The 144,179-nt window shown below is 44.7% G+C and overlaps 1 protein-coding gene and 1 long non-coding RNA gene across 2 annotated transcripts; one reads left to right on the top strand and one right to left on the bottom strand.

Moving 5' to 3' along the window:
- The first annotated feature begins 10,584 nt into the window (after positions 1-10,584).
- On the top strand, positions 10,585-73,955 carry LOC135057754 (uncharacterized). The gene is made up of 3 exons (XR_010244343.1): positions 10,585-10,692; positions 70,955-71,157; positions 73,861-73,955. It is a non-coding gene; the product is annotated as an uncharacterized LOC135057754 (long non-coding RNA).
- A 41,801-nt stretch (positions 73,956-115,756) lies between these two features.
- Positions 115,757-119,730, bottom strand: GDF5 (growth differentiation factor 5). The gene is made up of 2 exons (XM_063963523.1): positions 118,874-119,730; positions 115,757-116,850 (listed from the first exon to the last, which is right to left on the bottom strand). The coding sequence occupies exons 1-2, from the start codon at positions 119,502-119,504 to the stop codon at positions 115,991-115,993; spliced, it is 1,491 nt and encodes a 496-aa protein (XP_063819593.1). The 5' UTR covers positions 119,505-119,730; the 3' UTR covers positions 115,757-115,990.
- Between the last annotated feature and the right edge of the window lie 24,449 nt (positions 119,731-144,179).

Genomic DNA, 144,179 nt, shown 5'->3' on the forward strand with positions numbered 1-144,179 from the left:
AGGCTGCCACCCCCTCTGAATGTTTTGACATGGTAATGTCATCCCATAGCACCAGAAGGAAAGAGGATGGATCCGCTAAGAGGAGCAGGCAGACACTTGGCAGCTAGAAGGCAAGATAGTAAGAGGGGGCTACGGGAAGGTATAGTTCTTGAGTGACATAGGACCCATGAAAGCTGGAAGGGATGCAAAGAACATGTGGCTGGAAGGGACGCAGAGGGTATGTGGTTGGAAGGGACACAGATGGCATGTGGTTGGAAGGGACACAGGGCATGTGGTTGGAAGGGACACGGCATGTGGCTGGAAGGGACACAGGGCATGTAATTGGAAGGGACACAGAGGGGATGTGGCGGGAAGAGACACAGGCGGCATGAGGCTAGAAGTGATATGGGGCATATGGGGCATGGCAGTGTGTGGGGACGACGACTTTATGAGCCTTTGTATTTCTTTGAGTCTTGTGAAATGTTCTAAAATTAAAAATATGTTATTATATTTAATTTTAATAATAAAAGTATCATTGATAAGTGTAGTTTGATGGTGGGTCACCTTAAAAATTCTCGCATAGGCAGCTATTAGAGCTGAGGCGGACCCTGTACCCACCAGATGTGTGCAGTGTACATCAGAAGCAGAGGACAGAGCAACCTCTCTTCACATTTCCTCCTACATCCAGGTTCCCACTAGTACCAGGCATGTGTGCAGGACTGTGACCCAGTGCCTAATTCATATTTGTACACAAACCTTATAGTTTGCATACAAATACAATGTTTGGGGGTCTGCGTAGGAGCAAGACCCATTCTGCATAGAGACTGCAAACACCATACTTTGACAGAGACTTGTGGGACACCAGCTCCAATTGCAAGGAGCGTGGAGAATCAATTGGACATCATACCATCAAGGTACCTATTTATCAGCCATAGGAAGTTGCCATGTGAACCAGGGACAATGTCATAATTACATGGAATTCTGTTACGATCAGGAACCATCGCTACAGACCCGTCATCAAGGAACACAAAGCTGGTAACACCATATATGTGGACATCTGTGCACTTACAGTATTTGCATAATATTGTGAACTGTCCACTCCAAATCTAAGGTCACAGTCTCAGGCATTTATAAGCAGTCTACCAAATGTATTGGACTCATATGCTCTTATTCGTTGCCCAAATATCAGGAGTACATTCATGTTTTGAATGTATTAGTAGTATAAGAAACTGTTTTATATATGTAATATTGTTATTGTTAGCGCTGTTTTCCTTTTCTATTACTCTTTTTGCTACCTCCCACTACACAGCTGCTAGGAAAAGCATCCCATTATTAGCGCCCGTTCACTATATACTTGGTATATACATTCTTGCATTAACATCTGAACAATGTCTACTGTGAATCTGGAACAATTGCGGCCAGACACAATTTGAAGGGTTCACAGTGATGTGTGTGACCACAAAAATATTTTCCGACAACGTAGACTGATTTATATAAGATAAATGTCAGTGATGCATACGTGAGTACCATTCTAGGCAGAATATATACATTTGATAAGTCACATTATTATTATCCCTAGCTAACAGCTAGCACGGACAGCAGATAGACTGGCTGGGTGTGACTCAATAAGGTGCTGGTAGGTTGGCACAGGTACATTTTGATGGTGAGCTGCTCCACTGTAGCATGTTTGTCGGCCCTCACGCAGCTTCGTAGCCGACGTTCACCTCTCACATCAATGGTTCATGGTGCTCTGCAGTTTCCACGTTGGTGGTGCCATTCATTGTCCAGTCATGATACACCTTCACCACAGCAGCTTGTGAACAGTTCACAAACTGCGCTGTTTCAGAGATACTGCCACCCTTGCCCCGAAAGCCAATAAGCATCACTTTTTGCAAATCACCCCTTTTACCCATGACAGCAACGAGTGATAAGTGTGCAGATGGCCTATCGCAGTCCATTAAGTGAATCAGAAAACACATAGGTTCAGTTTTGTTACAAATGTTTTATATTATTATACAAAATGGATACAATTAATAGACATTTAATATTGAGTGACATAAAAGAGATAAACTGTGTTATTGCTGGAAGCATACAGACACAATTTAAATGAATATATCAAGTTAGTAAAAAGTGCTCATGCAAGCAGGTCTGTTAATTATGCATATATAAATAGAAAGTTGTGTAGCATCCTTAACCAATTAAGGTTATAAATGTCTCTCCTACCATTTATTATTATTATACCTCACACTGGTGTACAAGTGAGGGTTAAATAGGTCTCTGCCAGTGGTGCAAGTAGAAATTTTTTCTTAGTGATACTGACAGTAAAAATGGGCAAGGTCACGTGTCATGAGGGGGCGTGGTCACATGAAACTAGGGGAGTGGCTACATGAAAATAGGGGCATGGCCACATTATGCCACACACCGTAATGTCCCTTGCACATTATGAAACACATCATAATGCTGATTACATATTATGCCACAAACTGTAATGCTTAGTACATATTATGCCACACACCGTAATGCCCATTACACATTATGCCACACACCGTAACACCCATTACACATATCACACACTGTAATGCCCATTACACGTTATGCCACGCACTGTAATGCCTAGTCCATATTATATCACACACTGTAATGCCTAATACATATTATGCCACACACAGTCATGCCACTGACACCATTTTACAAAAATGCCCCTTATAAATTATGCCCCAGCAGTGGGCTGGTGGTACTGCTTACCACAACCATGTTTCTTAATCGTACTCCGTACCACCCCACTTTCAGCACTGGTCCCCGTTTATATTGAGACTGCCATAATGACATGTTAATTAATATTGTTAGTAAGCATTTAGCAGTGTGCAGTTTTTTTTGCATATACATCAAATAGTTACCCCCAGTGGCAGCTGCAGCACCTGGGCTGTAGCTCACACCACATCGTGCATGGGGGAGCGGGTTAGCACATATGAACATACATGCAGGGATGTATGTAACATATGTGCTGGTTGCATTTCCCCGACCCCAGGGATCGCCAGCGCTGCGTGTCTTACAGCCGCTGCTGAACCCACTCAGTATACTGCATAAGAGATGCATGACATCTGTGTAACCTAGATCTAATATACCTGTTCATCCATCAAATTAATACAAAATGTATGGTAAGGCAATCGTACAATATCCCAAAAAGATTATACCCCTTAAGAAAATGAATTTTTATCTTTGATAAAAAGCTGAGGATGTACTGTAACTTGTTTCAAGCATGGCAATTCAACATATTGATGAAATAAAATTTACATTTCACCGAACTTGTCCTATAATATGTGTTATTTTAATAAATAGCAATAAAGTTAAAAACTTTTAATTAATATATTGGTCGCAGTGCACCCTAAAGACTACATATCTTTCCTTTTTTGTTTTTGATTTATGTTGAAAATTCGTAGTGGGTAGCTCCTCAGAGAAGAGGGAGAATGCATGGGCCAGTTTTAGTTACCAATCCTCCCCTGGTGTCAGATACAGCTGCAGCAAAAGACGCAAGGAAGGCCGCAATTGTGTACAATCAGGCCCTATGAGGAGGCATCTCGCCCCATTAGCCGACCATTAGGGCTGCATCCATGAATTTCCCAGGCTGGCTTTCCATCCCAATCCACCCCTGCTTACAATTAATTACACTGCAGCTGAATAGCTGCACATACAGAGACAGGGCCCTACCAATTAATTACACTGCAGCTGAGTAGCTGCACATACAGAGACAGGGCCCTACCAATTAATTACACTGCAGCTGAGTAGCTGCACATACAGAGACAGGGCCCTACCAATTAATTACACTGCAGCTGAGTAGCTGCACATACAAAGACAGGGCCCTACCAATTAATTACACTGCAGCTGAGTAGCTGCACATACAGAGACAGGGCCCTACCAATTAATTACACTGCAGCTGAGTAGCTGCACATACAGAGACAGGGCCCTACCAATTAATTACACTGCAGCTGAGTAGCTGCACATACAGAGACAGGGCCCTACCAATTAATTACACTGCAGCTGAGTAGCTGCAGGTGCAAAGTAAGCATCCCAGCTTCTTAGTGGAGCAGCTCTTAACAGTACCCTCAGCTAAAGTACAGCCAGTACTGTCAGGGGAAGAAAGGTTCTGGGGCTTGATGCAGATAAGTCAGATAGCCCATTGAAGTCTGGATATAGTATGTACTGAATTCTGTGTCCACCGCATGTTAACCTGTTTATGCAACATCCTGGTAGGATTTGTATAACTCCCTTGTTGGTTTTTATCGTAATGTAAGTTTTATGTTTTGCAAGTGTAATGTTTGTAGTTTTAACTTGAATAAAAGGTAATGCACCAGATCTTCCTTCTGCCCTTTGCATTCGTGTTTTTAAGTTAGGATAAGAAGTGGAAAATACAGAAAATTAGGAGGGGCACTGTCATAGGCGCTAATAAAACAGTTCAGTACATATACAATACGTTCCTTTTGGAATGGTTCAGACAAGTTCTTTTTCCTCTTGCTGTGCTGTCTCAGACATCACCAATAAGTTGGTTTTGAAGTCAGATGATGTGGTGAACATACAGAAATAAAAACATACAAAAATATGTGTAGACCAATCTTTAAATTACAAAACTTTGTGACAAAAGTGTCCAAGAAAAAGAAACAATATCTAAAGTGAATACACTATATGATGGAGGCGTACCCCACATTCACTATAATATTAGTGATGTTTATAAACAAAAATTTCCTTTGAACTCTATTAAGTGGTATTGTGATCAATGGTGAGTTCTTCATAAGGCGTACCCAACTCACTGTGATATGTGGAAAGGAGTAGACACATAAAGGTATCTTTTAACTTCATAAGTACTCCATGAAAGGACAAGCGTACCCCTACTCACAATGAAATTAATGATACGAAGCATATAAAGGTATCTTTGATTGGGCCTTTCAGAAGATTCATTTCAAGGACCACCCTCTGTTTCCAGTCCAAAACATTGATGTCATGTACAAACCAGATTCACACTTTAACATGAGGGGTTGGGCCTATCTAGGTTTCTTAAGTATCAGATCCCAATGTACACACAATAATAAACATATGGGCATACCCCACTCACTCTTTGTGAAGATAGTAATGTGTATCAAGGTATCTTTAATGTGAGATAATTTCCAAAAGCAAGCGTACCACACTCACAATTGTGTTGGAGAATTCAAAGCATGTAAAGGTATCTTTTCCTTTGACTGTCTCTGCAATGGTCCCAAGGAAGTATCTCAGCCCAATGAGCAGAATGATGTTAATTTCCACATGATCATAAAAACCAATAAAACATTATTTCCAGAAAAAGGCTTTCCCCATACAATGGGCATATAGTAAAAAACACAGTAAAAAAGATAAAGGGCCTAATTCAGACCTTTTCACTCGCTAGGAGTTTTTTGCAGTCTTGCTTTCGCACGGTCGCCGCCCATAGGGGAGTGTATTTTCACTTTGCAAATGTGCGAACGCATGTGTAGCAGAGCTATCCAAACAGAATTTGTGCAGTCTCTGAGTAGCCCAGGACTTATTCAGCCGCTGCGATCGCTTCAGCCTGTTCAGTACCGGAATTGACGTCAGACACCCACCCTGCAAACGCTTGGACACGCCTGCATTTTTCCAAACACTCCCAGAAAATGGTCAGTTGCCACCCACAAACGTCTTCTCCCTGTCAATCTCCTTGCGAACGCCTGTGCGAATGGATTCATTGCACAAACCCATGGCTAAGCGGTGATCCGCTTTGTACCCATGCAACGCACCTGCGCATTGTGCTGCATACGCATGTGCAGTTTAAACCTGATTATCCACTGTACGAAAACGCAGCCTGGCGATCAGGTCTGTATAATACCCAAAAAGGAGAGAAAAACATGGAAAAAGCTAATAGTCCCAAAAGATCCAAAAATTACAGTTTTTCTCGTGAAGTTAGAGACTTTGTATAGCATACCCTTTCCAAAGATAATAGCCAAAAATCGTCTGTCCACACTTGTTCCTGTCAACGCGTTTCGGTCACCAAGTGACCTTTATCAAGACAAAGGACTGATACCCCTTTTCCACTAAAAGCACGGGTCGCAGCCGTGTTGCCTGACACGGCTGCGACCCGTGCTACAGCCCCTTTTGAACAGCGCTCACCAACCCGGCATATTGTTGAGTTGGTGACACTACTACTTACGCGGCAGGGGCGGCACTGGGAGATCACATGGTCTCCCAGCGCCGCCCTCCCTATACACTGTGAACGGGAGCCGTGTCGCCTCGACACGGCACCCGTTCACACTAGACAGCTAGCCGGGTAGGATTCCCGGATCACTTGATCCGGGAATTTGCCGGGGAACCCTTTTCCACTAGGGCAAAACACGGGTAAATGCGCGCCCCCGCGCATTTACCCGTGTTTCTAAGAGCTAGTGGAAAAGGGGTATAAGTGTGGAAAGCCAGATATTTAAATGTTGAACAGGAAGTGACCTCATCCAATTAAATGTTAATTGTTTGATAAAATTCCAAAACATCAATACACATATCTAAATAAGACATCACATAAATATGTTACATCGAAAACAGTGAATAAAATACACCAGAGAATACAATATGTATATTATTCAGCATTTCTATTATAAATCCATTATAAATTATAAATCCAACAGGAAACGGAACCGTTGCCACGGCAACCCTTCGTGGCAACGGTTCCCTATTTCCTGTTTTCTGTTGGCATGGACCACCACCCGAGTTGGAATTCTGGGTATCCTGACAGCCGAGATCCCAAAAGCCAGTAAATTGATTTCCTCCCAAACAAGCATGCAGGAAGAGAACTGGAAGCATCACATCGCAATTTTGTACAGTAGTACTGAGTGTAGAATATGCTCTATTGACTTCCCCATCATGATTCTGAACCGAGAAAAAGCATGTGCTTGTTCTGTTGTTACTATGGTGATAACACTGCGAGCATTTAGAAAAAAAAAATAAGAAGCATAGTTGCTGGACCAAGGATTGGCTGCACAGACAAGATGCCTATTCCCATATGCCATCAATGCAGGACATTTATGAGAACAATCCTGACGACCTCAGGAGTTATCTGTGTATGGATGACCTATAGATGTATAGTGACATATAGGACCGTGCCAGTAGTCACCATGTAAACAGGCCGGTATGTTTACATGTGATATATTCTTGGTATAGTCATGTATTGCTGACAAATACCACTGTATGTTTCTAGAACCATATAGCCATGTAAGAATGGGTGGGGTTGAGGGGCTGTTATATTATGGCGCAAAAAAAAAAATGTTATAAGCTATATAATCAAGAGGTTCTCAAATGCAGTCCTCAAGGCACCCCAATAGTCCAGGTTTTAAGTTTATCCATGCTTGGCCACAGGTGACTTAAATTAGCATCTCAGCCAATTTGATTTAACCATCTGTGCTGAGTCATGGATATACCAAAAGCCTGGACTGTAGACATGCCTTGAGGACCATGTTTGAGAACCTGTGAGTCGTACTCTGCAAAGTTAAAATGACATAAAAAAAATAATATACATATATATATATATATATATATCAATCAAGTGGAAGGGTGTTCGGCACTCCTTATGATACGGGGTATATAGTGCCGGTGCCCTCCAAAGCAAACATGCAGGGATAGTGTATAGTGGTTGGTAGGCGGCACTTGTGGGGCTTCAAATCAATCATATACTGGAAACCAGGTAAAGCTACGTTTTGATTTAAAATCAAAATTCTTGAATCTACATCTATGCCGACATTAACCACTGCTGACAACGGTGAATGGCTCATCAAGCTATCCTCACAGATCGAAAAATATTGCACCGATCTCATTAAATTCAAGTCCAACAAGCTTTCCACTGTCACACGAGATTACGAGGAAAACAAGGTATATACCTGGGCTACTAATCCTTCAGCAGGCACCCGACGCTTTTGACCCCGTCAACAACGAGGACAAAGAAGATTCCCATTGGAGACGGACGTATCCAGCGGAACCTCACAGAGTGATTTGGACACTGCTTCAACCAGCAGAAAGAAATCTACCAAACATATCCCTTTAGGGATACGTACGCGGGCACAGAGAGACACAGGAGGAGAAACAGAACCAGACGAGGAGGTCAATGCCAAAGGCAAAGCAAAAAAGAATACCAAAAGCAAGAAATAATCCACAATCTATCCTCTAGGATTCTGACCACTCCTGAGATCAAAGTCCTACAGCGCGGCCTCAACTTTGTCCCCACCAATCAGTTTGATGGTTTAAAAAGCCGTATAGACCTCACACGTTTGAATAGGCAATTGCGCCTAAAGGAGCATTTCGGAAAAGCCCCTACACTAAATGAGGCTGACCGAAGATGCCCCATACGCCCTAAATCATATTTTGACCCAATTTCCACCAATGCCACCATTAAGGTCTTTACTAGGACCTTACTGGGAGACATTGAATTACTGGAAAAGAATCCCCCTAAAGCTCGTCACAACCTCTCTAGAGAGGAATCTAAAGCCCTTAAAAATCTGGCCACATACACAGACATCACTATCCGCCCCGCCGACAAGGGGGGCGGTATAGTGATACAAGATTTAAGTGATTATAAGCTTGAGGCTTATCGGCACCTCGATGATTCTATGGTCTATACTAAACTTAACAAAGACCCTACTGAAACATATCTTCAGCAGCTTCAGGATCTCCTGACAACTGCACATGACAATGGCATTATTGATTCAGATACCAAGAGGGCCCTACTCAACACCACACCAACTGTCCCACTCTTTAATCTTATTTCTAAATTACATAAGAACAGGTTCAATCCCCCCGGACGACCGATCATTTCGGCACGAAATTCTCTTTTGTACAATGTATCTCGATACATTGATTTTTACATGCAGCCGGTTGTGCAGAACCAGGCACATTACCTTAAGGACACCAGCATGTTCCTGGAAAAACTCAGGAACTTAGGTAACCTTCCCCCCTCATTTTGGCTCTGTACATGCGATGTCAGTAGCCTATACACAAATATCCCACATGCCAGGGGACTACAGGCTGTTCAAACACTTATTCCAATAACCCCCACTATGAAGGTCCAGAAATATCCTTTTTTCTCTCACTATTGGAACTGACTCTTACAAAAAACTATTTTTTGTTCAATAACGAGTTCTACTTGCAGGAACTCGGCTGCGCTATGGGTTCTGCGGCCGCTCCGGTGTACGCCAACGCTTTCATGTTCACCGTAGAACAACACCTGTTCTTCGATGTAGATGAGTATAGAGGCAAGATAGCCTTCTACACTCGCTACATCGACGATATCTTTATGATATGGACGGGATCCAAACAGCAATTTATCTCCATGATGGAGGAAGTTAACATACGGGACACTAACATCAAATTCACATATGAGATCCAGGAACATAACATACATTTCTTGGACGTCAATGTTAGTCATGATAATGAAACATTGCAAACCTCCTTATACAGTAAGCCAACTGACTGCAATAATTTATTGCTATCCTCCAGTCACCATCCTACCACCTTGAAGATGGGGCTCCCATACTCACAGTTCCTAAGAGTCCGACGAATTTGCAGCAACCAGGAGGATGAATCTCAACAAATGAACATCATGACAAAAAAATTTCTACAAAGGGGATATTCTAATTCCCTTTTAATCAGAGCAAGACAGCGAGCAATGGAAGCGCCCAAAATGGTTAATACCATCAAAGAAAGAAATAACAAAACCGCCCAATCCATTGCCTATGTCAATACCTTCTCCTCAGCTACAAATCACCTGATTTCACGCACAAAGAGATTTTGGCCGATGGTACAAAATGATCGAGATCTACCCGCCCTTAAGGGGACCCCGTTACTACCTTGCTACACTCGGGGACGCAACATCAAGGACCGAATAATTCATACAGACATCTCCAATTTCACATCGACCACTGTCCCACATTTCCCGAGTAAAAAAACAGGCAATTACAAATGCCTAGGGTGTACAACATGCCTTTATTTGGAAACTGGCGATTCCATCTTACACCCACATTCCCTAGAAAGAATTAAAATTAATAAGGTCTTAACCTGTACATGTAAATACGTAATTTACTGCATTCGTTGCCCCTGTGATCTACTGTACATCGGAAAAACCACCTGTCAGTTCCGAGAAAGAATGGCACAGCATAGAAGCGCCATCAAACTTATATTAGAGGGAAAACAAATAGACCAACCAGTGGCCAAGCACTTTAAGTCGGCCAGACACACGCTGTCTGCCCTGCGCTATAAAATGCTCGACCAAATTACGGAGACCAAACGGGGGGGTGACAGAGCAAGAGCCCTGCTCCAGCTAGAGGCACGCTGGATATATCGTACTGTAGTTCCCCATGGACTAAATGAACTGATGACCCTTAACTGTTTTATTTAGTTACAGCACTTATATTGTCTGCGATATGCAATCACTGTCACAGCTTACTTCTTCTGTGCAGCGTAAATATCAATAACGCACAGCTATTTTCTAACATAAGGCTGCTAAATTTCAGTTAACTAAGGTTCTATCAAGCTTTTGTTTTCTGTTGTCAGGGTAACCTTGGTAACGGGTTCTATCCTGTCTCACTTTTTCACACGTCACACGTCTATCATTGGGAGGAACGGAATTGATGACGTGATGACAGCTTCCGGCGGCCGCCCGGCCAACACGCTAGCACGGTGTCTTCTTTATCTATAAAGGTATGTTTCACATGTATGTATTTTATGCCTGACGACGATTTTCATTAAATCGAAACGTAGCTTTACCTGGTTTTCAGTATATGATTGATTTGAAGCCCCACGAGTGCCGCCTACCAACCGCTATACACTATCCCTACATATATATATATATATATATGTACTATGTATGTATATATATATATATATATATAAAAATATATATATATATATATATATATACACTCCTCCAGATGCCCGGCACTCCTCCAGCAGATTATACTTGCCCCGGTGCCCTGATTCGGGCATATTAACTTTTAAACAGTCTCTGGCACTCGGGGACAAATAACACAACACTGAAGGCCACAATAACATCAACATTTCAGGGGATTTAGCCCCTTTATCAAGACCCTAGTACACTTAAAACACATACCTTTTATGTTGTGCACCATCACCAAATGCCATGGCACCCACAGGAGACCCGATGACATTAATAGGATGCATCCGCGCCAGCGTCCCGGGACCTCAAAGGGGTATGGCCTCCACCACTTTGTGTATGTTATAAACACCTAAAAACACATACAAAAACTGCATAAATACAAAGTCCAACTATTCTAATACTGTGGTTATTACCTGCCTGAGCTCAACTCTTGCAATAAGCTGTTTTCAAATCTAACACAGAAAAATTAAAACTGCAACATCTAAACTCCACACAGATGGCCAACATATAAATCTCAATTAGATAGATTCATAAACATCTGTGGGCTTGAGGACCATGTGTGAGTACCTGTGAGTCATACTCCGCAAAATTAAAATGACACAACAAAAATAAATAAATAAATATATATACAATGCAAGAAAGAAGAGGTGGCATCGGAGACTTCAATTCATCTTAACAGTGTATTACGTGCAACATCAACGTTTTCGGGGACCAGTTCCCCTTCTTCAGGATAACTGCATATGTGAAAAAAACGTGCATACATAGACATTACTTACCTCCTGTGGATTTCCCCAGTGGTGTTCACCGCTGGCCACGCCGTCCAGACTTCCTGCAATGCGTTCCGGTGCGCATCAGCTGATGCGGAAGTGACGTTGCGGCTGTCAGCCAGGTGGCCATGGCGATGCTAATAACAATAACAAATACAGCCCAGTGTTAAAAAAGTGCTATGCAACAAATGTACTTGCGCTCACTACATGACCTATAGTACTTATTACTCATGCATCATATATTAGTGCCCTAATAACATAATATATTAAATGACATTATAAAACAGTGTCTGAGAAAAACAATCATGTTGTTCATTAAAACATTATTATAAAAACACCTGTGGAGATATCAAACCCTAAGCTAACAACATATGACAGAGGGCTATTAAAATACCCTGTGAAATTACCTAACCTTCGTGATGTGAATGAAGCAATAAAACTACAGCTTTTTCCTAAAACGTCAGTCCAACCATCGGGACAACATATATTTAAATACTAGTTAAACTAAAAATTAAAAGGAATTCATTAAAAATTATGTGTTTATCGTGTGTCCTAATTAAAGATATGTATATTTGGGTATAATGGGCCTAATTCCAAGTTCATCGCAGCAGGAATTTTGTTAGCAGTTGGGCAAAACCATGGTGGTCATTCCGAGTTGTTCGCTCGCAAGCTGCTTTTAGCAGCATTGCACACGCTAAGCCGCCACCTACTGGGAGTGAATCTTAGCTTAGCAAAATTTCGAACGAAAGATTCGCAATATTGCGAAAAGACTTCTCTGTGCAGTTTCTGAGTTGCTCGGGACTTACTCTTCCAGTGCGATCAGTTCAGTGCTTGTCGTTCCTGGTTTGACGTCACAAACACACCCAGCGTTCGCCCAGACACTCCTCCGTTTCTCCAGCCACTCCCGCGTTTTTCCCAGAAACGGTAGCGTTTTTTCACACACTCCCATAAAACGGCCAGTTTCCACCCAGAAACACCCACTTCCTGTCAATCACATTACGATCACCAGAACGAAGAAAAAACCTCGTAATGCCGTGAGTAAAATACCAAACTTCATAGCAAATTTACTTGGTGCAGTTGCAGTGCGAACATTGCGCATGCGCAATTAGCGGAAAATCGATGCGATGCGAAGAAAATTACAGAGCGAACAACTCGGAATGACCACCCATGTGCACTGCAGGGGAGGCAGATTTAACATGTGCAGAGAGAGTTAGATTTGGGTGTGGTGTGTTCAATCTGCAATCTAATTTGCAGTGTAAAAACAAAGCAGCCAGTATTTACCCTGCATAGAAATAAAATAACCCACCCAAATCTAACTCTTTCTGCACATGTTTTATCTGCCTCCCCTGCAGTGCACATGGGGGGTAATTCCAAGTTGATCGCAGCAGGATTTTTGTTAGCAATTGGGCAAAACCATGGGGGTAATTCCAAGTTGATCGCAGCAGGAATTTTTTTAGCAGTTGGGCAAAACCATGTGCACTGCAGGGGGGAGGCAGATATAACATTTGCAGAGAGAGTTAGATTTGGGTGGGTTATTTTGTTTCTGTGCAGGGTAAATACTTGCTGCTTTATTTTTACACTGTAATTTAGATTGCAGATTGAACTCACCACACCCAAATCTAACTCTCTCTGCAAATGTTATATCTGCCTCCCCTGCAGTGCACATGGTTTTGCCCAACTGCTAAAAAATTTCCTGCTGCGATCAACTTGGAATTACCCCCCATGTGCACTGCAAGGGAGGCAGATATAACATGTGCAGAGAGAATTAGATTAGGGTGGGGTGTGTTAAATCTGCAATCTAATTTGCAGTGTAAAAATAAAGCAGCCAGTATTTACCCTGCACAGAAACAAAATAACCCACCCAAATCTAACTGTTTCTGCACATGTTATATCTGCCTCCCCTGCAGTGCACATGGTTTTGCCCAACTGCTAAAAAAAATCCTGCTGCGATCAACTTGGAATTACCCCCATGGTTTTGCCCAACTGCTAACAAAATTGCTGCTGCGATCATCTCAGAATTACCCCCTTGATTCTTTATAAACATGTCTGTATTGCATGTGCTGAAGTTGGTAAGTTTTAATGAGAGTACGTAACAAGCCATATGACAGATTTAATACTGCACACCCACAAAGACAGTGCTCATGGTTGGACTGGCCCACAGGGGTACCCCACCCCGGTGGGCCCCACTGCCTGAGGGCCCACCCCCTCCTCTAGGAATCAGGTTCCAGACTGTGTTATTGTGATATGTTACATTATACTGCATAGGAATATGGTGTATCCTCTACAGTGCATCGCTGTTGATAATCTTGTACATTACTATGCACTAGCAGTATTTACTTGTACCACCATCTCCTATATATTTGCTCAAGTCTGTGACTCTGTGCCCGTACTGCTGGGCGGAGTCACAGTGGTGGGCGGAGTCACAGAGCCCGCCCACCACATGTGCAGCAAGTCTCTGCTCCTGCTGCCTGTCCATGTCACACCCCTTCCCCTCCCCCCCTCCCAGCAAATCTGACTAACCAGCCACGGCGCGCCGAACAACAACAACTGCTGCCCCCGGCATACACATTAGGAGGGACGGGTGGCGCAGGAGAAGGCTCTCATAGCCCTCCCTGCCCCGCGTACACAGACCCGCCGCCTCCTCCGCACACATCCCGCTGTCAGGAGCCGAGTGCTGCAGTGACGTCATCTCCTGCAGCACTCTCCTCCGGTCACACAGCCGGCACACACACTCTGCAGTCTCCAGGGGCTGCCAGCATCTACAGGCAAGCTGGAAACACCCCCGGAGCGAGAGAGAAAAGACCCGCGAGGCCACGCCCCTTTTACTCTAGGCCACGCCCCCATTTCGCCGTGCGAGGGGGGGGCCCTGGGGGAGGAAATGTCATAGTACAGACTGCTCTCCCACACCTGGTGACGCCTCTGGATACTGAACTATTTCACAGCCTGCAGCAGCCACCCACAGCCCCAACGGTGAGTCCCTCCACCCATCCTAGCCACTGTATGTCTGGTCACCACTTTACACAACTCCACCCCCTCCACTACTTCCCCCCTCTTTCTTCATCAGCTTCCTCACTGGGGACCCTCCCTACCGCCCTGCGTCTCTGTATCCCCTCCCTACCGCCCCGCGTCTCTTTCCCCTACCTACCGCCCCGCGTCTCTCTATCCCCTCCCAACCGCCCCGCGTCTCTTTCCCCTACCTACCGCCCCGCGTCTCTCTATCCCCTCCCAACCGCCCCGCGTCTCTTTCCCCTACCTACCGCCCCGCGTCTCTCTGTCCCCTCCCAACCGCCCCGCGTCTCTCTGTCCTCTCCCTACCGCCCGCGTCTCTCTGTCCCCTCCCTACCGCCCCGTGTCTCTGTCCCCTCCCTACCGCCCCGCGTCTCCCTGTCCCCTCCCTACCGTCCGCGTCTCTCTGTCCCCTCCCTACCGCCCCGTGTCTCTCTATCCCCTCCCAACCGCCCCGTGTCTCTCTGTCCCCTCCCTACCGCCCCGCGTCTCTGTATCCCCTCCCTACCGCCCCGCGTCTCTCTATCCCCTCCCAACCGCCCCGCGTCTCTTTCCCCTACCTACCGCCCCGCGTCTCTCTATCCCCTCCCAACCGCCCCGCGTCTCTCTATCCCCTCCCAACCGCCCCGCTTCTCTTTCCCCTCCCTACCGCCCCGCATCTCTCTGTCCCCTCCCTACCGCCCGCGTCTCTCTGTCCCCTCCCTACCGCCCCGCGTCTCTGTCCCCTCCCTACCGCCCCGCGTCTCCCTGTCCCCTCCCTACCGCCCCGCATCTCTTTCCCCTACCTACCGCCCCGCGTCTCTCTATCCCCTCCCAACCGCCCCGCGTCTCTTTCCCCTACCTACCGCCCCGCGTCTCTCTATCCCCTCCCAACCGCCCCGCGTCTCTTTCCCCTACCTACCGCCCCGCGTCTCTCTGTCCCCTCCCTACCGCCCCGTGTCTCTCTATCCCCTCCCAACCGCCCCGTGTCTCTCTGTCCCCTCCCTACCGCCCCGCGTCTCTGTATCCCCTCCCTACCGCCCCGCGTCTCTCTATCCCCTCCCAACCGCCCCGCGTCTCTTTCCCCTACCTACCGCCCCGCGTCTCTCTATCCCCTCCCAACCGCCCCGCGTCTCTCTATCCCCTCCCAACCGCCCCGCTTCTCTTTCCCCTCCCTACCGCCCCGCATCTCTCTGTCCCCTCCCTACCGCCCGCGTCTCTCTGTCCCCTCCCTACCGCCCCGCGTCTCTGTCCCCTCCCTACCGCCCCGCGTCTCCCTGTCCCCTCCCTACCGTCTGCGTCTCTCTGTCCCCTCCCTACCGCCCCGCGTCTCTCTATCCCCTCCCAACCGCCCCGTGTCTCTCTGTACCCTCCCTACCGCCCCACATCTCTCTGTCCCCTCCCTACCGCCCCGCGTCTCTGTCCCCTCCCTACCGCCCCGCGTCTCTATATCCCCTCCCTACCGCCCCGCCTCTACCACCCCGCGTCTCTCTGTCCCCTCCCTACCGCCCACATCTCTGTATCCACTCCCTACCGCCCCGCGTCTCTCTGTCCCCTCCCTACCGCCCTGCGTCTCTCTGTCCCATCCCTACCGCCCCGTGTTTCTCTGTCCCCTCCCTATCGCCCCACGTCTTTGTATCCACTCCCTACCACCCTGCGCCTCTCTATCCCCTCCCTAACGCCCCGCGTCTCTCTTTCCCCTCCCTACCGCCCCGCGTCTCTCTTTCCCCTCCCTACCGCCCCGCGTCTCTCTTTCCCCTCCCTACCGACCCGCGTCGCTGTATCCCCTCCCTAAGGCCCCATGTCTCTGTATCCCCTCCTCCCTACGCCTCTGTATCCCCACCTTACCGCCCTGCTTCTCTCTATCCCCTCCCTACCGCCCTGCGTTTCTCTATCCCCTCCCTACCACCCGCGTCTCTCTATCCCCTCCCTACCGCCCGCATCTCTGTATCCCCTACCTACCGCCCCGCGTCTCTGTATCCCCTCCCTACCGCCCCGCGTCTCTGTATCCCCTCCCTACCACCCCCCGTCTCTGTATCCCCTCCCTATCGCCCCGCGTCTCTCTATACCCTCCCTACCGCCCCGCATCTCTGTATCCCCTCCCTACCGCCCCGCGTCTCTGTATCCCCTCCCTACCGCCCTACGTCTCTGTCCCCTCTGTACCGCCCCGCGTCTCTGTATCCTCTCCCTACCGCCCTGCGTCTCTGTATCCTCTCCCTACCCCTCTGCGTCCCATACACTGTCCATACCACCGGCTCCTTGATACCTCCCTGACAAACCCTCACCAGGAGGACAGGAGCCATAACCCCCTGCGGTGCCCCCCATAGTTACCGGTATATTGGTGATGCTCCGCTGTGCCGCCTCCTCCCTATCCCTCACTCGGCAAGCGCAGGGCGCAAGCCCAGCACCGAGCACATGAACGTGCTGTCCATGCCCATTGGCCCTGGGAGCAGCACCAGCCTGCGCACCCTCCTCCTACTGCACCTGAGGGGGGCACGCACATAGCGCATGCAGAGGGGACTGGTGCACCTGCGGCCGCGTGGAGACATTGCGTGCGCAACATGTCCGCGTTGCTACACCTGAAGGATGGTACGGTGTAGAGAGAGGACACAGCTGCCTCTGTTCCGCATTGTACCAGCACTCCTCTCTGTGTCTAATGACACCGTATACCTCTTCATGCGGGTATGTCTATATCACATACATCCTTATCCGTGTCCTATATATTGTTACACATACAATCATATAGTTATAGGTCCTGCACCCACCCCCCACCTGCATCCACCTCCTCCTCCACCCGCAGCATCTACATACTCCCTGCCTCATCCGCCCCCCCCCGCACCCGCTACATTCTGTACATCGTGCCCTGCAGGCACCGTTAACGCCGTCGCAAGGGCCTACACCCCCTTCACCATCTCAAGCCCTTTCGTCGTGCAATATTTGACCACTGACAAACCTAGGAATGCAGGTAATACTCATACAAATATTGAACCCCAGCAAGGCGTGCAGGGGTTAAGGGGGCGTAGCCCCTTTCGACGGTGTGAAGAGCGCCCGTAGGGCGCGATGAATCGCCTAGTATCAGATTAAAAACCTGACCTGTATTCATCTGATAACACATCATCAAAAAGGCACACACAGTCTTGAGATATTGTATGATTGAGTTGGCAATTGAAAGTACGGCCCAACAATTGTAGAGGTGTGTACCTACCTTTAATAATAGACAAGGCTGCAGGGACAGGTTGGGCTCTTGACACTAATGTACCCTGTGGGCCCCATACATGCCAGTGCTCTCCTGTTTCTTAGCATGCCTAAATGGTATAATTATCTTTTCACATGCAATTATTTTCCCCCAAAGGCAGGAAATAGTTGAGTTTAACTGATGTAGTCATTTATGGTCCACTGAAGTACTATAAAAGGAATTTTGTTTCAGTAACTGCAAACTGCAACACTTCAATTCACAAAGGAATAATGCCAGCTATTTATTTCTGGCATTTGTTAAGTGAATGTTTATACATAAATCCCTAATTTGTAATGTTAGAAAAATATTGAGCTAATTTAGTAGGCATAAATCTTAGTGGAAGATTATAATCATAAGATTATTTGAAAGAATTCTAGGCTGTATTGCAGCCATGTCTGTATTTCCTCTCACTCTACATGTCGTCTTCTTCATTTACAGCCATTCATCTGTATGTTCAATGACGAGGCTCAAAAGAGGCTTTCTCACCAAAACTTAGGGGGTAATTCCAAGTTGATCGCAGCAGGAAATTTTTTAGCAGTTGGGCAAAACCATGTGCACTGCAGGGGGGGGCAGATATAACATGTGCAGAGAGAGTTAGATTTGGGTGGGTTATTTTGTTTCTGTGCAGGGTAAATTCTGGCTTCTTTATTTTTACACTGCAATTTAGATTGCAGATTGAACTCACCACACCCAAATCTATCTCTCTCTGCACATGTTATATCTGCCCCCCCTGCAGTGCACATGGTTTTGCCCAACTGCTAAAAAATTTCCTGCTGCGATCAACTTGGAATTACCCCCACAGTGTCTCCCTTTTCTGGAGTACTAAAACCAAATAGTTTTGTCCTATGTTTTCACTGTTGTTAACATTTCAGATTAATGTGTCAGGGCCCATCAGTGGCTCAATATTCCCTGAATAATAATTTAAGATTGCAGACCAGATAAAGTAGCAAAGAGAGGATTTACAGTAATTGCCAACTTTATGTTATCCATCTTTACACTAACTATTCATTTTACCACTTAACCTCCATGTTTTCGAATATAGACAAACACCACTTCAGTTGTCAGTTCTTAAATAATTGCTACCCAGAACTTCCAGTGCCAGCTTCTCTGAGTTTCATTGCCAGTTCAGCTGGAATTTTTGTGTTTTTATGGAGAGCACTCAGTGTGTCCCCTAGGAACTTCACTAATAGATGCCATCCCTCCAGCATGGCTTCTAACTACTGTAAAATGCTCAGCGCCTATATTTCTCACTACATTCACTATTACAGTGAATTTAATAAGAACAATCTTTAACATAAATGTATCCTTGTGATCACAATAGTAAATTATTTGTAATATTTTTAGTGTCAATGTGGTGACTGCATCCCGCTACAGCCTGCAACCTGGTATCTATTGCAGAGTCAATGCTCTTGTAATAGAGTGGTTTATTGCTGACCTTTCAATTCCATATCAAAGAGCAGTCTAAATAAAGATATAAATCTCATAGGGATCGGTATGAAATACCTACAATCAAAATCCCAACGGTCGAAATCTCAACAGCTTTTGACCGATGGTCAAAATCCTGACAAGGTCAAAATCCCGACATGGACAAAATACCGACATTTAAAATACCAACAAGGTCAAAATACAGACTTTTAAAATGATGACAAGTCAAAATGCCGACATGAGTTTTCATTGTTTTTTTGGTGTGTATGTTGACATAGGTTGACATGGACACCATATAAGTGTACCGCATCCCCCTGCATGGCTCGCTGCACTCACCATGCTTCGGGCACGGTGCCTTGCTGCGCTCGGCACACTATTATATTCCCCCACCAGGTCCACCGGGATGGTGAAGTGTGAACAAGTCGGTTTCAATGAAAAAATCATGAAAAATTCATGTCGGCATTTTGACCTGTCAACATTTTACATGTAGGTATTTTGACCTTTTCGGTATTTTAAATGTCGGTATTTTGTCCATGTCGGGATTTTAACCTTGTCGAGATTTTGACCGTCGATCAATTGCTGTTGGGATTTCGACCGTCGGGATTTTGATTGTCGGTAAATTGACTGCATCCCATCTCATAGCAGGTGTCTCTCCTGAATCTCTCACATTGAGATCAGCCAGAGTAAGGTGGTAGAACATCAGTGGCAATAATTATGATCAGATGATTTTTTTGGCAAGGGCAGTTAGAGTTTAATGTAAACTAAGCATATAAAACAAAATGTGGTTTTACTACAAGCATGGATAAAATAACAAATTAAAATCAGAAAACTGATAAGCAACAGAACAGAAGAAACGGTGAAGATTTTCTAGTAGGCATGGTTCACTTTTGCAACCTTAAGTTGTGTTGGCACATCCAATTGCAGGGTTTATCCATGCACGGGTCTATGAGTAAACAGTATCCATATAGTAGATGTGTAATGTGACACCATAGAAATGATTATCATCATTTATTTATAAGGCTCTGGACATTTATCTTATGGTATGCAGTCACTTTGCAAACATTCAGGATGTCAACATGGCTTGAATGTTTGAATTCAGAATTTTCACATGGTCAAAATATAAACATTCACAATGTTGACATAACACCCACAGCAACATTGTGAATGTCAACATGCAGTTCATATTAACATTCTGAAAGTCGTCATTCCGGATGACAACATTTTTTTACCACATCCCATCTTACAGATATGTCATACACAAATATATTCAGTAAAATATACAAATAATAGCAAAAAAATATTGAGCATAAAAAACAAGCATAATATCACCTACATGAGCTACCAATAACAGCACTGATACTGGTACAAATTTATGGAAACTTGCCAGTGGTGGCAACATTACTGTATTATTTAAATTCTGGATTGCCATGTACTATATGTACTTGTTTCAGGTATCAGGTAGGTCTAGCAATGGTTTAACATCACAGTTGATCAGAGAAAACTGTAACATAGCACATGTGAATTCCAACATAGGGGTCAATCCAATTAGCCGTGATGATCTCACGGGTGCAAGTCATCATGGTAGCGGCCCCACTTTATGACAGCTTGAATCTGAACAAAAATGCTCGCCACCCCGTGGAGGTCCGAGCAATTTTATGTGAATTGGGGCTGATTTCAGCATCCTTTGCGGCTAATTGGATCACCCCATAGTCGTGCCCAAAGTTACCCTGGTCACTACATCCCATTTGCAAATCCAAGATTTTTCCTACGCTGCCCCTCTTCACTGGAACAAGCTCCCTTGCTCTATTAGACTCTCCCTGACCTTGAAAAGCTTCAAACGGGCACTGAAAAATCACCTGTTCTGCAAAGTGTACCCTTCCGCATAACTTTGTCTTGAGGCTGCTCTCCCATTCTCATGCCTTGGCTATCTCTACCTCGCTTACTTCCTGACACCAGGCTACCTTCCGCTTGATTGTACCGCTCATGTCACCTGTCTGTCTCCCTCTCCCCCTAGATTGTAAGCTCATTAAAGCAGGGCCCTCTACCTCCTGTTCTCACAGCCCTCTTCTCTTGCACTTCAATTACAGCTCTCTCCTACTCAGTGATTGTCTATACCTGCATTTCCTCCTGCTCGAGACTGTTAATCTCTTCTAATGGCTGCCCGCCCTCGGTTGTATGCCGATTACTTCTTAGCTTCTTTACATCTCTGCTGTATTGTTTGCTGAGAACTGTGGTACTAATTGTTACCTGTGCTCTGTTTTAGTTTTCTGTGATGTTAAGTTCTGTATACCCTGTATTGTTCTAATGTGTGTTGTATGTATGGTGCTGCGAAATACTTGTGGCGCCTTAGAAAATAAATTGTAATAATAATATAATAAAGTCTTGTTTATTTGAATTCCATATGGTATAGATTTGCTAAACTTATGAGATCATTGTGATAACGAGGATTCATTTTGAGTAAAAGGGTTTGTGATATGACATTACATTTAGCAACTGTGTATGTATTTACCTTCATGACACACTTGTGCAAAACGTAATTTTCGCCTCACTCAGTTTAGTGGTCAATATGGTGGATTCTTGTTCTGACATGGTGTCTATCTGATCCTCTTTGTGCGGCTGTCTCAGTGTACCACTTGGCAGCATAGAAATGTATCTGTATTTAGATCTGTGTCATGTTGTCAAGAGGTTCCACTTTATTACATACGTTACATCACTTGGTAAAATCAGGCTCTTTCTGCTATCCTGAGAGATGGTACAATACGTGGCACAGTGGCACAGGTTTGGTGTGTATTATTATTTGTGTCCTCCTCTTCTTCTTTCCTTTATATGGCGTCACAATGGTTTTGCAGCTCCTAACAAAGGGGGTAATTCCAAGTTGATCGCAGCAGGATTTTTGATAGCAATTGGGCAAAACCATGTGCACTGCAGGGGAGGCAGATATAACATTTGCAGAGAGAGTTAGATTTGGGTGGGTTATTTTGTTTCTGTGCAGGGTAAATACTTGCTGCTTTATTTTTACACTGCAATTTAGATTGCAGATTGAACACACCCCACCCAAATCTAACTCTCTCTGCACATGTTATATCTGCCTCCCCTGCAGTGCACATGGGCCCTCATTCCGAGTTGTTCGCTCGGTATTTTTCATCGCATCGCAGTGAAAATCCGCTTAGTACGCATGCGCAATGTTCGCACTGCGACTGCGCCAAGTAACTTTACTATGATGAAAGTATTTTTACTCACGGCTTTTTCTTCGCTCCGGCGATCGTAATGTGATTGACAGGAAATGGGTGTTACTGGGCGGAAACACGGCGTTTCAGGGGCGTGTGGCTGAAAACGCTACCGTTTCCGGAAAAAACGCAGGAGTGGCCGGGGAAACGGTGGGAGTGCCTGGGCGAACGCTGGGTGTGTTTGTGACGTCAACCAGGAACGACAAGCACTGAAATGATCGCACAGGCAGAGTAAGTCTGGAGCTACTCTGAAACTGCTAAGTAGTTAGTAATCGCAATATTGCGAATACATCGGTCGCAATTTTAAGAAGCTAAGATTCACTCCCAGTAGGCGGCGGCTTAGCGTGTGTAACTCTGCTAAATTCGCCTTGCGACCGATCAACTCGGAATGAGGGCCATGGTTTTGCCCAATTGCTAACAAAAATCCTGCTGCGATCAACTTGGAATTACCCCCAAAGTACATTAACAAATGAGCACAAAAGAAAACAGTAACTTAAATTACAAGACATTGCAGGACAAATAGATGGTTTATAAACATTGATACAACAGTGGGCATAGTACTCTAATAAAAGCAGAGTGGTAGAAACTATTGGTTACGTGCAGTTGCAGGGAAGTACTGTATGGAGTAGATGATAGTAGGGATGTGCACTGGCCCAAATCGCGGATTTTGGGTTTTTGTTTGGATCTATATCTCCTTCGTGTTTTGGATCTGTATTTGTTTTGGATCTGGATATTTTTTTAATCATGAAAACAGCTGAAATCACTTAATCTAGGCCTGTCTTTGTTCCTACAGTATTATTAACCTCAATGACATTGATTTCCACTCATTTCCAATCAATTTTGACCACATCACAATATTCTTTTCATCCAGCATCAGATCTTGCAGGTTTCGAATTCCATATAAGGGAGCCGCATCCAGGATTGCATCCTTTGCCACAATGTCTGCAATAAAGTGGAAATATGTTGAATTAATACAAATATTAGTTATGTATATTGGCAAAAAAAACATTAACATGGTACTACATACCTTGCGTAAAGCTGGATGAAGAGGTACCTTCTCCAAGTCGAACATTACTTTCAGGAACTGATCCTACATTGAGGCTGAAAATAATCTGTACAGCATCTAAAAATATTACAGCATCTACAAATATATATTGTACAGTATATATTTTTCATAATTTGTACTGTGGTCAAAATTGCCTGGAAATGCCTGGAAATAATTGCTATTGAGGTTAATAATACTCTAATACGTTATGAACAAAAAAAAAGGGCCAAATCATGTGATTTTAGTCACAGTACTTATAAAAATAAAATAAAAATTGTATAGTACACTGGGGTACAGCACAAACAAAATCATTTTTATAATAACATTTTTAGTTTTTTTGTTTTTAGTTTTTATAATTTTAATTTTACTCTGGGGTAGAGCCCCTGAATGGATGCACATATCACCCCTTTCAGATACAGCAGACAGAGCACACCGCCTTGGACTGATACAGCAGAGCACCCCTTTCAGATACAGCAGACAGAGCACCCCTTTCAGATACAGAAGACAGATCACCACTTTCAGATACAGTAGGCAGAGCAACCTTTTTTTACCAGATACAGCAGACAGAGCACCCCTTTCAGATACAGCAGACATAGCACACCTTTCAGATACAGCAGACAGAGCACCCTGCCTGGACTGATACAGCAGAGCACACCTTTCAGATACAGCAGACAGAGCACCCTTTGCAGACCCAGTAGACAGAGCACCCCGCTTGGACTGATACAGCAGAGTACCCCTTTCAGATACAGCAGACAGAGCACCCCTTTACGATACAGCAGACAGAGTACCCCTTTCAGATATAGCAGACAGGTCACACCTTTCAGATACAGCAGACAGAGAACCCTACCTGGACTGATAGAACAGAGCACCCCTTTCAGATACAGCAGACAGAGCACCCCATTTTCAAATACAGCAGACAGATCACCCCTTTACGATACAGCAGACAGAGTACCCCTTTCAGATACAGCAGACAGGTCACCCCTTTCAGATACAGCAGACAGAGCACCCTGCCTGGACTGATAGAACAGAGCACCCCTTTCAGATACAGCAGACAGAGTACCCCTTTTTCAGATACAGCAGACAGAACACCCCTTTTTAAAATACAGCAGACAGATCACCCCTTTCAGATACAGCAGACAGAGTACCCTGCCTGGACGGATACAGCTAAGCACATCTTTCAGATACAGCAGACAGAGCACCCCTTTCAGATACAGCAGACAGAGCACCCCTTTCAGATACAGCAGACAAAGTACCACTTTTTCAGATACAGCAGACAAAACACCCCTTTTTCAAATACAGCAGACAGATCACCCCTTTCAGATACAGCATACAGTGCACCCCTTTCAGATAAGCAGACAGAGCACCCTGCCTGGACTGATACAGTAGAGCACCCATTTCAGATACAGCACACAGAGCACCCCTTTTTCAGCTACAGGAGACAGAGCACCCCTTTTTCAGATACAGCAGACAGAGCACCTGCCCCATGCCAGACTACACAGTACTGAAACGTACACGTCCATCCAGTACACTCTCCACAGCCGAAGTGAAGATGGCACCAATCACCAGGGACCTTTATATAATCCAAAACCTGCAAGAATTTGATAGCGGGATGATGACATTTTACCTCAATCTGGGATCCGAGTAAGATAGGAAGTCCTGACTCGGACTCGGATTGCAAAGTTCGGGTGGGTCAGTTCTCAGAGAACTGGACCCCTCATCTCTAGATGATAGCATACATAAGAAAGGCCAAAGCACATGAGGGGAGAGGGTACTTCTTGTGAGAGTTTATATTCTAAAGGGATTGGGTGAACAGATAGGGGTTTTAAAGATGGGGTAGACAGTGAGCATGGAACAGGGGTTTAGGATGAGAGACATCTCGGTTTGATCAAGAAGTGGGTTTTGAGAGCCCATGTGAAATTTTGTAGAGAGCTGGAGAGTCTCGTAGGAAGAGGTAGAGAATTCCAGATGTAGGGAGCAGCATGGGCAAAATTTGGAAGCAGGAATGGGAGGAAGCAATCAGCTGGCAGGTGAGGTGGCATTCATTGGAGTGAACAGGGAGAGCAGGAGTGTGAAGCGAGATGAGTCAGAGATGTAAATTGGACAGAATTGGGTGAGGGCTTTGTAAGTGAGTGTGAGAAGCTAGAATTGGGTTCTAGATGGAAGGAGAATCCAGTATAGGACTCGTAGGACAGGGGTAGCAGATGCAGTACATTCGGAGAGGAAGATGAGCCAGGCAGCAGCATGGAGGACAGGTTGGAGTGGAGAGAGGTGGTTGTCAGGGAGGCCAGTTAGTAGGAGGTTAGAGTAGTCCAATCTGGAGATGACCAGTGAGTGTATGAGAGTCCTAGTAGCATCCCGGTGATCCTGGAAATATTTTTGAGATGGCAGGACTGCAAAAAGTACTGAATTTGGGGTTTGAAGGAGAGGGTGGAGTCAAAGATAACTCCAATACAATGCACTTCTGGTTAGAAGAGAGGGTTGTACCGGGGTGTAGCCAGAACTTTGTGGGCCCCATAGCAACATTTTGAAGGGCCCCCTGTCCCAATGCTTCTAGAGAGACACTTCTCTGCAGCAGTTGTTAATTTTATGCCCTATAGTAGTGCCCTAATTCATTTTATGAACCATAGTAGAGCCTTATGTAATGTTATATACTGAACTATGGTGTATTTTCTACAGTGCATTGCTGTTATTAATCTGTTATCTGGCACATTATCATGCATGCAGCAGCTTAATTTACTGTATATATTTATGAAGGGGCCCAGACGTTGCACTCTCTAATGGTTAGTCAAACCAATGAGGTGGCAGGCCACACCCCCTATGCAGACTGGCCACACCCCTAACATGGGCCCCTACTACTGCATTCCCCTGGTGGGCCCTACATGCTGCAGTCCAACACTGGTTATGCCCCATAGTAGTGCCCTAGTTGCTTTTATGAATTGCAGTAGTGCTTAAGTTCACCCGACAGTATATCACATTTCAGAGCTGCCAGTACACATTATGCTGCACAGTACCCCCAATTCACATTATGATATATAGTGCCCCTGGTTCATATTGTGCCTCATTACAGTTCCCCAGTTCATATTATATAACATTAAAATACCATCTAGTTCATTTTATACCACACTACAATGAGCAGGTCCAGAGGCATACCTAGATATATTGTAGGCCCCAAGGAAAAAGTTTGAAAGGACCCCTATGTACCACTAATGGTGAGAAATGTATATAACACATGTAACTTTTACAGATAAGGTGGGCCCCCCTCTCAGCTCTGGGCCCCATAGCAGCTGCACTGCCTGCACCTATGGTAGCTACGCCATTGCATTGTACCATCAATAGATAATGAAATTGTGGGAAGTGAGGCTATGCGGGAGGGTGAGAAGATGATCAGCTCAGTCTTAGACATATTTACTTTAAGAAAACACTGGTACATCCAGGAAAGATTAGTAGAGAGACAATTGGAGATACAAGTGAGGAGAGAGGGGGAGAGGTCAGGGTAGGAAAGATAGATCTGTATATCATCAGTGTAGAGATCTTCATTGGGCTGTAATGGAGTCTAAGATTACTGGAGGTGTGGGATGCCAGCTGATCTCCAATGTTTTTTTAAAGGGGCAATCACTTAAAAGGCAAAAAAGTGCCAAATGATTACATTCCACTGGCTAATTGATGGCAAAAGAGCTGATGAGCTTACCTAAAGAAGATGTATTAAGAGAGAACTGAGTAGGTCCCAGAACAGAAACTTGGGGTTCACCAATTGTTAGTGAAAGTGTGTGTGTTTGGGGAAGGGGGGAGGGCAGAGTCATGAGAGGAGATAGAAGGAACAGTTATTAGGTAGGAGGACATCCAGGAGTAGGCAGTAGCATGTAGACCAAGTGAGTAAAGAATTTTCAGGAAAGGGTGGTCCACAGTGTCAAAAGCAGCAGAGAGGTCACAGAGAATGAGTAGAGAGTAGTGGCTCTTGGATTTGGCAGCAAGGAGGTCATTTCTGATTTTCATGAGGGCAGTTTCAGTGGAGTGGATGGAAACCAGACTGAAATGGGTCAAACAGGGAATGTGAGGAAAGAAAGGCAGTAAGGTCATTGTGAACAAGGAGCTGAAGGATCGGTAGCTGGAGAGTGTTAGGATCAAGGGGAGGTTTTTCAAATATGGCGTAGACAAGGGGGCACTTGAATGCACAGGGGATAATGCCTGATTAGAGGAAGAGATTAAGGAGGTGGGCAAGATGGGAACATGCAGAAGGAGAGTAATAGCAGAAGAGGTGGGAAGGGATAGGGTCAAGGAGGGAGGTGGAAGGGGGAGATGCTGATTACGGGCTTGTTCACTCCCGTAATCCCGCAACACAAAGCAGCAGGTGCAGTGACTTCACATACACCTGACCCTTGAATGACCGCGGGACCAATGCCTACTAATGGCTAAAGGCGGTAATTGTATTACAATTCTGTTGGGTTTTTTTTAATATATGTTTGACAATTCAAGTAACATATAATCAACCCGCACTAAAGAATTTCTAGTAACTCTCTGGTTATATCCTCTACGAGTGCGTGTATGCTATATACCTTAGGGATATCTAAAAATAAATATTCTATGTGCCATATCATTTACAACCCTTTGAGCAACAAGGAGTGAATGAGCCGTACTCTATATACGGTGGTTTAGTTGATACATTTTGTACTCTCAGTGTAACAAATCACTACAGAGATAGAGTTATTTGTATCCATATCTACTTGATATCAATATTGTTCTACAATACTCTCTTCTAGGATAAAGTGACTATTAGCTGGTGCCAATATATGCATGGATGCTATATGCCTTAGGGAAGCCAATAAATTAATGTGTGTCGTGCTGCACCATTTAGCACCCTTTGGAGCAGCAAGGAGTTAAGTAAGCTACTTCTCTCTGCATTATGGCTAAATGATCTGATTTTCTCTATACTACAGTTTAACCGTTACATTGTTTGCACTCAGTGTATTACGTGCTACAGAGGAAGAGACATACATATACATTTCTATTTTTTAGCAACAGTGTCTTAAACAATAATTATTTTCTCCTATATGAAGATCATCTGTTACTAATACCTAAGACAGCTGTTTTGCTATCTTACTGTGTGCCTACATATTCCCAAATAGTTGTTTTTTTCTCTATGGTTCTTCTCTTTTTCTGGACTCTCATTGGTGATTCAGTAACTACTATCACTTGCGGCAGTTTTCCAACTGGCAGGTGTGTTACTGTCTAATGCCAACATCAGATCCATCTATCCTAACTCTATCAATTCATGAACTCTAATCAGTGATTCAGGAGATACATCTACAGAGACGTAGAATGACCTACTACCATACCACAGTGCAGATGCCCAATCCCGTTTGATCTTGTAAGCTCTTAAGTGAAGGGCCGGACCAGTACCTGGTGGGCGACCCCCAGGGAAGACCCGGTGTAGTAGGTTCAGGTTGAATCACAACCACTCCCGTCTAACGTTGACAGCAGATTCACTACTTTCTCTTCACCATCGCTATCCCTTGGCAGTGGAAAGTGACATACCAATGTAATTATCATTTTGGGCCTCATCCAAAGCGACCATTGTTTTTATGACTTGATACCCCTTAGTAGAAAGGTGTTTAGGCCCTTTTAATTTCAAGTGCTGGGTAGGTTTATAAATGGACAGTATTGATACTTATGGTGCATGATGCTCAGTTCAATTTAGGACTTCTTATCTTTGGACTTTCCCACCCCTGCTGCATATTATCCAATTACGGAGTAATAAGTGATAATTATTCAGAGGGCAACAAGCTCTCTTTGAATACGGTAACATCAATGTGTGTGTTTACTGAAAAGAATCTTTCTTTTTAAGCAAATATTTATCTTTTGTATTCTAGGGGAAATAAACATTTTAGATATCAATATTAAATGTTATGCTTTAACAAATCTTTTTCCAAAAACATAATTTTTTTCTTTCAGTGTGCCACAAAGGGTCTTTTTCTTCTCTCTCTTGTGAGTACACAGATAACAGGTTTTATATGTGATCTATGGAAGTGCCGTGCAATTATAGGGAGGTATTGTTACTGTTGCAGCATTCTATAAGCTGGCATTTCTAGTGAAATAATGTCTGAAAATCAGCCGTACAAACGCTACCTACAATATCCTCTCTTTATCCATTAATACAGGATATTCAGGTCAAAATAATAACATTTGTTGCACTGAATTGGAGGAGTATACAATAAGTTGGGTCAGACAAACCCAGTAAGGTCAAGAATGTAATTCTACAATGACTTTTCACATGTACCACTGGTGCCCTTGGTCCACTGTAGTTTATTTTCATTAATTGGCTAGAATAAAAGAATGAACAGTTGGTCCTTGAAATGTCAAACATAAATTGGATGATTTGATGCTGCCTTGATTGAATTTGAGTTCAGTTATATGATATGCTGGCTGATTATGGAAGGTCAGATGGCAGTATAGTTACTCTTCAGTACACAGATAATCAACATGTACTCCAAGTGCTCTAGTGTGTTTTTTTATGCATTGGTGTATTTAAAGCAAAACATTACTGTTTAGAAACGGAAAACATTCTCAAGTGTAGAATTATTGCTTGCATGTAGTGCTGATGTATGTTTACTTTGGAAACAGAGGGGCTGATTCAGAGATGCACATAGTGTTGATGTCACAAGCAAGCGGCTAATATTTTCTGCCTGCACATGCATCTGAGTCACATTGCGCATGCGTCCTGATGGTTACCGCTGAGACACAGATTGAAATTGTACACATAGAGATGGAAATTTGGTGGGCATTTCTGGAAGGTAACGTGGGTGACTAGCCAGATGTAGGAGCAGTTAAGCTAACACAGGTGGCCATTTTCAGACAGCAATATTGCTCCATTCCATAGGGCTGGTGAAATCTTCGATGTTGTGACTGATGGTGCAACTATGGTGCATCTACTATATGTCAGAATAGAGCTGCTGCCAGTGGGCTGAGAACTGGTCATGGCATTTACACAAAGACACAGCCAAGGTGGCGTCTGTTTGCACCTCTGAATCAGGCCCATAATCTAAATATATGTTTCCAATCTATGATCATTTTAAATATAGCACTTGATTTTTTTGTAAAGTATACAATATATACTTTATATTTAAAAAAAAAAAATGTTGACATCAGATACTATATGCATTTTCTGTATAAGAAGAAGTAGTAACACAAAGTATCTTGGTTAGCTGGTCAAGAAAACAGTAGAACGCAGTATTTTGCTATTAAGCAGTTTAAAGTAAGGAACCTCTCAGACATCAAGCAGATTTTACAGTAAGTAATATAAGGATATTCTTTTAATACCAGCACTTCCGCCTCAGCGAATACGGTCTAGCATTTCTTAATCATCACTAGCACAAATAGCAGCATGCACATGTATAGAAAAGAATGATTTAATGCAGTGGTCCTCAACTCCAGTCCACAAGTACCAGCAATAGGTCATGGTTTGTAGATTTCTCTAGTAATACACAGGTGAATTCCTCTATTTTGCTGGGTCAGTAATTAGCCCACCTGTTTCCACAAATGTAATTCCTGAAAAATAGACTTCTTGCAAAATCCTATGGATTGAGTGTGAGAAATGCTGAATTAATGTAATTGTACATTATCATTTGATCATTCTTATTATCAGGGGTAGAACTGTTGATCATTGGGCACCATAGAAAAATGCGGGTATGGGCTGGTCAATGTAATTCTAGCTGCGGTTGTTCAGAAAAAAATTCCCTCCAGGGCTGGCTCTGGACAAAGACAACCTAATATTGCTTAGGTTGACCTAGCTCCAGAGATGGTTCCCAGGTGTGGCTGGGCAGAGGCCGCTACAGGAACAGCATTATTGAGATATGTCCCAACGGAGGACACATCTGCAGCTACTCCTGAGGAAGCCGCCGATTGTAAATGCGGGGAAACGCATTGAGACTGTTTCTGCACGGATCCGGTACCTATCACACTTAATGGGACATTAAACGAGCGGACCTCTGGTGCGGCGGGACCCCGAGAAGGAAGCTAATCCAGCACCAGTTGCAGGTGCATGGGGGAGACCACTATACAGTAAGCCGACAGAGGTGTCTAGTGCCCAGAATAGAGTGAATTTACTTTCATGCCGAATGGCTATATGCTCAGTTATGGGTGTCTGTTGATGCACAACAACTTCAGTATATAAGAGAAGCACTGACTGTAATTACAATATATTAATTGCAATTCCTAGCATGGATACTGCTGGCTATTTCAACGACTAACATTCAGTTATGCATGTGATAAAATCTTACTAACAGCTGTGGATAGAGCCTTGATTTAAAAGTGTTGTTGACTGCCAATTAATTTTGAGTTCACTGAGGACTGTGTCTTTTGAGAAATGGACGGCTATGGAGCCAAATATGACCATCATTAAAGACTCATACCAATCAATTGCTAATATATTTCACCGGTATTCCATCAGTATTATTAAGGACTCATACTAACCAATTGCTAATATATTCTATCAGTGATTTACTAATTACTAATTGATTGTTCCACTAACATCCCTTGGAACTGAGATAATTTGATGGTATTGGATACCAATAGCTTAGGCTTGTATGTTATGAATTGATCACCGAGGGTACTTGGTGTTTTATTAATTTTAACACCGGCCGTGTGTATGTATTGTATGTTATATGTATATATTGTTTATATTAGTGATGAGCGAGGTTCGGTTTTACTCGGTTTTACTCGGTTTTACTCGGTTCTCAAAACGGCATCTTATTGGCTATCCAAAACACGTGACATCCGTGAGCCAATAAGATGCCGTTTTGAGAACCGAGTAAAACCGAGTAAAACCGAATCCGCTCATCACTAGTTTGTATGTGGCAATAAATTTATAAAATCTATGTTCTGACTGTACAGCGCTTCAATTATTTTGTGTACTTGTCTAAAATCTATTGGAGAATCAGTGATCTCCTCTTTGAAGCTGCAGTATATTCAGAACAGTGGAGGAAAATTGTTACATAGGGGGTCTCCATTGATAGTCTGCGCCTAGATTTAAACTTTTTGTTTATTCACAAATGTAAACAGTCACAATTTGTAAGGCCAGTAGAAAACTACAGAGTAGTAACAAAGAGAAAGTAATTGCAGTACAAAAGCTTTCTCCTGCAGGAGAAGAGAAAGAAAGTTTGGTTAAGATAATGGTTACCGTAAGTAGAAGTCATTGTTGCCAGCAGCACATTGTAGGATTAGCCATTGATGGTTAGTAGCCAATGATAATTTGTTGCCAGTGGTCAATTGTTTTACTATCAATGCCATGTCATGATGGCTCACAAATCAGGTTCATCTTTCTTGCGCATTCCTGTCATGGACTTCTGTCCACTGCCCATGTACAGTCGCAAACCATTCATGGTTCCTTGCCGATGGTTAGAAACTATCTACCATCAATGGTTTGTGCCTTAATGGACAATCCTATCAAAAGAGTTAGGATTACAATCAGTGGCTGCTGCAGCCCTTGCAGCACCAACCACACAGTGCAGGGGAGGCCCGCTTAGCAAATATACACATACATGTTATGCTGTATGTAATGTACAGATCGTCGCTACCTCTCAGCGCAGTCACACCTTGTTAGGTGCGACCTTGTGCACATATGTGTCTTAGATGTGCACACACCACTTTTGCAGTAAATGGAGTGGCTAAACATGCAGCTCGGTGTGGCTAGGCGTGGGCGCGCCTAGCCGCGCTGAGAGTGCCTGTCCGCCACAGATATAGCCATGATGAGCTTGGCTACATCTGAACGTGCTGGATTGTTAACATGGGAATTCATGCATAAAGCAATGAGGGTTTGTTTTTGTTCTTTTCTGTGTGTAATAATTGTTTATACAGTATCTGGGTGTGTGTCGCATGTCTGGCGGTCAGCACACCGACGCCAGCATCCTGGCAGCAGAATGCCGGCAGGGACGAGAGTAACAAGCCCCTTGAGGGTTCGCTGTGCTCGCTGCGGTCGCCACAGGTTCTATTCCCACTCTATGGGTGTCATGGACACCCATGAGTCGGAATAGTCCCTGTTGGTCAGCATGCCAACCGTCGGGATGTGAGGGTGCGGGATATAGAGGGAGATGTTGTGACCACCGGTCACATAACTGCATCCCCAGTATCTATATAGATATTGAGCTTTGCACTATATATATATGTCAGTGTCAGCTGTTCCTTAGTAATTTATCAGCCAGTGTCAGGTGACTAGTGTACCTTTAAAAGCCATAAGATGTGTGGCAGGTACACTTTAAACCTAGTGGGCATATTTGCAGTTATATTATATGTGATACAGTTGCCTGGTTTGCATTTTTAAGACTCTGTGATAGTGTAGGACCTGCAAGAAGGTGGGGTACCTTGGCGAGCGGTTTGCAGGCTTCCGTGCATTGGCCAATTCACTAACTAAAACCCCATCATTTATTTATTGATGTTGTGAGGATAAGTGAGCTTGCTATGGTGAGTGCTGAACTTTCTGTTTGTATGTATTTGGGTAGGTGGCCATGGGCTGCATGCACCCCACCCTATGAGTGGTGAGTGCAGACATTGCGCCCCGCTTCTGGGGTGGCGAGTGCTGTGGTTTTATATTTGTTTGCATATTGCAGGGTTAATCTTTGGTTAATCCGTATTAACTGTGGTCACAGGCTTTTTCATGCACCCCTATGTAAACTCAATTGTTCTAAACCTGTGTCAGCTGCTCCTTAGTAATTTATCAGCCAGTGTCAGGTTACTAGTGTCCCTTTAAAAGCCATAAGATGTGTGGCAGGTACACATTAAACCTAGTGGGCATATTTGCAGTTATATTATGTGTGATACAGTTGCCAGGTTTTAATTTTTAAGACTCTGTGATAGTGTAAGACCTGCAAGAAGGTGGTGTACCTTGGCGAGCGGTTTGCAGGCTTCCGTGCATTGGCCAATTCACTAACTAAAACCCCATCATTTATTTATTGATGTTGTGAGGATAAGTGAGCTTGCTTTGGTGAGTGCTGAACTTTCTGTTTGTATGTATTTGGGTAGGTGGCCATGGGCTGCATGCACCCCACCCTATGAGTGGTGAGTGCAGACATTGCGCCCCGCTTCTGGGGTGGCGAGTGCTGTGGTTTTATATTTGTTTGCATATTGCAGGGTTAATCTTTGGTTAATCCGTATTAACTGTGGTCACAGGCTTTTTCATGCACCCCTATGTAAACTCAATTGTTCTAAACCTGTGTCAGCTGCTCCTTAGTAATTTATCAGCCAGTGTCAGGTTACTAGTGTCCCTTTAAAAGCCATAAGATGTGTGGCAGGTACACATTAAACCTAGTGGGCATATTTACAGTTATATTATGTGTGATACAGTTGCCAGGTTTTAATTTTTAAGACTCTGTGATAGTGTAAGACCTGCAAGAAGGTGGTGTACCTTGGCGAGCGGTTTGCAGGCTTCCGTGCATTGGCCAATTCACTAACTAAAACCCCATAATTTATTCATTGATGTTGTGAGGATAAGTGAGATTGCTATGGTGAGTGCTGAACTTTCTGTTTGTATGTATTTGGGTAGGTGGCCATGGGCTGCATGCACCCCACCCTATGAGTGGTGAGTGCAGACATTGCGCCCCGCTTCTGGGGTGGCGAGTGCTGTGGTTTTATATTTGTTTGCATATTGCAGGGTTAATCTTTGGTTAATCCGTATTAACTGTGGTCACAGGCTTTTTCATGCACCCCTATGTAAACTCAATTGTTCTAAACCTGTGGCAGCTGCTCCTTAGTAATTTATCAGCCAGTGTCAGGTTACTAGTGTCCCTTTAAAAGCCATAAGATGTGTGGCAGGTACACATTAAACCTAGTGGGCATATTTGCAGTTATATTATGTGTGATACAGTTGCCAGGTTTTAATTTTTTAAGACTCTGTGATAGTGTAAGACCTGCAAGAAGGTGGTGTACCTTGGCGAGCGGTTTGTAGGCTTCCGTGCATTGGCCAATTCCCTAACTAAAACCCCATCATTTATTCATTGATGTTGTGAGGATAAGTGAGATTGCTATGGTGAGTGCTGAACTTTCTGTTTGTATGTATTTGGGTAGGTGGCCATGGGCTGCATGCACCCCACCCTATGAGTGGTGAGTGCAGACATTGCGCCCCGCTTCTGGGGTGGCGAGTGCTGTGGTTTTATATTTGTTTGCATAGTGCTGGGTTAATCTTTGGTTAACCCGTATTAACTGTGGTCACAGGCTTTTTCATGCACCCCTATGTAAACTCAATTGTTCTAAACCTGTGTCAGCTGCTCCTTAGTAATTTATCAGCCAGTGTCAGGTGACTAGTGTCCCTTTAAAAGCCATAAGATGTGTGGCAGGTACACATTAAACCTAGTGGGCATATTTGCAGTTACATTATGTGTGATACAGTTGCCAGGTTTTAATTTTTAGGACTCTGTGATAGTGTAAGACCTGCAAGAAGGTGGTGTACCTTGGCAAGCGGTTTTCAGGCTTCCGTGCATTGGCCAATTCACTAACTAAACCCCTATCATTTATTCATTGATGTTGTGAGGATAAGTGAGCTTGCTATGGTGAGTGCTGAACTTTCTGTTTGCATATATATATATATAGCATATATACACCAAATCCTTCTGGCAGCACTACCAGGTCATACACAAGCGTCCCGGTGCCCTCCTAGATCCGCGTAGCCACGGGTCAAATATACATAACAATGCAGGCAGCACTCTGGGTAATTTCACAGTCAGAAGCAGGCATACCTGCTTCTGACTGTGAAATTACCCAGAGTGCTGCCTGCATTGTTATGTATATATATATATATATATATATATATATATATATATTTATTCCACTTACTCCACTTACTTGTGTTCCACTTACTCCGTTACTCTACTTAGTAATAGTATACCCATACAAGTTCCGAAGCAGGTGGCAAATAAAATATGTATATAAAACAAGACTCAAATCATCTGTAGCTCAAAAGATCAGTGGAATATTCACAGCAGCACAATGTATTTTAGAGTTGTATGCTTATTTTTATATGATTTGTCAATTTGTGAGAACAATACTGCTTGTAAAAAGAGCAATGTTACAAGAGGATTTAAAAAAAAAGTTGCTGACCGAAAGCTATGTTGATAAAAGAAATAGCAGTGTCACTGTGACAACAGTTCAGATTGGTGATGTGAGGCTCCAGTGGTCCATGACAATTGTAGTGTCAAATTAAAATTATTAGATACAGTATAAGCAATTTAAAGAAGTTGATAAGGGATATCTTTTCCTTTAATGAAATATGCAAGAAAATTTTCATAGTGAGTTGTTTCAAAAAGATTGATTTCCATTCACTAACTAAAGGCTTCAATCCTATGAGTCATGGTAGACGTTGATACTACCCTTCATCCAAGCTTGAGAGCTAACTTTCATCCAAGTCTGAGCGCTGTAAAAAAACAATAATTAGCATACTGTGTTTTTATGCTAATGAACTGCAGATGTGGCGATTGATTGTTGAGTACTTTCTGGTTTCATAGGGTTCCACAGATCGTATAAACTTACGTGATTTGCACATATCTTCCAGAACGACAGTAATTGGGTATTGGTCATCAAGGTGCATTTTGTAATGGATCCATCAACCAATGTAAAATACAATGTTTAAAACACATGGTACAAATGTACCATGAAATAAAGATGAACAATGTCATCTTATAGTCAATAAGTGTAAAAAAAAAATAAGACTGTAAAGAAGAGTACTTCAGGAGAATGAAAATGTTGCAACAAATTAAAGGTTTGGTCAAATGCATAAAAGATTATGCTTAATTATTATGCAGACTTCTGCACCTTGTACCCACATTTTTCTACTTTATAATTGACCACTGTTGTTTTAACGCATTGGGTATGGGATCCCAGCAGCCAGAATACCGGCAAAGGGGTTGAGCGCAGCAAAGACCATTGCGGGCTCACAGCGCTTGCGACGCTGCTGTCTTGGTGGCTCGCTGCACTCGCCACAGGTTCTATTCCCACTCTATGGGTGTAGAGGACACCCACGAGTGGGAATAGCCACTATTAGCCGAGATTCTGGCTGTCGGGATTGTCAGTTATCAGTATTCCGTTGTCGGTATTCTGACCGCCAGGATCCCGGCTGCCGGCAATGTAACCGCATCCTGTTTTCACAAATTATAATTTTTTCTGACAATTGCTTTCATTATATGAAATGGAAGTGCTGGATAAGTTTGGTATTTCAATATTTACTATATCATTTATTTAGTTTTAACTGAGTTTTAAAAAAATTTTTTGATGTTTTTATGGTTTATTGATAGGCCAATTAATCTACAGTATATCTATATCTAAATAATCTATTATTTTCAAAGGAGTAAAGAATCCTTATCTTGAATGCAGGATTAAAATGACCCTATTACAATGGTTTGCAATGTGTTAGATGAATAGTGAAATTTAAAATGATATATAACATAAACATATATAAAATAAAGATGCAAATTAAAATTGTGTAGAAGTAATATGTGTGTGAAGGTTAAGAAGGGCAGAAAATATAGGGGGTCATTCCGAGTTGATCATAGATATGCTAAATTTAGCACAGCTATGATCAGGAACACAGACATGCAGGGGGACGCCCAGCACAGGGCTAGCCCGCCCCGCATGTCAGTCCCTGCCCTGTCGCTGAAGTACAAAAGCATCGCACAGAGGCGATGCTTTTGTACTTCAGGAGTAGCTCCCGGCCAGCGCAGCTTTTGCGTGCTGGCTGGGAGCTACTCGTCGCTGCCCAGCTCACAGTGGCTGCGTGTGACGTCACGCAGCCGCTGCGGCCCACCCCCCGCACGGTCCAGCCACGCCTGCTTCAACATTCCTGCTGCAACAGCACCACATAACAGAATACATTTTCCATTGCTGCCCCAGCTTTATTCATAGACAATACATTCAGTAAAAGGCAAGTTTATTATAAAAACATGAAAAGACAGTCCAAAGAATGGCAAATGAAATTGATAAGTCAGAGAGTTTTTTGCTGGAAATCTGCAACTCAGAATACTTCACATTTGATTTATGCAAAGGGGTTGCAGCAACTTTGATCATCTATTTTATAAAATACAGTAGTGACACCTGAGAGAAGCCATGAATAGGAGAGTGTCTCATTGAATGTTGTTGTAGTTGTCTCAACAAGTATGAAGTTGAAGAAATAAAGGACTCATTTTTTAATTTAATTTAGGGGTGTATTTATATCACTTATGAGCATGTTACACATGCAGAAACACACATTTCTACATGTTTTAAGTAAGTTATGGGCCCATTTGTCATTAATGGCCCAATTAGGTCATCCTGTATTCAATAAACTCAGAAAAATGAAAGTTTTACTGGAGCTGATAGGAACTTTGGATAGGTAGTTCCTGCGGTTCCACTCCTTGATGCTGCAAGGAGTTATAGAGCATGAAGAGAGATACTTTCAGACCCCTTCACCTCAAGCCACCCTCTCTGTGACTATGGGGGTAATTCCAAGTTGATCGCAGCAGTTGGGCAAAACCATGTGCACTGCAGGGGGGGCAGATATAACATGTGCAGAGAGAGTTAGATTTGGGTGGGTTATTTTATTTCTGTGCAGGGTAAATACTGGCTGCTTTATTTTGACACTGCAATTTAGATTGCAGATTGAACACACCACACCCAAATCTAATAGGCCCTACACACTGGCCGATATTCTGAAAGATATGAACGATCTCGTTCATAAATGAACGAGAACTCGTTCATATCTTTCAGTGTGGAGACTCCAGCGATGAACGATGCGCGGCCCCGCGCTCGTTCATCGCTGGTCTCCTGTCGGCTGTGCATGCAGGCCAATATGGACGATCTCATCCATATTTGCCTGCACTTCAATGCAGCCGCGTGACGGGGGGAGTGAAGAAACTTCACTCCCCCCGTCACTGCCCCCCCGCCGCCGGGTCGCTCGTCGGCCGTATCCGCCGTCGGGCAGCTCGGCGGCGGGTCGGCCAGTGAGTAGGGCCCATTACTCTCTCTGCACATGTTAAATCTGCCTCCCCTGCAGTGCACATGGTTTTGCCCAACTGCTAACAAAATTCCTGCTGCGATCAACTTGGAATTACCCCCTATGAGTAAACACAGTTCACGCATGCACACTTAGGGGTATATTAACTAAAGTGTAGGTTTATTGAAGTAGAGATTTTGCCCATAGCAACCAAATAGATTCTACTTATAATTTCTCTAGCACCTTCTAGATGAAATAAGTATGTAATTGGTTGCTGTGGGCAACATCTCCACATCTGTAAACCCTCACTTTAATAAAGATGCCCTTTACACTTAGTGGCAGTGTAAACTTTTACTACTATTAATTTTTAAAGTGCAGTTGATAGGACTTGCAGGACAGCTTTTTTCTGGAGCAACTGTTCTGCAATCAGAACAATACTGAATTGATCCAGCACTTTAGTATTTACCACTGCAACTCTCGGCAAGTTTGATACTTAATAAACGGCCTTAGTTAATAAATAGGGCCCATAGAATAATGAGAAAATCCAGCTGCTAGGTGCAATCTTAGCAAAACTATATTGTTCTATGCAGGATTGGGGAGGGGGAGGCGGCAACAAGTCAAATGTGTAGAGATGTTTGGAGATAGGACTATACACATCCTAAGTGAACTGTAAGTTGCAGTATAATAAGAGAGTAGCTCAATATATGCCATAAAAAAACCTGCATTTGCACCCGCTTTATCAGAACATGGATTGCCAACATTCTTTAGTTGAGCTTGCTGCTAACTTTTAAAGAGGCTTAAACTATGAAATGCATCTGTTGAGATTGGAAGTATTTTGTTACATATTGGGAATCTTATGGCGCTGCACATTGGCGTAAGTTCGTTACAGTTGCCCGGAGGCAAGATAAATATTGGTGCCCCCCTATTTCCTATATTAAGATAAATATATATGTGTGTGTATCTATCTATCTATTTGTGTGTGTGTATGGAGTGTTCTGAAATTTTTTTATATACTGTATACATTTGATTGTCTTTTATTTTAAATCACACATTTCTTAGCAGTCATACCCAGGATTAGAACCCATGACCTGTTACACTGACAGCAGACACTTTACTGATGGAGCTGTTTGCTCCTGTATAGGAAGCAGGAGAATTCTAACTATATGAAGTTACATGTAATTGTCAGAGAAGTATCTTCATATAGTTAAAATTCTCATATTTCCTATACAGGAGCAAATAGCTCCATCAGTAAGGTGTCTGCTTCCAGTGTAATAGGTTGTGGTTTCTAATCCTGGGTGTGATACTTGTAAAATGTGTATATTCAGTATACTAAAGAGGGTGTGATTTGTAAGGTGCAGGGACCAGTGAGGAAGTCGGCCACTGAAAAGACAGCGATACAGTAGCTATCAATTAACTTAATTCAATGGTGTCACAGAATGGGAGGAGAGGTGCCCCCCTTCAGAGCAGGAGCCCGGCAGCAGATGACTCCGTTGCCTCCCAGAGTTCTGCCTCTGGCGCTGCAGAGTTTTTGTGGCAACATGTAAAGAAAAAAGAATAATAATAATCTTGTTATATCACTGAAAAACATTGTATTAACCTGAGAAAATACAGAATATTAGCCACCTTAGTTTATGCACATCCCTGCAGATGTTTGCATTACCTTTTGCAGGGTTGCAAGTTGTAACATAAATAGTTTTACTGTAAAAAGTAAAGTAAATATCATTAAAGAACACTCTCTTCAGGGGCTGTTTAAAAGAGGAGAGGGCCCATCTGCAGACTTTGTGTGAGCCCCCTCTTCTCTGGTCACACATTGCCATCGTCTACTGCGCATGTGCAGGTCTCCTGGAACATGGATGCTGCACCATTTTCCCTGAGATTTCTGCTGGACTCTGGAGACAATGGAAAGGTAAGTATAACTAAATATGGGTGCAAGGTGTGTGGTGTGTGCACTGCACCCCCTACACCCATTTTAGATATGCCATTGACTCTCTTACTTATTACCCTGAAGGGGTCTGTGCACCAGTGCCGTAACTAGACATTTTAGCGATGTGTGCAAGAAACAGCAGTCCCCACCATTATTTAAACTAGGGCCAGTGCACACCGTAGGTGTGCGCCAAAAATATAGAGGCATGGTTTCATGGGGAGGGGGCGTGGCCACAAAATAATACCAATTCACATTACGCTGCACAGTAGTCTCCATTATTCAAATTACGCTGCACAGTAGTCTCCATCAGGGGCATCGGAATGGGGGGGGTTGGGCAATGCCCCCCTCAAACTTGACAGAGTCGCAGGCGCTGGGAAGGGGTAACGCTTACTGGCGGATCACAGCGGAGACTCCAGTCCTACTTTGGACAGTCTGCCGCCGCTGCATGCTGCCCTATGTCCTGTGTCCTGGCTGGCTCTTCACACACAGGCATTACTGGGAGCAGGCGTGCCCATGCCGAGCCTGTTGGGACATCCCTGCCTCCTCCCAGTAATGTCTCTGTGTGAAGAGCCGGCTAGGACTCAGGACATGGGCAACACAAAGCGGCAGCAGACTGTCCAAAGTAGAACTGAAGTTTCCACGGTGATCCGCTGGTAAGCGCTCCCCACATGGGGTGGGGATGAGTGTGTGTGTGTGTGTGTGTGTGTGTGTGTGTGTGTGTGTAATCATTGGGGAGCGCCAAAAGTTTTTTTTCCACGCCCCCCCTATCCATATAACGTTGTGGCGCCCCTGGTCTCCATTATTCAAATTAAGCTGCACAGTAGCGTCACTTAAACACATTACATCAGATAGAGCCCCTTTCACACATTATGCCAGGTAGAGCCCCTGTCACGCATTACACCAGGTAGAGCCCCATTTTACACATTACTCCAGGTATAGCCCCTATCACACATTGCGCCAGGTAGAGTCTCCTTTTACACATTACGGCAGATAGAGCTCCGTTTTACACATTACGGTAGGTAGAGTCCCCTTTCACACATTACGGCAGGCAGAGAACCCTTTTACACATTACAGCAGGTAGAGTCCCCTTTTACACAGTACGGCAGGCAGAGGCCCCCTTTAAACATTACGGCCTGTAGAGTAACTAGAGAGGGGGGGGGGGGGGAGAGAGAGGGAAGGGAGAGAGAAATATGGTTGGGAGGGAGAGAAACAGAAAGGTGGTGGCAGGGCTGCCATCAGAAACTGTGGGGCTCAGTACAGATGAAACAGGCAGGGCCCCCCTCCAACCTGGACCACACATAGCAACATGTACTGACTTTGTGACAGCTGCAAATAGCGGACTACACACAGAAGCAGCTGCTGCAGAACATCTTTGAATGCAGAAATGTTAAGAAGCAGACAAATATCAGATACTAAATGACCTGAGTACAGGAGACCCTGTAGTATGGGAGATCCTGTAGTATAGGAGACCCTGCTAAACAGGTGACTGCAGTATGGGAGACCCTGCAGTACCCTGGAATACAGGAGATCCTCAGCGCAGGAGACCCTGCAGAATAGGAGACTTTTTAGCACAAGGGACCACATAACCAGGGCCGCCATCAGGGGGGTGCTGGGGGCACATCTGTCCCAGGCCCAGCCTCTCTGACAGAGAGAGGAGAGCCCAGGATGCTCATGCAGCAACCTGCCCGCCCACCGCCATCCGTGCCATTCCGCTGTCCTCTGACCCTACAGCAGCTCTGTATTGAAAACTTCCCTCCCAAAATGGCCGCCGCCACAAAGGAGACAGTTATTTAAGATACTATATTAGCCCTCTAGTATCTTGAATAACTGTCTCCTCTGAGGCGGCGGCCATTTTGGGAGGGACGTTTTCAATACAGCTGCAGAAGGACGGAGGAAAGCAGCAGAACAGCGGGGATGGAGGAGGGCAGGCAGTGGCATCAGCATCCTGGGCCCTACCGACAGCGGCACATGTATGCATGCATGTGTGTGTATATAATAAACACACACACACATTAATTCATTAACTGGTGCATTTCTAAAGCTGACACCTCCACAGTGAGGGGGGGCCCTGCCTATTTTGTCAATCCCGGGCCCCGCATTTTCTGATAGCAGACCTGCCCATAACAGGTCACTCTGCAGAACAGGAGACCCCCAGCATGCTGCACTCACCCTCCAGTGTCACCTCCTTGCCAACCTTCTTTAGTGCCTGCACTGCCTCATCATGTGTGGCATCTCTCAGGTCTATTGTCTTGCCCCCGATGCCCATTCCCTCCCAGCTCCTGCTTCACCACCAGTGTTCCTCAGGCTCTTCAGATCCACCTGTTTGGCAGCTTAGTGAGGGCAGTCCTGATCTCCTGGGTGCTGCTGGGCTCCTGCTGCCTCGGGCTCCGGCAGCCCATGCACAGTGATCTGGGGTACGATGAGGGGCTTGTCAGCTAGAGAACTGCGCCATGAGTCTTCAGATGCAGTGGCTGCCGTAATACCGAGGGCCGCGACTGCTGAGCTGCTGCTGGAGGACTCCCCGCGATGCTCCCGACCGCTGTTGCTACCGCCCAGGACACAGCACTGTCCCCTGCTGCAGCACACGCTCTGTGCACAGCAGGAGACGAGAGTGCGCCGAACCCAGCATCCGGCACGGCAGCTGTGTAATTACTGAGCTGCCAGGGCCGAAAGTATTCATCAGGTAGCCATGCGCTGCAATACTTGTGCGGTGCACCGGCACGGACCCACGTGTGTGCCAGCGGATGCACCCTCAGTGCAAATGCGCACCCTCAGCAATGCATCACTGGCACACACCTGGTTCATACTTACCGATATTCTGGCTGCTCTCTGCGGGAGAGAGCAGCCAGGTCGGCTCAGCGGGCGGGCAGGGGAGGCTGTGCTGTAAAGGAGGGGGTGGCCGGAGGCGGAGCAAGGGCGGGACAGGGTCGGAGCAAGGGCGTGGTCACAGTGACGCCTCCTTTAAGCCACGCCCCCGCTCTGTAATGCTGCGATCACCGGCATTACAGCAAGAATCGCGTCATCGACTGCCCGGACCGCCCACTTTACACACTAAGTGGGCGGACGGGCAGGGGGGACCCCGCAAATCGGGAGACTTGCCTGCTCTTCCGGGGGGCCGGGAGGGTCACACGATTTTCGGGAGCCTCCTGGCCATTCCGGGAGAGTAGGCAAGTATGACCTGGTTACGGCCCTGCTGTGCACATATGAACGTTTTATCTGTGCATTATTATTTTTTGTACATATATGGACTGTGTGTTGTTTACCTGTGTGAGTTGCAGCTGCATGGAAGAATGTGACAACATGAATATACATTGAATGGGGTTGATGAAGAATTCGTTGCAAAATATGCTCAAGTTACACATAAGATGCACACAAAAATAGCATATGTCTGCTCATATACCAATAGGCACACATCTCAAGATATGTAAGGCTCCACATTGGCAGAATATATGCCCAGTTTAAGAGAGGCAATACACTTTCTCTATTAAGCATCAATAAAATTTGATGTGGGCAGGGCATGGCGCAGGGGTGGGGGGCGGCTGTTTTAGCAGGGTGCCGCTAAAGAGACAGGGTGCATTTTGCCTTTGAAAAATTCAGCAGGGCGCAGCACTGCTAAAACAGCCAAATGTGAACACTAGTTCAGTCATTTTTTAAACTGCACAAAAAATTCTAAACTCCTACAGAACATGCATTACACAGAGAGAGCGTATGTACAAAAGTGCTGTTGCAATCGAGACATGGATGCTTTGGAAAAGGGATGGGCATTTCTGGGATGTGGCTAGAAATTAACACAAAAATGGACTGTTCAATGGGCATGTTATAGGAGTGGTGGGGCCTGTCACAATGGGCTGATGATGAGAATACGATAACTGGGTGTTCGTTGGGGAAGTAGATGCAAAAGTAGATGCAACAGCAGGGAGGTGGTCAGATGTAATTCCTTCTCATATAACCCAGAGTTCAATGAGGAGCTAGTGAAAGGATTAATTAGTGGACTGAGGTAGGTGAATGGAACCAGCAGACTCAGGGAATGAGGACTTGGAGACTGAAGAATGTTACTGCTGAGTTGTCGTAATTGAAGAACACTGAAGAATGCTGCTGAAGAATCATTGCTGAAGAGTTGCGGCTGAAGAACCCTGAAGAATGCTGCTGAAGAATGAATACTGAAGTGTCGTGGCTGAAGATTACTGAAGAATGCTGCTAAAGAATGAATGCTGAAGAGTTGTGGCTGAGGAACACTAAAAAATGCTGCTGAAGAATTCTGAAGAGTCGTGGCTGAAGAAAACTGAAGAATGCTGCTAAAGAATGAATGCTGAAGAGTTGTGGCTGAGGAACACTGAAGAATGCTGCTGAAGAATGAATGCTGAAGAGTCGTGGTTGAAGAACACTAAAGAATGCTGCTGAAGAATGAATACCGAAGAGTCGTGGTTGCAGAACACTGCATAAGACCAGGAAGCCCCTCTATGTATACAATGCACCCGTGGATGCCGCCCAGCAGGCAGACAACTGCACACCGTGGAACTGAGGGACCACCGGCACTGGTACTGCGGAAGATAGCGGAAAACTAGGAGAGCGGAGCAAGAGACTAAAAAAGCACGGAGTAATAACCACAGGAAATTCCTGAGGGAGCTCAGTGCTGGGGCTTCTACACTGTGCAGTAACTTAAAGAACTGGCAGCATTATAGACTGAGTTGCCCCCTTTTGTAAGAGGAAGCTGCCAGGGATTGACTGAACATTTCACAGAGTCCCAGCCATTGGCAACAGTGAATTGGACTTCAACATGGCGGCCCCCCAGTGCTGAAGACATACAAGGGCGCATCTATTTGCCTACCTGGACTCCCATCTCCCCAGCTCCAGAAGCTACACAGTCACCGCTGCCAGCTCCCACCATGGCCCCCACAGCAACACCAGCAGTCATACAGGCAGGCCTCGGACAGCTGCTCTGGAGGTAAGCCTCTGGCTCCTGATACAGCTGTGTCAATGCATGGGATTGTATTCATAGATGCACAGCCAAAGGGATAGGAGTTCATGGACAGATGGAGAAACTGCACTTGCCATAGGGCTGGTGTTAGTTTTGGGTGTGTGACCAATGGTGTATTAGGACGCACTATAGCATGTACTGATGCTAAATGTGGGTGTCTCAGTCCTTTCACATTCAACTGCATAGATGTACACAAGGGAAAGAGTTTCTAGAAGCATTTTCATAAAATTGGAGATGGGCGAACGCCAATAGACACTGCTGCATGCACTTCTTTTTGCAACTCGGGCCCTAATTCTATTTTTGCATTTGCCCACATAGCTATCTTGATGTTGTAATCCTTGGGTTCTTCTGATGCACATTCAGCACAATTGATGATGTGTGTGTGGAGAGCCCAGTGTAGTTAACAAGAAGAGTCATACAAGTAAAAAAGAAGTCAAAGGGAGGAATGTAGGCAAGATAGGAGAGCGGAGTGAAGGCACAAAATCCATATATATTGTGGTGAGAGGGGTGGTCTCTCACCTGAATTGTCCACATTTTGATTGGATCAGTTCCCTCCAAGGGAGAGGAAAACAGTTTTGTGTATTGCCCAGATCCAGCAGGAACTCAGTACCAGAGAACAGGAAGAGTTTAAAACTACCGTTCTGTGCACTGATGCCTTCTAGAGGCCAGTTAGTAGGCCAGAGTCTCCGTAATGCCAGGGACTGTTATCATTGGCTGTGCCAGGAGCGCATTGCAGTGTGTGGCTGCAGGCCACTGGTACAGGTATGACTGTTAAGCATGAGGAGTGCTGTGACCTTTATGTTTGTGGCTGAATGAAGTGGATGCTGTGACATCACCTGCTGGGTCTGAAGCTGGCGCAGAGGAGAGCTGGACAGTTTTAAAGCACTGACAGTCCTTGGAAGTGGCTACTGTAAGTAACTGCTACACTTGTGTTTTAAAACCTCAATGTACGTGAGAATTGATTTCAGTAAAGGTGTTGTTTTTACTATATTCATGAGTGCGCTCTCCACTTTTCATTTTATATATATATATATATATATATATATATATATATATGGAAAAAATCAGGAGAATGCGCCCATAGTGCAGATAAATTTACTACACACACAAATTAAAAACAGAACATTCCATGGATTATAAAAGACTCGTACCATAAATGACCCACTCTTTGGGCCAGTTTGAGCACATAAAACAATCCACCAGGCAATCCACCAAACCTGCTGCGATCAAAGACCGGACCATGCACCGCGCCGGTGTAAGCCGAACCCGTCAGGTCACTCACAATGAAGCAGCCGGGATGTGTGAGCCGGGTGGGAGAGGACGCACGTCTGGCAAGCCCCGCCTCAGGCACATAAAGGTAACATATCGACCCAAGAAAAGATACCTTTATGTGTTTTTCACTTTCCTGTATGGATGTGAGTACGGTACGCACTCCCCCATTAAAAGTGATAAGTTCAGAGGAGTGAATTGCTTTTTAGTAATTACTCACTTCACCTAAAAACTTACTACACTATCAACTGTCCTATCTCCTTTTCTACTTACGAGGATAAGAACCATAAAGGATCCTGTCTGGAGGAAGAGGAGAAAAACACAAGAACACTAAAGATACCTTTATGCGAGGGGTACATCACGTCCCTCACGTGAGTACGGTACGCAACCAGCAGTTGCTACTTTTTTTTAAGATCTCCCTATAAGACACCCCTACTAGTCTAAAACGTCATTTTCAACACGCTTACTACACTATCAGCGGCTATCTCTGTCTCTCTGTCTCCAACTATTGAGGATAAGAACTATCCTGGTACCCTGGACGGAAGTACAGGAGAAAATCCGGAGATACCTGTATAGGAGAAACACACCACGGTCCAACGACACGAATCTATTCAAGATCCGACTTGGAGAAGTGGAAATAAAGACACATAAAGAGAGGCCTAACACGTATCAACGACATCACGGGATATATTAAGTCACCCCACTTAATTTAAGAACTATCTTTCCATCAGAGACTGTGCACCATTAACCCAACCTCTTTAAGTATAGTATTCCTAGACGAGCGCAGACGTGATCTCTCATTTTGTTTTGTGTATCCAGGTTGAAATAAATTACTTGGATGTAACAGTTAAAATTAAAGATGGTGTCTTGATAAAAGGGAGAGGTCCCTGAAACGTTGACTGTACCAGCGGTGGTGTTGTCTGTTATTTTTTCTGAGTGCCTCCAGTACCTTGATCCATACACTCGTTTGAGAGATTGTGCACCGGACCTGCTGACTGCTTTCAAGCGTGAGTGCCAGGCATATTTTGATTATATATATATATACATATATATATATATATATATATATTTATAGTCCCAGGTAATCTGACACTCCACTATCTTAATACTAATCTAATAAACAAAAAGCACTAATCCACGGCACTCACTTATTCCCAGATTTGGGGTGTAACAGTTTGTGACCACATTGTTTAAATAGAAATAGAAATGGTGCTTTTTGTTTATTAGATTAGTTTTTTAATGAATCTTCTTGTGATCACATTTTCTCATGCACCCTTTTTTAACTTAATTATAGCTTGTGTTATTAAAATCATTGTTTATTCAAAATTTATTCTAAAAGGTACCCATTTTCACATATTTTGTACTTGTTATTGCTATTGCCAAAACATATTTTTATTACCTTTTTTAAAGTTTTGAAGAAAACAAACAAAAATAGTGTCAATAAAGAATTTATTAAAATCAAACTGCTGGACTCCCTTTTTCCCTTCATGTTGGTAACTGTCTCACCTATAAAAGATAAGTTGCGGTGAGCTTCTTATCAAGGTAACTTACCTAAAGTTTAACACTTATGTGAGAGCTATTTTTATGGTATTTTTTGAGCAATAGAGTAAGAACTGCAGTATAGTGGGATCCCTTGCTGGGGGCTTCAGACTTAAATGCATTGATCAATACAGGAGCTAAAACTCCACTGTATATAAAATAAAAACAAAAAAGTAATAGTGTAGTAGGGGATCGATAGATGCCGACAGTCACTATACCGACATCGGCATCCTGGCCACCAGAATGCAAGCAGCGGGGCGTGCACATCGAGGCCCCTTGCAGGCTCACTGTGCTTGCCATGCTGTGGGCATGGTGGCTCGCTTCACTTGCCACAGGTTCTATTCACCCTTTATGGGTGTCTGTTTACTCCCTTGGATGTTCAATCAGGTGTGCTGTGTCAGCTAGAGGACCCAGCGGATAATGCAGGATCTGATGTAATTCTCCGCCTGCTCCTAGAGTGTGCCATTGGCCATCTTGGATGCCCCAGCTACCGGTTCTCCACTCTGTTCTGTGGCCCATTCCAACTACCCTGCAGAGTGGAGACCTCAAACTCTGTGATGCCCTACAGTGAAAACCAGTTCTGGTCTGCATAAGACCAGCATACCTTTCTGTGCATTCACCATCTTGGAGCGCTGCTGTGCAGATTCCATTGTCCTGCCTGCTTCCACAAATTCTGGATAAAAGGGTGTGGGGTCTACCACTGCAGTACTGGGCTATGCAGCACTCAAAAAAGCCTTCCTCTGGTGCAGTATTTAAAGTGGCTACTGCTACCCCTGCTCCTACTGTTTTTTGAGACCACCACATGCCACAGGGCTGCAGCGGCCCCCAGCCCACATTACTGTAACCTGCAGACACCCACTCCTCCTCTTGTGGTTTCCTGGGGCTTCTCTGGGAGCTGGTTTGTGGAGCCGGGGGCATCTCCTGTGTCCTCCTGTGTCCACCCTAATCAGCAATAAAGTGAATTTCCCCCTCCTCAGTCTGCTTCCGTGGCTTGATCCCCATGCTCTCTGTGGCTTCTCCAATGGTCTCCTGTTTCCCAGCATATCTATAATGTCTATTTGATGTGCAGGTATTCATCCCGTGGGTGTCCTAAACTCACCCCCTTGTTTACTGTTGGACGCAATCCATCATCCAACTGCATACCTGAGCTCCTGCTCCACCGGTGCTCATTGTCAGCTTTGCAGGTGTACTGTTGTACATCCATCTAAACAGTTGTTCTTGCTCTAACCACATGCAGAATTCCTTCTCCAAGACTCCTAAGCAAGGGGTTTCCGATATTTCTCAGCACTTCACCAGAGACAATAAAGCCTGTTGAAGGGCAGTTCTTCCCGTCCCCCTAATGCCATGGACAAGAGATGCGCTCTGCCTCCTGTTCCATCAACTAAGGAGGGCATTATGGCTCTACGATCCCTCATTACAGACTTTAAGGACTTGCTTGAAACTAAACTGGATAAAGCAGTTGCCTTTATTAAATCAGATATCTTGTCCTTGGCCTCAAGGACCACCGAATTGCAGTCCGCTAAGACAGTCTTCAAAAGATAATGAATCATACCAGCAGGGATCTTGATCACATTATCTTTGAATTGACCAACCTCTATACTAAAAATGAAGATCTAGAAAACCAGGACCATAAAAAAATAATATCGGCATCCGTAATGGTCTATGGGGTAAGTCAATTTTGGTCAATGTTGGGTCGATTTTTTATCGATTTTGTGTTGCAGGGTCAAATCAAACATTTACCAACAGATGATTTTTGACATCCTTCTAAAACAAAATGTCAAAAATCATGTCAGCAAATAAATATATATATATATATATGAAACTAGTGAAGATAAGGGCGCCTTTTTAGTGTTTCTTTAAAAAATTGATATGAAGTGAATCAAGTGGTAATGTATGGACATCACTTATCTGATATATACACTTTCTTCGGTCTCATGACCAGTGCACATATGTAAAGAGAAATAGAACAGAAATATCATAGCGCGTACAGTTTTTTAAGCATATAAGGGATTGCTGTACCTGAGACCTCCTTATGGACAGATAAGCTTTTTTAACTCAAATTTCCTGTACGTTTGCACTTTTACCAATATTGGATTTTTATGGAAAACAGGATGTATCCGATTGTACATACAGATTGATAAGCTTGAATCTGGTTATATTCTGTACGCTTGCAATTTTACTGTCACAACTGAGGGCCTGAGCTGACGGGAGACAGCCTCAGTTGTAGGGGCTGAGATGTAACGGAACCTGGGAGGTTGTATCAGACCCCTAGACATGTAAGTAACATGTAGAATAACTGCCCGAAGGCGTGACCACGACAACCAGGATAAAAGTCAATGATGTTTATTATGACAAACTCCGTAACACAGCAGCAGTAAAGGAAACATAAAAGTCAACAGAGGATAAATACAATTCCTGGGTACTACAGGGTGGCAAGGGCCACAGGCACTGGTAGAGTGAGACAGTTCTTATAATCTTCTAGTTGGAAAGTCCTTACCAGACCTGACTGTAGCAATGGAGAGAACCCAGGATCGTACCAGCTGGTGTTCCAGGAAAGGCTGGGTTGCTGAAGATAGAACGGCTGCTCTGGATACTGGCTGGAACCAGACTGTTGTTGGTACGGAGTGGATACTGGCTGGAACCAGTTAAATAATAAACGAACTTGAGAGCGATGAAATAATAATGAAGTTTGGAGTTTGAGAGCGGTGAAATAATAATACCGGTGGAGAGTGGTAAACTGCAGAAAGGACACCGGCCCTTTAAGAGAAGCTGTACACTGCTGGAAGCTGGGCTGGAAGCAGGTGATTGATGAAGTTTGGAGTTTGAGAACGGTGAAATAATAATACCGGTGGAGAGTGGTAAACTGCAGAAAGGACACCGGCCCTTTAAGAGAAGCTGTACACTGCTGGAAGCCGGGCTGGAAGCAGGTGATTGTTGTAACTGGAAACAGGTGAGTCCAGAATGGATCGGAGAGTCAGGCTACACCGCAGATGGAATGCTGGTGCGGGTCTCTGTAGCAGAAGTCTGGAGACAGGAGCTGGAACCTGGAAGACAACCACAGGAGAGAGACAAACTGGAACTAGGTTAGACAACCAAAGCACTGACGCCTTCCTTGCTCAGGCACAGCTTACTTATACCTGCAGCAAGGAAGGGGTTGGCTAGGCAATTATGCAAATCAACAATACAGACAGCAGATTGGTGGAAATGCTCAGATGACAAAATCCAAGATGGCTGCGCCCATGCAGACACTTGGAGGGAAGTTTGGTTTGTAATCCATGTGAGAATTGAAACAGTAATGGCGACGCCGGCCACAGGAGACAGGAGACGCCAGACTGACAAGCGCACATTTAACCACGCGGGCACAGCGGAGGCCGCGGCTGATGAAATCACCACTCTGACATTCTGCATGTGGAAACTCAGGAACAGCGGGATCCGGTCCTGGAACGCTGAGCCAGCCTTAGGAGGCATCTGAAGGGTAAGTAATGGCGTCCAGGTACCCGGATCGTGACATTTACCATTTTATACCTTCTATGTTTTATGTTGTATTAACATTTTGTGAAAAACCCCAATAATCCCTGCTGGTGGATTTTTACCATTGAGGATTTGCTTATCCTTAGGAGGTTTTTTAGATACAACTACTTCTATTTTTTATGGTGAAATATGCTTTAAAAACTGTACGCGCTATGATATTTCTGTTCTATTTCTCTTTACATATGTGCACTGGTCATGAGACCGAAGAAAGTGTATATATCAGATAAGTGATGTCCATACATTACCACTTGATTCACTTCATATCAATTTTTTAAAGAAACACTAAATAGGCGCCCTTATCTTCACTAGTTTCATATTTTACCCTTTATGTGCCATCCAAGCACATATCACATTGTTTAAGGTTGCTGCCACCCATTAATTGGGTTAGTTTTATAGTCTTTACATTATATATATATATATTTATTCTTTTAAAATCACAGATTCACGTGCACTCTTAGTGCTCACTGAACGTTACCCGTGCGCCCCCGCATCTATTTGTTTTTTATATATATATATATATATATATATATATATAACTTCCAGCAGATCAGCACTCAATATAATAAAACACAAATACCTCGGTGCTCCCAGTCCAAACACGTGTCCACGTGGCAATAACTCCAAAGAAAGAGGACGGCACTCACAGGGTTTTGATTATAGCATTTGTAATCCAAAAATGTCAAAACTTCATCGATGTTTCGGTGTCACAGCACCGTCATCAGGATATATAACTGTAAATAAACGTGACCAAGACAACTACAAAGAGCCACTTACCACACTTATAAAGGAGCCAAAGTCAGAAAACACCCACACCTGTGAGAGAGCCCGTCCCGTCCGCTGGCGCGGCGAGACGCACCGCAATGACGTCACCCACTGGTGCGCCAGAGTGACGTGGTGCCGCTGCTAAGGCAACAGGACGCAACCACCCCTGTTGCTAGGACACAACACGCATCACAGCACCAAGGAGTTAGCGACCCCTGCCGTCTACAGCGGGACAGGAACGGGATCACAAAGTATGAAAAAAAGAGGAACCACACATGAAAGAAACACATGCGGGAAGAGGTTAAAAACGCAATGTGCATCACACTGCGTGCATAATAAGCTGCTGAGCAAAAGTGAAGCTTACAGGAATAACACATTATAATGCATGAATAATAATCATACTAAACACCACTGATCAACACAGACTGTTCCAACAAATCTTCTCGTTCAGCCCACGGGGAGCCACAGTGTCGAGACAGACAATCCAACGAGCCTCCATGACCAATAATTTCTGATTCCTATCACCACCCCGTTTCAATTCAGGGAGGTGATCAATGATCATGTATTTCAAACTGGCCAAACTGTGGTTCCTGTTGGCAAAATGTTGGGCCACCGGCTGTTCACTTTTGCCTGAAATTAAAGCCGCCCGGATTGCTGAGTGGTATTGATTAGCTTGTTCCTTGAAAGGACGGATAGTCTTGCCCACATAATAGAACCCACAAGGGCATCTAATGATGTATACCACATACGCTGTGGTGCATGTAACTGCATGTTTGATGGAAATATACTTCCCACTGTGAGGATGTCTAAATGATGCCCCTGTGTCCATATGATTACATGTAGCACAATTGATACAACGGTAACAACCCGCCTTGCGGGTAGTTGTCCCCCTAGAACTGAAACGTCTAAAGTCAGTAATGTCCGTGCGGACCACCAAGTCCCTGATGTTTCTTCCTGTTGCCTTAGCAGCGGCGCCGCGTCACTCTGGCGCACCAGTGGGTGACGTCATTGCGGTGCGTCTCGCCGCACCAGCGGACGGGCCGGGCTCTCTCACAGGTGTGGGTGTTTTCTGGTACTTTGGCTCCTTTATAAGTGTGGTAAGTGGCTCTTTGTAGTTGTCTTGGTCACGTTTATTTACAGTTATATATCCTGATGACGGTGCTGTGACACCGAAACGTCGATGAAGTTTTGACATTTTTGGATTACAAATGCTATAATCAAAACCCTGTGAGTGCCGTCCTCTTTCTTTGGAGTTATTGCCACGTGGACACGTGTTTGGACTGGGAGCACCGAGGTATTTGTGTTTTATTATATTGAGTGCCGATCTGCTGGAAGTTATGGAGTTGGTTTTTAACCATCAATGTTATGGCACCATGTATCTTTGAACTGTGACTTACTACACCATTTTTGCTAGGCTGCTGTAGCATTAAGTGGATTTCAAACGTTTCATTATATTGTTGTTGTGAGATTGGTTTATCATGACACATGATGTACCACACACACCGGCATTACCATTGGGGGAAACGTTAAGTTTCACAACTGAACTAATTGATAAAATATTGTTTCTGGATGACCCTCAATATGCCAATCCGGTTGATTCGTGTGAGGAGATTTTTCAGGCGTTATTCAGAATGAAAAAACGTGAAATTGATTATACCTTACACGGCCTCACGCTTTCTGATTATTATCGGGATAAATATATCCCACGAGGATTCCGGGTCAGGAACGCCCCCACTATAGGCAGACAAAGCCCTGAGTTCTGCCGTAAGTGGGTGGCAATCCTCAATAAATGTTCCTTCGACCTGATGATATTAGTGGTAGAGGAGGCGTCTAAGGAACTCAAGAATGTTAAAAGTAAAATCACTGAATTTGAGAGTTCAAAGTTGAATTTATTTCAAACAGATGCTTCTACTGAGTGGCTTACCAGGTTTCAAACCCAATGCAATAGGTATCGACAAGATTTGATTAAGTTTAAAACAATGAAACGTTTGAAGGTGATACAGGATTATGAGGACAATCGAGTCTATCACTGGACTAGCGGTGGCCAGTCCAGAAATCAGCAACAATATACACGTAATTACAAACCACAACGCAGGTGGAAACAACCTGGCGAAGCAACCACGTCACAAAGTGATAGCGACTTTGTCATCTCTGAGGGAGAGGATGCTGGACCATCACAATCAGTCCCTTTAGGTACGCGCACACGCATTGGAGATCCAGGCGTCAGCAGACGAGGAGAGGTGGCCAAAAGAAGAGGGGTAGGCAGACCGCCGTGGAAGAAGAACAAGTAATCTTCAATTTATCAGATCGTGTCCTCACTCCTGACGAACTCTCTATACTTAGCAAGGGCTTGGCCTTTGTCCCTACCAACAGCCACTCGGCTTTTGACTGGAGTTGGGATTTACACAGGTTTGGCAGAAATCTGAGACTGCGTGAATATTTTGCAGCAAATACAGCGGATCCTGGAGAGATAGGGGCCATTGAAAAATTCTGTAGGGGAAAGATTAAGTCCACCTTTGATCCCCCGATACACAATCCCTCATGAAGTGTTTTACAAGGTTAATTTATGAATCTATACAGAAATATAACTCAGAAAATAAGACAACTAGATTCAACCTTACACGTGGTGAGAGACGGGCACTCACAGGTCTGGGAAAATCAGAGGACATTGTAATCCGCCCAGCGGACAAGGGCGGGACCATTGTCATCATGAATACTTCTGATTACCGCACCGAAATGATGAGTCAACTGAGTGATACTGAGGTGTATCGAAAACTACCCAGGGATCCAACTTCAGAATTCAAGAAAGAATTGGATGTCATCTTAACAGCAGCTAAACAAGAAGGTATCATTTCAGCCCGTGTATGTAAATCTCTGATTCAGAAGCACCCCATTACTCCTGTCTTGTATTCAATCCCCAAGATTCACAAAGAGACGGTCCGCCCTCCGGGACGTCCAATTGTGTCGGCTAGGGGATCTTTGTACCAACCTGTTTCACAATATCTAGATGCCCTGTTATAGCCATGCATCGTAGAGGAGAGTTCATATCTTAAGGACACTTCAGCATTTCTTAAGGCCATCCAACCGTTTGTAGAGAAACCATTCAATCTCTTGATGTGCACGTTAGATGTGCAAAGCTTATACACATCCATCCCTCATGATGAGGGCCTTCAAGCAATGGAAATGTTTTTACAACTTAGTACTATCTACAACGGTCCCAATCTATCATTTATACTCAGATTGCTCTCATTGGTTTTACACCGTAATTATTTCTTATTTGATGGACAATATTACATCCAAAAAGCCGGTTGTTCAATGGGATCTAACGTTTCACCCACGTATGCAAACATTTTTATGTTTATTCAGAAAAATAAATTTTTTTACAGTAACTTGGAATTTTCTAAACATGTGAGGTTGTTTTTGCGGTACATAGATGACCTGATCATTTTTTGGTCAGGCACTGAGGAGGAATTTTGTAATGCCATTGAGTATATTAACACATTACCTGGTCCCATCAAGTTTACATATAAGGTTAGCTTTAATGAAATTGAATATCTAGATGTCAAGCTTAGTAATCATGAGGGACGACTTACATCCTCAGTATATTCCAAACCCACCGATCGCAACACCTTATTGAGATTCTCAAGTCATCACTCCACTGCTCTTAAATCGGGGTTACCGTATTCCCAAATGTTGAGGGTGGCTAGGATCAATAATGACAGAAATATGTTGGATACACAGCTGGACGCTATGATATCAAAGTTTCTGAGTCGCGGGTATCCTGAGCAGTTATTATTGCAGCATAAAAAGAAGGTTTTGGCTATTCCTAGAGAGACTCTCTTTAATTCTAGTTCCCGTAAAAATAAGAACAAACATGCTGACAGGATTTTGTGGACAACTGATTACACTACTAGCAGTACCATCACCAAACAGGCAACAAAGGCGTTATGGCCAATTATTAGTACCGACACTGAGTTACGTGGAGTACAGTCTGGAACACCTATGGCTTGTAATCGCCGAGGAAGAAACATCAGGGACTTGGTGGTCCGCACGGACATTACTGACTTTAGACGTTTCAGTTCTAGGGGGATAACTACCTGCAAGGCGGGTTGTTACCGTTGTATCAATTGTGCTACATGTAATCATAGGGACACAGGGGCATCGTTTAGACATCCTCACAGTGGGAAGTATATTTCCATCAAACATGCAGTTACATGCACCAAAGCGTATGTGGTATACATCATTAGATGCCCTTGTGGGTTCTATTATGTGGGCAAGACTATCCGTCCTTTCAAGGAACGAGCTAATCAACACCGCTCAGCAATCCGGGCGGCTTTAATTTCAGGCAAAAGTGAACAGCCGGTGGCCCAACATTTTGCCAAGAGGAACCACAGTTTGGCCAGTTTGAAATACATGATCATTGATCACCTCCCTGAATTGAAACGGGGTGGTGATAGGAATCAGAAATTATTGGTCATGGAGGCTCGTTGGATTGTCTGTCGACACTGTGGCTCCCCGTGGGCTGAATGAGAAGATTTGTTGGTACAGTCTGTGTTGATCAGTGGTGTTTAGTATGATTATTATTCATGCATTATAATGTGTTATTCCTGTAAGCTTCACTTTTGCTCAGCAGCTTATTATGCACGCAGTGTGATGCACATTGCGTTTTAAACCTCTTCCCGCATGTGTTTCTTTCATGTGTGGTTCCCCTTTTTTTCATACTTTGTGATCCCGTTCCTGTCCCGCTGTAGACGGCAGGGGTCGCTAACTCCTTGGTGCTGTGATGCATGTTGTGTCCTAGCAATAGGGGTGGTTGCGTCTGTCTCTCTCACAGGTGTGGGTGTTTTCTGGTACTTTGGCTCCTTTATAAGTGTGGCAAGTGGCTCTTTGTAGTTGTCTTGGTCACGTTTATTTACAGTTATATATCCTGATGACGGTGCTGTGACACCGAAACGTCGATGAAGTTTTGACATTTTTGGATTACAAATGCTATAATCAAAACCCTGTGAGTGCCGTCCTCTTTCTTTGGAGTTATATATATATATAATGGCAGCACCCGGACCAATAAAGAAAGCTCACAACTGCATGTGTACTTCGGGTTTTGTGTTTTGGTTTTGGATCTTGATCTCCTTTCATGTTTTGGATCTGGATGCCAAAACCACCCTTTCGGGTTTTGGTTTTGGATCTGTATTTAAAAAAAACAAAACATAAAAACAGGTAAAATCATGTACTAGTCCACCAGCATGCAGGCAGCGGGGTGAGCGCAAAAGAGCCCCTTGCGGGCTCGCTGCACTCGCCACACTGCGGGCACGGTGGCGTGCTACACAAGCTAATTATTCTCCCTCTAGAAATGTTGTGGACACTCCAAGAGGGAGAATAGTTGTCAGTATGCTGGCTGTCGGGATTCCGGTGTCAGTATGGGGAGCGCTGGGATCCCGACAGCCAGCATATCAAATGCCTCCGATTATTTACCTCAATTACATTCATTTCCACTCATTTCCAGTCTATTCTGAACACATCACCTTACAATATTGTTTTTAGGTCAAAAGGCTGCACCAAGGTAGTTGGATGAGTAAGCTAAGCAACACAAGTGGGCGGCACAAACACGTGGCCCATCTAGGAGTGGCACTGCAGTGACAGACAGAATGGCAGATTTAAAAACTAGGCCACAAAAAGCACATAATGCAAAAAAAGAAAAGAGGCGCAAGATGGAATTGTCCTTGTTGTTAAACAGTACATGCACAGTTTAATAAACCCATCATTTCAGCGACAAGTGGTCCCACTGGTAAAAGCTCGCCAAGTTCTCTGAATCATAGCTAGCTCCCTGCCTCCATATTACATGACTTTTCACATTATGAGAAGAGGCAAAAGAAAGAGGACAGTGGGGGTAATTCAAATCTGATCGCTGCGGTGTGTTTTCGCACAGAGGGAGATCAGGTCCTCACTGCGCATGCGTATGCACCATAATGCACACGCATGTTGGACAACAACAACGCTCCTCGCCGTTCAGTGAGGGGATGGTGTGAAAAATCTGATCGCACGGGCGTTCGCAAGGTGATTGACAAGAAGAGGCCATTTGTGGGTGGCAACTGAGCGTTTACAGGGAGTGTCTGGAAAAACGCAGGCGTACCCAAGCATTTTCAGGGAGGGTTTCTGACGACAGCTCTGGCCCCGATCAGCCTTTTCTCATCATACTGGAGGAGTAAGTCCTGGGTTGTGCAGAGACTGCACAAAGTGGATTTTTGCAGCTCGGCATATACATGTGATCGCACACTTGCACGGCGAATTTACAATCTCCCTGGAGGTGGCGACTATCTGATCGCAGGACAGCAAAATTAGCAGCCCAGCGATCAGATCTGAATTACTCCCAGTGTCAAGAAGGTGATTAAAAATTAGAGAGGCACCCGCAATCAGGAACAACACACAGGATTTCACCTCCACTCCTATTTCAGTGTTGAACAGAAAGGACTTTAACCAAGCAAATGTATAATTACCACATTACTGGACAAACTGAAAAACTAGGGCCAAAGCCTCTGAATTTGTACCCCCTTCTCCATTTTCAGGGATTATGATAATCTTGGATTTAATGCTGGGAGGCAATAATCTGGTTTATACCACAGGATCAAGATTGGATATTTTCCCCTCCACGGAGTCTGGAGACTTATTTTGTGAAAATCTTGTGGGTTTATTTTTTTTTCCATTTTTTAATTGCATTTTTATTTACATATTTTGTGGCAGATGCCTTATTTTTGTTTTTCACAGCTCCCAGTTACACGCATGTGAGTATACCCGTGTGTCCCAGTTACACGCATGTGATCATACCTGTGTGTCTTGTTTATATTATTCATATTATTTTAAAATAAAGCAGCCCCTTAGATGTTTTAGCAGCCCCTCATGAGCCCCCACAGCAGCTCCGGATCGGGTAAATTGATTCGAGTGGTGGTTTCGGTACAGTACTAAGCAGGACTGTGCAGTGAATTTTTTGTTAATTCAGCCCCTGCCCTAGTGGAGCTTACCACTCTACAGTACAAACTAATTTCATACTACAAGTAGGACTGTGGGAGGAAGCAATGCTAACCTCTGTGCCACCAGCATGTCTCAGGCTGACAAGCCAGACAGCTTCCTGGCTGTAAGCAACCGTGAGACTCCATACTGGGCACTTATTCAGTAACTGTTCGTGCATCACAGGAGTTCCTGGCCCATCTAGTGCTGCAGTGCAATGGAAAGATGGATTTAATTTTGCAATGCAAGATCACTGAAACTTCGTTTTAACACCGCAAGGTCTTGCGATAACCCTACGCAGCCCTAATTTTTTTAACAATTATTAACATTTACAAAATAAAGTAAAAGAACCCTGTACAACAAATGTGCATCTTGGCCCTCATTCCGAGTTGTTCGCTCAGTAATTTTCTTCGCATCGCAGCGATTTTCCGCTAATTGCGCATGCGCAATGTTCGCACTGCGAATGCGCCAAGTAAATTTGCTAAGAAGTTTGGTATTTTACTCATGGCATTACGAGGTTTTTTCTTCGTTCTGGTGATCGTAGTGTGATTGACAGAAGTGGGTGTTTCTGGGCGGAAACTGGCCGTTTTATGGGTGTGTGTGAAAAAACGCAGGCGTATCAGGGAAAAACGCGGGAGTGTCTGAAGAAACGGGGGAGTGTCTGGGTGAACGCTGGGTGTGTTTGTGACGTCAAACCAGGAACGAAACTGACTGAACTGATCGCAGTGGCAGAGTAAGTCCTGAGCTACTCAGAAACTGCTAAGAAATTTCTATTCGCAATTTTGAGAATCTTTCGTTCGCAATTTTGCTAAGCTAAGATTCACTCCCAGTAGGAGGCGGCTTAGCGTGTGCAATGCTGCTAAAAGCAGCTTGCGAGCGAACAACTCGGAATGAGGGCCCTTGTAAATAATACCAAAATGTGGAACATTAATAAATAAAAATTAAGGTTGACTAATTGGAGCCATTAATTTGAGTCCTTAGCATAAAATAATTAAAAATAACCTCTCTCTAATGCTGGGTACACAGTCCGGCAGTTGCCAGAGAAAATGAAGTAGGAGATGTTGCCATGTCACATTCCACTGGATTATGAGTCTGTCTCTTCTGACTGACTTTGGCCACAACTGTGGTCTCTCCTCATTTTGTACTCAGAGTTGTATATTTATTGGAAAACTTGGAATTTCCATTACCACAATTGCGGCTACATGTTTTCACAAATCTGATTGTGATGTGGAAACTTGTTTCATATTCTGCTCTAGGATTTAGTTTAAATCTAGGATCAAATACAGCAGCACCCCTGGAATTATATGGCAGCGCCTCTGGATTTATACAGCAGATAGGCAGCACCCCTCTTCTTATACAGCAGATAGGCAATACCCCTGGACTTATAGAGCATAGGCAGAACCCCTTGATAATTACACTGCACAGCAGACAGGCAGCAGCACCCCTGAACTTAAACGGCAGTTGGGCAGCACCTCTGGACTGATAGGGCAGAGGGTCAGCACCCCTGTATAGCACCCCTAACAGCCCCTTTAGTTTTACAGCACACAGGACAGTGCCCCTTTATTTTTACAGCACTCAGGACAGTGCCACAGTGCCCCTTTATTTTTACAGCACACAGGACAGTGCCCCTTTTTTTTTACAGTACTCAGGACAGCGCCACAGTGCCCCTTATTTTTACAGCACACAGGACAGCGCCCCTAACAGCACAGAACAGCACCCCTGTACAGCACCCCTAACAGCTCAGAACAGTGCTCCTAGCAGCACAGGACAGCATGGTCAGCACCCCTGTACAGCACCCCTGTACAGCACCCCTGTACAGCACCCCTAGAAAAACAGGACAGCACCCCTAACAGCTCAGGACAGCACCCCTGTACAGCACCCCTAATAGCACAGAACAGCACCCAAGGACAACACCCCTGTACTTCACAGAGCAGCACAGGACAGCAGCACCCCTATACAGCACCGCTTACTGCACAGGACAGCACCCCTAACAGCATAGGACAGCACCCCTGTACAGTACCCTTGTACAGCACCCCTAACAGCACAGGACAGCACCCCTGTACAGCACAGGACAGCAGCACCCCTGTACAGCACCCCTAACAGCACAGGACAGCACCCCAGGACAGCACCCCTGTACAGCACCCCTTGCAGCACAGGACAGCACCCCTGTACAGCACCCCTAACAGCATGGGACACCCCAGAACAGCACCCCAGGACAGCAACTCTGTACAGCACCCCTAACAACTCAGGACAGCACCCCTGTAAAGGACCCCTGTACAGCACCCCTAACAGCACAGGACACCACCCCTAACAGCACAGGACAGCACCCTAGGACAACACCCCTGTACAGCACAGGGCAACTCAGAACAGCAGCACCCCTATACATCACCACTTACTGCACAGGACAGCACCCCTAACAGCACAGGACAGCACCCCTGTACAGCACCCCTGACAGCACAGGACAGCACCCCAGCACAGCACCCCTGTACAGCATAGGACAGCAGCACCCATGTACAGCACCCCTAACAGCACAGGACAGCACCCCAGGACAGAACAGGACAGCACCCCTGTACAGTACCCCAGTGACGTGTGGTGGGGTGAGGCAGAGCATTTCCTGTCATACTAACATTTGTGACACAGTTTTGACTGTATAAAGTATATGAAAAGTACAAAGAATATGTTAAAAATATCTTATTTGTATTATTCTAATCATTTTCATAGTCAAATCTCTGGAGTAAAAAGTCTATGGCAGGTGAGGCAGTGCCTCACCTGCTTATCTTTTCTGCACATCTCTGATCAAAACTCACCAAATTTCTAGGAGTTTATACTACTGCATCTTAGCATAATGCCCACATGTACCCTTGGCTCATATATTGTGTGTAAATCTGACATTGGTGCTAGCCAGTGCCTCCTGAGGAATTTACTTCACCGCACGTCCCTGCAGTACCCCTGTACAGCACCCCTTACAGCACAGTACAGCACACCTAACAGCACAGGACAGCACCCCTGTACAGCACCCCTAACAGCATGGGACACCACAGGACAGCACCCCAGACCAGCACCCCAGGACAGCAACCCTGTACAGCACCCCTAACAGCACACAAGACAGGACCCCTGAACAACACACACACAGTGACCCCACCCAACACCACCACCCACAGAGAGACAGAGGTCTGTCTCCCTCACTCTCCAATGCTGGAGTTAAGATGGTGCTGATGGGCGGCGTCTTATATATGGGATCCAAAACCCGCGAGATCCAACAGCAGGAATGACGTTTTACCTCCATCTGGGATCCGAGTCTTGTGGGAAAACCCGAGCTGGACTCTGATCCAAGCTTGGATCGTGAAGATCCGAACCCGCTCATCCCTATACAATATTTCAGCTCTTTTAGTACGCTTTCGATAGGTTAAGCAAAACTAAACCTAACAAAAAAGAGCAGTAAAAGCACTGAAACGTGGTAAAGTACACATGCAGTTGTGAGCTTTCTGTATAAGTCTGTTGCTTGTTACATGCTGCATTTATTATTATTATTAGGACAGCATCTTCAGTCGGTAATCACTATTCATGTAGGAGATCACATGATCCAGAAGATGCCTGTTTGTGTAGGAATATAACCAATGTGATCATCATACAACAGAGGTTCAACCAAACTCGTGTCACCTCCTTCCCTCTGCATCTCTCAGCCACACCATCATCTCCGCCCTGCGTCGTCTCTCAGCCACACCATCATCTCCTCCCTGCGTCGTCTCTCAGCCACACCATCATCTCCTCCCTGCGTCGTCTCTCAGCCACACCATCATCTCCCATCTGAATCTCTCGCAATACCAATCACTTTGTCTCTCATTCTCACCACTTCACTCTGTGCCTCTGAGCCTCCCACACTTCTGTCTGTGCCTCTCAGTCGCCCTCCCTTCAGTGTCTCTCAGCCTCATCAGTGGAGTTGGTGGGCCCAGCAGGAGAACATGGGCAGGTGGGCGGCCGGTCGCGTGGTATGACATCATCGGGTCACAGCGCACAGTACATTGAGGCGGAGGAGTAGTGTGGAGCAGCGGGCAGGATGCGAGTAGTAGTGCATAACAGGGAGGATAGGATGGGAGTAGTGGTGTGGAGCAGGGGGGGCAGGATGGGAGTAGTGGTGCACAGCAGGGGGGTAGGATGGGAGTAGTGGTGCATAGCAGGGGAGTAGGATGGGAGTAGTGGTGTGGAGCAGGGGGCAGGATGGGAGTAGTGGTGCATAGCATGGGGGCAGGATGGGAGTAGTGGTGCATAGTAGGGGGGCAGCATGGGATTAGTGGTGCATAGCAGGGGGGTAGGATGGGAGTAGTGGTGCATAGCAGGGGGTAGGATGGGAGTAGTGGTGTGGAGCAGGGGGGGCAGGATGGGAGTAGTAGTGCATAGCAGGGGGGTGGGATGGGAGTAGTGGTGTGGAGCAGGGGGCAGGATGGGAGTAGTGGTGCATAGCAGGGGGGTAGGATGGGAGTAGTGGTGTGGAGCAGGGGGGGGCAGGATGGGAGTAGTGGTGCATAGCAGGGGGGAAGGATGGGAGTAGTGGTGCATAACAGGGGGGTAGGATGGGAGTAGTGGTGCATAGCAGGGGGGGCAGGATGGGAGTAGTGGTGCATAGCAGAGGGGTCGGATGGGAGTAGTGGTGTATAGCAGGGGGGTAGGATGGGAGTAGTGGTGTGGAGCAGGGGGCAGGATGGGAGTAGTGGTGCATAGCAGGGGGGTAGGATGGGAGTAGTGGTGCATAGCAGGGGGGCAGGATGGGAGTAGTGGTGCATAGCAGGGGGGTAGGATGGGAGTAGTGGTGTGAAGCAGGATGGGAGTAGTGGTGCACAGCAGGGGGGTAGGATGGGAGTAGTGGTGTGGAGCAGGTGGAGCAGGATGGGAGTAATGGTGCTGAGCTGGGGGGGCAGGATGGGAGCAGTGCTGGGAAGGAGCGGACAGTTAAGCATGAATGTCACCTCATCTTTTGCTCCCGGTCCCGGCCACGATCTCTCCCTCCTATTTGCGTGTAGTTTATCATACTTCTACATCTACATGTGCTGCCTCCTATTAGCTCCCCGCCCTCCCATTCCCCAGTAATGCAGTCCGTCCAGAGGGGAGATAGGAGCAAGCCACTGCGATACCCTTTCCACTCGGTTAAACCCCCCCTCACCCCCCCCCCCCCCCCCCCCGCACACGGACTCCTCGTCTGCCTGGTGTGAGGCTCCTCTGCTCTGGCTGCCTCACACCAGGCAGACGAGGAGTCCGTGCGCCGTGCGTGGGGGTAGCCGAGTGGACTGCATTACCGGGGGATGGGAGGGCGGGGAGCTAATAGGCGGCTGCACATGTAGATGTAGAAGTGTGATAAACTACACGCTGTGTCTCATTCCCCCCCCCCTCCATCCCCTTAATTCGCGACTGGCCAATGACATCACTGTTAGTGACAGGGATGTGCTTTCATTTAGGCTGAAAGCACGCCCCCTGTCAAAGAGGCACTTATAGTAAGTGCCGCTTCTGCTGATTATTTTAATGGGCTTTCACTGCCCAAATCTTAGCCCCGCCCCCCGCTTCCGGCCATTTTACATTGATAGCAGGAGGCACTGGCAGCAGTGCCTCCGAAACACATTACAGAAAAAAATTTTTGTAAGCAAAACAATATTAAAATAATGTAAAGGCTAAAGCAGATAGTTATGACACAGAATATGTGTCATAAGCATCTTCTTTACATTATTTTAATCATTAACGACAGGGGAGGCACTGCCTCCCCTGACTGCACGTCCCTGGCACATGACTATGGTGTATTTTCTACAGTGCATTGCTGTTATTAATATGTTATCATCATGCATGCACTAGCAGCATTTACTATATATATATATATATATATATATATATATATATAGTACCAGTCAAAAGTTTGGACACACCTTCTCATTCAATGGTTTTTATTTATTTTAATAATTTTCTACATTGTAGATTAATACTGAAGACATCAAAACTATGAAAGAACACATCTGGAATTAGTTTGTAAACAAAAAAGTGTTAAACAAATCAAAATATGTTTTATGTTTTAGATTCCTCAAAGTAGCCGCCTTTTGCTTTGATAACCGCTTTGCACACTCTTGGCATTCCTCAATCAGCTTCATGAGGTAGTCTCCTGGAATGCTTTTGAATTAACAGGTGTGCCTTGTCAAGAGTCAATCTGTGGAATTACTTGCCTTATTAATGTGTTTGAGACCATCAGTTGTGTTGTGCAGAGGTAGGGTTAGTACACAGTGAACACCCCTATTTGACTACTGTTGTAATCCATATTATGGCATGAACCAGTCAACTCAGCAAAGAGAAACGACAGTCCATCATTACTTTAAGACATGAAGCTCAGTCAATATGGAAAATTTCAAGAACTTTGAATGTATCCTCAAGTGCAGTTGCAAAAACCATCAAACTCTATGATGAAACTGGCTCTCATTAAGACCACCCAAGGAAATGAAGACCAAGAGTAACCTCTGCTGCAGAGGATAAGTTTATTAGAGTTACCAGCCTCAGAAACCGCTACTTAACAGCACCTCAGATTAGAGCCCACAAAAATTCATGACAGCGTTCAAGTACCAGACAAATCTCAACATCAACTGTTCAGAGGAGACTGTGTGAATCAGGCCTTCATGGTCAAATTGCTGCAGAGAAGCCACTACTGAGGATGAACAACAAGAAGAAGAGAATTGTTTGGGCCAAGAAACACAAGGAATGGACATTAGACCAGTGGAAATCTGTACTTTGGTCTGATGAGTCCAAATTTGAGATTTTTTGTTCCAACCGCCGTGTCTTAGTGAGATGCAGAGAAGGTGAGCGGATGTTTCTGCATGTGTGGTTCCCACTATGAAGCATGGAGGAGGAGGAGGCGGAAGAGGAGTGATGGTGTGGGGGTATTTTGCTGGTGACACTTTTGGTGATTTATTCAAAATTCAAGGCACACTTAACCAGCATGGCTACCACAGCATTGTGCAGTGCCATGCCATCCCATCTGGTTTCCGCTTACTGGGACCATAATTTGTTTTTCAACAAGACAATGACCCCAAACACACCTCCAGGCTATGTAAGGGCTACTTGACCTAGAAGGAAAGTGATGGAGTGCTGCGTCAGATGACCTGGCCTCCACAATCACCGACCTAAACCCAATTTAGATGGTTTGGGATGAGTTGGACCACAGAGTGAAGGAAAAGCAGCCAACAAGTGCTCAGCACCTCTGGGAACTCCTTCAAGACTGTTGGAAAACCATTCCAGGAAAAATCCTCATGAAGCTGATTGAGAGAATGCCAAGAGTATGCAAAGCTGTCATCAAAGCAAAAGGGGGCTACTTTGAGGAATCTAAAATATAAAACATATTTTGATTTGCTTAACACTTTTTTGTTTACAACATAATTCCATATGTGTCCTTTCATAGCTTTGATGACTTCAGTATTAATCTACAATATAGAAAAAAATTAAAATAAATAAAAACCATTGAATGAGAAGGTGTGTCCAAACTTTTGACTGGTACTATATATATATATATATACATACATACATACATACATATATATATATATATATATATATATATATCAATGTGCCCGGCCCATGCACTATCTAATGGTTAGGCAAACAAATGTGGTGGCTGGCCACACCCCCTCTGGAGACTGGCCACACCCCTAAACATGGGCCCCTATCTCTATTTGACTGTGGCGACTGTGGACCTAAGATACCGCCTCCACACTTTCACCTGAGGGGATGCTTCTCCCCTTCCTATGGATACAGCATTCCCTTTGAGACCATGCCCTTGTTGTGACACCATGCCCAGTTTTCCAGGAGAGTGTGCGTGTAGGCACGTGCAAATAACATTCCACCCTGTCATTGGAGCTGGTCCGGCTGAGCACAGTCACTACGTAGAGCAGACATGCAAAAGGTCTATGTCCATATACTCAGATGCAGCATCTATCCGCTGGCCATAACATTAATGTAAGTCCATCTGCACACATTTAGAATAGATACATTGCATTGTGCAAGCTTTGTTTTGTTAATGTCCCCACAGTGCTCATCCTGTGACACAATGTCCTTGTGAACCTTTACCGCAATGTGGGGACCCTGCATAATATTTGACAGGAGCCTCTAAACTACTGTAGTTCTACTTTTTTCAGTCACTGGACTTGACACTCTGCCATTGTAATACTTTAACAATCTATCATTCTTCCAGTCTACATTATGACGTACTTTGCTTTTAAAATTCATCATTTGCTTTATTTGGCATAGATACTCATTTACCGCATCAAATAAACTATCCTGAGACTGTAGGTCAATAGGGTCATACTCCACCTGGAGTTCTTGGTGGCTGAGTTGTGTGTTCTTAAGCCATGGTTGCACTCAAGCCTTGGAAACCATTCTTCCTGCATCAATAAATGCCTTATGCCTTACTCCCTAGTGGCCATGCATGCTGATTGAGACATTGCTGCCGTAGCTTTTAACTGGAATGCCAACTCCAACATGTGAGAAGAAGAGGGGGAAAGATTCATTAACGTGGAAGGGCTGTGATCCCACCAGAAACAGACCTTGTGTGTTTCCTGGAATTTACTTGACTAATTGTTATTGATGTATGATGACGCTGAAATTTTGACTTTTACAACGCACAATGTTAGTGGTATAACAATATCCTAAATATGCAACACATAAATGTACATATATTCTTAAAGAAAAACACATATGTTTTAAAGAATTTGTTGAGACCAGTATTCTCATAATGGGTCTTCGCTAGACGTAGACATATATGTACTCTGGGGGTAATTCAGACTTGATCGCTGGGCAGCGATTTTTTCAAGCCCTGTGATCAGATAGTCACCGCCCACTGGGGTAGTATATTTTAGTTGTGCAAGTGTGCGAATGCATGTGTAGCAGAGCTGCACAAACTGATTTTGTGCAGTCTCTGCGCAGCCCAGGGCTTACTTAGTCACTGCGATCACTTCAGCCCGTCCTAGGACCGGAATTGATGTCAGGCACCTTCCCTTCCAACTCTTGGACACGCCTGCATTTTTCCAGCCACTCCCTGAAAACAGTCTGTTGCCACCAACAAATGCCCTCTTCCTGTCAGTCACCTTGCGATTATCCGTGCAATAGCTTTTTTCGCACCATCCCGTCGCTATGCATCAATCCCTGTTGCTGTGTTCCATCGCACCTGCACATTGCGGTGCATATGCAAGCGCAGTTCAGACCTGATCACAGGCTGTGAGAAAACGCAGCCTAGTGATCAGGTCTGAATTACCCCCTCAGTATGTATGTATAAAAATTGTATTTATGTGCTTATGTGGAGTCAGATGCCGGTAGCAAGTGCACTGTATATAATTACTTCCCACAATATTTGTGAGATAAAGTAGAGATTTGGCTTGAAACTGGTAATAGCAGGTGCTAGAGTTGCATTACCTATCTGTACATGATGTAATAATCTAATTAAGTGTCATATACACAAGAGAGATGTCACTTTTTAAATATAAGATTAATTTTAATGCAGCCAGCTGGTTTTTCCCCATTTAAACATCATTAAGAATCTTTCATATAATATAGCTGTTGGTGATTATTTAAGTATTATCAACTAAGGGGTCAATATGCAATCAGCAGCTGATAGTTCTGCTGATAGTCATCATCATCATCATCATCATCATCATCATCATCATCATCATCATTTCCCATTGATGCACCAGCCTCCAATACTCACGAGAGATATGTCTCCTAAAGGCCTATACAGGTTGAGTATCCCATATCCAAAATGCTTGGGACTAGAAGTATTTTGGATATAGGATTTTTCCGTATTTTGGAATAATTGCATACTATAATGAGATATCATGGTGATGGGACCCAAGTCTAAGCACAGAATACATTTATGTTTCATATACACCTTATACACACAGCCTGAAGGTCATTTTAGCCAATATTTTTAATAACTTTGTGCATCAAACAAAGTTTGTGTACATTCACACAATTCATTTATGTTTCATACACACCTTATACACACAGCCTGAAGGTCATTAAATACAATATTTTTAATAACTCTCTGTATTAATCAAAGTTTGTGTACATTGAGCCATCAGAAAACAAAGGTTTCACTATTTCAGTCTCACTCAAAAAATTCTGGATTTCGGAATATTCTGTACCCCCGCCACCACCTTCCCAAGACATTCAGTTTTCATTGTTTCATCATCTGCTCACTGTCTATTACAATGGAATCTTGATGGCACAGGGATATTGACCAGAACAGATTTTTTGTATTACCTGATAAAAGTTCTATATTATCTTGATATTGGGAATTAATAACTGGACAACAAGACTTGTAAGTTTTCTCAACTCGGAGCAGGACCCATGGGTAATTGGTTATTGCTGGAAGTTACCTGTAGTAATCTGAGATGCTTAATGGGGTTTCTCCTCATATAGAAGACAGAAGCAGACTAGGTTTGCTAGAAGATGTACTGACCGCAATCTGGAATGTGCACGGCACTACTGTCACTGACTGGTGTGGATAATACAAAGGAACATAGGACAGCGGAGTGCAGAGAGCACCCAGTAATAGTGCGGGTTCTGAGAGTCTCTGCTGTGATTGATGGCTGCAGAACAGGATACTGAGATCCACCTTGCAGGTGAGTGATAGATGCTGAGAGAAAATGCCACAGCTGGTAGCTAAGATACAGGAGACACTGTTGAGGCATTGAGGAGATACACAGCAGCAGGTATCAGCAGTGACTGGTGCTGTGGGTGAACACGGTAGCAGTATGGAACATTGGAAACTGTGAAGAGCGCCCAGCTATGGTAACTGACTGGTATATGCACAACAGTAGCAGTGGGTATAACACACTGGAAAATGTGGAGAGCGCCCAGCTATGGCAACCAGCACTGGGAATGTGCACAGCAGCGGCTATAACACAATGGAGACTGTGTAGAGCACCCAGCAATAGTAACTTGCACTGGGAATGTACACAACAATGGGTATAGCACGCTGGAAACTGGAAAAAGCCAGCTATGGTAACTGGCACTAGGAATATGCACAGCTGCAGGTAAAGAGCACTGGAAACTGAAGTAGCCAACACAGGATCAGACAATACTCCATGGGAGCCAGGAAGACAGGATACTAGTGAAGTTGTTCTGGCAAGGAGAAATGGTCAGGGAGAGGTTTGAACAAGGTGCTCTAACTGCTGATAGGTTGCTGATGTCATGTGCATAACCAGGGCCAGTGCTAGGGTGTTCGGCGCCCCCCTGCAAACTATACATTTGCGCCCTCCCATACTTTGCAAAGGGTCAGCGTGCACCTTTAGCGTGTGTCAGGAAAATGGGTGTAGTCTCACAAGGAAGGGGCGTGATCACATAATAGTACTCCCATTTGAATTTACGCACACAGTAGCGCAATCTTATTCACATTACACTGCACGTAGTAGTGCTGCTCATTCACATAATGCCCCCCAGTAGTAGCGTCATTATACATAATGCCCGCCAGTAGTAGCGTCCTTATCCGTAATGCCCACCACTAGTAGAGTCCTTATCCGTAATGCCCACTAGTAGTAGCGTCCTTATATGTAATGCCTGCCAGTAGTAGTTTCCTTATCCGTAATGCCCGCCAGTAATAGCGTCCTTATATGTAATGCCCTCAAGTGGTAGCATCCTTATCCATAATGCCCGTCAGTATTAGCATCCTTATTCGTAATGCCCACCAGTAGTAGTGTCCTTATCCGTAATGCCCGCAAGTAGTAGCGTCCTTATCCGTAATGCCCGCCAGTATTAGCGTCCTCATCCGAAATGCCCGCCAGTAGTAGTGCCCTTATCCGTAATGCCCGCCAGTAGTAGAGTCCTTATCCGTAATGCCCGCCAGTAGTAGCGTCCTTATACGTAATGCCCGAAAGTAGTAGCACTCTTATCCATAATGCCCGCCAGTAGTAGGGTCCTTATCCGTAATGCCCGCCAGTAATAGCGTCCTTATCCGTAATACCTGCCAGTAGTAGCATCCTTATCCGTTATTCCCGCCAGTAGTAGCGTCCTTATCCGTAATGCCCAGCAGTAGTAGCGTCCTTATCTGTGATGCCCGCCAGTAGTGGCATCCTTATCCATAATGCCCGCCAGTAGTAGCGTCCTTATCCGTAATGCCCCCCACTAGTAGCGTCCTTATAAGTAATGCCCCCCAGTAGTAGCGTCCTTATAAGTAATGACACCACACACACACACCCTGACACACCCACCCACCATACACTCCCCACACACACACATACACACCCCCACCATATACACACACATTTCTCTCTCACCCTCCACTTACCAAGTCTGGCAGGCCACCACTGTTGATGCTCCCCCTGTACAGCAGCCTGGTCCAGTGTAGCTCTGCCCCCTCCATGCCATGTAGCTCCGCCCTCATGGCAGGTAGCCCTGTCCCCTTTCCGGGACCCGCAGCCCGCACTGCACACAGCCGCTTCACAGGGAGGAGGAGGACACTACAAGCTGCTGGTGCCACTGCCTGTCATGCAGTGACAGGCACAGCAGCCAGCAGCAGCAGTAGGGAACATGCGGCAGGTGCAGCAGCGTGGATGCAGGGACGGTAGAGCGCCTCTCCTGCCTGGCGCCTACCTGCTTTCCATCCCTTCGCTGAGCAGATAGCGCCGTGCCTGTGTATAACACAGATGCAGGATTGGGCTGAAAATTAACAGCTGACTGAAACTGAGATGACGGCACCCCTGCATCATGGGTGACTGGATCCTTATTTGAATTCTGTCAGTTCTTGGTGGGTAGCATCTCAAGATAGCCTTGAAGGCAGATGTAAGAGAGGAAAGTAGCAATGCCAGGTAAGATTATGAGGACAGACAGCCTGGTGTGTGACAGTAATAGTATACTTGTCAATGAAGAGCAATAACACATTGGTCTTGGACATTGCTTCCATATAGTAGTCAGCGGAATCTTTAATATGCTTTTAAAAGAGATTGTATTTATTGCTGATGATGGAATAGCAATTATATGCTAGGGAGGGAACGGGTACTAATTACTCAGGCCTGTGTTTGCTGGAGGGGCCTGGTGAGGGCCCAGGTCCATTGTCCCCATCTTCATCCGGGAAGCAGGTCCCTCCACCGCGGTCAGCACCATCTTCCCACTAACATCTTTGGGAAGATGGCTCCGCACATTGAGAGCAAAGACACTGGGAAGATGGCACCGGCTGACCCCTGCTTCCTGGAGCAAGAAAGGTAGTAAGCAGTTGCCCTCCTCCTTGCCCCTACCCCCTTGGATTTGAATGGCACCCCCAACCCCCCTCGTGGGGCTGCTTTGTGACTCTGCAATTAATATTTTTTTTCTATATCGATTAATTTTAGGAAGCACAACCATATGCCAGTACTGGAGCCCAGCATTTCTCTCTAAGGCCCTGGTCATAATACTTAGTGCAAGACCACAAACAAGTGCGGTATAGTCAATAAAATGTAGTACTTTAAAGATCCTTATGTATTAAAGGTCCTTATGTATTATTATGTATTAGAGATCCATATGTATCCTTATGTGAAGATACTCCCCATCAGGGCCAGGCTGTAAATTCAGTACTGCCAATATTAGGAAATTCAGCTAAATACCTCGTTATTCTACCAACTCCACAGAGTTGAACATATATCAGCCTATTGTGGAATACTTGCAGCTGTTCTCACCACTGCTAAATATGTATAAGGTTAACTTAAGAAAGTGCTTCAAGAGAAAACAAATTGCTTTCTACACTACATGCATAACATCACTCTAACTATATGGCCAGTGGAAAAACGTATACAGTATGCATAAGCTGCCCTTGTAGCATATAATACTGTCCCACATACACTTACGCCTGCTACTGCCTTGGTCTACCACTGGTTGTTTCTATAAAAGTAATATATTAATTTCAACTAAATGGAGATTATGCTGTACTGTTTTAAAAATAAAAGAACTACAAATTGTAGTAAATTATTTGTCTTAGATATTATTTAAAACTGCCACTTGATAAAGACAAACAAGTCTACTATTTTATGATGTTCTGGGTATAGAGCACTGTTCTATTAGAGTCAATTGCTGAAATGTAATTATGCACAAGTCTACTATTTTATGATGTTCTGGGTATAGAGCACTGTTCTATTAGAGTCAATTGCTGAAATGTAATTATGCATTATGCAGATCCATATAGCAGAGCCATACAGCATATATGATGTCTGGTGAATGTTTCATGCTTTTTACATTTGAACCTTGCTGTAACATTCTTTTATACTCAATACACATTCTCTTTGTTTGTGTCTAGTAACACAAAACTCTCCATGGAAAATGTGATCTTACAGCATCTCAGGGAAGGTGGGGAAATTCAGGCTGGTTGCAAGTTCTGCCACCACAATCAGGCCCCACAATTTACTTTTTACAATTTTGTATAAAAACACACCCTCCTTGTTACCTCTATGAGCTGTTACAGTCCCTCATATCCCAGCAACAAATTATATTTGTTGGTAAATTTATCAACTTACTTTACAAATTCATCAATTTAGCTTGGTGGATCAAGCACAATCAAGCACAATGAATGTTCGGTTGCAGATAAAATGCCGGCTGTCAGGGACCCCGGCGTTCAGGATACAGATGACGAAATCCCAACAGCTGACAATACCAACAGCCAGAATCCTGGTGCACCGGGGCTATTCTCACTCTTGGACATCCACAACACCCTTAGAGTGGGAATAGATCCGGCGGCGAGCACAGTGAGCAAACGAGCCCGCAGCGTGGTGAGTGCAGCATGCCCGCAAGGGGACTCCTGGCGCTCAGCCCGCTGCCAGCATTCTGGCAGACGGGAAACCACTGTCGAGATATTAACAGCCGGCACCCCATCCGCTGGCAAATAGTATATATTCCTGAATGTTGCAAACATTGAAAATCAGCTTTTATACTCTGCTGCACTTACACATCATTGGTGACTTTCAAAGTGAAATTATGCTGTATTATTTCTCTTTAATATCCTTTTTGTGTCAAAGATTGAATATATTTATTAAATATTTATATATTTTATGTTGCCTTCATTTAAATAAGAAATCACGAATTCAAAAATAAAATAGTAATTTAAGATGCAGAATATATTTGTCTTCAGTTTGAACATTTTTATTAGTCTTACCCATGTTCTTAGAAAAGCAATATCTTTTCACACCTTTTATTGTGCTGGCGTTGAGGGATTTTATGTTTCTTTTAGTTAAGTTCATATGGTCTCATAGAGGTTTACTACATCTCTTGTACAAACAAGTACATTTTATGCAGGAAATGACATAGACACGTTAAAGTGTACATAAAGTTTAGGATCCCATTCAATCGGTAATGGGAATGTATTGTTTTAAGTGGCATACTTTTAGCTTTGCATTTCAAAATACAGACCTTGATTTAAGCCAAGCACAACACACATTTTGGTTTTACTGTATACTGCTTATTTGGAATAGTGCCCCAATAGGGACAAGTACCAAAAGTTAAAGATCACGCAATGTAACTAAAGTACTTTGAAGGGTACACAGACCTGCTAAGCTGGTGTGTTACATAATGTACAGTAGCTATTTGATCATTGGTGCTTTTCTGAAGCTAGTATTATGCCTAAAGAACATCATCAGCAGACATTCCCATTAATTAAAGTCATGGCCTATATTGTAGTTGTTGGGCAATCTACTAAGTATTTATTTCATTGAGCTATGACCTCCAATTTTCCATTAAGATTTTTGTTTCTGGTAACTTTGGTACTGGACTGTTTAGGATAAGTATCTCTCAAGTCAATCCAACAGGCAATGTTTTATACTAGCCAAAGTATATATTTATGAAATGCAATTTGTATGTATGTGTTCTATAATGTAAGTACAGCACAGCAAAATGTCCAAAAGGCATAAAAAAGGAGTCTAGCTATGTGAAATTTAAAGAAGTCAACAATATTTCAACTTATTTATTTAGCTAGCCCCTTATTTATACATTTCAGAGATTTTCTTCACCTGGGAAAAGGGAGATGATAAGTTTCTGACTTAAGGTGGTGAATTAAAATATATTTTTTATATACTGTATATTCACAGAGATGTTTTCACTATAGTTCAACAAATGAATAACATATCTATGTTTACTATTACTAGAACCAATCACCTGACTTTGCTGTTTTGTTTCGCTGTGCCTGATTAGAATCTAAAAGATTTCCAGATTACTAAGAAGCTAGTTATGTATTTATTAAGGGAAACCCCCAAATTACACTGGCAAGAGTATTACTTAAGTATACCAGTAATAAAACTATATAAATCTTCAGTCACTATTTCATAGAAAGACTAAAAGATGTACATAGTAATATTATATTAAAATTAGTATATTGCACTCCTTTGTCCAGGACAAGATTTGCAGGGGATCCTTTGGTCGACTGCACTTAGGTCGACACTCATTATGTCGACCGCTATTGGTCGACATGCATTAGTCAACATGGTCTCTAGGTCGACATGGCCACTAGGCCGATATGTACAAGGTCAACACGGGAAAAGGTCGACATGAGTATTTCCCAAAATTTTCTTTTTTTGACCTTTTTTATACTTTACGATCCATATAGACTAAAATTGGGAACTGTGCCGAGCGCAGTGAGGTACCTTGCCTGAAGCATGGCGAGCAACTCAAGTCATGCGGGGGGACACGGTGCACTAATTGCGGTTTTACGGTCACTTTATGGAGAAAACTACATCAATTTTTTTTACAACTCATGTCGACCTTTTTCCATGCCAACCTTGTTCATGTCGACCTAATGACCATGTTGACCTATTTCAGGCATCGACCTAGTCACTGTCAACCAATAGTGGTCAACCTAACGACTGTCGACCTAGATCACCCAGTGGAGTTCTCAAGATAATGCCTCCTGTATAAGGGTGCTTATGCTAAGTCATAAAAAAAATCACCTCTTAAAAGCTTGGCTGGATCTACTGCTAGTGAACCAATGGCATCTGCAAGAGACAACGAAAGCTACTATTCACCACAAAAACAATTATTGTCTGGCTAGCTTGGAAGAGGTTACAAACAGGAAGAGGTTACAATACCTGCCAGTCAGGATCCTTGCGGTCACTATACCAATGCTGGAATCCCAACAGGGGGTGAAATGCTGCTGCTGGAATACCGGCGAAACAGGCTATTCTACCTCTGTGGGTGTCCACAACACCAATAGAGGGAGAATATAACCTGTGGTGAGCGCAGCAAGCCTCCGAGCCCACAAGGGTCTTTTTAGCGCTCACTCTGCTGTTGGCATTCTGACGGATGGGATCTTGCTGTCGGGATGATGACAGCCGGGATCCCGTCCACTGGCAAATAGTACATATCCCGGATTAACACATACAATTTGTTTAACCATGTCCCAGCCAATGGTTCCTAAAAGTATACCTAGAAATGTGGAAAATGTCTCTTGATGTTCCAGGGTCCATGGTCTAATTTGCTTATGAAGTACAGATAAAGTTATTCAACTGGGACTTAAATCTCTAACATTGTGACACATAAAGTAAGATACTTTACAAATAAAAAGTATTATACAGTACTAAGACTAACAAAACAAATGCATTATAAGCTTCAAGACTGAGAGCACAGAAAGCTACAAACTGTACAAGGACGTATATAACCCTTCTTGCATTCTTGCGATGTTTCTCTGAGTAAGTCCCTTCAAAGTCCAAACTCAGGCTGGGTCAGTACACAGGTAATCATCCCCTAAGAATACAAATGCATGCTGGTTCTGAACATAGGAGAATCATATAAAGGTGCTATATAAATAAAGGATAATAATAAAATATCCAGGAAAATGCTCTGAAAAAAGAACTTAATCACCTAGCACTTACAATGGCTGCATCTCTAGGGCAGAACACTGGGTAATACTAAATTTGCAGAATGGACATTATCACCCGGTTTTCAGAAAATCTCCTGCCATCTGTACCCCCTCCACACCTCCAATAATGCCATTTGTTTCTCTCTCATTCTGGAATACAGAATCTTCTCTTCAAAGTACTCATCTGGACTCTGAATTTTGATTGGAGGTGTTATATTAGGAGTGGAAGTGGACACCAGATTGATTTGGGATATATGAAATATAGGGCAAATATTCTACTTTGAGTTTGACAACTACAGTTTCACTGTTACTGAAGACTGTAAATATACCACTTTAAATGGTCCAAGAAACCTATTTGTGAATTTAGGAGAGTTCAGCAGTATTCAATCTTTTGTGAACAACCATACCATGTCACCAATGGAGACAAATGAGCCGGTAAATGTTTCTGATCAACAGTGTCACATTGATATAATATAAATGCAAACACTAGATTCATATGTGCAATATACAGTGTCAGACTGGGGCATAAAGGGCCCACTAGGGAATTCAGTGATGGGGTCCCAAGCTTAAGGGGTTTGACCAGCCACTAGAGATGGCCAACCAGTAGAGAACAAGCCCCCTTTATAAAGGAGGGTGGGGGGGGCAAGGGTTTGCCAGATCACCGACTTTGATTTGTAGTAGAGCTAATCTTTGTAGTTTCCACAGAAGCAAATCAAGCACCCAAGTTCATCCATGATCCTGCTCAACTAAGTTACTGCCAGTCCAACTTTAGCAGTATAAGCCTAATAGCTCGTATTTCTAAACAATAATTTAATTCTCTCTATCGCTTTTTGAGTTTTCTGTGAAACCGGGCCCACAGCAACAGGTGGAATATAACAGTCAGAACTGAATAAGGGCAGGTTGGTCTTTAACAGCAGATATATACAAAGCAGTAACAGGTCACATACAGTTCCAGGTCTGGCAGCAAGATATCCAATATACATAGCAAAGACAGAGGAAAGTCAGCATCCAGTTCCAAAGTCTGGAAGCAAGGTATCTAAAAGGCAGGGCAAAGGCAGAGACAGGTCAAAGTATAGGTCCAAATTTTGGCAACAAGGTATCCACTATGAAATGCTAAGACAAGTAACAGGCTTTGAGTCAGGAAGCAAGTGTCTGTAGAAATATACATCCCCTAACACCTTAAATAGAGCCTAGCAGATTAAATGTTAGTGCTGGTCTTTGCCTGCTTTACTGCATAGATGCCCAAACTTCTGACTGTTGCATTCTAGTAGCCAGAAACCCCAAAGCCTCCGCACATGTGTCAAACCTCATTTTAATCAACACTGCCCACACAAAAATGAATGCCATGGGGGCGTGGCCTGGCTGTCTTGGAGAGTAGACGTGCTCTCTCCAGCTCCTGCACATCCAATCTCCCTAATTCCCCTCTCCTTACCCTGACCTGCACCAGGCTGCCCCAGACTCCCTCCTGTGACTCCCTGTCTGTGTCCGCAGCTGCTGTGGGGGACCCGCGGAGTCGGGGAGTGCTTTTAAGCACTCCTGCGGATTGCGGCCTCCCGCCAGCCTGAAGCCGGGGGCTCGAGTTTGGCGCCGGGCCGAAGCGGCGGACCGGAGCCGCGATACTGCCGAGTACCGCTGCCTCTCTCCCGTCCCGCCTGTAACCCCCCTTACGCACACCTGGAGACTGGGGGCTGTCAGGCCGGGGGACGATCCCTGGAAGCCACAATACGAGCGGCGTCCGTCTCGCTGGAGGTCGCCGGGGGCCCAGGGGCTGGCCCTGTGGCCGGAGGGACCCGAAACTGACGGCAGACGGCGGGATCCCTGAGGTATGTACCGCTCCCTACGGCCCCTGCCCCTGCCTTAAGACCCAATCCTGGGGCGCTGTGGAGGCTTCCGACGGTCCCCGGAGGTCGCGGCCTGCTCCCCGATCTTAAGCCGGGACCTCGATTTTGGCGGCGGCCCGCCCGGGAGCTCCGAGCCCGAGTCACACTCACGAAAGGCTCCCGCGGGCGCCTGATGGACCCCTCCCTCCTCCGCACATACCTGCTGGCTGCCCCGGACCCCCTGGAACCCCCAGATGCCGGGGACCCTCCCGGGAGGCTCCGGAACAACCCTGCTACACCTTGCAGCTCCCTGTGTGATACACCAGTGGTGGCCATCTTGCAGGCCTCCAGGCCCATCTCCCTCACTACCTGCAGGCTGTGACCCGCCCTGCTACAGCCCTCTGGAGGACACATTATACCTCACCTGAAGGCCGTTCCCGCCACTAACCGCAGACCTCCCTTTCCCCTGCTGTCCGGCCCCGGTGCTGCCCCGGTCACTGGCTGGCCCGTGCCCGAGGCTCATCTCCGCGGTCCCTGAACGGAGGTGGTCCTTCACGGAGCTCCGCCTCCTGCAACCTCTGTCTGTCTGACTACTCTCCAGGGCCACGTGGGCCCCCTGCTCTCCTGGGACTCGGCTGACCACACCATGATGCCTCCTTAAGGCCCTCGCCTTACCTTCCCTGGTCCTGAGCCTCGCTGCTGGAGCGCCACATCCACTTCCTACCCTGCTGTCCACCCCCTTCTTCATATGTTCACGATGACCAGAGGTGGCAAAAAGTCACAGGGGTCCGACCTCACACCATTCCTTACCAAAAAAAACACCCCGGCCAAGAGCAGGCCTGATGCTCCCGGACCCCCCCAGGGTCCCTCCGACTTGGAGGCCGAGGACGACGATCTCACGCCCCTCACCCGCAAGGACTTTCTCTCCCTCCTTAAGGAGATGCGGGATGTTAAGACCTCAGTCCAGGCTCTCCACTCCCTGAAATCCGATATTGCCGACATCGGCTCCAGAACCGATCAACTTGAACGATGAGTGGAGGAGGTGGTGTCGTTCCAGCAAACGGTCGAGACCGACTTCCATCAACTCCGCCAAGATGTTGCCAACTTGCAGGAGGAGCATGAGGACCAGGACAATAGGGCGAGGAGAAACAACCTGAGGATCCGGGGTGTCCCTGAGGAGGTCGAGGCGGCCCACCTTGACCTCTACCTCAAGCGCCTCTTTGCACACATGTCACCTGACACCCCTGAGGAACATCTGCTCCTGGATCGAGCGCATCGAGCCCTGCGACCTCGCTCTCAGGACTCCTCCCAGCCCAGGGATGTCATTCTCCGACTGCACTACTTCACTGCGAAGGAGGCTGTCATGAGGGAGGCCCGACGGCTGGGATCTGTGACTTTCCAGAACACCCCTCTTCAGATTTTCCAAGACTTATTTCCGCTCACTCTGGCCAAACGCAGAGACTTCAAACCCGTTACTTCCCTGCTCTCCCGTCATAATGTTAAATACCGCTGGGGTTTCCCTTTTCGTATCCTGGTTTGGCACCAAGGGAAGCTCCTCATGGCCAGGGATCTATCCGAGGCTCAAACGCTGCACTCCAAGCTGGGCATCCCCACCGCCGAACAGGATATCCATTCTCAACGCCTGCTGCCACGGACACAGCGTGACCCGATTCAGCCCCCTCGATCTGAGTGGTCTACGGTCCCGGCCTCTGCGGCCTCCCAGGCTCCACCTCCGGTTCCCTGATGGACTTTCAGCCCTCTAATTCAATGTCTTCTCTACTTAATTGGGTCAACCCTTCTTGGTCGCACTCCGGGGAGCTGTTCCACTTTAGGCTCCCCATACCCTGATCTCCCGGCCCCTTAGTTACTTCACGACTGTTCTGTTGTTATCCCCTGTTAAAATGTTACGCTGCTGATATGTTAACATGCTGAAACCTGATTTTTTGTTTTCCATCTATCCCCCCCCTCTCCCTTCCCTTCCGGAGCTGGCGCTCCATCTGCCTTCTGTTCCTGTCTTCTCTCCAGCTTTCTCCCTCAGGTACCTCCAGGGGAGGTTTGCCTCCTACCTTTCGCCAAGCGGTTTGTGATCCGTAGTCCGGACCCCATGCCGCGCCCCTTAGGGCTTTGAGCCCTCTCGCTGACCTAGGTGCCCTCCCGACACCTAGTACCCCTTTCCCCTGTCAGCACTATTGGTCCTGGCCTCTACTGCCGGATGACCAACCACCCTCCCCTCCCGGTTTCCTTTCCTTCCCCCTCCCTTCTGACCACACTCTCTCTCGCTTTATATCCTTCTTCTCTATCTTTCTCTTTCCTTCCTCTACTTTCAGTGCTCTCCGCTCTTTCCAATCTGCCTACCTCATCGTTGCTTGCCCATGGGTCTCCGGGTACTATCTTTTAATGTGAAGGGCTTGAATAGCCCCCAAAAGAGAGGTAAGCTCTTTGCCTCCCTTAAACTCCATAAAGGTGACCTGGTCTTCCTACAGGAGACTTACTTCCTACATGACTCCCATCCAACCCTGCAATGTAAACCATACCCTGACTCCTTCCATGCCTGCGACCACTCGGCCAAGAAACGGGGGGTTGCGATTTTATTTGCCCGCCACCTCACCTTTGAGCTTCTAGACTCATATCCCGACAAAGATGGCCGGTTTCTCGTCTTGGTGGGGAAACTTAATAACAACCTCTGTACCCTAGCCAACGTTTATGCCCCTAACCAACGACAGGAACGATTCTTTACAAAGCTAGATAACCTCCTTACTCGAGTCCGGCAAGGCGACCTCATACTTGCTGGGGACTTTAACTCCATTTTGAACCCACAGGTAGACCGCTCTCCCTCTCCCCCTACTGCTTCCTCGTCGGACTCCCTCCGCTCCAGATCCCTCCTCCGTCTCATGCGATCCCAGCTTCTCTACGACTCCTGAAGGATAAAAGACTCCTCTGCCCACGACTATACCTTCTACTCTGCCCCTCATAATTCCTACTCTCGCATTGATATGATCCTGCTCAGCCACGATCTCGCCTTAAATCTCCACGATGCCCATATTCATCCACTGATCTGGTCTGATCATGCCCCTATCACCTGCGATCTCTTGGGTCTGGTCTCACGCTCTCGCCCCATGACATGGCGCCTTAATGACTCCCTCCTCCACAACCCTGAGATATGTTCCCATCTTCGGGACACAATCTCCGACTATTTTACCTTGAATGATACCCCCGATATCTCGAGGTCCACTCTCTGGTTGGCACACAAGGCAGTTCTTCGTGGACATGTTATCAGCCTAGCGTCAAAAGCTAAAAAACAATCCCTCTCTCAGTTTAAAAAACTCTCTATTAAACTCCACTCTCTTGAGACCCAGCATAAGGCGTCCTCCGACTAGGCTATCTTGTCCAAACTTCGTACTGTTAAGGCGGAACTTGATCTCCTTCTCACTGCACGGGTGGCCAATCCTTTTATGAGAAGGGAGACAAGACGGACAAGATCCTAGCGGCACGACTCCGTTCCACGAGAGCCAAAACTAACATTGTCTCTATCAGAAACTCTCTCAGTCAACTTGTCCAAGACCCCGCTGCCGTTAGAGCTGCCTTCCAATCCTACTATGCTGACCTGTACAACCTCCCACTCCCCTCACCTGGTTACTCCCCTCTGCCCCACTCCGATCTAGTCTCCCACTTTCTTTCTGCTTCAAACTTGCCTAGACTACCCCAGGACGCCATGGACCATCTTAACAGTGAGATCTCGGTGGAAGAAATTGCTCAGACTATACTCATGCAAAAAGTTGGTAAATCCCCGGGCCCGGATGGGTTCACGGCTCTTTACTACAAAAAATTCTCTGCTCTTCTCTCCCCCCACCTTCAGTCCCTGTGCAATAGGATTGTCCATGGCGACCCCTTTCCCCCTGAGATGTTGGAGGCTAGAATTGTGGTGATCCCCAAAGAAGGCAAGGACTCCCTTAACTGCGCTAGCTACCGCCCTATATCACTCTTGAACTTGGACTTGAAAATCTTTGCTAAGATCCTGGCCAACCGCCTTAACCCATACCTCCCTTCCCTTGTTCATTACGACCAGGTGGGGTTTATCCTGGGCCATCAGGCGAGAGATAACACCAGGCGTGCTATTGATCTTATACATATCTTGAACTCCAGGAGATCCCCCACTATCATGCTCTCCTTGGATGCTGAAAAAGCATTTGACCGGATCTCCTGGAGTTTTCTGAGAGCCGCCCTGGAGGCCTATGGCTTGTCCGGTGGCTTTCTCACTGGCGTCCTGGCACTATACTTCACCCTCTCTGCCACAGTTTTAATCAATGGTGTCCCATCAGCCCCACTTAGCATCTCAAATGGTACACGTCAGGGTTGCCCCCTCTCGCCGCTAATATTTGCCCTCATTATTGAGCCCCTCACTTCTCAAATTAGAGCTCACCCAGATATACACGGAATACAAGTAGGCCGCACCGACCCTAAAATCTCCCTCTTCGCTGACGACATCCTACTTTCTCTGACCCAACCCCTTATCTCACTCCCAAACTTATTCTCAACCCTGCATTCTTATAGCCTCATATCAGGCTACAAGATCAACTACTCCAAATCCGAGGCTATGCTGCTTCATATACCTCATCGAGAGGCTGAGTCCCTTCGCGCTAACTTTAATTTTAAATGGCAGCCCACAAAGATTAAATATCTGGGGATATACCTGACTTCTCGTTATGATTCCCTCTTCCGGGAAAACTTTCCACCCTTCCTCACCAACACACTCGCTGACCTGACCTCCTGGAACAGTCTTTTTATTTTGTGGCTGGGCAGGATCATAGTGGTTAAAATGACCATAATCCCCAAGTGGCTTTATCTTTTCCAGACCCTCCCAGTGGCAGTCCCGGCTTCCTTTCTTCGCACTATCCAATGAGCCCTTGTGCCTTTTATTTGGAACCACAGACCCCCCCCGCATCGCCGCCAATACCCTGAAAAGGCCAACCTCCGCGGGAGGTAGAGGCCTTCCTGACGTCATACTTTACTATCTCGCCTCTCACTTATCCCATATTGTCACCTCTTATGCTCCTCCGGGATCTGTATCTTGGCTGGATATTGAGGCAGCCTTCATTGGCCTCCCGGACCTGACCCCCTTGTGGGGTCTGCCCTCCACCTCCCGACCCCCAACCTCTAAACTTCTCCCCACTATTAAATTTAACCTTAAAACTTGGGACTCCCTCTCCCTGAAGAATGGTCTCACCACTACCCCCTCGCCCTTGACCCCTATCTGGCAGAACCCTATGTTTCCTCCTGGACTCTCAACTGTGAGGTTCCGTCTATGGATAACGCTGGGCTTCAAATTCCCGACCAACTCTGCCGATTGGGGCCAATGGCTGTCCCTGCCTGACCTCCAACAAAAGACCCCTTCACACCCACTTAATCCCTTCCAATTCCTACAAATACGCCACTTCCTAGGCTCTCTCACCTCCACCGCCTTACTTCATGCCCTCACCCCCTTTGAAAGCTTATGCATCAACTCCCATCTCTCCAAAGGCCTAATCTCCTAACTCTACTCTCTTTTACTAGATTCCTCCCTTCCCCCCTCCCTGCCCCATGAGCTCGCATGGGAACGTGATCTTGGGCCCCCACCAGAAAGTGAAGACTGGGAAGACATGAGACTGGGGATTGCTAAATGCTCTATTGCCACTGCTTTTAAGGAGACGGCCTACAAAGTTTACTACCGTTGGTACTACACCCCTGACCGACTTAACAAACTCTTTCCGTCTTCCTCCCCTAATTGCTGGAGGAACTGCGGGGCTAGAGGCACTATGCTCCACATATGGTGGACCTGCCCGTCCATTGCTTCCTTCTGGAACCTAGTCCACTCCCTCCTCAATTTGCTTATGGATTCTCCTGTGCTGAAAGATCCTTGGATCTTTTTGCTATGTTACCCCCTCCCCCCCGTTGCTCAATAAATTTTCCCAAAAGCTGGCCACACATATCCTAACGGCGGCAAAGTAGCTGATAGCTCTTAACTGGAAGAGCCCCTCCCCACCCTCCCTCCCGTCCCTTAAAACTAAAATTTGACACATTGCCTCAATGGAAAAGATTACATACTATCTCCACGACCGGGGTCACATTTTTGAGCAGGTCTGGGCCCCCTTACTCGCTGCTGAACGTAGATTGCCATCCCCCTCCTCTTGCTCCTAACTTCCTCCGCAGACCCATGGGCACTGCCTACTCCTCCTCCTTCAGGCCTTTCTTCTTCTCTTTTCTTCTCTCTCTCTTTCTCCTCCTCCTTCCCTTTTCCTTGTCTTCCCTCGTCTCCTTCTTGACCCCCCTCTTCCTCTTTCTTCTGATCTTACTACTTCCAGGATATATAATGTGCACAGATTACACCGTGGTTCTCTCCCCCCTGTCCCCCTTTCCCTCCTCTCCCCCCCCCCCGAATTCTACATTTGAATGTTACTGTTCTTCCTTCATTGACTAACTTTGTTGTCTATTTGAAAATTCGTGGTTTATGCTGGACGCTGGTTCTGATGGCTAACTGTCCCATGTTTCCATGTAATGTTTTCTTACTATGCTTAACCACGTATAAATAAAGAATTGAAAAAAAATAATAATGAATGCCACATGCAGGATTAGGAAACAGCAGCGTGCGCATGGTGAACAGACTGCTGATTCTTATAATCAGGGTCCTTATGTTGGGCTTGTGCTCCTTGTAAATTATTCTTATTAGACTTCTTACTTTTTTATAATTCATGGACTGTTAGGATTTCACTGGTGCTGTTTGATACATACAGTAGAAAGACCGGGGGGGGGGGGGGGGGATCATATCTTGTCAATCATGAAACCTTTACAGAGTCGGCTGTTTGAGGAGCCATAGGCAACTTGGTCAATGGAACAAAATGTGCTGGTTTTCAGTATCTGTTTACAAACACCAAGATAAATGTACAACCTTTACAAGCAGGAAGGTCAGTGATAGAACCTAAGGAAATAGCTTTCCATGCCATGGAAGAAAATAGTAAAAGTTTCAGCTGACCGCAAGTGAGCAACTCCCATCCAGAACCCGACAGCAACCCCCCCTTCTGGGAGTGGCCTCTGGATCCTCCTTGGGCTTAGTTGAATATCTACAATGAAAAGATTTCACAAGCTGGGGAGCATGAATATCCGTAGAAAACACCACGGTCCTTTCTTCAGGTACGTAACCTTTCCAATCTAGCAGATATTGGAGATGACCAAAACGATAGTGAGAGTCAAGGATTTGCTCAATCTTAAATTCTTCTCCATTGAGGGTAAAAATCTTGGGAGTTTCAGGAGGAGTCAATCGAAAATGATTCAATATCAATGGTCGTAGAAAAGAAATATGGAATAAATTAGGTATTGTTACGCACACCAGTGCTAACAGGAGTATACCGGTGTATGAACAGAGAGGGATGTGAAACAAACGAACTCACAGACAGTATAACACAACATACACAGGAGGTGATGGAATAACTAATAAACACAAAGTGAACGGAGAAGCCCAAAGGCTCAGGAATTGGGTGTCTCCCTAGTGTCAGGAATGCTCAGATGGAATAGAGCAGACAATGAAGCGAGATGTAGTGATTTAACATGTGGAGCACCCGAAATGATGTTGCTAAGAGCAACAGAAAAACCCCAAAGGGTTACCAACGGGTGTGGGAATAAACTCCTTGGTCAGAGATAGAAATATAGACACAAGGAGAGTATCCACAATCCTAACCCCCACTTGCAGGGCACAGGTTCAGCTTACTGCCACTAAACTGACACCTGGACGCCCTGCACAGTGAAGGAGGATTAAGCAAGCAGGTTTGAGAGTACAGCCGCAAACCTGCTGGGTTCACAGAATAGCAAAAGAACCCCAGCAGGTTAAACAACTGACTCCAGTCTTACTGCTAGGTCCGGATTGGCAGAATGAAGTACCGAATCCCAAGGCCTATTCGCAGTAAGCAACAAGTAAATACAAAGTCACACAGTACTAGCTAACTCTCTGGAACTGACTAACAAACAAAGATTCAGCAGCATTTGCCTAGCCTGAGAGGATGGTTTATATAGCAAGTGCTGTCCACGCCCCACTCAGACCTCACAGACTGTGAGCACAAAACCAGCGCCGGATTCCCTGCCGTGCACAGAGCCTGTAACCACTACACAGTAAAAACCCGGACCGGAGTATCAGCTGCGCTCAGGTTACTTCGCTAACACTTGCCTCCCGGTTGCCATGGCGACGTGGCAGCACAGAACAGGAGATCCTAACAGTACCCCCCCTCTGACGAGGGGTCAAAGAACCCCTACCACCGGGTTTATCTGGGAACTGCGAGAAGAAAGAGCGTATCAGTCTGGGGGCATGAAGATCACAACTGCGCACCCACGACCGCTCCTCCGGGCCATACCCCTTCCAGTGCACCAAAAATGACAGCCGATCCCGAACCATCTTGGAGTCAAGAACCCTTTCAACCACAAACTCCCTCTGACCCCATATCAGAAGAGGAGAAGGTCTTCCACTGGAAGAAGGATTACTAACCGCCAGTTTTAAAAGGGAACAATGAAATGTTTTATTGATACCCAATGAACGGGGCAGATCTAACTGAAATGCCACCGGATTGATAACCCTGGTGATCTTATAAGGGCCGATGAACCGGGGGCCTAACTTATGAGATGGCTGTCTCAACTTCAAATTCTTGGTGGACAACCAGACGAAGTCTCCTAATTTGAAGCTGCAGGGTCTTCTCCGCTTATCAAAAACCCTTTTGGTCACTAATGACACAGACACAAGGGCTTTCTTCACTTTCCTCCAATTACCCCTAAGGGCCAAAACCACAGAGGAACCACCAGGCGTGGAATCCAGGGGGTCAAAAGAATTGGCCTTAGGATGATGCCCATACACACAAAGGAAGGGAAAGATCCCTGTAGCAGAGTGAGCCGCGTTGTTATAGGCAAACTCCGCCATGGACAGATGAGCAACCCAGTCAGTATGACACTTGGAGACATAACACCTGAGGAACTGCTCCAAGGACTGGTTCACCCTCTCAGTCTGCCCATTAGACTGTGGATGGTAGCCTGACGACAAGCTCACAGAAATCTGGAGATCAGAACAAAATTCCCTCCAGAATTTGGCCACAAACTGGGATCCACGGTCAGAGACCACATCAAGTGGCAACCCGTGGAGGCGCACAACATGCTGCATAAATAACTCAGACAGGCGTCTGGCCGATGGCAACCCAACCAGTGGAACGAAATGCGCCATCTTCGAAAACCTGTCAACGACAACCCAAATGGCTGTCATCCCCGAGGATTTGGGCAAGTGCACCACAAAATCCATGGAAATTTGGGTCCATGGCTTAGATGGAATAGAGAGTGGATGTAATGGGCTGACAGGAACCCCTCTAGGAGTTTTATTTCGGGCACAAACGTCACATGCCTGAACCCACTGATCCACATCCCTAGCCACCGAGGGCCACCACACCGCCCTAGACAGCAACTCCCGAGTTCTGGCAATACCCGGATGCCCTGCCGACCTCTTGGCATGGAATTCCAGGAACACTCGCTGTCTTAACCTAGGAGGCACAAACAAGAGACCTACCGGATGGTCTAGAGGAGCCTGCTCCTGTGCTCTAAGGACTAATGACAAGAGGTCCTGGGTAATGCCCACTTTAATACATGATGGGGACACAATGGGCAATGGCTCCTCGGTGGTCTCTTGAACTGGAGCAAAACTCCGCGAGAGCGCATCAGCCTTGATGTTTTTTGACCCAGGGCGATATGTTATCAAAAAATTAAAGCGAGCAAAAAACAAAGCCCATCGTGCCTGCCTGGCATTGAGCCGCTTCGCTGACTCTAAATATGCCAGATTCTTATGGTCGGTGAGAATTGAGACCACAAACTTAGCCCCCTCAAGCCAGTGTCTCCACTCCCCGAGTGCATCCTTTATAGCCAACAATTCCCGGTTACCCACATCATAATTCATCTCGGCAGACGAAAATTTACGGGAAAAGTAAGCACAGGGATGAAGGCGATTATCAGACACCCCCATCTGAGAGAGCACTGCCCCAATACCTATCTCAGAGGCATCCACTTCTACCACAAAAGGACGCTCTGGATCTGGGTGTCGCAGCACCTTGGCCGAGAGAAATGCCCTTTTGAGACGGGCAAAGGCCGCTTTGGCCTCACAAGACCAGTGAGCAACATCCGCCCCTTTCTTAGTGAGTGCCACCAAGGGGGCCACTATAGACGAAAATCCAGCGATAAACCGTCTATAAAAATTCGCAAAGCCCAGAAAACGCTGAAGCGCCTTCAAACTAGTGGGCTGCACCCAATCCAGGACTGCCTGTACCTTAGAACCCTCCATTTGGAAACCTTCTGAGGAGATAATATACCCTAGAAATGCGATTTGCTGGACTTCAAATTCGCACTTCTCCCCAAGCTGGTGGTCTCTGAGTTTCTGGAGGACTAAGCGTACATGCTTCCGATGTTCCTCCAGGGAATGGGAGAAGATTAGGATGTCATCTAGATAAACAACTAAGAATCTATCCAAATATTCCCTGAGTACATCGTTCATGAATTCCTGGAAGACTGCCGGGGCATTAGAGAGCCCAAAAGGCATCACCAAATATTCATAATGCCCTGAGTGGGTATTAAAGGCAGTCTTCCATTCATCCCCCTCTCTTATTCAGATTAGATTGTAAGCACTGCGTAGGTCAATTTTAGAAAAAATGGTGGCAGTACGAAGCTGGTCAAACAAAACCGAAATGAGAGGCAGTGGGTATGAGTTTTTAATCGTGATACGGTTCAATTCCCTGAAGTCGATGCAGGGTCGCAACGAACCGTCCTTTTTACCCACGAAGAAGAACCCCGACCCAACTGGGGACTGTGAGGGTCTGATAAATCCCTTAGCCAAGTTCTCCTGAATGTACTCTGCCATAGCCTGAGTCTCAGGACGTGACAGGGAGTACAACCTGCTCTTGGGAAGCTTAGCATCCGGCAACAAATCAATGGCACAGTCATAGGGGCGATGGGGAGGTAGTACCTCCGCAACTTTTTTGGAGAACACATCCGCAAAATCTGCATAACATCCTGGCAATCCTGGCAAACTTAGCTGCGAGAGCCTGACTGGAAGGCTCAAGCAACTCCTGAAACAATCACTACCCCAACTAAGAATCTCCCCAGAAACCCAGTCAAATTGAGGGTTATGGGCCCTTAACCAGGGTAACCCCAAAACCAATGGGGCAAAAGAACAGACAGTCACATAGAAAGACAATTTTTCAGAGTGTGTGGCTCCAATAAACAAAGAAATTTGGCTGGTGCAGGAGGTAATTTTACCCTGGGACAATGGTTCCCTGTTTAACCCACAGATCTCAATCTCTGATGCCAAAGGTACTAAGGGAACAGAGTGTTCCAGGGCGAATTGACGGTCCATGAAAACCCCATCGGCCCCACTGCCAACAAAGGCCTCAGTCTTGACAGTTTGACCGAGGATCTCCAAAGTCACCGGAATGAGAAAAGTCTTTTTGGGAAATTCTGACTTCTGGCCTGACAGGATATTTCCCATCACCCTCAGGCCCTGAAGTTTTCTGGCTTTTCTGGGCATGATACTACAACATGACCTTTATTCCCACAGTACAAACACAAACCCTGCTGTCTCCTCCGCGTCTTCTCACGCGAGGAGAGGCGGGTAGCCCCAATCTGCATAGGCTCCTCGGAATATTCCTCAGAGTCTGAGGTTCCCTTGGGAAAAAAGGAAACTGCGGTCTCCCTTTCAAGCCTACGCTCTCTCAGCCGTCTATCCACCCGGATGGATAACTGCATGAGCTGATCTAAGCTATCAGGCGAGGGATAGTATACCAGTTGGTCCTTTATCTGGTCAGAAAGGCCCCTTCGGTACTGGTTTCTCAGGGCTGGGTCATTCCACTGGGTATCATGAGCCAACCTCCGAAACTCCGTACTATAAACCTCAGCTCGCCGTCGCCCTTGCTTAAGGACCGTAATCTGAGCCTCGGCTGAAGCCATCTTGTCAGGGTCATCATACAAAATGCCCAGTGCCGTAAAAAAAGCATCAACACTTTTAAGCGACGGACAGTCAGGCTGCAACCCATATGCCCAGACCTGTGGGTCTCCTTGTAGCAAGGAAATCACCATGCCCACCCGCTGAATCTCCGACCCAGAAGACTGGGGCCTAAGCCTGAAATATAGCTTACAGCTCTCCTTGAAACAAAAGAACTGCGAGCGATCTCCAGAAAAACGATCCGGGAGATTTACTTTCGGCTCCTTAACCCCTAAACTTGCCGCTGCTGCTGCGGGAGCTCCGCTAGCGGCCTGCGGGGTGTTCATTTTAATGGACATCTCATTAAATTGTCGAGTCAGGACCTGCACCTGATCGACCACCTGTTGCAAAGTATTTTGAGGGGTATGCTCCATATTCCCACAAAATTTCAACAGGAGTAGGGCTGCTGAATATGTTACGCACACCAGTGCTAACAGGAGTATACCGGTGTATGAACAGAGAGGGATGTGAAACAAACAAACTCACAGACAGTATAACACAACATACACAGGAGGTGATGGAATAACTAATAAACATAAAGTGAACGGAGAAGCCCAAAGGCTCAGGAATTGGGTGTCTCCCTAGTGTCAGGAATGCTCAGATGGAATAGAGCAGACAATGAAGCGAGATGTAGTGATTTAACATGTGGAGCACCCGAAATTATGTTGCTAAGAGCAACAGAAAAAACCCCAAAGGGTTACCAACGGGTGTGGGAATAAACTCCTTGGTCAGAGATAGAAATATAGGCCCTCATTCCGAGTTGATCGCTCGCAAGGCGAATTTAGCAGAGTTGCTCAGGCTAAGCCTACGCCTACTGGGAGTGAATCTTAGCTTCTTAAAATTGCGACCGATGTATTCGCAATATTGCGATTACAAACTACTTAGCAGTTTCAGAGTAGCTTAAGACTTACTCGGCATCTGCGATCAGTTCAGTGCTTGTCGTTCCTGGTTTGACGTCATAAACACACCCAGCGTTCGCCCAGACACTCCCCCGTTTCTCCGGCCACTCCTGCGTTTTTTCCGGAAACGGTAGCGTTTTTATCCACACGCCCCGAAAACGCCGTGTTTCCGCCCAGTAACACCCATTTCCTGTCAATCACACTACGATCACCGGAGCGAAGAAAAAGCCGTGAGTAAAAATACTATCTTCATTGTAAAATTACTTGGCGCAGTTGCAGTGCGATTATTGCGCATGCGTACTAAGCGGAATTTCACTGCGATGCGATGAAAATTACCGAGCGAACGACTCGGAATGAGGGCCATAGACACAAGGAGAGTATCCACAATCCTAACCCCCACTTGCAGGGCACAGGTTCAGCTTACTGCCACTAAACTGACACCTGGACGCCCTGCACAGTGAAGGAGGATTAAGCAAGCAGGTCTGAGAGTACAGCCGCAAACCTGCTGGGTTCACAGAATAGCAAAAGAACCCCAGCAGGTTAAACAACTGACTCCAGTCTTACTGCTAGGTCCGGATTGGCAGAATGAAGTACCGAATCCCAAGGCCTATTCGCAGTAAGCAACAAGTAAATACAAAGTCACACAGTACTAGCTAACTCTCTGGAACTGACTAACAAACAAAGATTCAGCAGCATTTGCCTAGCCTGAGAGGATGGTTTATATAGCAGGTGCTGTCCACGCCCCACTCAGACCTCACAGACTGTGAGCACAAAACCAGCGCCGGATTCCCTGCCGTGCACAGAGCCTGTAACCACTACACAGTAAAAACCCGGACCGGAGTATTAGCTGCGCTCAGGTTACTTCGCTAACACTTGCCTCCCGGTTGCCATGGCGACGTGGCAGCACAGAACAGGAGATCCTAACAGGTATATGGAAGTGAGATGGTAATTTTCACTTGAAAACTACAGGGTTGATCGTTCGGATGATTGGAAATGGCCTGATGAAACGTGGATCGAATTTTGTACTTTGAACTTTAAGGCGAAGATTTCTAGTATAAATCCAGACCCATCCCCAACTTTTAAACTGGGTATAGCTCGACGATTCCGATCAACAATCTTTTCATAATTGGCAGAAGCTTTCTTCAGAGAGTCATGAACCTTCTTCCAGGTTTCAGAGAAAGACAGTAAAGTTTGTGTTACCGCAATGACATCAGAAGGCAAAAGCGGAAATTCAGGTAACCAAGGATGCTAACCGAAGACTGTGAGGGATTGGGTAGAGTCAGTAGCAGTATGATATTGGAAATCATGAGAGAATTCTGCCCATGGTAACAGGTCTACACAGTCATCTTGAGAAGAAAAGATGAATTAATGAATAAATGTTTGCAAGTCTTGGTTCCCCCTTTCCATTTGCCCGTCAGTCTGTAGATGACAGCAAATGAAAAGTTTAAGTTAATTTGTAATGCAAAGCATAATGCCCTCCAGAATTTTGAAAAAAACTGAACACCTCTATCCAAAAGAATGTCGTTATGAAGTCCATGCAGCCGTAAGATCTCTTGAACGTATACATGGGCCAAAGTAACTGCAGACGGTAGACCAACAAGAGTGGTGAAGTGTGCCATTTTAAAGAATTGGTCTACAACTACCCAAATAGTGTTCTTACCCTTAGAAGCTGGAATATTGGTAATAAAGTCCATGGATAAATGAGTCCTAGGTTTTTCAGGGATGGGTAATGGCTGAAGTGGACTGAAAGGTTTTTGATTGTCATTTTTATGTTGAGCACACTTTTCACAAGAAGCAATTAAATCTTGTACATCTTGTCTCATAGAAGGTCAACAATATGTTTGAGTAATAAATCTGTACGTTTTTCATACACTGGCATGACTGGTGAACAGAGATGCATGAGCCCATGTTAGAAGTTTTTCCTGAAGCTTTGGTACCATAAACATTTTTTCAGATGGTGTAGTATGGTGAACTTGAACAGCTGCAAAGGAGCATAGATTGAGCATAGGAAGAGACTTGCAGAGCTTTCCTCAGAAGAATCCAGACGAGATAAAGCATCAGCTTTCTAGCTTTGAAGTCCTGGATGGAAAATAATTTTGCAGTCAAATCTGGAAAAGAATAATGACCAATGAGATTGCCATGGGTTGAGACACTGAGAGGATTTTAAATGCTGTAGATTTTTATGATCTCTGCTTGGCACCCTCTAGCAGGTATTGCCATTGCTCAAAGGTGAGTTTAATAGCTAGAAGTACCTGGTCTCTGATAGAATAATTCCTTTCCGCTGGAGAAAACTTCTGAGAGAAAAAAATGGAGGGATGTAGTCGGCCATCTTCTTTCACCTGCAAAAGAACTGCTCTGACACCAATGGAGGAGGCGTTTACCTCAAGGAAAAATGGATCTTCCATATTGGGTTGACAAATGCCTGCTCTCTAAACACTTGAGTTTTTAACAGAGATAGCCGTATATAGTTTTTCTTTATAAAGTAGTGGAAGCAATAATGCAGAGAGCTTGAAGGAGTTCATAGGTTGGGAGTGCACTGTGGACACTTAACAGAACAAACTGGAGCTGATATAAATTGAGATCCGATGAAGACTGAGACAACGGGAACAGAATTGATAGTGGAATCACTGGAACCGAGCTAGAACCAGAATTACTTAGACCAGACTGGAACCGGAATGTCTGGAACCAGACTTCCTGTTACCAGGCTGGAAGCATAATTGCTGGAACTGGAACAGCTGGAACCGTAATTGCTGTGTCCAGACTGGAATTGGAGTTGATGGAACAGGGCTGGTACTGGAATTGCTGGGACCAGGCTGGAACCAAAATTGCTGTAGCTGAGCTGGGACCGGAATTGCTGGACCCGATCTGAAACCAGAATTGCTTGAACCAGACTGGAACCGGAATTGCTGGAGCTGAGCAGGAACTGCAATTGCTAGAACTGGGCTGGAACCGGAATTGCTGGAGCCGAGTTTGAACCAGAATTGCTGTGACTGGTCTGGAACCAGTATTGCTGAAAGCACTGAGACTGGACTGGAACCGGTGTTGCTGGATCGCTGAGAACGGGCTGGAAACTGGTATTGCAGGATCGCTGAGACCGGGCTGGAACCCGTATTGCTGGAGATACTGCAGCAGGGAGTCTGGTAACTGTAGTCAATGACATTGCTCAGACACTGGTTCCTGGAGGATATTTATACACTGGCCTGCAAGTGGATTGGCTGCCACACTCAGGTAATTGAAACCACAGTTCTCATTGGTGGATAGCTGTCAGCTGACTCTGGACAACATTGTGGCACCCAAGTCTGTAAGCGGTGGGACAACGCAAGACCCCTGCAGCTATGCAACTCCCAGACCGCCAATCCCCACCAACGACACCTACAGCCAGACCTTTGCTGAGCAGGACCCCCCGCCAGGACAGGGTCACATGATGGGAAGGCCACGGGTTATTAACTCCCGGCCGAGACCTGACACATACCACATAATGAGGTAATATCATATAGAACTACTACGCTTTTGACTACATGTTATTATTAGAGATGTGCGGCGGCCACTTTTTGTGTTTTGTGTTTTGGTTTTGGTTCTAATTCTCCGCTCGTGTTTTGGTCTTGGATTGGTTTTGCCAAAACCACCCTTTCGAGTTTTTTAGTTTTGGATCTGGATGATTTTTTAACCCCCCCCCCCCATAAAAACAGCTAAAATCACAGAATTTGGGGGTAATTTTGCTCCTACACTCATATTAACCTCAATAACATTCATTTCCAGTCTATTCTGAACACCTCAAACCTCATAATATTGTTTTTAGGCCAAAAGATTGCACCAAGGTGGCTGTATGACTAAGCTATGCGACACAAGTGTGCGGCACAAACACCTGGCCCATCTAGGAGTGGCACTGCAGTGGCAGACAGGATGGCAGATTTAAAAAATAGGTCCCAAACAGCACATGATGCAAAGAAGAAAAAGAGGTGCAATGAGGTAGCTGTATGACTAAGCTAAGTGACACAAGTGTGCGGCACAAACACCTGGCCCATCTAGGAGTGGCACTGCAGTGGCAAACAGGATGGCACTTAAAAAAAATAGGCCCCAAACAGCACATGATGCAAAAAAGAAAAAGAAGTGCAAGATGGAATTGTCCTTGGGCCCTCCCACCCACCCATATGTTGTATAAACAGGACATGCACACTTTAACAAACCAAGCATTTCAGCAACAGGGTCTGCCACACGACTGGCTGAAATGACTGGTTTGTTTTGGCACCCACCAAAAAAGAAGCAATCAATCTCTCCTTGCACAAACTGGCTCTACAGAGGCAAGATGTCGACCTCATCCTCCGATTCCTCACCCCTTTCATTGTGTACATCCTCCTCCTCCTCACAGAGTATTAATTCGTCCCCACTGGAATCCACCATCACAGGTCCTTGTGTACTTTCTGGAGGCAATTGCTGGTCAAGGTCTTCCCAGAGGAATTTATAATTCATTTTGATAAACATCATCTTATCCACATTTTGTGGAAGTAGCCTCCTATGCCGATTGCTAACAAGGTTACCGGCTGCACTAAACACTCTTTCGGAGTACACACTGGATGGGGGGAACTTAGGTAAAATAAAGCCAGTTTGGGCAAGGGTATCCAAATTGCCTCTTTTTGCTGCCAGTGTTATGAGCCACGGCAGTATTCGTACCGGTTTCATGAGTAGCGGCTTTGCCGCGTCCCTCGGCCTAGGCCGTAGCTACCTGTTGCTTTTGCTTTGGATTTTCTGCAGAGGGTTCTGCATGTGCTGTCCTCACCGGAACACAGCGGTGTTGTGTCGGTATGTGGACAGCATTGCCTTTGTTGTAGTTTTTGTCTTGGCGGCTGTGCCGCACATACTTTATTTTAGTTCTATAGCACCCCCAACTGGGGACTTCCTTCTCTAGTTAGAGGTTCCCCATGTCATCGCCCCGTCTCAGTCTACGCCTTGTCTCCAACTAAGATCTGGGGGCATCGGAGTTGGGCAGACATAATCCGCCCTTCAAACATGGCTGCCGTAGGCCCAAGAAACCATAGTCACGCAGGCGTAGGCTGACAACGAGGGTGATACAATGGAGTTAAGGATCCTTGGGGGTGCTGCCGAGCTCTGTATCTATTGCAGCATTACGTTCCTGTACTTGGGGCTCATCCGCCCAGTTCCAGGAGTACCAAGTACAGTGAACGTAACATTATCACCGGCCAATACAACAAAAAAAGAAGCAAAGCTAAATAGTAGTTTTTTCTTTTTTGGCTCAGTCCTGTGTCCTGTCCAGAATCCAGTCCTGTCCAGAATTCAGTCCTGTCCAGAATCCAGTCCTGTCCAGAATCCAGTCCTGTCTAGAATCCAGTGTTCAGAACCCAGTCCAGTGTTCAGAACCCAGTCCAGTGTTCAGAACCCAGTCCAGTCTTGTCTTGTCTAGTTCAAAATCCAGTCCAGTCTTGTCTTGTCTAGTCTAGTCTTGTCTTGTCTAGTTTGAAATCCTCCTATGCCAACTATGGAAGCCCTGCAGGCATCTCTCTCTGCCCTGAACTCTGTTTTCAGTGCTTTGAAACCTGAGCGGCTTTAAGTTTTGCAGCAATCCTTAAAGCAACTGCAAAACCTTCTGACCAAAATTTTGCTTATCTTGCCAGAAGTTGTTGAGAGTACATCTATCTCTAAAGAGACTCTTGCTCACAATATGGTGACAAGAGAATCCTCAGGTTCGGTTGGAGAGAAAAGGTTTAAAAGTTTTCTGTGGCCCAGGCTCTCAGAAGAGGAGCGTCTGCGTCGCAGAAACTTAAATTTATGCCTATACTGTGGGGGTTTAAGCCACTATCTGCAGACCTGTGAGTTGCGCAAGCCAAAGTGTGGCGACAAGTCCTGCCCTCTGGCCAAGTTGAGTCAGGATTCAAGACCTACTCCTGTCTCTACTGTGGCAGAGGTTCTTGTCACACAACCCACACTAAAAAGCACTCTGTCCTATAATTGGGGTCCTTGGGCTAGGGAGCCCCATTATAGATTCAGGAACCAAAAGAGAATGTTTCTCTCCTCTCTTGATTTTCCTGTTGAATCAGAGTTGCAAACCCTGGTAGTGGAATCTCTGAGTCCTGAAGCGGTGCCCGATGCCTGGGGTCCTGAAGTAGTGCCCGATGCCTGGGGTCCTGAAGCGGTGCCCGATGCCTGGGGTCCTGAAGCGGTGCCCGATGCCTGGGGTCCTGAAGCGGTGCCCGATGCCTGGGGTCCTGAAGCGGTGCCTGATGCCTGGGGGCCTGAAGCGGTGCCCGATGCCCAGAGTCCTGAAGCGGTGCCCGATGCCCAGGGTCCTGAAGCGGTGCCCGATGGGTGGGGTCCTAGAGTGTTGCCCGGGGTCCTGGCATGGTGCCCGATGCCCGGGGTCCTGGAGTGGTGCCCGATGCCTGGGGTCCCGGAGCGGTGCCCGATGCCCGGGGTCCTGGAGCGGTGCCCGATGCTCGGGGTCCTGGAGCGGTGCCCAATGCTCGGGGTCCTGGAGCGGTGCCCGATGCTTGGGGTCCTGGAGCGGTGCCCGATGCTCGGGGTCCTGGAGTGGTGCCAGATGCTCAGGGTCCTGGAGTGGTGCCAGATGCTCAGGGTCCTGGAACAGTGCCAGATGCTCAGGGTCCAGGAGCGGTGCCCAATGCTCTGGGTCCAGGAGCGGTGCCCGATGCTCAGGGTCCAGGAGCGGTGCCCGATGCTCAGGGCCGAAGAGGGGCATCGAATATAATAGCTCAGGTGTCAATCCCTGAAGGGGTTTCAGAAGCTTTTACCCCAAGTAGGGACTTTAAAGGCGCAACCCCAGAAAGGGTATCTAGAGCCATAGCTCCAGAAGGGAACTCGAGAAGTACCACCCCAGAAGGGATCTTTGAAGCTAGGTACCCAGGTGGGGTCTCGAGAGTCACAGCCCCAGAGAAGGGTTTAGAGGTCGCTTCCCCAGGAAAGGTCTCAGGAAGCATAGCTTTAGTAGAGGTTCTGAAAGTCATAGCTTCAGCAAAAGTCCTGGAGGTCATAATCCCGGGAGAAGTTTTGATAATTATCGACTCAGAGAGGGAGGCCGACGGTCCGGTCCCAGAGAGGGAGGCCGACGGTCCGGTCCCAGAGAGGGAGGCTGACGGTCCAGTCCCAGAGAGGGAGGCCGACAGTCCGGTCCCAGAGAGGGAGGCCGACGGTCCGGTCCCAGAGAGGAAGGCCGACGGTCCGGTCCCAGTAAAAGAATCTGAGGTGCTGACACCAGCTGGGTTCCCGAAGGCCACTGCACCAGCGGGGTTCCCGAAGGTCACTGCCCCAGTGGGGTTCCCGAAGGCCACTGCCCCAGAGGGGGTTCCGAGGGCCACTGCCCCAGAGGGGGTTCTGAGGGCCACTGCCCAAGAGGGGGTTCCGAGGGCCACTGCCCCAGAGGGGGTTCTGAGGGCCACTGCCCCAAAGGGGGTTTCAAGGGCCACTGCCCCAGGTGGTGTTTAGAAAGTCACTGCCCCTGGTGGGGTTCAGAAAGTCTAAGCCTCGAGGAAGGTCTGTAATGACTTGGTCACAATAAAGCACTCCAGCCAGTCAGCACAAAAATCACAGCCTATTACCATTGCTGCTGGATGTGCATCCTGTCTTCTCCCCACAGGAATTCTCCTAAAGTTTCAGTACCTAGGGGAATGGAACCAATCTATGGTCTGTTCTCAGATTCTGAAACTGATGAGATTTCTTATGTGCCTGGGCATTCTAGTAGGAAAGGGAAGAATCATCTGACTGCTCGACCTATATATTTTGAAGAATTTTTTGAGCCAGAGATGTCTTCCTTTCCTGGTGTCTTCAAGCAGACACAGGGGAAAAAGTTGAAGAGGAAGAAAAAGAAATATTGCTGACTCTTGCCTTGTTGTATAAAAAAAATAATATATTTTTTCCTTGTCTTGTGTCCAGTGGCCACCGTCAAGGGGGGGGGGGGGGGGGTGAATGTTACAAGCTTGTTTCTGTTTCTTGTCATTGTCTGTTTGTTCTAGTGTCAGGTTTTTCAGTGTATCCCTTGTTTTGGAAAATCTGAATTTTGGGGTCCTTTGACCCCTCCTCAAGGGGTGGGGGGTGTACTGTTATAAGCCACGGCAGTTGCTCATTCCTGTTTTGCATTTTGGTTATGTATTTTATGTTATAGTTCTCTTGCAAGCCAGGATTTCCTTTGCTCTGGTTTCGAAAGACTCATGTTGGCCGCCGGTGGTGAGTCTGTGTAATTGCAGCCTGTTTCCATGTGTTTAGCCTCACATGTCTGTTAATTGCACCTGTCAGTTTGGAATCGTGCAGCAGGGCAGCTGCACAACATAATTAATTAGAGTCCCTGCTGTGATTGGAAGAAATCCTTGTTATATTCTGTCTCAGTGCATTACACAGACGCCGATGATAGCTTCTGTCTAGCTGCTTCCTGCCTTGAAGCATTCCTGTCCAGGAGTCCTGTGGTTTTGCCTGTGTCTGATCCAGTATCCTGCCTTGAAGCATTCCTGTCCAGGAGTCCTGTGGCTTTGCCTGTGTCTGATCCAGTATCCTGCTTCTTGGTGTCCACTAGTCTGTCGTTTGGAATTCTGCCTGTCCTCTGGTCCTGAGAGCCTGTGTCAGTTACTTTGGGGGTTCCTGTACTTTTTTGCCAGTATTCGTACCGGTTTCGTGAGTAGCGGCTTTGCCGCATCCCTCGGCCTAGGCCGTAGCTACCTGTTGCTTTTGCTTTGGATTTTCTGCAGAGGGTTCTGCGTGTGCATTGCTTTCCTCACCGGAACACAGCGGTGTTGTGTCGGTATGTGGACAGCACTGCCTTTGTTGTAGTTTTTGTCTTGGCGGCTGTGCCGCACATACTTTATTTTAGTTCTATAGCACCCCCAACTGGGTACTTCCTTCTCTAGTTAGAGGTTCCCCATGTCATCGCCCCATCTCAGTCTACGCCTTGTCTCCAAGTAAGACCAGGGGGCATCGGAGTTGGGCAGACATAATCCGCCCTTCAAACGCGGCTGCTGTGGGCCCAAGAAACCATAGTCACGCAGGCGTAGGCTGACAATGAGGGTGAGACAACGGAGTTAGGGATCCTTGGGTGTGCTGCCGAGCTCCGTATCTATTGCAGCATTACGTTCCTGTACTTGGGGCTCATCCGTCCAGTTCCAGGAGTACCAAGTACAGTGAACGTAACAGCCAGTACACGTATGGACTGTCTGACATGCCTACTTGGATGCTGTCACTCATATAATCCTCCACCATTCTTTCAATGGTGACAGAATCATATGCAGTGACAGTAGACATATCAGTAATCATTGGCAGGTCCTTCAGTCCAGACCAGATGTCAGCACTCGCTCCTGACTGCCCTGCATCACCGCCAGCATGTGGGCTAGGAAATCTTATCCTTTTCCTCACAGCCCCAGTTGCGGGAGAATGTGAAGGAGGAGATGTTGACGGGTCACATTCCGCTTGCATTGACAATTTTCTCACCAGCAGGTCTTTGAACCTCTGCAGACTTGTGCCTGCCAGAAAAAGAGATACAAAGTAGGCTTTAAACCTAGGATCGAGAACGGTGGCCAAAATGTAGTGCTCTGATTTCAACAGATTGACCACCCTTGAATCCTGGCAAAGCAAATGAAGGGCTCCATCCTCAAGTCCCACATACTTTGCAGAATCGCTCCATCTTAGCTCCTCCTTCAATTTGTCCAGCTGCTTCTGCAAAAGCTTGATGAGGGGAATGACGTGACTCAATTTTTGGCAGTGCCTGAACTGACTTCATGTGTGGCAAGTTCGAAGGGTTGGAGAACCTTGCACAAAACGTAAATCATTCTCCACTGCACTTGACTCAGGTGCATTCCCCCTCCTTTGCCTATACCGTAGGTGGATGTATAGGCTTGAGCGGCCTATTGCTGCTCCTCCATCCTCTGAAGCATACAGAGTGTTGAATTCCACCTCATTTCCATCTCTTGCTTCATGTGATGGCAGGGAAGGTTCAGGTGTGTTCGATGGTGCTCCAGTCTTCATCACGCAGTGGCTGAATGCTGAAAGTGGCCCGCAATTTTTTGGGCCACGACAGCATCTCCTGCATGCCCCTGTCATTTAAAAAAAAAAATCTGCACCATCAAATTAAGTGTATGTGCAAAACATGGGACGTGCTGGAATTTGCCCAGATGTAATGCACGCACAATATTGGTGGCATTGTCCGATATCACAAATCCCCAGGAGAGTCTAATTGGTGTAAGCCATTGTGCAATGATGTCCCTCAGTTTCCGTAAGAGGTTGTCAGCGGTGTGCCTATTACGGAAAGTGGTGATACATAGCGTAGCCTGCCTAGGAATGAGTTAGTGTTTGCAAGATGCTGCTACTGATGCCGCTGCTGTTGTTGCTGCGGGAGGCCATATATCTACCCAGTGGGCTGTCACAGTCATATAGTCCTTAGTCTGCCCTGTTCCACTTGTCCACATGTCCGTGGTTAAGTGGACAGTGTGTACAACTGCATTTTTTAGGACACTGAGGACACTTTTTTCTGATGCCTCTGTACATTCTCGGTATTGCCTGCCTAGTGAAGTGGAACCTAGATGGGATTTGGTACCGTGGACACAGTACCTCAAACAATTCTCTAAGTCCCACTGAACTAATGGCGGATACCGGACGCACGTCTAACACCAACATAGCTGTCAAGGCCTCAGTTATCCACCTTGCAAAAGGATGACTGCTGCCATATTTCATCTTCCTCACAAAGGACTGTTGGACAGTCAATTGCTGGGATGACGATCGACTCCCAGCAGCAACAACAGCAGCGGCAGCAACAGCAGTCATACCACTCAAGGATCCTGGTTAGGAGAGGACACCTCAGTCTTGCCAGTGACATGGCCTGCAGGACTACTGATGTTCCTGACTGAGGAGGAAGTTGACGTTGAGGGAGTTGGTGGTGTGGCCACTGGAATTATACGGCAGGATCACTGGATTTATATGGCAGTCCCGCTGGACATACACGACAGTACCGCTGGACATATACTGCAGTATCAATGGACATATACGGCAGTATCACTGGACTGGATTTATATGCCAGTACCACTGTAATTATACGGCAGTATCACTGGACTTATACGCCAGTACCACTGGAATTATACGGCAGGATCACTGGAATTATATGGCAGGATCACTGGATTTATACGGCAGTACTGCAGGACATATACGGCAGTATCAATGGACATATACGGCAGGATCACTGGACTTATACGCCAGTACCACTGGAATTATACAGCAGGATCACTGGAATTATATGGCGGGATCACTAGATTTTTATGGCAGGATCACTGCAACTATACGCCAGGATCACTGGAATTATTCGGCAGGATCACTGGATTTATACGCCAATATCACTGGAATTATATGGCAGGATCACTGGATTTATATGGCAGTACCGCTGGACATATACGACAGTACCACTGTACATATACGGCAGTATCAATGGACATATATGGCGGTATCACTGGACATATATGGCAGTATCACTGGAGTGGACTTATACGCCAGTACCACTGTAATTATACGGCAGGATCACTGGATTTATACGCCAGTACCACTGGAATTATACGGCAGGATCACTGGAATTATACGGCAGGATCACCGGATTTATACGCAAGTACCGCTTGACATATACGGCAGTATCAATGGATTTATACGGCAGGATCACTGGAATTATACGGCAGGATCACTGGATTTATACACCAGTGCCACTGGAATCATACAGCAGGATCACTGGAATTATATGGCAGGATCACTAGATTTATATGGCAGGATCACTGCAATTATATGCCAGGATCACTGGAATTATTCGGCAGGATCACTGGATTTATACGACAGTACCACTGGAATTATACGGCAGGATTACTGGATTTATACAGCAGGATCACTGCAATTATACGACAGGATCACTGGAATTTTATGGCAGGATCACTGGATTTATACGGCAGGATCACAGCAATTATACGGCAGGATCACTGAAGTTATACTCCAGTATCACTGGAATTATACGGCAGGATCACTGGAATTATACAGCAGGATCACTGGATTTACACGGAAGGATCACTGCAATTATACGGCAGGATAATTGGAATTGTACGGCAGTATCACTGGATTTATACACCAGTACCACTGGAATTATACGGCAGGATCACTGGATTTATACTGCAGTACCGCTGGACATATACAACAGTACCACTCAGTGGCGTAAGTTCGCCCCAGTCGCCCGGAGGCATGATAAATATTGGTGCCCCCTACATACTGTATACACACACACCCTTCATATGTAGCTATCCGGCACTCGTGTTGAACAGTAGTAGCGTGCTCAGTTGCCTTTCCCAATAGTAATATAGATACACATACAAAGTGGACGGCACTCCAAGTCAGTCATCACAATAAAATAGACACCAGCATACCTTTATAGCACACCTACAGTACTCCCTCACCAAACAGCGTGTCACAATGTAGATGCTTTGGCACAGTGATGTGCCGATATACAGTATATATATAAAAAACACACAAACGCCTCTTTCACTTAAACACACACACAAACACCTTTCACTTAAACACACACGCCTCTCACTTACACTCACACCTCTTACTTACACACGCCTCCTTAGCTTAAACACACACATGCCTTCTTCACTTAAAACACACACACCTCCTTCGCTTAAACACACACAATCCTCACTTACACACACGCCTCTCACTTACACACACACCTCTCACACACACGCCTCTCACTTACACAAACGCCTCTCACTTACACATGCTTCCTTCACTTAAACTCACACACACGACTCCTTCATTTAAACTCTCACACACATGCTTCCTTCACTTAAACACACAAACATGCCTCTTTCACTTATACACACACACATACACCTACACACACACACACACACACACACACACACACACATCTCCCTTACACGCACACACGCCTCTTTCATTAAAAAACACACACACAAACAAAAACAAACACATGCTTTCTTCACTTACACACACGCCTCCTTCATTTAAACTCACACACACACACGTCCTTCACTTAAACACACAAACATTCCTCTTTTACTTACACACACACACACACACACACACACACACACACACACACACGTATGTCTCTCACACACATACACACACACACACACGCGGCCTTAGCTGCTGGTCCGCGAGCTCTGATTGGCTCACGGACCGGCGCTGAATTGAAGCGTGACGCCGCGGCCCGAGAGTGAGGGGCAGGGGAGGCGTACGCTGCGCTCTCCTCTCCCCACAGACAGCAGCGCGGTGAGCGGTCAGACAGTGGGAGACAGTGGAGGAGGTGTGCCCCCTTGAGGTCAGGAGCCCGGCGGCAGCCGACTCCACTGCCTCCCAGAGCTCCGCCCCTGGTACCACTGGACATATACGGCAGTATCAATGGACATTTACGGCGGTATCACTGGACATATACGGCAGTATCACTGGACTGGACTTATACGCCAGTACCACTGTAATTATACCGCAGGGACGTGCGGTGAGCTAAATGGCTCAGGAGGCACTGGCTAACCCCAGAGCCAGATTTACATGCAATATATGAGCCAAAGGGTACATCCAGGCATTATACACAAGTGCAGCATTATAAACTCCTGGAAATCTGGTGAGTTTTGATTAGAGATGTGTGGAAAGGATACACAGGTGAAGCACTGCCTCACCTGCCATAGACTTTTTACTTCAGACTTTGGGCTATAAAAATTATTAGAATAATGCAAAGAAGATATTTCAAACAAATTGTCAGTATTTTTCATATATTTTAATCAGTCAAAACTCAGGTTTAAACGTAAGTATGACAGGAAAGGCTCTGCCTCACCTGCCTCACCCCACCACACATCACTGAGTTACGGCAGGATCACTGGACTTATACACCAGTACAACTGGAATTATACGGCAGGATCACTGGAATTATACGGCAGGAACACTGGATTTATACGGCAGTACTGCAGGACATATACGACAATATCAATGGACATATACGGCAGGATCAATGGACTTATACGGAAGGATCACTGGATTTATGCAAAACATGGGGCATGTTCAATTCACCCAGTTGGAATGCTCTCATGATGTAATATTCGTTATTGGAATGGCATATCCAAAGGAGAGTCTTAGCTGGGTAAGCCATCTTGCTATGACATCCCTGAATTTTTCTGGTATGCTAACTACTCAATCCTTCTCTCTTTCTTTTTCAGCAACTATGGCAGTATTGATAATAGTGTAATGGCTAGCATTTCTGCCTCACAGCTCCGAGGTTATGAGTTTGATACCCACCATGGCAGTAACTATGTGGAGTTTGTATATACTTTCCCTGCTTGCGTGGGTTTCATCTGGGTGCTCTGGTTTCATCCCACAATCCAAAAACATACTGATAGGTGGACTGCTCAAAAAAAGTTTATAATATTTGCATTAGATGGGTCAAGTGGTTTTTAACTGCTAAACACACTGGCTGTGTCTGGCGCTATTCACTAATTGTGTGTGTATACACGTGCAATTGTACGTATGACTCCACACATACATACAACACGCCTATACACACAAAGGTAACTTCAATAAAAGTACTAATTTGTATGCTTTAATAAAAATCCATATATTCTAAGCAATCACATAAAGCAGTGAGAGTAAATTGGCTTGTGGATATAGCCAAAAAATTCCACCTGACAAAAGTCAGATGTAAAGACTGCAAACAAATATAATATATACCCTCGCGCTAATAAAATAAAATAAAATTGAGGCAACAGGACATGAAAAAACTTGATAAGCGTCCTCCTTTCTCCCGCTTATCAGCCATCAACAGCAGCAGTGCACATGTATTTACATTGGTAGAACAGTAAATAATGTAAAACGGGTCACAATAAGTGCACTTTCACTGACGCGTTTCGCTCCAGACTGAAGCTTCCTCATAGAGTCATAGATTGTGACCCGTTTTACATTATTTGCTGTTCTACCGATGTAAATACGTGTGCACTGCTGCTGTTGATGGCTGATAAGCGGGAGAAAGGAGGACGCTATATGCGGCGGCTGGAAGACGGGAGCCGGAACAATCAGTAGGCGCTTGCGGTGCGCCAAGCTCCGAGAGACAGACTTTATCCTCCAAGATATCAACGTGTGTTGTACCGCTTTTGTGGGACTGACAGGTGGGGGACGGAGGACGCTACGTACGGTGGCTGAAAAACGGGAGTGCAAGTTACCATCAGGCGCTTGCAGTGCGCCGAGCTCCGGGTGTCTGATTTCAATTTCAATCTCTGGACCTGCAAGACATTTGCCCCATAGCAAGAACCCACTATTTTGTGAGCACACGGACAATCCCCTATATTGCCAGAAAAATTCATCCAGGCAACATTACTAGGAATCCTTAATTAGGGGATAATATACAGCACATTGTACGGGACTGTCCTATTTTAGGAGCAAAATTAAGGACATTATTTTATTGGATTAAGTCTATTATGCTTCAATTCAGTAGTATAGATATACGATCCACCTCTTATGCTCATTTATAACTATTTTTATTTTTTGGGGGATATATATGCGCATATTAAATAACATATTTTGATGTCAATATTTTGTATATGTTGATTTTATAGATATTAAAAATATCATAAAGTAATTTAGTATATCAAGTTTTTTCATGTCCTGTTGCCTCAATTTTATTTTATTTTATAGGCGCGAAGGAATATATTATATTTGTTTGCAGTTTTTAACTGCTGTCAAATTCTAAGCTAAAACTTCTTTCTTTCTTTTACAGCTATTCAGAAGAGAAAAGGCGATGAAAGAAGAATGTTTGATCGTTATAACAGTCTCCAATGCCCTCCTTGATTACATTTTTTTAGAATTAAATTATTTTACATTACGAATCAATCCCTTCTAATCTACTTCTTAATTAAGGAAAACATTCTTGGTTACTTTATGGGGTAATAGAGTTTATTAAACTGCCATCCTGTCTGCCACTGCAGTGTCATTTTATTTCTAGATGTACCATGTTTGAACTTGAACTGCCACATTTGTGCATTCCACTGCTGTTGCTTAGTTAGTCAGACAGCTATGGTAGCTCGGTGCAACCCCTAGACCTAAAGCAGATAAAAACAATGGCCCTCATTCCGAGTTGTTCGTTCGTTGATGAATTTCGCTATATTGCGATTAGTCGCTTACTGCGCATGCGCAATGTTCGCAGAGCGCATGCGCTTAGTTATTTTACTCAAAAGTTAGGTATTTTACTCACGGCATTACGAGGATTTTTCTTCGTTCTGGTGATCGGAGTGTGATTGACAGGAAGTGGGTGTTTCTGGGCGGAAACTGGCCGTTTTATGGGTGTGTGTGAAAAAACGCAGCCGTTTCTGGGAAAAACGCGGGAGTGGCTGGAGAAACGGGGGCGTGCCTGGGCGAACGCTGGGTGTGTTTGTGACGTCAAACCAGGAACGAAACTGACTAAACTGATCGCAGTGGCAGAGTAAGTCTGGAGTTACTCAGAAACTGCTAAGAAATTTCTATTCGCAATTTTGCGAATCTTTCGTTCGCAATTCTGCTATGCTAAGATACACTCCAAGAGGGCGGCGGCTTAGCGTGTGCAATGCTGCTAAAAGCAGCTAGCGAGCGAACAACTCGGAATGAGGGCCAATATTGTGAGCTGCAAAGTGTTCAAAATTGACTGGAAATGAGTTGACATTAATGCTATTGAGGTTAATAATACTGTATGGACAAAACAGGCCCAAATTCTGTTACTTTAGCTATTTTTATGATTTTTCTAAAAAAAAATAATAATAATACAGATCCAAAACAAATTCAGATAAAAAAACTCGGTTTTAGAAAAAACCAATCCAGATACAAAACATGAAGGAGATACAGATACAAAACCAAAACAAAACTTGAGAAAATGGCCAGCGCACATCTCTAGTTGTAATGTGACTTATAAATAGTTGGTACCACCAACTGTACATTAATAACCATTACCATAAATAACACAGACACTGCTGCATTCACTGCTTGAACTCTATAGCATATACAGTACTACAATACTATGACCGGAATGTAATGGGACCTAGGTTTAGTGTTCCGGAAAAATGCAATCAGATACGAATTCTCAATTCTCATTGGATTTAGACCAGGAAGCATCTAATTTTTTCAGACAAACTGGAATGCATCTTTTAGTATGCAGTGTGAGAGAAAGTCATCCACTGGCAATCAAAAGTCCCATGACTGAAGCATCACACACCCTATATAAACCCCAGACCACTATTTTATCCTTTGAAAGGTACTGTAGTAGGCATTTTTGAGAGGAGGAGGAGGTGGTATGTGTGTGTGAGAGAGAGAGAGAGAGAGAGAGAGAGAGAGAGAGTTTGGTGTATTGTTTGAAGAAGTGTACCAGAGACTTGGAGCAGGCTTAGGAGGAGGAGGAGTAAGAGTAGGAGGAGAAGGAGGAAGCCATGTCCCAACAGCAGCCTATGTCTGACACAGAGCAAGAAGAGTGTAAGGAGCAGGAGGTTCTGGACAGTGATATGGACAACAGGAATGAGGAGGCTGCTGCATCTGCACCTGGCAAGACCAGGTCAGGGCACAATGTGAGGTTTTCTTATAATTAAAACTGCGCTCTGGTCCATGCCTTGGTGCAGGTTTTTCCCCACGCCTGCTGGATAACCAGGCATACAGGACCCCTGCATTCCGGAAGAAGGCCACGTTCAGAAGGTGGAGATGACTGAGGACCACCATTAGGGTCACAAGACAGGAGAAGGAGGAGTAGTTGAGGCAGACAATTCCTCCAGACGTGGTCCCAGAAGTGCATGTAGTGGACACGTACCGAGCAGCATCCACATCTCATCCTGGCTAGTAACTGAAAATTTTTTTCCTTTTAACTGTAGCTACCTAAATAAGAACAAACAATTATTTTGTCATATAAAGTACGCGTACATTTTTGCATTTTATAAATAAGTGGCGCTATCCCTGGAGAGGTTAAGAGTTTGTGTGTGTAATTAGTGTAAATTTTATGTATATTAAAGTATAACTTTGTACCATCCTGAGCAGAGTAGGTACGGGTCATTTATCTTATGCAAACTATGAAACCACTGGTGCTGCTAAGATACTTTTATTTCTTGAAGATGTGTGGCTTCCAAATATCTGACTTTTTGTTGTGGACATGAAGAGATCTCAGATACAGTGGACAGTGTATTTGTATGGAACCAGCAGCAGAATCCAGTGTAATAAAAAAGGATGGACATCACGGAGTCCAGAGAGAGACACGTCACTTCTGGAGGACATACAGGAAGCATCTAAGTGGCCATTTTGTATGTGGAAACCAGGGCAAATAGGACACCATGTCACTTCCAGTTATGGAACTGGAAGTTTGGGAATGGCCAGGAACATGCATACTGTGTGATCTTAACATGCCAGGACATTGGGGAATGTTGGGCTGTACATGCATGGGAAGAACTGATGAGAAAGGAAGGGGGGGGGGTGCAATACCTTGAGCTCCTTAGCTTGTCTAGTTGAGTATATATTGAGCACATGTTTGAACTTCCCCTACACATTGACAAAGAGTCACTCCAGATCAAAATGCATAGGTGGGGGATTCCATTTGGAATTGAGGAGACAAGAGTAGAAATTAATTTCTGAACCATAACATCTTTTTACCCCGACACACCTCAAGTATGAGTCACTTCATACTATGAACTGCTTGATGTTTGCTTTTAATATTAAGGAATAAATACGTTTTATTTAAAAAAACAAAACAAAACGTCCTTTCTGTTATAAATGTTCCTGACGTAAAACCCCTGGAGAGAGGGATAATTATCTACCTAGAGATAAGAAAGGGAGAGGGGTTTCCACTACCACACCAGGAAAAAGACCAACCTGATGTGCCTGCCTGCATACACACAGGGCTGGTTCTAGTCCTTTTTGCGCCCCGGGTGGGAAATATGGGCATGGCTTCATACAGGGGGCGTGGTCCATTACACCCCCTGTACAGTAGAGTAGCGCCACTGAAAGAGAATTAAAAAAAATGAATACTTACTATCCCCGCTCCTGATTCCCGACCGCTGCAGACCTCTCAGCCGGTGCCGCTCCTCTCCTTGGATATGACATAGACAGACACTAGAGGTCAATTATGACCCCTAGCATCTGTGTCAGTCCCACAATGCTGTGTGGTGCGCAATGACATCATCGCGCACCGCACAGCAAAGGTCCTCTCCACAAAGGGAAACTAGAAGCGTAGCGTCTAGTTCCCTTCACAGCGGGGACCAGCGGAGGACACAGCGGGCAGCGGGGGGCACAGCAGTAGCGGATCTTGCCATGGTGCGGCGCCCTCCGGATGGCGCCGGCGCCCTCCGGAAGGCACCGCCCCGGGCAAAAGTCCTGCTTGCCTGTGGCAGGATCCGCTACATCTAGACTTTTAAGTGTTCTTCTAAGTGTGCATCCACGACAATGGGCCTAATTCAGACCTGATCATTCACTAGGGTTTTTTTGCACTGCTGTGAGCAGATAGTCGCCGCCCATAGAGGAGTTTATTTTTGCCTTGCAAGTGTGCGAACGCATGTGCAGCCGAGCAGTACAAAAAAGTTTTGTGCAGTTTTGTTTCTGAGTAGCTCAGGACTTACTCAGCCACTGCGATCACTTCAGCCTGTCCGGGGCCGGAATTGACGTCAGACACCCGCCATGCAGAGGCTTGGACACGCCTGCATTTATCCAAACACTCCCAGAAAATGGTCAGTTGACACCAACAAACGCCTTCTTCCTGTCAATCTCCTTCCGATTGGCTGTGCAAATAGATTCTTCGTACAATCCATTCCCCAGCAACGATCCGCTTTGTAGCCGTACGATGACCTGCACATTGCAGTATGTACGCATGTGCAGTTCTGACCTGATTGCAGTGCAGCGAAAAATCCTAGCGTGTGATCAGGTCTGAATGACCCCAATATACACATGGTGATGGCAATTGCCTTACCAGCAAGTTATTTAAGTTCAGTAATATATGGGTTACATTGTCATGCACCTGCAAAGTAACAAGAACAAGCACAAATAGCATCCGAAAAGCATTTTAGAAATATGAAAGCTAAACAGGGCTTTACAAATCTGTAAAATAAATAACAAGCAATCACACTTATATATTCTGCTACAGATGGGTCCATGTTTATCTTGACCTTTAATAGGATTAACTGAGACTGGGCAGTCAGACTTAATCCCCTGCTGTAATGATTTAGGGGGTCATTCCGAGTTGTTCGCTCGCTAGCTGTTTTTAGCAGCCGTGCAAATGCTAAGCCACCGCCCTCTGGTAGTGTATCTTTGCTTAGCAGAAGTGCGAACGAAAGGATCGCACAGCGGCTACAAAACTAAATTGTGCAGTTTCAAAGTAGCTCCAGACCTACTCCTAGATTGCGATCACTTCAGACTGTTTAGTTCCGGATTGGACATCACAAACACGCCCTGCGTTCGCCCAGCCACGCCTGCATTTTTCCTGGTACGCCTGCATTTTTTCGATCACTCCCTGAAAACGGTCAGTTGACACCCAGAAACACCCACTTCCTGTCAATCACTCTGCGGCCAGCAGTGCGACTGAAAAGCTTCGCTTGACCTTGTGGGAAACTACTTCGGCCGTTGTGAAAGTACGTCGCGCGTGCGCAGAAGTGCTGTTTTTGTGCATCATCGCTGCACAGCGAACATTTTCTGCTAGCGATCAACTCGGAATGACCCCCTTAATCCCCTGCTGCATTGTTCTCTGTATTGTATTGCAGCTGAGAACAATAGATGAAGGGTTTATGTTAATAAACCATGTTGTGCCTAGGCGCAGCAAACTAGCCAAGATAACCGTGGACCTATCTGTACATCCCTGATATTTCTTTTCCCCAAAGTTAACCTTTCAAGGCATAGCCTGTTTGCAGCTGCTTTAGGTTGTGTCACACTGCTCTAGTTGATATATAGAGAGAGCCAGAACAAAGAGCAGGTTAGCTTGAACTTGTAGTGTTACAGAGGTATCAAACACTATTCATCCAAAAATAAAAACTGATACAGTCAAGGAGCAAAACTATACACAATAATATCAATAATTTATTTTGTTCTGACATACCATTTATTGACATTTTACCACTCAAGTACTACCAAGACTCAAACTATATTAGATTACTAGCAATTAAAAGCAAATTTACATAGATTTTTTTTTTGTCAATATAAATCAGAAAATGTAATCTAGATTGGAAAAGGTGTGTTTGAAGACTTTCACATAAACATTTTTTCTACTCATATTTTCCATATAAATTAGTGGTTCATTTACATGGTGAACTACTGTAGTTTCAAAAGTAAGTTATGCTTAATTGGGACATATTGATTCAGCGCTACTGACTCTTACATGGTGTATTTTCTAAGATTTGACAATATTTGCGTTAAATTCACTGAATATACAATCCACTGTGTTTCAATCATGAGCTGATATTCAGTCTCAGAATATAACATAACTTACTGTTTGTATAGTGACAAATGGGGAACACTTTCAAGAATCCCACCAACACCGCAACAATTAAAATAAGCAGGGTGTATAGTAATCGAACATTAATTCATTTTACATTGAGATCAGTTACCCTCCACTAGTTTCCTCTTATATTCTTAAGCATAGTCCCTGAAATAATGAATATGGATATAATGATGACCATATTAGATTAGAAATTTGGTAATTTTACCTTGCAATAAAGTAAACATTACTTGTATGTGTACCGTAGATCTTTAAAATCACCTAGAAACCTTGGTTAAAGTACATGATACAGAGCAGACAATGGCTGCAATAACTTTCTTTTCTTTTTATAAGACCAAACATTTATAAATTTGCACAAGCTTTGTATAGCTATATATATATATATATATATATATATATATATATATATATATATATATATATATCTTATTTCTAATAAATGTTATTTTTATCTCAATTTTATATGCTTAGTAAAACATATTGGTATTGGTCATTCCGCTCAGTGAGACATTTGTCATTTATTAACATTTGTGGGAGCTGACATTAATTTACAAGGTTAATCATAGAGTGCAATGTTGCAATGACTTTAGTCGGTAAATGGTAGACTGTTTTGTTGCATTTTACCTTATCTGCCGATATTCTGAAAAAAATAACAATCAAGGCTCACACTGATCATGTAGTTAGACTCATTTTCCTTTCAGGTGTAGTGTCCCATTAAAATAATTTTATACCATGGTTGAGATGCTTATAACTATATTTAAAGATAGGTTCACAAATGAATTCAAATACCAAAGATGTATCACACTATAGTTACCTATAAGTCTATAAGTGGTCAAAAAAGATACTTATAATAATTTTACATTAAAGCTAATTTTTTGTTGCTTTTTTGTTTTTTTATTGAAGAATTCTCTTGATAAGTAGGAAATTTATGATCCCAAACACTTTATTTTCTTCATAATGAATAGCACAATGAAGATTTCCCAATCATTCCTTCCCTTCATAAATAAAATGCCATTGTACAATCACCCTTATGCAATTAAAATGCATTTCTTAATATAAACATTCAAAGACCAATTAACATGCTTTAGAAATTTCTATTGGAAAAAAAAACTAATTTTTCATTAACATATTTTAGACAAAATAAACAAGTACATTACTGTTGATTAAGCCTTTATCGCCTCTAAATATATTTTTATTTTTTCATATTTATTATTTATATTTGGTAATTGGTTAAAATTCCTGGTCTTGTTACATTCTTGTTATAAAGTGATTTTCCAACAGTTTAATCCATGTAATATATGTTCATAGTTTGGAAATATAAAACAATATTTCAAACACATTCTGTACAGTGGTAATTTTTCAAAGTGCGTTATAATCTTGCACCCCAGCTAAATATTTAGCACATTTTATTTTGTCCTTTAGATCACTACCCATAACAAATCTTGCTACCTGCAGCCACAAGACTCAACCACCATGTCCTCATATTGCTTGTAGACCACATTGTTGGCAGAATCTATATATAGTATGCTGATTGGACTGAGTCTTGTTGGAACACAACAGGTAGGGGGCGTAGTCTCTGGATCCATTGAGTTCATCAAAGTTTGGATTACTGCATGATTTGTAGGTTCTAAGTGAGATCTTAGTGGAAATTCACAAAGACCTTCACAATGATATGCTTCATACTCCAGAGGTGCAATAATCCAGTCATCCCACCCCATGTCCTTGAAGTTGACGTGAAGGGGCTTCTTGCTACATCTTGCTTTTGAATTCTTATTGGGTCTCTTTCTTGCTGGAAATGGAGCTCTTCTCTTTCTCCTTTGGTTGAATAAATACTCATAGACGGTTTTATCATCTTGGCCAGACCTGGCTTTAATCTCATTAAAAAACAAGTCCCGTTTCTTTGTCCTACCAAAGACAAGAAAAATTGCTTTCTCATTAGTTTGCCGACCAGTTCTGTTAAACCCCACAGTTTTTAAGTCAACAGGCTTCCCTTTCTCCAGCACCTCTATCTCAAAACATAAATGAGCAGTGTTCTTGAAGTTTTTGAAAAGTTTCCAAATATCAAAAACTTCCCACTTTGGCGTGTCGATATTGCTAAAAGTCCGGGAGTCCAGAAGAGAAGCTGGTTTCTTGTTTGATGGACATATGTATAATTTTATCTGTGAGTATTTTCCAGATAGCTGAAATTTGGCATCTGAGGGTCTTTTCCTTAGAATACGCAATTCTGCACCAAGCAAGCCATCTTTTTCCAGTGCAGTTATATCAAATAAGTATTTTTGTCTTCTTGTCACTGTCATTCGTTCATCTTTAAGCAAAGAAAAAGAAAAGTCAATTATCATTGATTGAAAATTCTGGATATTTTGCTTATATTACTGCAAAAACAATACTTTTAGGAGGTTAAAGAAATTATATGGCAAGGATGCCTGCTTTATGTATAAGGGAAAATGTATTTACTTACAAACAATTTGTTTAATGGATTAGTGTTAAAGTGTTACCTGAACAATTGTGCTGTAACCAACAGCAACCAACCAACCAACCAATCAATCAATCAATCAATCAATCAATCAATCAATCAATCATATGTTATCTGTAATTGTTTTACATTGCAATAAACAAAAGATATCTGTAATCGGATAGGTTATTATGTTTTACATAGCACTGTGTTTTAAATAAGCCCCTTTTTAATATATTAGCTATACTTTGCAATAAGGAATAAAAAACAGTAAACAGTTCTTTTCCTATACATGTTGCTTACTCAAATACATATCTACTACAAACTGCCCTTAATAAGTATAGCATTGCTTTGTGCTGACCAGTGACTGCATTGATTCCTGTCACATGTTTAGATACAACGTTTCTGGCATGTCTACAGATCATCACTATGCTATTAAGTGCATTCATTAGTAAATGGACCATTAGCCTTTATGATCATAATGTGTTGTTATTGGAACATCAATTTCCTCTATACTTTAGGCACAAATCATGAAGAATCTGCTTGTTTTCACTGCTATGATTAAGGGTTTATATAATGGGGAAATTCACATGATTTACTGCACTGCAGGATCCAAAGTGCTGGATGCTTTATTAGCTACAGGTGTTTATAATATGCATTATACAATACTTTGCTGAAAATGCCTCTCTTCAGCTTTTTCACATGTCCTGAACACTAGTGAAGTACTTAAAACTGATTTTCATTATAAATATGATGGTTTATATTTTCATTATGTTCCACAGAGACTGCAGTATAAAATAGTTAAATAGCCAAAATATGAGTTACCACTAAGTAAATCATCCTTACAAGCCCTTAGAACAATATTTTGTCTGTTTCTCTGCAATATGTCTGTTACATCACAGGAGCAGACAAAATGTTTATTTTCACATGGAAACGGAGTGAATTTTTGTCAAACTATACAATTAAACACAGTTCCTGTGCAGAATAACCCTGGAGCTCTGAATTATAATAGTATAAATCAGCTTTTACATAATAATACATCCATGTTAAAAATGTAAAATATAACTTATATCAAGGATGATGAATGTTTTCATACTTAAAAATAACAGCCATTCTTACTAAACTGTGAATAATGTCACAAGTAAAAGAGATATAAATTACCTTGCTGTTCTTCAAAAAAATAAAAATAAAATAAAATAATAATAATAATAATAATAATAATAATAATAATAATAATAATAATATATATGTATCTCTTATTAAAATGTGTTTTCATGCAAAAGAAAAAGACACAAAATCACAAAAAAAAAAGAATGTAAAACTTATTTGGAAAATTAGAATTAAATTTAGTTATTGTATTAAAAACCGTTACTGCAAAAGAACTATAAATAATGATAATAAAAATATGTTTAAGTCACGTGCCAAAACTTATGGCAAATTTGCAAAACGCAGAACAAAGAGACAGAACATTCAACAGACATTCAGGACCACAGAAAAGCACTATAGCTCCTCACTGTAACAGGTGCAGGGCAGTTTTCAAAGATCCCTGTGTTTTCTTTGTCTACAAAATTTCAGCAATAACTATTTCCTTGCCTCTAGCAAAGAAAGACCAGAATCACACACTGCTAAATGGAAATGCTGCAATAGCCCCAAAAGATTTTATTTTCAAACTCCTAAAATATTTAGATGTGTTTTGGAATGGAAGAAAGAAATATGAATTTGTAAGTGAGACATCAAAAGATTCTGGTGCACTAAGATCAGGTTGTACACATTAAACTTATTTATAATAAAGTTTATACAGAACAAAACAATGTTTTTGTTATGTTTGTTATTTGCAAGTATTTCAAAAAGATCATTGGATCTGGGATACTCTTACCTTGACCTTTGTCAATAAAACTGGTGATAGTGTTAGCTAACCCAGCCTCAAGTTTCAGACTTCCATTTACACCTTTCTTTTCAGCATCAGATAGAGTTTTGTACAGTGATAACATGTATTCATGAGGAGTTATAAGTGGATGCTTGAAAGTGTCTTTTTGTTCTTTCTCTGGAATAGGGTTTGCAGGCTTTTTGGGTTTGAATCCAGCAGAATCTGCATGGACATTGACAATTTTAGTAGAGGACTTTCCACCAAGAAGCAATGGCCTTGCATTCACAATTTTCACTGCAGGTTGCTTATTCTCAGTGTTTCCATTATTGGTTTCAGGAGTAGGTCTTTTTGGAACTTCTTTCTTTGGTTCATCATTTTTGGCTAGGAGAACCTTAGTTTGGAGAGCAGCAGTCTTAGTTCTGACCCTTGGAAGGCCAACTCCATGACCAACATTTCCAGATCTCGTTGTGTTGACCTTCAATGAAGGGGTCTTCTCCTTCCCTCCTGCTAAAGGTATACCTAATTTAGTTCCTGGGTGGGATTGACCTTGCTCAGAAAGGCCAAATACAAGAGTAACTATACTGAAGTAGTCCCAGATCAGATACCAAAGCAGTAGGGGGATAAGTTTCAGTATTTTCATCTTCTGATTTTTCTTTGAACATCACAGAAGGAAAAAAAAGCAAAGGGTCCACCAAATTGGCATGCGACAACATGAAACAAATTAAAAACCAATGTTATCAGGAACAACTTTCTTCTTAGTTTCCTCTTTAAATCTGTTTGCTTAATGTTGTTATCCAGTCCCATAGTGGAAACTAACATGAATCTTGCTCTAATATATTTTCTCCAGTGAGCAGCTGTAAAGAACTTGCTCCTGAAAGGTAAAGTTTACCTCCTGCTTTTCTGCTTGAAAACTGTCTGAATACTTGAAGGAGTCTTGTTTAAATCTGAGAGTTTTTTTTTCCAAGGAGGAAGAATGGCGTAATGCTGCCTCTGTGTAAAACCCTTTTTTAAAGATTTGAATCCTTTCCAGTGAAAATATTTCACACACAGAGTCTTGCAGGTGCTCAGAAATCTTTTACAAACCTGAACTCAGGAATTGGAACCGGAATTCCAACCAAAACCAATTTAATTACTCTCTGATGTCATGCTGTCTAAACTAATTTAAGTGCGATATATTTCTTTAAAAAAAATAAAAAAAATCTTTAACCTTTCCATTAACGTGAGTCATACTCTATGTGAAACCATTCTGTAGGACCAAAACGTCAAATTATGTCATTTAAAGAGGCAAAGGGTCTGTGTTAACCTTACATGAACCTAGGGGGAATTACAACATAAATATTGCTAATCTTTTTTGTGTTAATTAGAACCCTTATAATACCAAAGCACTTAACAAGTACTTAGTCTCTCAGATACACAGACAACAAGCAGCTGTTATTACAATTAATTACTTAGATACATTTTTTCTTATTTCTCTGAATATTTTTGGCTCAGCCCTTTCAAACTATAAAAAAGTTAAATTAAATTACATGTTAATGTGGTAATGCCATAGCACTTTCAGAATACTTTATAAAATGTTCTATAAAATTAAGTAACGCAGCATTGAATAAATGAGAATTTAAGAGGCATAAAATGTCCCTGTTTCATATAAAATGCAGCTATGCTTTTCCAGATGTTTTTCTTCCCAGAGATTTAAGCCTGGCATGACGTTGAGCAGCAGTGTCCCCTGCAGTCTAAATTGAAAATAAAAATTCCTTTTGTTAACTTTTTTTTCCACCATACCTGCCTGTATAACAGCAAGTGATGTGCATAATCCAGCAGTATTGTGGGGAAAGGATATGAGGCAGAAACTAATTACTATATTTCATGGCAGCAGAAAATTGGTGTCTCTACTGATCAGAATAAATATATTTATGTCTAACACAATAAAAAAGTGTCATCATGTCTTCTGCGTCCCTACATTTGAACATATGTTACAAATGGCATTAAGGTTCTACTATCACACCTTGTTCACAACTAAGACGACTATGGTATACTGTACATACTAAAGGTCAACAACATAGATTTTAGATCAATGGAAATCTATCTAAATTGATGTTGTATTTTGGAACTGAAACACACACATTTGCTTACAATTAAAAATGAATATGAAAAATTTGTCTGTTAGCAAATGCGTGTTTTAGCCCATGAAACACAACATTGATTTAGTTTGATTTCCGATGCTTTAAAAACAATGGAAATTGATCTCTAGTTGAGGATGCCGGTGGTCAGAATGCCAACATTGGCATCCCGAAAGTGAGAATCCCAACAGTGCTTTGTAAAAAACATAAGCCTAAACCTTACCCTCCACCCTAAACCTATTCCTCCGTCCCCGCAGCCTAACCCTAAACCACCCCTCCAACAGCCTAACCCTAACCCACCCCTCCTGCAGCCTATCCCTAACGCTTCCCTCCCGCAGCCTAACCCTAACCCTCTCCCCCACAGCCTAACCTTAACCTCCTCTCCCCGCAGCCTAGCCCTAATCCCCATCCTCCCTGATACTTACGTTCCGGTTGTCGGCTGTTGTGATTCCGACATAGGTATTCTGACTGGTGTTGGGATTCTGGTAGTCTTCTGTCCGCTGGCATCCACTGCATTCCCTTGTGACAAACTGGTTGGATTTTACTTTGTAGGACAGATACATAGCTACAACATTCTGCCCTCTGATGGTGCTGCCTAGCATGAGTTCCTTATCTGTCTTGATGGGAATAGGGCCATAACTTTTGGCAACATTTGCAAGCTAATAGGTTAGGGAGAAAGTATGCCAGTGCATATATCACATGCATGATAAATCTGGCAGCTGCCCAATAATGTATATGCATTATAGGGTTACAGAATCCCCGGGGTCCTGATATGCTTCTCTGTGATTGGCTGTTGGTAAGATTACATTTCCAAGAAGCTCATGGGGCAAGAACTGGTGCAGATGCACAGGATAAATGCTAAGCCACCTTTACATCTTGCATGCTGGGATTTATAATGTGTGAAGAAGTAAAGGAAGAGTTCTGCTGTAACAATAACAGGGCTAGCCACTACATGCTTACCACAATGCACAACTCAAGAGCCCATTGAGATGGACATCTGTATTTGAGAGGAAGAGGAACTACAAGAAGAAAAGAGGCATCATCACATAATCTAATGCTGTGATTCTTCTTCTTCTAAGCATTGGATCCTGCAGTGCATGCATCAGGAGGGTTGTACTAAGGGCCTAATTCAGACCTGATCACAGCAGCAAATTTGTTAGCTAATGGGCAAAACAATGTGCATTGCAGGGGGAGGGGCAGATATAACATGTGCAGAGAGAGTTAGATTTGGATGGGTTATATTGGGGATACGGTCATTAGGCCGACACAGCTTAGGTCGACAGTCATTAGGTCGACCACTGAAGATTGACATGCATTAGGTCAACATGGTCAATAGGTCAACATGGTCATTAGGTCGACATGTACTAGGTCGACAGGTCAAAAGGTCGACATGAGTTTGTCACATTTTTTTTCATTTTGTGGATTTTTTCATACTTAACGATCCATGTGGACTATGATTGGAATAATAACCCTGCCCAGAGCATGGCGAGAGAAGCAAGCCATGTGAGGGGACACGGTGCACTAATTGGAGTTCCCCGTCACTTTACGAAGAAAATGATGCCAAAAAAAGTAAAAAAAACATGTTGACCTTTCGACCCATCGACCTAGTATATGTCAACCTAATGACCATGTCGACCTATTGTCCCTGTTGACCTAATGCATGTCAACCTTCCATGGTCGACCTAATGGCTGTCGACCTAAGTTGTGTCTACCCAACGACCCATATACTTATATTGTTTCTGTGCAGGGTAAATACTGGCTGCTTTATTTTTACACTGCAACTTAGATTTCAGTTTGAACACACCCCACCCAAATCTAACTCTCTCTGCACATGTTATATCTGCCCCCCCCCCACGCAGTGCAGCATGGTTTGGATTAGACCCCAAGTTTATAACATATACTGAACCAATATTGATATAGCTAGCATTTAGCTATTCTGACTGAGCTAATTCACAGCCTGTATTGATATTAATATTATTTACATAATTCCATTAATAATATATTGTATAAACCAGAAACTGTTTTTTCATTTTCACTTGGAAACTTGCTGCTCAGATGCTAAGTTATAGTGTTCATTCATTTAGTGACAGTATGAAATCCCATTAAGTCCACCACCCAAACACCAAATGATACGGAAATGATTGGGGACTTGCTGATTGACTGAGAACTGATTGGATCAAATGCTTTCACCCTTCATGAAAATCTTATCTGCTTTATCAAAAGTGTGGTCATAGCCACTAATTAGCAGATATTCAAAACCTCTCATTTTGTCCTGTCTAAATATGTAGACATGGAGGGAATAAACATTTGATTCATTATCGATTTAGCTACTTAGTTCACAAACTTACACTCTATATTATACTCAATTTGATTAGAGATATAATTAATCAGCAGTCTTCAGTTTTAACGAAAAACAACACTAATACTGGTTGAATTTAGTACACTCTTCACACATAGCTATACTAATAGATATATACATTGTTTTTTTTTTTAAAAAACTTTATTTAAAGCATTATTTAAAAAATACATATACAATATATATTTACTCTTTTTGTTGACAACTTAGTATAATGAAGGTCAAATACAATTATCATAAAAGTGTAAAATACTGAGATAATTTTAATGATCAAATAGAAAACAATATTACAGTATGTTATCTTCGAAGAACAAGAGAGAAAAAATTAAAGATTAAGTACTGTAGGTCAGGTAAGCGTGTGCTGGAAGCCCCATATAGACAATGAAAAGTGCCAGTCAGGAGGGATGTATCAGATCATCCTGTAGGAGTTTCCGAGTTTCAAACCATAGCGTTGAGTGGAAGCATTTGCGAATTTCGACTTTATTATTAAAAGACAGAATGGCAATTACATTTTCCCAGGTACCTTATAATTATTTCACCCGTTTTTCTTTTTGAAGATGGATTACGCTGTCTTGGCATAATCCTTGACTCCTCCCTCTCCTTCAAACCACACATTCAGCACCTCTCACAAACCTGTAATTTTCATCTCAAAAACATTTCCAGGATCAGACCTTTTCTCACCCAGGATGCCACTAAGATCATTATTCACTCACTGATTATTTCCAGACTGGACTACTGTAATCTCCTCCTAACTGGCCTCCCTGACAATTACTTCTCTCCACTCCAATCTATCCTCAATGCTGCTGTCCGGCTCATCTTACTCACCAAACGCACTACGTCCACCTCCCCTCTCCAACAAGCCCTTCACTGGCTTCCCTTCCCTTTCAGAATCCAATTCAAACTTCTCACACTCACTTACAAAGCACTCACTCACTCCTCTCCCATTTACATCTCTGACCTAATCTCCATTTACTCTCCCACCCGTCCTCTTCGCTCTGCTAATGCACGCCGACTCTCCTGTCTTCTGTTTACCTCCTCCCACTCCTATCTCCACGATTTTTCACGTGCTGCTCCCTTTCTCTGGAATTCAATTATCAGGATGAATACTACCTGCGCAAACCCCTTTTGTATAGAAGGACGTTAGATTAAGGAAAATCGGGAAGGGGATAGTATGGAAGACGTAGAAAGAAAATGTTGAAGTATGAAAAATTGGATAGTAAAAGAGACAGTGAAGGTTTGCCAGAAATGGTGCAGCCGACAGATGAACTAGTACCCTTACTAGCAATAACTAAAATTAAAACAAAAATTATCTTGGCGCACCAGAGGTTTAAAGAAGAGATAACAACGAGAATAGGTCAGACTGAACAGTATTTATTCTTTATTTAAAACACAATATAAAACATCGTGAAGTTTCCTTCAAAAATCAACATGATTCTGTTCTTTGCAGATAAGACAAAGTGGTGCACTGATATTGCTAATTCACTGCCTTTCACAGACAATAATGTATTGATGTTAGTGCACCGACACCTTATACCTATATGATTAACGCCTCAAAAAGCGTAAATGAGAAGTCCCGAGACCTGCTCGTCCCACGTAGATGAAGACTTAATGTTCCTTTAAGTGAACAGTCTCTATTAGTGTGGACTTTTATTGGCCGTATGCTCCCTTATCCCCCGCAGCTCAATTTGATTACTTGACAACCTTTTAAAGGCAGTTTCGGGTTTCTCCACCCTTTGCTGCAGCCGTGTTTGATGCACAAGTACTATCCTATGTTGCCCACTATGAGATGTGTGAGCTGGCGCTTGTTAGGCAATAGTACCTGTAGGCTTTTTTGTTTGGAGTCCTCCGTCCCCTCCTCTCTCGGGTCCGTGCTTTGTAGTGCCTCATGGACCTCCGGGGGTGCTGGCCAGCCGATTCCCAGAGCCCTGATACAGCCTGTATCACCTGGCCCGCATGTGTGGAACGCAGGCCAGTGGCTTCCGGTTTCGCGGCTTCTGGCTTCCGGGGATATGTCTCGTCTCGTCAGCTGGTCGGGTTGAGCTCCGGCTCCTGGAGTTAGCAGGCAGTAAACCAACGCGTTTCTCCCGTAAAGGGCTTCGTCAGGAATAAATGCCATGCCTAGGAAAATGTCTTGTATGCCTTAAACTTCCCACTGATTGGTCCTCACTGTGGGATCCTAATTTATGTGCATTAACTCCTTCCTCCCTTGCATGGATGACGTTTTCGTGCATAAGAGTGATTCATGTTGTAAAAAATGTTAAATTCATAAAACAAAATAATCGTGTATCAATTTTTACAATTATAAATATAGTTATAAACATTCATAAATTATCTATTTGTAAATAGATAAAGCGCCACAACAAGAAGAGAACTCTCAAATATAGAAAAATACACCAAAGGCAAGGAGAAAGAAATGGATGCTTCAAAAAGGAGAGGAGAGCAAGAGGGGTATGACAGCGCAGATGAAAATATGGACTGTTTTTTAGGGCTTGCAAAACAGGATGCCACCACAAAGAAACCAGACTGGAGAATGAACCCAACGCAGAAAAGAAAATTAAGACAAAACGAGGAAGAAGAGGAGGAATTCTCACAAGGAGCAAGACCAAAAATACGAAAGTAAGAACAGAAGGAATATATAACATCAGTAGTGTGGTTTTAACAAAGGAACAGGAAAAAGTATTAGGTAAAGGATTAAAATACGCCCCAAGAAAAAATCTCAACAAATTTGAGACTTATATAAGCCTCCATAAGTTTATACGAAAATTGACTTTGAGAAAACATTACATGGGAACAAAAGAAATAAAAAACACACAACTTTGAGAAAACAGTCAAAGTTTTATCCGAGCCATCAGATAGGTCCTTTTGTGGAAACTTTTCAACGAATGGTGGAAAAAGAAATAGAGGATATGAGCACTAAAAATATACATCATAACCTGTCCAAACAGGAATGCACAGCGCTGAAGGAACTAGAAGCCAACAAAGAGATCTGTATTAAACCGGCAGATAAAGGAGGAGCCCTGGTGGTGATGGATAGGTCACATTATGTAAAGGAAGCAAACAGGATATTGCAGGACTCCACAACCTATGAACGACTACCCAAGGACCCCACGGAAGAATACAAGTTGGAAATAGAGGAGTTATTAAAAGAAGCCCTTCATATAGGAATTCTGGATAAAAAAGAGTTTGAGTATACAAATAAGGAACACCCAATATTACTGGTGTTCTATATCCTGCCCAAGATCCATAAGAATAAAACGAATCCTCCAGGCAGGCCAATAGTGGCCGGAATAAATTCTCTGACATGCAATCTGTCAGAGTACATTGACGGATTTCTCCAACCAGTGGTAGCAAAACAAAAAAGCTACCTAAGAGACTCAATGGATGTTTTACGTATTCTGGAAGATTTTGAATGGAAAGAAGGATATATTTTGGTAACCTGTGATATCACCTCCCTGTACAGCGTAATTGGACACACAGTAGGATGTGAATATGTGGAAAAAATCCTATGTGAGGACAGTGATGTGCATCACCGCCAGATAAATTTTATAATGGCAGCAATCAAATTTATCCTGGACCACAATTACTTTTGGTTCGAAGGAGAGTATTACAGACAGGTCCGTGGAACCGTGATGGGCATGAAATTCGCACCGGGGTACGCAAATTTGTTTGTGGCGGAGTGGGAGAATCAGAAAATATGGAACACCAACCCAATGCTGGATAAGATAAGACTGTGGAAAAGGTTCATAGACAATGTTCTATTTGTCTGGTCCGGCAGTAAAGAGGACCTGGACACTTTCATCGAATATTTGAATCAGAACGAACTCAACTTGTACTTCACTGTGAACTACAGCAGAGATAAAATCGTTTTTCTGGATTTGGAGATCTACGTGGAGCAAAATGCACTTGAAACACAGACACACATCAAAGAGGTAGATTGCAATACCTACATTGAAAAGACAAGTGCCCACCATCCGAACTGGCTTCAGAATATTCCGTAGGGCCAGTTCAAGCGAATAAAAAGAAATTGCTCAAAGAAGGAAGAGTATAAGAAACAAGCACAGGAGATGAAGAACAGATTCATTGAAAAAGGATACGATGAAATAAGTCTCAGAAATGACTATGAAGAGATCCTGAGTTTGGAACGGAATACCCTTATGATTCCGAAAGAGTCAAGGAAGGGGAACATGGAGACGATAAAAAATGAGATATCTTTTATAACCCAATACAGTTCACAGTCAAAGAAGACCAAAGGTGATATACAGAAAGGCAAAGAACATCAGATCATCACTAGTAAAAAGTGCTCTTCCAATAGAAATAGTGACAAAGAGAGAAGAAAAACACACCTGGTTAGAAAAAGGAAAAAGAACAAATGGATTCTTCCATTGTCTGAGATGCCAGAACTGTAAAAACACCAAACACACTAGCACAAAGAATGTTCAAACTTTCACCTCCAAGACCAACAAGAAGATTTTTAGGATAGAAGAAGAGATAACATGTGACACAAAAGGTGTAGTGTACCTCTTGGAATGTCCGTGCGGACTACAGTATATAGGAAGGACCATCAGGCCTCTGAAGAATCGTATCTCGGAACACATCAGAAACATCAGAAACAAAGTGGAGACCCACAGTATCCCAATACACTTTGCACATCACCACAAGAGTGACCACACATGTCTAAAATTTATTGGCATAAAGAAAATCAAAAATAATTGGAGAGGTGGTGACAGAGTAGCAGAAATCTCGAAGGAAGAAGCGAAGTGGATTTACCAAATGGACACTATTACTCCAAAGGGCCTCAATATCGATTTCGACCTGGCGAGTTTTTTGGAATGAACATCTTGTCCAGATACCTCTAACGTATATAGATCCTTCAGACCTCTTTCATAAATAAAGGGAGAAATCTTTTTCTTAGCCCTTTTTCCCTTTTTTCTCCCCCCCCCCTTTTCTTCTCTTCTGTTTCTCCAGTCCATCTTGTCAGACTGATTTTTCATAAAATAAAATAAAACATTTTTTTTAATGATTATTAATGATTTTTTATGATAATTTATGAATGTTTATAACTATATTTATAATTGTAAAAATTGATACACGATTATTTTGTTTTATGAATTTAATATTTTTTACAACATGAATCACTCTTATGCACGAAAACGTCATCCGTGCAAGGGAGGAAGGAGTTAATGCACATAAATTAGGATCCCACAGTGAGGACCAATCAGTGGGAAGTTTAAGGCATACAAGACATTTTCCTAGGCATGGCATTTATCCCTGACGAAGCCCTTTACGGGAGAAATGCGTTGGTTTACTGCCTGCTAACTCCAGGAGCCGGAGCTCAACCCGACCAGCTGACGAGACGAGACGTATCCCCGGAAGCCGCGAAACCGGAAGCCACTGGCCTGCGTTCCACACATGCGGGCCAGGTGATACAGGCTGTATCAGGGCTCTGGGAATCGGCTGGCCGGCACCCCCGGAGGTCCATGAGGCACTACAAAGCACGGACCTGAGAGACGGAGGACTCCAAACAAAAAAGCCTACAGGTACTATTGCCTAACAAGCGCCAGCTCACACATCTCATAGTGGGCAACATAGGATAGTACTTGTGCATCAAATACGGCTGCAGCAAAGGGTGGAGAAACCCGAAACTGCCTTTAAAAGGTTGTCAAGTAATCAAATTGAGCTGCGGGGGATAAGGGAGCATACGGCCAATAAAAGTCCACACTAATAGAGACTGTTCACTTAAAGGAACATTAAGTCTTCATCTACGTGGGACGAGCAGGTCTCGGGACTTCTCATTTACGCTTTCTCTGGAATTCTTTACCTCTCCCCCTCAGACTCTCCACCTCTCTACAAAACTTCAAACGGGCTCTTAAAACTCACTTCTTTACCAAACCCAACCAAATCTCATCCTAACCCTCTGTTCCACGCTCTCTATGTACCCCATCTGTGTTACCCCTGTCTACCCCTCCCCTTAAAATGTAAGCTCTCACGAGTAGGGCCCTCTTCCCTCATGTGCTTATCCTTTTCTTACTTTAATAATCCTCAACTGCCAAGATCCCGCAGTTTTTTGGCCACCTTGGAACTTATCTCTATGTCGTTTACTGGTATAGTTATGCTTAGTTACAATGTACTTTTCCTTTATTGTCTTTAACTGTAAGTCATTGTTTTCCTGTTTTGATTATGTGCACATGTTCTCTGTAAATGGGCGCTGCGGAACCCTTTTGGCGCCATATAAGTAAAGGATAATAATAATAATAATAATAATAATAATAAAAGCCTCCACCCATTCCATACGGAAAATATAAAACAGTTTTGCATTAAATAAAGGCATCGTTGCGGGGAGTTATGTATCCACTTGTGCAACACACTTTTGCGTACTGCTGAAGACACAGCTAGTTATAATTTATTCAGCCTTTTTGGATTTGGAATCCTTTGGGTAAGATTCCAGATACAGCCATTTCGGACTGAGGGGTAAAGGGCTGACTAGAGGATGGAGTGGAACTGTATGTACTTCTCTCTTATAAAGAATGTTACACAACATTAAGGGGTCTTTTTACTAAGCCTTGGATGGAAATAGAGTGTACGGATATAAAGTACCAGCCAACAGCTCCTAACTGCCATTTTCCAAACCCAGCCTGTAACATATCAGTTAGGAGCTGATTGGCTGATACTTGATCTCCATTCACGTTATCTCCATACAAGGCTTAGGCCCTCATTCCGAGTTGTTCGCTCGCTAGCTGCTTTTAGCAGCCGTGCAAACGCTAAGCCGCCGCTCTCTGGGAGTGTATCTTAGCTTAGCAGAAGTGCAAACGAAAGGATCGCAGAACTGCTACAAAAAAAGATTGTGCAGTTTCTGAGCAGCTCGAGACTTACTCCTAGCTAGCGACCACTTCAGACTGTTTAGTTCCTGTTTTGACGTCACGAACACGCCCTGCGTTCGGCCAGCCACGCCTGCATTTTCCCAGGCACGCCCGCGTTTGTATCTGACACGCCTGCGTTTTTACACACACTCCCCGAAAACGGTCAGTTACCACCCAGAAACACCCACTTCCTGTCAATCACTCTGTGGCCAGCAGTGTGATTGAAAAGCGTCGCTAGACCTTGTGTGAAACTGCATTGGCTGTTGTGAAAGTATGTTGTGTGTGCGCATTGAGCCGCATACGCATGCGCAGAAGTGCTGATTTTTGCGCTGCGAACAACGGCAGCTAGCGATCAACTCGGAATGACCCCCTTAGTAAATAGACCCTCAAGTGTGCTGAAACCTCAATATCTGCGCTATATACCAAGCAGTGGTAGTAATTCTTCTAAATTTGTATTTGGGACACCTATTTTTTTAAATAATCTTAGCATTATGGAAGCCAGGTCTGTCTGTAGGCCGTGGGCAAATCAATGCACTGACCATTCATGGAAATATTAAATAAATAAATCATAAATTACCCTTCCTGCAGTCCGACACAGTCTCTCCACGTGCTTCCATACAGTGAATCAGCTTTAGCCATCCACCAATCAGCATGCTGACAGCTATTCACTGTCTGGCTGCAGGCTTGGAGGCAGGTAGAGAATACTGCCTCTCTGTTGTGAATCAGAATCCGAATCAGTTTATTGGCAAGTATATCAGTACATAATACACAAGGAATTTGTTTCCGATAACCACAGCTCCCAGACAGTATATGACATACAGTACAACAAGAAACATAAAGGAAGGAAGAACACATGACGGATAGCTTGAGTACATGAGTTGAGTACTGATTGTGTGTAATTCACAATCTGAGTAGCCACGCAGTATTCTCTACCCAGATTATCAAGAGAATTTTAAAGCAATCAGTGCTTTTAGTGAATATTCATGCGAAAGTATATACCAATAAAATCACAATAAAGCATGAGCATATATGTGTCTTTTTCTTTATCCAGAAATAGCTAGCGTCCTTTTTTATTTTTAATCAATAGACTGACACTCACATTATAAATGTTATTTGCATTCTCATAACGGTTTCTTTAAATCTTTCCCGATACGATTACTAGAGATGAGCGCCTGAAATTTTTCGGGTTTTGTGTTTTGGTTTTGTGTTCAGTTCCGCGGCCGTGTTTTGGGTTCGACCGCGTTTTGGCAAAACCTCACCGAATTTTTTTTGTCGGATTCGGGTGTGTTTTGGATTCGGGTGTTTTTTTAAAAAAACACTAAAAAACAGCTTAAATCATAGAATTTGGGGGTCATTTTGATCCCATATTATTATTAACCTCAAAAACCATAATTTCCACTCATTTTCAGTCTATTCTGAATACCTCACACCTCACAATATTATTTTTAGTCCTAAAATTTGCACCAAGGTCGCTGGATGACTAAGCTAAGCGACACTAGTGGCCGACACAAACACCTGGCCCATCTAGGAGTGGCACTGCAGTGTCACGCAGGATGTCCCTTCCAAAAAACCCTCCCCAATCAGCACATGACGCAAAGAAAAAAAGAGGCGCAATGAGGTAGCTGACTGTGTGAGTAAGATTAGCGACCCTAGTGGCCGACACAAACACCGGGCCCATTTAGGAGTGGCACTGCAGTGTCACGCAGGATGTCCCTTCCAAAAAACCCTCCCCAATCAGCACATGACGCAAAGAAAAAAAGAGGCGCAATGAGGTAGCTGACTGTGTGAGTAAGATTAGCGACCCTAGTGGCCGACACAAACACCGGGCCCATTTAGGAGTGGCACTGCAGTGTCACGCAGGATGTCCCTTCCAAAAAACCCTCCCCAATCAGCACATGACGCAAAGAAAAAAAGAGGCGCAATGAGGTAGCTGACTGTGTGAGTAAGATTAGCGACCCTAGTGGCCGACACAAACACCGGGCCCATTTAGGAGTGGCACTGCAGTGTCACGCAGGATGTCCCTTCCAAAAAACCCTCCCCAATCAGCACATGACGCAAAGAAAAAAAGAGGCGCAATGAGGTAGCTGACTGTGTGAGTAAGATTAGCGACCCTAGTGGCCGACACAAACACCGGGCCCATTTAGGAGTGGCACTGCAGTGTCACGCAGGATGTCCCTTCCAAAAAACCCTCCCCAATCAGCACATGACGCAAAGAAAATAAGAGGCGCAATGAGGTAGCTGACTGTGTGAGTAAGATTAGCGACCCTAGTGGCCGACACAAACACCGGGCCCATTTAGGAGTGGCACTGCAGTGTCACGCAGGATGTCCCTTCCAAAAAACCCTCCCCAATCAGCACATGACGCAAAGAAAAAAAGAGGCGCAATGAGGTAGCTGACTGTGTGAGTAAGATTAGCGACCCTAGTGGCCGACACAAACACCGGGCCCATTTAGGAGTGGCACTGCAGTGTCACGCAGGATGTCCCTTCCAAAAAACCCTCCCCAATCAGCACATGACGCAAAGAAAAAAAGAGGCGCAATGAGGTAGCTGACTGTGTGAGTAAGATTAGCGACCCTAGTGGCCGACACAAACACCGGGCCCATTTAGGAGTGGCACTGCAGTGTCACGCAGGATGTCCCTTCCAAAAAACCCTCCCCAATCAGCACATGACGCAAAGAAAAAAAGAGGCGCAATGAGGTAGCTGACTGTGTGAGTAAGATTAGCGACCCTAGTGGCCGACACAAACACCGGGCCCATTTAGGAGTGGCACTGCAGTGTCACGCAGGATGTCCCTTCCAAAAAACCCTCCCCAAACAGCACATGACGCAAAGAAAAAAAGAGGCGCAATGAGGTAGCTGACTGTGTGAGTAAGATTAGCGACCCTAGTGGCCGACACAAACACCGGGCCCATTTAGGAGTGGCACTGCAGGATGTCCCTTCCAAAAAACCCTCCCCAAACAGCACATGACGCAAAGAAAAATAAAAGAAAAAAGAGGTGCAAGATGGAATTGTCCTTGGGCCCTCCCACCCACCCTTATGTTGTATAAACAAAACAGGACATGCACACTTTAACCAACCCATCATTTCAGTGACAGGGTCTGCCACACGACTGTGACTGATATGACGGGTTGGTTTGGACCCCCCCCAAAAAAGAAGCAATTAATCTCTCCTTGCACAAACTGGCTCTACAGAGGCAAGATGTCCACCTCATCATCACCCTCCGATATATCACCGTGTACATCCCCCTCCTCACAGATTATCAATTCGTCCCCACTGGAATCCACCATCTCAGCTCCCTGTGTACTTTGTGGAGGCAATTGCTGCTGGTCAATGTCTCCGCGGAGGAATTGATTATAATTCATTTTAATGAACATCATCTTCTCCACATTTTCTGGATGTAACCTCGTACGCCGATTGCTGACAAGGTGAGCGGCGGCACTAAACACTCTTTCGGAGTACACACTTGTGGGAGGGCAACTTAGGTAGAATAAAGCCAGTTTGTGCAATGGCCTCCAAATTGCCTCTTTTTCCTGCCAGTATAAGTATGGACTGTGTGACGTGCCTACTTGGATGCGGTCACTCATATAATCCTCCACCATTCTTTCAATGGTGAGAGAATCATATGCAGTGACAGTAGACGACATGTCCGTAATCGTTGTCAGGTCCTTCAGTCCGGACCAGATGTCAGCATCAGCAGTCGCTCCAGACTGCCCTGCATCACCGCCAGCGGGTGGGCTCGGAATTCTGAGCCTTTTCCTCGCACCCCCAGTTGCGGGAGAATGTGAAGGAGGAGATGTTGACGGGTCGCGTTCCGCTTGACTTGACAATTTTCTCACCAGCAGGTCTTTCAACCCCAGCAGACTTGTGTCTGCCGGAAAGAGAGATCCAAGGTAGGCTTTAAATCTAGGATCGAGCACGGTGGCCAAAATGTAGTGCTCTGATTTCAACAGATTGACCACCCGTGAATCCTTGTTAAGCGAATTAAGGGCTCCATCCACAAGTCCCACATGCCTAGCGGAATCGCTCCGTGTTAGCTCCTCCTTCAATGTCTCCAGCTTCTTCTGCAAAAGCCTGATGAGGGGAATGACCTGACTCAGGCTGGCAGTGTCTGAACTGACTTCACGTGTGGCAAGTTCAAAGGGCATCAGAACCTTGCACAACGTTGAAATCATTCTCCACTGCGCTTGAGACAGGTGCATTCCAACTCCTATATCGTGCTCAATTGTATAGGCTTGAATGGCCTTTTGCTGCTCCTCCAACCTCTGAAGCATATAGAGGGTTGAATTCCACCTCGTTACCACTTCTTGCTTCAGATGATGGCAGGGCAGGTTCAGTAGTTTTTGGTGGTGCTCCAGTCTTCTGTACGTGGTGCCTGTACGCCGAAAGTGTCCCGCAATTTTTCTGGCCACCGACAGCATCTCTTGCACGCCCCTGTCGTTTTTTAAATAATTCTGCACCACCAAATTCAAGGTATGTGCAAAACATGGGACGTGCTGGAATTTGCCCATATTTAATGCACACACAATATTGCTGGCGTTGTCCGATGCCACAAATCCACAGGAGAGTCCAATTGGGGTAAGCCATTCCGCGATGATCTTCCTCAGTTGCCGTAAGAGGTTTTCAGCTGTGTGCGTATTCTGGAAACCGGTGATACAAAGCGTAGCCTGCCTAGGAAAGAGTTGGCGTTTGCGAGATGCTGCTACTGGTGCCGCCGCTGCTGTTCTTGTGGCGGGAGTCCATACATCTACCCAGTGGGCTGTCACAGTCATATAGTCCTGACCCTGCCCTGCTCCACTTGTCCACATGTCCGTGGTTAAGTGGACATTGGGTACAGCTGCATTTTTTAGGACACTGGTGACTCTTTTTCTGAGGTCTGTGTACATTTTCGGTATCGCCTGCCTAGAGAAATGGAACCTAGATGGTATTTGGTACCGGGGACACAGTACCTCCAACAAGTCTCTAGTTGGCTCTGCAGTAATGATGGATACCGGAACCACGTTTCTCACCACCCAGGATGCCAAGGCCTCAGTTATCCGCTTTGCTGTAGGATGACTGCTGTGATATTTCATCTTCCTCGCAAAGGACTGTTGGACAGTCAATTGCTTGGTGGAAGTAGTAAAAGTGGTCTTACGACTTCCCCTCTGGGATGACCATCGACTCCCAGCAGCAACAACAGCAGCGCCAGCAGCAGTAGGCGTTACACGCAAGGATGCATCGGAGGAATCCCAGGCAGGAGAGGACTCATCAGAATTGCCAGTGACATGGCCTGCAGGACTATTGGCATTCCTGGGGAAGGAGGAAATTGACACTGAGGGAGTTGGTGGGGTGGTTTGCGTGAGCTTGGTTACAAGAGGAAGGGATTTACTGGTCAGTGGACTGCTTCCGCTGTCACCCAAAGTTTTTGAACTTGTCACTGACTTATTATGAATGCGCTGCAGGTGACGTATAAGGGAGGATGTTCCGAGGTGGTTAACGTCCTTACCCCTACTTATTACAGCTTGACAAAGGGAACACACGGCTTGACACCTGTTGTCCGCATTTCTGTTGAAATAGTTCCACACCGAAGAGCTGATTTTTTGGGTATTTTCACCAGGCATGTCAACGGCCATATTCCTCCCACGGACAACAGGTGTCTCCCCGGGTGCCTGACTTAAACAAACCACCTCACCATCAGAATCCTCCTGGTCAATTTCCTCCCCAGCGCCAGCAACACCCATATCCTCCTCATCCTGGTGTACTTCAACACTGACATCTTCAATCTGACTATCAGGAACTGGACTGCGGGTGCTCCTTCCAGCACTTGCAGGGGGCGTGCAAATGGTGGAAGGCGCATGCTCTTCACGTCCAGTGTTGGGAAGGTCAGGCATCGCAACCGACACAATTGGACTCTCCTTGTGGATTTGGGATTTCGAAGAACGCACAGTTCTTTGCGGTGCTACTGCTTTTGCCAGCTTGAGTCTTTTCATTTTTCTAGCGAGAGGCTGAGTGCCTCCATCCTCATGTGAAGCTGAACCACTAGCCATGAACATAGGCCAGGGCCTCAGCCGTTCCTTGCCACTCCGTGTGGTAAATGGCATATTGGCAAGTTTACGCTTCTCCTCCGACAATTTTATTTTAGGTTTTGGAGTCCTTTTTTTACTGATATTTGGTGTTTTGGATTTGACATGCTCTGTACTATGACATTGGGCATCGGCCTTGGCAGACGACGTTGCTGGCATTTCATCGTCTCGGCCATGACTAGTGGCAGCAGCTTCAGCACGAGGTGGAAGTGGATCTTGATCTTTCCCTAATTTTGGAACCTCAACATTTTTGTTCTCCATATTTTAATAGGCACAACTAAAAGGCACCTCAGGTAAACAATGGAGATGGATGGATACTAGTATACAATTATGGACGGACTGCCGAGTGCCGACACAGAGGTAGCTACAGCCGTGAACTACCGTACTGTGTCTGCTGCTAATATAGACTGGTTGATAAAGAGATGTCGTAGTATGTATGTATGAAGAAGAAAGAAAAAAAAACCACGGTTAGGTGGTATACAATTATGGACGGACTGCCGAGTGCCGACACAGAGGTAGCCACAGCCGTGAACTACCGTACTGTACTGTGTCTGCTGCTAATATAGACTGGTTGATAAAGAGATGTCGTAGTATGTATGTATGAAGAAGAAAGAAAAAAAAACCACGGGTAGGTGGTATACAATTATGGACGGACTGCCGAGTGCCGACACAGAGGTAGCCACAGCCGTGAACTACCGTACTGTACTGTGTCTGCTGCTAATATAGACTGGTTGATAAAGAGATGTAGTAGTATGTATGTATAAAGAAGAAAGAAAAAAAAACCACGGGTAGGTGGTATACAATTATGGACGGACTGCCGAGTGCCGACACAGAGGTAGCCACAGCCGTGAACTACCGTACTGTACTGTGTCTGCTGCTAATATAGACTGGTTGATAAAGAGATGTCGTAGTATGTATGTATGAAGAAGAAAGAAAAAAAAACCACGGTTAGGTGGTATACAATTATGGACGGACTGCCGAGTGCCGACACAGAGGTAGCCACAGCCGTGAACTACCATACTGTACTGTGTCTGCTGCTAATATAGACTGGTTGATAAAGAGATGTCGTAGTATGTATGTATAAAGAAGAAAGAAAAAAAACCACGGTTAGGTGGTATACAATTATGGACGGACTGCCGAGTGCCGACACAGAGGTAGCCACAGCCGTGAACTACCGTACTGTACTGTGTCTGCTGCTAATATAGACTGGTTGATAAAGAGATGTCGTAGTATGTATGTATGAAGAAGAAAGAAAAAAAAACCACGGTTAGGTGGTATACAATTATGGACGGACTGCCGAGTGCCGACACAGAGGTAGCCACAGCCGTGAACTACCGTACTGTACTGTGTCTGCTGCTAATATAGACTGGTTGATAAAGAGATGTCGTAGTATGTATGTATAAAGAAGAAAGAAAAAAAAAACCACGGTTAGGTGGTATACAATTATGGACGGACTGCCGAGTGCCGACACAGAGGTAGCCACAGCCGTGAACTACCGTACTGTACTGTGTCTGCTGCTAATATAGACTGGTTGATAAAGAGATGTAGTAGTATGTATGTATAAAGAAGAAAGAAAAAAAAAACCACGGGTAGGTGGTATACAATTATGGATGGACTGCCGAGTGCCGACACAGAGGTAGCTACAGCCGTGAACTACCGTACTGTGTCTGCTGCGACTGGATGATAAATAATGATATAAAAAATATATATATATCACTACTGCAGCCGGACAGGTATATATATTATATAATGACGGACCTGCTGGACACTGTCTGTCAGCAGAATGAGTTTTTTATAGAATAAAAAAAAAACACCACACAAGTGAAGTCACACGACGAGTGTTTAACTTTTTCAGGCAATCACAATATAGTATACTACTAACTATACTGGTGGTCAGTGTGGTCAGGTCACTGGTCAGTCACACTGGCAGTGGCACTCCTGCAGCAAAAGTGTGCACTGTTTAATTTTAATATAATATGTACTCCTGGCTCCTGCTATAACCTATAACTGGCACTGCAGTGCTCCCCAGTCTCCCCCACAATTATAAGCTGTGTGAGCTGAGCACAGTCAGATATATAATATATATACATAGATGATGCAGCACACTGGGCTGAGCAGTGCACACAGATATGGTATGTGACTGTCTTGTACTCCTGGCTCCTGCTATAACCTATAACTGGCACTGCAGTGCTCCCCAGTCTCCCCCACAATTATAAGCTGTGTGAGCTGAGCACAGTCAGATATATAATATATACATAGATGATGCAGGCATGCAGCACACTGGGCTGAGCAGTGCACACAGATATGGTATGTGACTGAGTCACTGTGTGTACCGTTTTTTTCAGGCAGAGAACGGATATATTAAATAAAACAACTGCACTGCTGGTGGTCACTGTGGTCAGTCACTAAACTCTGCACTCTCTTCTACAGTATCAGCCTCAGGTCAATCTCTCTCTCTCTCTCCTAATCTAAATGGAGAGGACGCCAGCCACGTCCTCTCCCTATCAATCTCAATGCACGTGTGAAAATGGCGGCGACGCGCGGCTCCTTATATAGAATCCGAGTCTCGCGAGAATCCGACAGCGTCATGATGACGTTCGGGCGCGCTCGGGTTAACCGAGCAAGGCGGGAAGATCCGAGTCGCTCGGACCCGTGAAAAAAAACATGCAGTTCGTGCGGGTTCGGATTCAGAGAAACCGAACCCGCTCATCTCTAACGATTATGTACTTTTCAGCAGTGTTCACTCTATTGCAAAGACACTTACAGTAAAGTTCTACCTCGCAGTCACATCAGGGTTTCTTTGATAGGCACTAGCACTCAAGCAGAGTCAGTGCAGCAGTAGACATCCGTATGGAGCCCATATGGTAAAAAAAAACATTTATATACAGAAGTGAACAACAATTCACTCCAAAAAAAAAAAAGAAAATATAAAAATGATGAAATTTGACTAATGTTAATCGGAGTTAATACCAGGGACCTGGAGGAGATGGTAATAGCTGTGAAAGTCACAGTGCTGCAGTCACCATTCAGACAGATGGAAAGTTCAGCAAATCCTTTCAATCAGCACCCTATGTATTCTCCTTGCAATCAGCTATATATAGCATCTGCAACGAGCCATCTCCCCTTTGTCAAGAAGTCTTCCTCCGGGACCCTGATATTAACTCTGATTAACATCAGTCATATTTTATCATTTTTATATTTTTTCATTTTTTTTGGTACTGAATTGTTGTTCACTTGTGTAAATAAATGTTTTATTGATGTTACCATATGAGCTCCACCAGAATGTCTACTGCTGCACTGACTCTGCTTGAGTGCTATTGCCTATAAAAGAAACCCTGATGTTAATGCGAGATAGAATATTACTGTAAGTGTCTTTGCAATAGAGTGAACACTGCTGAAAAGTACATAATCGTATTGAGAAAGATTTAAAGAAACCGTTATGGGAATGTGAGTAAGAAATATAATGTGAGCGTCAGCCTCATGAGTTAAAGAAAGGATGGCAGACATTTCTTGATAAAGAAACAAACACACATACGTTTAGGATTTAGGGGTCTATTCATGTAGCAGTGAAAAGTGTGGAGAAGTGATCCAGTGGAGAAGTTGCCTATGGCAACCAATCAGCTGCTCTGTATGATTTTGTAGTATGCAAATTATAAATGTAACTTCAATGCTGATTGGTTCTTCTCCACTGGCTCACTTCTCCACAGTTTTCACTGCTTCATGAATAGACCCCCTAGTATGATTTTATTGTGATATACTTTCACAGTGATTATTCACTGAAAGCTCTGGTTGCTTTCAAATTGTCTTGATAATCTATGTATATGAAGAGTTAAGAGTAAGGTATACTTAAGAATAGCATACCTGCAGCTTTGGTGCTAGTTAAGGTAAAGCAGGATTAAATATTTTATCATTATCGTTTAATCTACCTGCCAGTAGTCCCTCGGCCCAACCTGCCCATCCACGAAGGCCCTTAGAATCGTGGGGGTCCTGGGCAGCTTTCCAGTGTGCCCATATGTTAAGATGTCCCTGAAACACATATAGGGTAATTTATTAAGTGTGGTACACATGGTCGGCATCAGAAATCTTGGGGCTTTGTACATTGATGTCTCTGGGGCCCCTCTTGAACATTAGTTTTTACACAGTGGAACTCATATGCAACGCAAATTGCAAAATTATGGTTTTTCATTTGTGGGACTACATGGTTCACTGGGCACATACTGTAGTGTACATACCAATTGTGCAGTCAATGAGGCACTTGGGGCCTAATTCAGACCTGATTGCAAGGGTGCGTTTTTACATCCCTGCGATCAGGTAGTCGCCGCCTACAAGGGGAGGGAGAATTTGCTGTGCAGGGGTGCAATCGCATGTGCAGGAGAGCTGCACAAACAGAAGTCTCTGAAGAGCTCAGGACTTACTCTTCCAGTGCGATGATCGGGGACAGAGCTGACGTCAGAAACCCTCCCTCCAAACGCCTGGTCACTCCTGCGTTTCTCCGGACACTCATCTAAAATGGTCATTGCCACCCATAAATGGCCTCTTCCTGTCAGTCACCTTGCGATCGCCCGTGCGATTGTTTTTCTCGCACCAACCATCGCTGCCCGACGCTGCGGACCGGCGCGCCTGCACATTGCGGTGCATAAGCATGCACAGTTCAAACTAGAGATGAGCGGGTTCGGTTCCTCGGAATCCGAACCCGCCCGAACTTCAGCTTTTTTTACACGGATCCGAGCGACTCGGATCTTCCCGCCTTGCTCGGTTAACTCGAGCGCGCCCGAACGTCATCATGACGCTGTCGGATTCTCGCGAGGCTCGGATTCTACCGCGAGACTCAGATTCTATATAAGGAGCCGCGCGTCGCCGCCATTTTCACACGTGCATTGAGATTGATAGGGAGAGGACGTGGCTGGCGTCCTCTCCATTTAGATTAGAAGAGAGAGAGTGAGATTGAGACAGAGACACTTGATTTACTGGAGCTTAGGAGTACTAGAGAGTGCAGAGTTTACTAGTGACTGACCACTGACCAGTGACCACCAGTGCAGTTTTATTTAATATAATCCGTTCTCTGCCTGAAAAAAACGATACACAGTGACTCAGTCACATACCATATCTGTGCTCAGCCCAGTGTGCTGCATCATCTATGTATAATATCTGACTGTGCTCACACAGCTTAATTGTGGGGGAGACTGGGGAGCAGTTATAGGTTATAGCCGGAGCCAGGAGTACATATTATTAAAATTAAACAGTGCACACTTTTGCTGCATGAGTGCCACTGCCAGTGTGACTGACCAGTGACCTGACCACACTGACCACCAATATAGTATACTATATTGTGATTGCCTGAAAAAGTTAAACACTCGTCGTGTGACTTGTGTGGTGTTTTTTTATTCTATAAAAAACTCATTCTGCTGACAGACAGTGTCCAGCAGGTCCGTCATTATATAATATATACCTGTCCGGCTGCAGTAGTGATATATATATATATTTTTTATATCATTATTTATCATCCAGTCACAGCAGACACAGTACGGTAGTTCACGGCTGTAGCTACCTCTGTGTCGGCACTCGGCAGTCCATCCATAATTGTATACCACCTACCCGTGGTTTTTTTTTCTTTCTTCTTTATACATACTACATATCATCCAGTCTATATTAGCAGCAGACACAGTACAGTACGGTAGTCCACGGCTGTAGCTACCTCTGTGTCGGCACTCGGCAGTCCATCCATAATTGTATACCACCTACCCGTGTTTTTTTCTTTCTTCTTTATACATACTACATCTCATTATCATCCAGTCTATATTAGCAGCAGACACAGTACAGTACGGTAGTCCATGGCTGTAGCTACCTCTGTGTCGGCACTCGGCAGTCCATCCATAATTGTATACCACCTACCCGTGGTTTTTTTTTCTTTCTTCTTTATACATACTACATCTCATTATCAACCAGTCTATATTAGCAGCAGACACAGTACAGTACGGTAGTCCACGGCTGTAGCTACCTCTGTGTCAGCACTCGGCAGTCCGTCCATAATTGTATACCACCTACCCGTGGTTTTTTTTCTTTCTTCTTTATACATACTACATCTCATTATCATCCAGTCTATATTAGCAGCAGACACAGTACAGTATGGTAGTCCATGGCTGTAGCTACCTCTGTGTCGGCACTCGGCAGTCCATCCATAATTGTATACCACCTACCCGTGGTTTTTTTTTCTTCTTTATACATACTACATCTCATTATCATCCAGTCTATATTAGCAGCAGACACAGTACAGTACGGTAGTCCACGGCTGTAGCTACCTCTGTGTCGGCACTCGGCAGTCCATCCATAATTGTATACCACCTACCCGTGGTTTTTTTTTTTCTTTCTTCTTTGTACATACTACTATAGAGTATAGTAGCTTACTGTAGCAGTCTGCGGTGCTGCTGAGCTGACAGTGTCCAGCAGGTCCATCATCAGTCATCATTACCTAATAAATATATTATCTACCTGTCCGGCTGCAGTACTAGTGATATTATATATACATACATATATATATTGATTTCATCTCATTATCAATCATCCAGTCTATATTAGCAGCAGACACAGTACGTTAGTCCACGGCTGTAGCTACCTCTGTGTCGGCACTCAGCAGTCCATCCATAATTGTATACCACCTACCCGTGGTTTTTTTTTCGTTCTTCTTTGTACATACTACTATAGTATAGTAGCTTACTGTAGCAGTCTGCGGTGCTGCTGAGCTGACAGTGTCCAGCAGGTCCGTCATCAGTCATCATTACCTAATAAATATATTATCTACCTGTCCGGCTGCAGTACTAGTGATATTATATATACATACATATATATATTGATTTCATCTCATTATCAATCATCCAGTCTATATTAGCAGCAGACACAGTACGTTAGTCCACGGCTGTAGCTACCTCTGTGTCGGCACTCGGCAGTCCATCCATAATTGTATACCACCTACCCGTGGTTTTTTCTTTTCTTTCTTCTTTGTACATACTACTATAGAGTATAGTAGCTTACTGTAGCAGTCTGCGGTGCTGCTGAGCTGACAGTGTCCAGCAGGTCCGTCATCAGTCATCATTACCTAATAAATATATTATCTACCTGTCCGGCTGCAGTACTAGTGATATTATATATACATACATATATATATTGATTTCATCTCATTATCAATCATCCAGTCTATATTAGCAGCAGACACAGTACGTTAGTCCACGGCTGTAGCTACCTCTGTGTCGGCACTCGGCAGTCCATCCATAATTGTATACCACCTACCCGTGGTTTTTTTTTTCTTTCTTCTTTGTACATACTACTATAGAGTATAGTAGCTTACTGTAGCAGTCTGCGGTGCTGCTGAGCTGACAGTGTCCAGCAGGTCCGTCATCAGTCATCATTACCTAATAAATATATTATCTACCTGTCCGGCTGCAGTACTAGTGATATTATATATACATACATATATATATTGATTTCATCTCATTATCAATCATCCAGTCTATATTAGCAGCAGACACAGTACGTTAGTCCACGGCTGTAGCTACCTCTGTGTCGGCACTCGGCAGTCCATCCATAATTGTATACCACCTACCCGTGGTTTTTTTTTTTTCGTTCTTCTTTGTACATACTACTATAGTATAGTAGCTTACTGTAGCAGTCTGCGGTGCTGCTGAGCTGACAGTGTCCAGCAGGTCCGTCATCAGTCATCATTACCTAATAAATATATTATCTACCTGTTCGGCTGCAGTACTAGTGATATTATATATACATACATATATATATTGATTTCATCTCATTATCAATCATCCAGTCTATATTAGCAGCAGACACAGTACGTTAGTCCACGGCTGTAGCTACCTCTGTGTCGGCACTCGGCAGTCCATCCATAAGTATACTAGTATCCATCCATCTCCATTGTTTA

This window comes from Pseudophryne corroboree, chromosome 3 (assembly GCF_028390025.1).
Source record: "Pseudophryne corroboree isolate aPseCor3 chromosome 3, aPseCor3.hap2, whole genome shotgun sequence".
NCBI lineage: Eukaryota > Metazoa > Chordata > Amphibia > Anura > Myobatrachidae > Pseudophryne > Pseudophryne corroboree.

Bases quoted from the DNA above. Each gene is read 5' to 3' on its own strand.
- GDF5 (XM_063963523.1), bottom strand. From the start codon at position 119,504: ATGAAAATACTGAAACTTATCCCCCTACTGCTTTGGTATCTGATCTGG. The intron at 116,851-118,873 runs GTAAGAGTATCC...CTTTGCTTAAAG, and splicing joins TTTTATTGACAAAGGTCAAG to ATGAACGAATGACAGTGACA.